The 144,179-nt window shown below is 43.8% G+C and overlaps 2 protein-coding genes and 1 long non-coding RNA gene across 19 annotated transcripts; all 3 read right to left on the reverse strand.

Moving 5' to 3' along the window:
- Nucleotides 1–55,426: 55,426 nt before the first annotated feature.
- On the reverse strand, nt 55,427–90,881 carry CYLD (CYLD lysine 63 deubiquitinase). 16 transcript variants are annotated; one of them, XR_014567500.1, is made up of 18 exons: nt 90,769–90,881; nt 83,744–84,425; nt 82,869–83,036; nt 81,387–81,492; nt 78,573–78,668; nt 76,696–76,812; nt 74,335–74,714; nt 71,732–71,897; nt 70,535–70,676; nt 68,850–68,972; nt 67,982–68,073; nt 66,314–66,380; nt 64,715–64,847; nt 64,513–64,621; nt 63,318–63,436; nt 62,921–63,137; nt 59,893–61,453; nt 55,427–59,591 (listed from the first exon to the last, which is right to left on the reverse strand). XR_014567500.1 is itself a non-coding variant. In XM_083752921.1 (17 exons), the coding sequence occupies exons 2-17, from the start codon at nt 84,215–84,217 to the stop codon at nt 61,269–61,271; spliced, it is 2,694 nt and encodes an 897-aa protein (XP_083609047.1). In that variant the 5' UTR covers nt 84,218–84,425; nt 90,769–90,881; the 3' UTR covers nt 55,427–61,268. The 16 variants fall into 16 exon arrangements, 9 of the variants coding, with proteins under 9 accessions (XP_083609047.1, XP_083609050.1, XP_083609046.1 ...); XR_014567501.1 differs by having other exon boundaries at nt 82,734–83,036; XR_014567502.1 differs by having other exon boundaries at nt 82,734–83,036; nt 90,681–90,838.
- An 8,733-nt stretch (nt 90,882–99,614) lies between these two features.
- Nucleotides 99,615–119,504, reverse strand: WFDC1 (WAP four-disulfide core domain 1). The gene is made up of 6 exons (XM_083752941.1): nt 118,962–119,504; nt 106,965–107,160; nt 105,663–105,746; nt 103,980–104,120; nt 103,270–103,311; nt 99,615–100,324 (listed from the first exon to the last, which is right to left on the reverse strand). Exons 1-6 carry the CDS (start codon nt 119,085–119,087, stop codon nt 100,266–100,268), a joined length of 648 nt encoding a protein of 215 aa, XP_083609067.1. The 5' UTR covers nt 119,088–119,504; the 3' UTR covers nt 99,615–100,265.
- Nucleotides 119,505–131,724: 12,220 nt separating this feature from the next.
- On the reverse strand, nt 131,725–136,080 carry LOC310850958. 2 transcript variants are annotated; one of them, XR_014567508.1, is made up of 3 exons: nt 135,361–136,080; nt 133,135–133,248; nt 131,725–131,888 (listed from the first exon to the last, which is right to left on the reverse strand). It is a non-coding gene; the product is annotated as an uncharacterized lncRNA (long non-coding RNA). The 2 variants fall into 2 exon arrangements; XR_014567509.1 differs by lacking the exon at nt 133,135–133,248 and adding an exon at nt 133,468–133,729 and having other exon boundaries at nt 134,693–136,080.
- Between the last annotated feature and the right edge of the window lie 8,099 nt (nt 136,081–144,179).

Below are 144,179 nucleotides of genomic sequence, written 5' to 3' on the forward strand. Positions count from 1 at the left end.
GACGTTATTGACCTAATTATTCTAAAAAGTTGTGCCAGGCGAGAGCTAGCGGATGCAATGGAAGCTGCAAAGTAAGATTTCTTAGCAGCTTTAATAGCCATCTCATAGGCTTTCCTAAGGGTCCTATAAGATGTTCTTGAGGCTCCGTCACGAGTCCGTCGCCATACTCGCTCTAGCCGTCTGAGATCCCGCTTCATTTTCCGGAGCTCTTCAGTAAACCAAGGGGCCCGGTTTCGACAGGGTCGCAGAGGGCGCTTAGGCGCATTCTCATCAATGGCTGCCAAGAGCCGGTTATTCCAATCCTCAACAAGGTCATCTAATGAGTCGCCAGGAGGAGCAGGGTTCCGCAAGGCTTGTCGGAATCTATCAGGATCCATCAGTTTTCACGGACGAGCCCAAATAGGTTCGCCACCCGAGCCGGGGAGGAGCGGGAAGTCAATCTTGGCTTTCAGAGCGTAGTGATCAGACCATGGCACTTCCACAGCGGGGAGCATGATCACATCTATGCCAGCCCCAAAGATTAGATCCATCGTGTGGCCTGCTTGATGAGTGGGGCCCAAAATAAACTGGGAGAGCCCTAGTGTTGCCATGGAAGTCACTAGGTTCAGAGCCTGTGAGGAGGGAGCGGCATCGGCATGGACGTTGAAGTCTCCCAAAACCAGTAGGTTTGGGAACTCCAAGGCCCAGCCCGCCACCACCTCCAGCATGTCTGACAGGGTGGCTGCAGGTGTCTGGGTGGTCGGTACACCAGCCAGACAGCCAAGCTCTCCTTGGTGCCCCACACGAGACCAACACATTCAATGCCGGAGATCGCCGGTGATGGCAGAGCTCTGAAAGAGCAATCCTCCCGGAATAACAACGCTACTCCTCCCCCCTGACTCACAGTCCGCGATTGATGGAGGACAGAAAAACCTGGGGGTGTTATTTCATGTAGGGAGACTACTTCGCCTTCCCATACCCAGGTCTCCGTCACGCAAGCCAGGTCAATCCCCTGCGAGACAAAAAAGTCAAGCATGGTGGCGGTTTTGTTGCCTGTGGACCTGGCATTGCACAGCACCAATGACGGAGGTGTGTAATCCTTGCTCTCCCTACCCTCATTCCTTGGGATGGGGCATAGATTGGAAGGGGTTCGAGGATCACTGCATCTCGAAACCCTTCACTGATAGAGATATCTAGCCCCACCGCCATTCCTCCCTAGCCCTTCAATTGTGGAAATCCCAGATCCCATACTAGCCTCCCCAATAGATGGGTAACATCCCCTCAATAACAAGTCATCCTTGGGCCAGGACTCCTGGGTCAAAATGGTATGGGAAAGAGGTGGAGGTCTGATAGGGTAAGTATCCCTAGAAGATAAAACCCAACCAACCGCACCCCAAGTGGGGGGGACAGTCCCATGGTGTTTGTGTGTTTGCCACCCTGGACTTCTTTGGAAGGAAAGTTATTATTATTAATAATAATAATAATAATAATAATAATAATAATAATAATAATAAACTGTGTCCCAAATCTGAGGTGCTAATGTAATGAGGTGCTCTATTTTCAAACATTTCTAATAATCAGAGTGCCTGGGGCTGAACTAGAACAGGGGTTAGCAACCTGTTGTTGGACTCCAACTCCCATCAGCCCTGACAACTGGCCAAGCTAGCAGGGACTGATGGGAGTTGGAGTCCAACAATAGCTGGAGACCACCACATTAGCTACTACTAGAGTAAAGAAACCAAAGTCCTATCTTGCCCAGTGCTGTGTTTTTTGCAGAAGCTAAACAGATACCTCTGGGAAACCCACAAGTATGAGGACAAAAGCCTGCTGTTGCTATCCGGCAAATGGCATTCAGATGTGTGGTATCTCTGATCCAACAGGTAGCATATAGTCATTGCGGACAGTAGCTATTGATCTGCATCATGACTAAAGCCCTGTCTGCACTATACATTTAAAACAGCACTTTAATCAGACATGGCTTTCCCAAAGGATCCTGGGAACTGTAGTCTGTCAAGAGTAGTTATTAGGAAACCCCTGTTCCCTTCACAGACCTACAATTCCCAGAGTAGTCTAACATTTAATCCGTCTTCCCAGTAATCTCAGATATAGTTTCCAGGTTGGGAAAGGCTAGCATTATAATAATAATAATAATAATAATAATAATAATAATAATAATAATAATGTTGTTGTAATGTAATCAGCTGAAAGTTTTCTGCTGCTTCCTTTCAACTTCTCTAAAGGTGGCCTGACGAAAAACATTTTGAGGATAAAATACTTGATTAGCCTCTCCCTGGTTTGTCTATTTGAGAAAGATAATTGAAAACACAATGGATTTTGAGGGGAGAGAGGGGAGATTGTGCATCCTTTGCAAACACATGCTATTTAAAATCTATAGCACATCATCTATATCAGCTGTGTGCTTTAATTACAAAAACACGATCCTTCAGCTATTGCAAGCACAGGGCAGAGCAACATGGCTAGTGATGAGATTCTACCAGACAACCAAATACCACGTTTTTGTTTGTGTGTGTTTAAAGAAAACACATATCATAGTAACATAGGAAGCTGAGTCAGACCTTTGGTCTGATTATGTCAGTATCTACACAGAATGGCAGAGAATCTCCAGGGTTTCAGACAGGGCTTCCTTCATAGTCCTTTGTGGAGGTGCTGAGGATTGAACTGGGGACCTTCTGCATGCAAACCAGATGCTCTACTGCTGAACTATAGCCCTCACCCAAACTGCACCCCCAAATCTTATTAAACAATACCCCCCCCTTAGATTTGCTAGCTTTCACTTACGCATCTGCTATTAAGAGGGGCTCTCCTAGGTGAAAACACTAGTGTATACCATGAGAAGGAGAGTATAAAAGGAGGATCCAGATTTACCATATTAATACTCGGCTGGGATGGGCAAATGAGTCCATTTTGGTTTCTCATTCTTCCCATTTTTTCTCCGCATTTGCACGACAGTTTGCCAATTTAATTTTATATTATAAAAAAACCCTCATCAAAGCCCATCAGCATTTTAGTGCAAATTTCTCCTAATATGTACATTTTTGCATGCATTTTTGCTTATTTTTTATTTTATATTTGCAAAACAAATTCTCCTAATACAATTTATCTTTGTATGCTGTTTTCCCTATTAGATGCACCTACAGGCACTCTTCTATGCACCCTAGTTCTATGCACACATCACTTGGCTGAAGAACTGCATTGCAAAGTTCAGAGAAGTGTGCATTTCAAGGATTGCTGTGCTTCAGTTTGTATCTTGTTCTGCAAAGTGCAAGTGAGATCGGTTTGCCTGTAAATGAAAACTGAATTGAATTTCTACACAGCCGTTTTACATCAGGACCAACACAGTTGATGGGGATGGTTTTTTGGTCTACCGAATCCTAATGCTGCTAATCTCAGCAGCTATAGCAGTGCCTGGGGTTCTTGTAAAACAATCAGCTGCCAACATATTAACCTTCTGTTATTTTGTTTGCCACAAAGCGGGGGCCACCCTGCGAAACACTTTGCAGGCATTTTATTTGCTATGTTGATTCCTATTAGATATCATTAGGTACACAATAATTATTATAATTACGTGCATTGCTTAGGCTACCCTGCTAAATAACAACCACGTTTATTCAGAAGTCATAATTGCTGCATCTAGACTTTAAAATGAAATCTAATTAGATGTCAGTTTATCCTTCTAACCCCCCTCCAACACGCACAACCCCTCCATAGTAATCAAACTGAATATAGATAATGAAATCCTGTCCAGCAACCGGTTTATATTTCAAACACATTGCTACATCTTATAGAAGTAGTATGTGCATTATTAGCAAAGAAACGTGGATGTAAGCTTTACTGCATGAACTAGAAATGTAAGAAGAGCCCTGCTGGAAGACACCAAAGGTCCATCTTGTTTTGGATCTGGCTTCTTATAGTGGCCAATGAGGCTCAAGCCCTCCCCTGCTATGGCATAAGGAAACAAGAAGGGTTATTGGCCGATGCAGTCCAGCATCCTGGGAAACCAGTAAGCAGGACCTGAGCACAAGAGCTCTCTCCCTCCTGTGGGTTCCAGCAACTGGTATTCAGAAGCACTACTGCTTCCAACCTTGGAGGTAGAACATAACCATCATAGCTAGTAGCTATCAACAGCCTTCTCCTCTATGAATTTGGCCAGGCCTCTTTCTTTCTTTTTTTTAACTTCTTTTTATTCATTTTCTATAACCAAACAACAGCAAAGAAAGAAAAAGAAAAATAGCCAACACATACCAAAAAGAAAAAAGAAAACATCAGCCCAAACAAAACACCTAAACCAACCAAAAAACCAAACATTAATTAACAATAATTAACGTTTGACTTCCCTCCATCTCAGTTTTGGGTTATGTGAATATTAAATCCATTCTGCAGTTTTTCATTTTTTAACGTAAACACATCGCAAGGGTTATATTAAACCTACTGTGATTTTTATATGTCTAGAATTTGTTTCCATATATGTTATGAATTTAGACCAATTGTCAATAAACCTTGTAACCTTTTTGCTGTCTAATGTTCTGCGTCATTTTTGCCAGATCCATATACTCAAATAATTTAATTTGCCAATCTTTAACGGTCGGGGTATTTGGGGTTTTCCAATTTTGTGCTAACAGAATCATTCCCAGAAGGAAGGCTTCAGGCTTTTTGACAAAGGTGTATTTAAGTATTTTCTTTAGTTCGTTGTAGATGGAATCCCAAATTTTTTTAACTTCTTCACATTTCCACCACATGTGGTAGAAGCTTCCCTCTTTAGATTTACACTTCCAACACCTTTTGTCGCCAGTCTTATACATTTTTTTGCAATTTCACAGGGGTGATGTAGCAACGATACATCATCTTTTCCATATTTTCTCTTTCAAAGCCCTCCAATTGGTGACCATCACTGCCTCTTGTGGGAGCAAGTTTCAAAGTTTAACTATGCACTATATGGCTTCCAACTCTCTTTTAGACCCATAACTGTTTAAGCATCCTGACAGACACATTTAATATTTAGTAGGACCAGATTAACTACGCCCCTAGATACACTCTTCCATAGGTTCACCTTGTATAGCTTGCAGCCATGCAACCTCATAGCTCCTGAGACTTGCAAGTGACCTGCTTCTATTTTCTGAGGTAGTCCACTGCTTTAAAACTCTCTGCAGTTTCTGCGCGTATTTAACATATAGAATAAGAGAACAAGAAGAACATACGCTTAAAGAAGACTGGAAAAAGTTTACTGAATATATGGGTGGAAATTGTGTTCATTTAAAAAGGTTGGTAGAATTAAGATAAATTCAGCAGTGTAAATAAGTTTTGGTGGATGTAACAATGGATTACTGAACAGTTTAGTTCCTGTAAAATATGCAGGGATGTATGGTATGCAAGGGATGCTGGTGGCGCTGTGGGTTAAACCACAGAGCCTAGAACTTGCCGATCAGAAGGTCGGCAGTTCGAATCCCCGCAACTGGGTGAGCTCCCGTTGCTCGGTCCCAGCTCCTGCCAACCTAGCAGTTTGAAAGCACCTCAAAGTGCAAGTAGATAAATAGGTACCGCTCCAGTGGGAAGGTAAACAGCATTTTCGTGCGCTGCTCTGGTTTGCCAGAAGCGGCTTAGTCATGCTGGCCACATGACCCGGAAGCTGTACGCCGGTTCCCTCGGCCAATAAAGCGAGATGAGCACCGCAACCCCAGAGTCAGTCACGACTGGACCTAATGGTCAGGGGTCCCCTTTACCTTTATGGTATGCAAAATGAACCACGGAAAGAGAAGAAGGGAAGCCATTGATTTAAGGTTGTCTAAACCACAGAGCCTCGGACTTGCCGATCAGAAGGTCGGCGGTTCGAATCCCTGCGATGGGGTGAGCTCCCGTTGCTCGGTCCCAGCTCCTGCCAACCTAGCAGTTCAAAAGCACGTCAAAGTGCAAGTAGATAAATAGGTACCGCTCTGGCGGGAAGGTAAACGGCGTTTCCGTGCGCTGCTCTGGTTCGCCAAAAGCAGCTTAGTCATGCTGGCCACATGACCCGGAAGCTGTACGCCGGCTCCCTTGGCCAATAAAGCGAGATGAGCGCCGCAACCCCGGAGTTGGTCACGACTGGACCTAATGGTCAGGGGTCCCTTTACCTTTACCTTTAAATGAATTTTTTGAACGGAGGAGAGAGAGGACAGATTTGAGACAAAAAACGGCACGATCTGCTGGAGTGCCAAGGCAAAAGGTCCTTGATCTATCAAGCATGTGGGAAGGTAATGAGGCATTCAGATTTGTGACATAGAGGCAAGTTGAGAAAAATCAGGCTGGATACTTCTTTCCTTTGATGGGGTTCCTACTTCATACTAGCAGTTTGAGTTTCTTATTAAAATGAGTCTCAGTGTGGTGTAGTGGTTAAGAGTGGTAGATTTGTAATCTGGGGAACTGGGTTCGCCTCTCCGCTCCACCACATGCAGCTGCAGGTGACCTTGGGCTAGACACACTTCTCTGAAGTCTCTCGGCTCCACTCACCTCACAGAGTGTTTGTTGTGGGGGAGGAGGGGAAAGGAGAATGTTAGCCGCTTTGAGACTCCTTCAGGTAGTGAGAACATGGGATATCAAATCCAAACTACTACTACTCTTCTTCTTCTTCTTCTTCTTCTTCTTCTTCTTCTTCTTCTTCTTCTTCTTCATCTCTTTGTTACTTGCAGGTAGAAGGCAATCATGTTGAAAAACAGAGAGTGGCTGGAGCCAAGCATTTTGCCCCAGTCCCAAAGTTGCACAACTACTCCTGTCTCACTGCTGGTGTTGTCCTGCTCAGGATCATGTCTGAAGAGGGGAAGCTCCCCAGGCAATCTAGAACTGTGAGCAATTGGGATGTAGCAATGTTCCAGAAGCATTGGGGGGGCAGAGATGGGAGGTATCATTCCCTAATTGTCGCTGGAAGGAGAGGGGTGCAGAAATCACTTACCTCGTTCTATAACACGCACCCGACCATAATGCGCACATAGTTTTTAGAGGAGGAAAATCCATAGGCATGCCACCCGTAGGCATTCCCTCCATAACACGCACAGACATTTCCCCTTACTTTCTAGGAGGAAAAAAGTGAGTGTTATGGTGCAAAAAATACAGTATTCGTCTGCCCTCCTGGATCCTGTACTGACAGGACTAATACTTTCCTGTATTGAAAGAAGCCCTCCCCCCCAATACCAATGGAACATTGAGATTTGTTAGGTGTTTAAAAGAGAAATTATCATTTGAAATAATTCGTGCACATTTTTATGCAATTAAATTAATGCTTTGGATGTAGCCCTATTTTAATTTCCAGTTTACAATTCAGATAAAATTTGCATGTGGGAAAGTGCCTTTCTTCAAAGTGTACAGAAGATGGAGGGGGTGCAGAGTTATTCTGTCAGCTGAAAGAACAGAAACGTTGGGCTCCTTTTATCCTTGAAATCTTCCCAATCCAGCAGGTCTATGCAAGAACCCCATAATTTACAAATAGTGCCTGAGTTTGCTTCACTCCCCCATCCTCTTTTTCTTCTTTTCCATTTGTAAGCCAGAGGGCGGGAACTCTCTCACTGATGATATGTGTAAGTTGCTCTTGGAACCATTGCAGGGGGCAAAGAGTGAGATAAAAATGCTATGAAATAAACTTGGAGCACGATAATAAGAACAGTCCTGCCGGATCAGTCCTACATTGCACCCCAAACCATGTCTAAGTTCCATTGAATTCAGTAGGGCTTACTCCAGGGATGTTTCTGCCCTTTAATGCATCAGCATCATTTGCTTCAGGGGCACTTACCCATGCAAAATGAATGTAACCATTCCATAATCATGCAAACAGTGCACATCATTGTTTCATATTACATACATATCCTTGTTATCTGCAATTGCATATCATGTTTCCCATTCAGAATAGCACATGCAGAACTGCAGTGCAGATCAGAGAGTCACAGTAGCTCATTGGATGTGTAATTGGTCTAATTGTGCAGCAGCTTGCGCAATTAAGCTGCTGCTGCTTTTCAAAGAATCTGACAGAAATATCACAACCCTGCTGCCTGTCATGGATGCTTATCCACAACAGCAAATGTGTGGGCTTTGCTCCAAGAATTGACAACTCCCAATATTTTGCAGCCTCTCTGACAGAGGAAGGATGCCCTGAGCTGACTGCAGACCTGTGATTGTGACTACACTCCAAATCAGATGAGAAGCATACTGCGAGTTTCAAGTGCTGCAAAAATGTTTGTTGAAATTTGGAGCTTGTGAACACTGGCTAAAAGAGCATCTATCTGCAGAAATATCTGGTTATTTCATGCATCACAATGGGGCATTGAGCATCTGGAAATCAAAGCAAGCTGCCTACTTCTGATTCAAAAGAACCCAACAGCCCCAAACCCCAGACATTCTTGACTCTTGCAGGTACACATACTTGATCCATCAAAACTGCCTTTCATACGGAAAGGTTTGCTCAGTTCTCCCACCAATGTGCATCAGGACTACAGTCCTAGCATGCAGAAGCTTGCTCTCTGTTAAGTGGACCATGCTGCCACATAGTGGAAGTCCAGCGCATCCTGTCTTGGTTGCACATTGCAATGTGTCCCACATACGTAAAGATGAAATAATGAGGCTTGTTCGTTCCTGTAATAATTAACGGTGCATTTGCACTCCACGTGGATCACTGTTGATGTTTACTGTTTCATCAAGTATGATGGATGCCTTGTGTTTGCAAATTCAGATTAGCATAATTTCTTAACCAAGGGACCCATGAAAAGGTTCAATTATGAAGCAATCTCATTAATACCAGGGCTTGTTAAACTAATAGAAAGAGACAAGCCCAACAGCTCTGATATGGATACGTGTGCCTCGAATATAATTAATGGAGAAGTATTCTAGGCCTGAAACAAGCTAGTATTCTATGAAATATGACATGCTGGAATAACCATGTTAATAGATGCCATGACGCCTGAAATCCAGTGTTTCTTAGACATTTTTATAACCTCTTATTTCCCATTAAAACACAGAGCCATGACAAAATTTACAACTCACCTAGAAAACTCTGGCCAAGCCTGGGCCAACTGCTATCATATCATATCGTCCCCTACCCCAACCAATTAGTGTTTTGTGAGCTAATTTCCATGAGGAGATTTTTTTCATCGAAACAGGAATGGGCCAATCTGTCAATTTCTGATTCTCTCGGTTTCTCATTTTTCCACTCTTCTGTTCCATTCTCCACTTCTCCACATCAGCCTGCATTTAAAAAAAAAAAAAGTTCTCATGAGTACTCATCTACATTTTAGTGCAAATTTCTCCTTAATAGGCATACTTTCTGTGCAATGTTGCCTAATATACACATTTTGGCAAAGCAAGTTCCCCTAATATAATTCACTTTTGTATGTCATTTAGTGTATGCATTTTCACCCCAGCTTCCCAGTACATCAGGGGGACACAACACTTGCCCCACCCCAGGCACCAGCAAACCATGCTACACCACTGCCTAATTCCAAATGTCCGAAACCAGAGTAACCACTCTATTTTAATCAGCTGTATCTTCAGCTGTCTTTGCATTGAACCTACTGGGCTCTGGGAGCTCCTGTAATAGGGTGGGGGACCTGAGGCCTTCCACATGTTGCTGGACTACAACTCCCATCATCCAGTGCTACTGGTTCTACTGGATGTGGTTGGTGCAAGGTGGAGCTAGAGAACATCTGGAGGGCTGTGGGTTCTCCATGCCTGATGTAAACAAAATTGCTTTTTTTTTTTTTTTTTTGGAAAGGGAGTCTTCTTGCTTCTCCCACATTCTTCCTTGATTTTCACATGGTCTAAAGCATTACCAGACCAACCCAACTTGTAGCCACTCCAGAGAGATGATTTGATGTCCTCTGTAGGCATTAATCATGCAGAAAGCATATATCAAGATGTTAATCAGATGTTAGCTGAGCGTGGGTGATTGCTCCACATTTTTCCACACCTGTTCACGCCCAGCCATCATCTTGCTACATCTTTGCCACACGATTGATCGACACATGTGCACAGCTTGAAATTATTTGGCAGACCTTGGTATTTAGAGGTGGTTCTCCTGGCTATGCAAAAGCAATCCCTTGTAGCCAGTAATATCCACAGCAATCCCCCTATTTAGATTCATTTCAAACTGCAGAGCTATGTATCTATGAGGTACTTTATACCAAGTCTGATTATTTGTCCTTCTAGTCTGGTGTCATCTACAGCTGCGGTGAGGAACCTCAGGCCCAAGGGCTAAATGCAGGGCACTCTTCTCTATCCTCCATCCAGATAATGAAGGGACAGTCTCAGACTTTAAGGGGTCATTCCGGCATGACAAAAAGGTTGAGGTATGAAGCAGCAGCCCTGAGAGGTGTGGCCTGGGGAGAATTCTGAGGGCCAGATGGCGAGGCCTGGGGTCATATTTGGCTAATGGGCCTAAGGTCCCCTCATGATTGAGACCATAGCGAGCTTCAGGGCCTTTAGTCCCTGGGGAAGATCTTTATGACTAGCACACTCTATGCTTGTACTGTTTTGCTGAGTAAGTGTAGCTGCCAACCAACAAGCAACCACTTAAATAGATAAACAGCCTGCCTCTGCAATCAATTTTCCATCAAAAATATAAAATCCATACAACAATAACATCAACAGCTGTAAAAACCCAAACAATTACAACGTTAAATCAGCCATAAACTTAACCTGGAGAAGTATGGGGAAATGAAACGGTGCCTGAACTTGAATAGTGTATACCAGGAGTTGGAAATCTTAGGCACAAATCTGGCCCTCCAGACCTTTCTTTCTGGCCCTTCAAATTCTCCAGAAGCCACGCCACACACCTTCCCAGCTCCATACCCTTCTTTAGTGTTTTCTCTTGTGTAGAACATGTCCTTCAACTACGATGATGCTGCTTGTTTGCCTGGGTGGAGGATGGAGAGGAGTGTCTGCCTGTGCATAGAAACCCCTGACTTTGGCATGGTTGGTATCTATCCAACTGTACAAAGGAAATATTCCCTTCCATTGCCCTTTCCCCTTGGGCCCCATCCACCCCAGGCATGTGGTACCTAGATTACCCAGAATTGAATTTACAGAGTTGCTTAAACAAGAGTTCTGTGCCTTCTGCTGTAGACAATATGGAGCTAGATGGACCTATGAAGCATCTCCAGAATAGCAGGGAAGTGTGGGTACCTTCGCAATCCTGCTAGGTTTTCCCAGCTGGACATAAGGTTTTCAGGAAAGGGCTGGGGTTCAGAGAGCACTTTGTACGTCGAAGACCACAGATTCAATCCCTGGGATCTCCATGAAGGGCTGGGATAGATCCTTGTCCGAAACCCACCCAGACAATACCAGGTTCAATCAACAAATAGACGGAGCAGGAGGCAGCAGAGGACAGTGTCTGGTGTGACTTTGTAGGATTACATGGAAATGCTGAGTGAAGCAGAAGATGGTGTCATTGGTGGAGATGGTCTGTAGAGAGATGGAAGATCAGACCCCAAACTGAGCCACTAAACAGCCTTGCCTTGATTATGTTGCACTTCAGAAATGAAGAAGAAAAAGCCCCACAATGTCCTATGGAATCTATAAGTATTATAAGCATGCAGGGAGAAATAAAGATTTTTTTGGCAGCTTCTGATCATTTCCAGTGAAATGGGTCACGTGCAGAAGACAATACATCCCTAACAATTCATTGTTGCGCCTTGTACCCACTTCCTCACACTAATTTTTGGACTGATTATCTCCATGCTATTGTGCTCTTATGCTCTTATCCAGTCATTGGGGTTTTTTTTTAAAAAAAAATATTTATTTATTATTCTTTTTATAATCTACAACACCAGGATTTTGAAAATCAGTTCGGGTCTTCCTGCATTATTTTTTAAAGGCCCAGTTACCAAAAATACTTTGGAAGGGATGAATGACTCATATTGTAGATCACTGAATTCTATAAAATATTCAGTGACTCACAGTGTCCTAGCAGAAACCACAGAAGAACCTCCCCCTTAAAAAAAAGAGGGGAGCCTATTGTTCATAGGATAAAGGTTTAAAAAAAATCTAAAAGAACTCAAAGCATTAAAAAACCATGTTGTCAAATTTCCAGTAACCCCCTCTGTGTGTGTCTCTTAAAAAAAAAAAAGCAATGTAATGAAACCTAATAAGAGAAAGCCTGTTTGCTAGATTAATTTCAATTTGTAAATGTTGATTAGTTCCATGCAAGGGTGTAATGATCCAGAGGGGAGGGGGGAAATATGACACTGGAAAAGGGTTTCAAAGAATATAGCAGCTGTGTGCAAAAGCCTTGCTGCTTAGAGTTACAAAGGAGGCACAGTTTGCTTTGGGAATGATTCAGCTCTTATTTATATGAAAAAGAAAAAAGAAGAAGAAGAGAAAAAAGGCCAATGTTTCTTTTCATCTTAAAGCAGAACATTTAAGGGTGCAATGTCCGCTCTCACTGCCTTGGTACAATATGTCCAACTGCTGAAAATGAATCAACTGCATTTGTTAGGACACAAGTAAAAACTTTCACAGCTGATCCCCTGCTTTGGGGAGGGGTCTTCAATGATGCAATGTTCTCACATAGTCCTAATCTCTCTGTCTCCCCACCCCCACCCCAGTCATATTTATTTTAATCAGTCCAGCACTGAGCCACAGGGTACAGGGAGCATGCCAAGTGAGGTTTCAAAACTTAAATTTGGTCTCCGGGGGCTGCTTCTCTCTAGACATTTTTGAAGCCACTTCAGTGCAGAAGATTTTTGCTGCTGCAACTTCCTTCTCATTTGCCTTTCATTTTCGCCGCTGCTGTAAGGTGTTTGTGGGGGGGGGTCTTAAATTGGGACTCTGGCATGAGAGACTGTGTGGATTTGCTCCCTGAACCAGTGCCAGAGTGATTTTGCAAGGTGAGAAAATGGGTGGTCTGAGCGCAGCTGTGCTGCAGCACCACCACTGCAGGTGGCCAGAAGATGGTACTGCAGCTCCTACACCAACTGACAGAAGGAGCCCATAGAGTTCCATTGGGCTCTATAAAGTAGCCTAGCTCTCCAGTCCAATCCACTCACACAATCTACTTTTCCAAATCTGCTTGTCTGTCTCCCAGTCACCCTGACATCTGTCTAGAATTCTGCTGTGAAGTTTTCATTGCTCAGACCTGGTGACACTTCTCAAACCCATTTGCAGACTTTCTATCTCTTTCTTCACCCAGGAGAAACTACTCCTTATTTCCAAAGCTTTCTACTCAATGCCCCCCTCTTTCTGTGATTGCTTCCAATTGACCTGTTTAATGAGCATTCATCTTATCCACTTGTTTGATTTCATAGAATTCAAAGAGAAATTCAGTTTTGTTTGCATTTTAATGAGAAACTGCCTAATTTGCACTTCTCCAACCAATACGCAAACCAAAATGCAAAGATCTGTTGAAACTCGTACTTCTCCCATTTTTTGCGATGCCAACCAAACAATCGGTACACAATTGCATAAATTAAGGGGAAGTGTTCTTAAAAATGCAAATATTTTTTAAAAATAACATGCAAAACATGCATTATGTTGGGGAAAATTTCTTCCAAAAATGTGTTTATTACATGCAAAAATGACCTTATTAGGTGAAATTCACACTAAAATACTGACATAAGAAGAGCCTGCTGGATCAGGCCAATGACCATCTAGTTCAGCATTCTATTCTCACGGCAGCCAATCAGAAGCCTCATTTGGGAAACCCACAAGAAGGATTTGACCACAAGAGCACCCTCCCCTCCTGTAGTTTCCAGCAACTGGCATTTAGAATTAGTGCTGCCTCCCATCGTGGGTAGTAGCAATCAATAGCTTGTTGTGTCATCTGCTCCTGACAAACTGTAGTAAATCTTAACTGTGGTTAAGATTAACTAGGGTGGACTCTCCTTCACTGTAGGCTTTTAAGTGGCCATCTGTCACAAATCCTTTAGTTGAGATTCCTGCATTGCAGAGGGTTGGACCAGATGACTCTGGGAGCCCCTTCCAACTCTACAATTCTATGATTCTATGTCAGTGGCGTAGCGTGGGTTGTCAGCACCCGGGGCAAGGCAAGTAATTTGCATCCCCTAACCCATGGATTTGCGCCCCCTAACCCTAACCCCCCAGATGTTGCGCCCTGTGCAGCCGGCCCCCCTGCACCCCCCACACTATGCTACTATTCTATGTACCAATCTGGATTCAAACCACTGTTTATGAAACATCTCACATCACAGCAAACCGTAGTTAATGATTTCCTGTGAAACATAATTTTCTGAGCCGCGCATGCTGGGCGGAAATAAGTCACAGTCCTTGGCTTGGCATTGTGTCTGAACTGGGATTGGGGCTTATGTCACTCCAAAAAAACAACAACCCACAATCAAATAAGGCTGCCTGCAGAACATGCTTACAGATCCTCAGTGAAACCAACCATGCTCCCTGGTTCAGATCTCATAGGCCTGTTGGGAAGATAAGAGTGTTGGTTTCTGCTTCCTTCACTGTGCAGCGAAGTGCTTGTCACGGGACAATGTTATGCATCCCACAGTCAGAGTACTGTTGGGTTTCCCACGGGAATGGGAGACTGGATGTGACGTACACTGGTTTCCTGTTTTTCACTGATCTCTCGGTGTTCTTTGTTTCCGAGGAGAAGGAGTTGTTTCTCTGCTCTCGCAGAGGCAAGATGCATGTTTGTAATCTCTCAGCATTGAAGTGTAAATAAAGTAAAGTTAAGCATGTGGCATGTACTGCTCATCCTTCCGCTGTGTACAGGAGTCTGCAAATACAACAAAAAGGGCAGGTGCTTGTGATAGTGCTCTCTCCATTGGAGCAAGAGCGGAATAAAAATGTCATAGGATTGCAAGTGCCAAGAAAGCTAATAGGACTGTAAATAAGTAGTGATATTAGAAGAGGCAAACAGGAATTTACCTGGAATACTTTAGCCTCTTGTTGCTTCTTGAAACATGAACGATAGCTTGACTACTTTAAAGAGTCCTGGTTTCCCCTACAGAATTATGGGAGCTGTCGTTTGTTATGGGAGCTGTCGTTTGTTAAGAGAGTTGTTAGGAAGGAGGTCCCTGAGAGAGCTACAGTTCCCATAGTTCCCTGGGGAGAGGGATTGGTTGTTAAACCATTTTGGAAACTATAACTCTGGGAGGGTAATAGAGGTTTCCTAAGAACTCTCAGCACCCTTAACAAACTATTTTTCAGTGTTCTTGTGGGTAAGCAATGACTAAATGGTGGCATCATAGTGTGAAGGATGTGAACGTGGTCTTAAATTATATAGGCATAGCTACCCCCCCCCACCCACACTCACTCATAAAAGGGGGCTCTTGCTTATATCCCGATTTCAAATACACATAGAGAAGTCAGCACCTGAATTCATGAACAGTGATGGATTTCCTTCCAAGGTGCAAGATCATTGAACACATCAGGGCTTTCATTGTTATTAAAGCTGCAACAACATTTGTATTAACAAGTCACCTTTGTGTCTCCAAAAGGTAAGAGGTTGATAGGCATTTACTGGGTGGGCGGGGGGGGGGGAGGGTTGGAAACCGAAGCAGCAAAGAGAGGCTGAGCTCCCACCAAGTATTGGAGAACACAATGGTGTCAGTGGGAGGTAGAATTGTTCCTGCTGTGACAACTGAAGAAGAAAAATGAAGGATTTTCCCCTCCCCACAGACCAGCCCTCCCCTACCCCACTGTTTACTCCCTCCTAAGTCCAGGCTAAGGGCCAAAAAGAAAAGGGGGGTGGTTGAATTTTGGCCATGGTGACAGTGTAAACAAATGGGGGGAGGGGTGTAGTGGGTGTAAATATGGCAGAAGGGGGTGTAAACTTCTCACTGGTTATTTACAAGGCATTTATTTTAGATAAGTGCGGTTTGAGTGGGTGACCTCATAAGTGCCTTCTACCCTACACTGTTGTTAATTGTCTGCTTCTTGAGAGAAGAGATTAGGTTCCACTAATGGTGTCGCAGCATGAAAGAGAGATGGAAGGCACTGACTTAAGAGCTGAGAGGGAGGGAGAAAAGGAGGGAGGGAGGAGACAGAAGAGGCTGAAAAAGACGAAGAAGAGGAAGGAAAAGGAAAAGAATGTATTTGTTGCTTTCTTTCCCCCAGATCTGACAAAGCGACAACAGCAAAGGGATGCAAGCGGCAGGCCAATCCTAAGGTCCACCCTAGAATCATACAATTGTACAGCTGGGACCCAAAAGGTCCTCTAGTCCAATCCCTACACAAAATCTCTCTCTCTCCACCCTCTCTCTGTGTATTCTGAAATAGCAGATAATCAGTACCATGACATGTAATGGAGTGGTGTTATCTATCTATCTATCTATCTATCTATCTATCTATTCATTGCCATTTATATCCCACCTTTTCCTCCAAGGAGCTCAAGGTGGCATGCATGGCTCTCCCTACCCCCCATATTTCCCTCACAACAACCCTCCAGGCTAGGGTGAGAGCTGGTGACTTGCCCAGGGTCACTTTGTGGCAAAGTGGAGGGGGGGTGTTGAATCCTAGTCTCCCTGGTCTCCCTAACCCAGGCATCCCCAAACTTGGCCCTCCATATGTTTTGGGATTATAGTGGTACCTCTGCTTACAGATGCTTCAGGTGACAGACGCTTCAGGTTACAGACTCCGCTAACCCAGAAATAGTACCCTGCATTAAGAAATTTACCTCAGGATGAGAACAGAAATTGCGTGGCAGCGGCGGCGCAGCAGCAGCGGGAGGCCCCATTAGCTAAAGTGGTACCTCTGGTTAAGAACAGTTTCAGGTTAAGAACGGACCTCCAGAATGAATTAAGTTCTTAACCCGAGGTACCACTGTACAACTCTCATCATCCCTAGCTAACAGGACAAGTGGTCAGGGATGATGTAGTCCCAAAACATCTGGAGGGCTGAGTTTGAGGATGCCTGCCCTAACTACTATGCCATGATGACTCTCAACCCCTCGCACATAAACGCTGCTGCTGCAGCAACAACATACCACCCCACCAAAGAGTCACCAACATGCCATTCCTCCCAGAACGACATCTACCATTGGCCCTGGCCAACTGCTTCCTGTGGAGGAGAATGAAAATAGTAGTTGAGAAAGGGCTGGTTTTCATCAAGCCCATGGCACAAATGGAAGAGGTTAACTAACCCACCAACCTCATCCTGATCCTGGTACAGAAATCCTGTTAATGAAACAGACAAGGAAGGTGCACGGTTGTATAAACTTTTCATGTGCACAGATACAGATCTAAAAATGATTACCATAAAGGGGGGAAATGCATCTCACCACACTGGGAACGGCAGCAACCAGGTGACATCTCTGTCTCCTTAGGTGCTGATAACTGCTAGGGGACTCCTCCAGGTCTCCATTCTTAGAGTCAGAGGCAGCAAGCTTCTGAACGCCAAGTGATGGAAACTGCAGGAGCAGGTGTGCTTCTTTGCATTGAGGTTCTGTTTCTCGACTTCCCAAAGGCATCTGGTTTGCTGCTGTGAGAACAGGGTCCTGGACCAGATGGGCCTTTGGCCTGGTCCAGCAGGGTTCTTTTTGTGTTCTTTAGCAGGAACAGACCCGCCACATATGACAATGAAGTGGCCTGTTTCAGGCGACACTAAGAGGGGTCATCAACATTTTCATTCTTCATTTGTATGCCATCTTCTCAATAGTTGAAACCATGCTCAAGGGAGCTTACAACATGAAAAGATTTACATAATTACTTCTTTCTTCTTTTTTGTGTCTTGCTCTGTGCACTTGTAATTTTGTACTTTTTAATTTTTTCAATAAAGAGTATAAAATAAAAAAGATTCACGTAATTTCAGAAAATATAGCAAAAGTGGTCACAAGCAATAAATAGAAACGTAGCAAAATGTATAAAACAACATTAAACGATCCCCCACAATAGTCATAATCAGATCAAAAATAAAGATGCACAAATTTGATATCAGTTAAGCCAAGACAATATCCAACCTCTGGAGTATGTAGGTATCCTGAGAAGCAGGTCTTGAAGGATTCACAGTGAAGATGAGCAGAGGAAGGCAGGAAGTTGAGTCTCAGTGGTGCAGTAGGAGTTCCTAGTGAGAGGAGGGTGCCATTTGGGCGCTAGGGAACAAAATGTTTTGAGCCAGAATGGGCCCTGAGTCAAGCAGAAGGGAGATACATTCCACTGAATCTTGTGCCTGTTTCACTGCAGACTTGTGCCAAGGTCCTCCATTCATTTCTGGAGGAAGCCCTTGTTTTGCCTTTCATCACAGCCACCCTCTGCTCCCCAGAGCTGTTTCGAACATGCTCCTGCCTCTGACCTCCCCTCTTGTCACCTCTGTTCCTTGGCCTGCTGCAAATTTGCCCTAACATTCTCTCTGGGAGCGCCTGGAGCCTGAAGAGGCTGAACGTGACCTTGGCTTTGATCTCGGTGCCCTCCCTTCTGGCCCCAATCAGTTTTGCTACAATTCTCATGATACCCACAGGGCTTCCAGACAGAAAGAAAGTGTTTCAGGAGGCAGGTAGGAACTGTGATTGGCACACTCCAAATGGACGGAGAGACCAGCTTGCTTCATGCTAATTGCAGTTTGATTTGGTAGAAATGCCCAGTGGTTATTCTTTCTTTTTCTTTTTTTTCTTTTTTCTGCATTATGTAATTGTGTAATTTTTTGCATTATGTAATTTGGATGTTTACCATATATGTTAATTTAGATTTATACTTTCCCTTTGAGTGGCTTCCAAAAGAATATGAAAATATGTCGTAAAATAAACTAATATGTTAGTATTAGCAAAGGATAGCAACTGAGGGCCACATCCCCAGCTGAACAACCTTCCGCAGGAGACTTGAAGTCTCCAAACAACTCTTGACAAACTAGAGTTCCCAGGATTCTTTGGGAGATACCATGACTTTTTAAAATGGTACAATGCTGCTTTAAATGTATAGGGCCTTAGTTAGGTTCACATAAAAAGTGAACCCAACAGAATTCCTTCTCTATCCCCATTGCAATCTACACATTGTACAGAGGAATTAAGAATACAGGCCTCATGGAGGGATTGTCTCATTGAACTGAATTGTATTTTTGCTTTAAAATGGGTACAGTGGTACCTCGGGTTAAGTACTTAATTCATTCCGGAGGTCCGTACTTAACCTGAAACTGTTCTTAACCTGAAGCACCACTTTAGCTAATGGGGCCTCCTGCTGCTGCCGCGCCGCCGGAGCACAATTTCTGTTCTCATCCTGAAGCAAAGTTCTTAACCTGAAGCACTATTTTTGGGTTAGCGGAGTCTGTAACCTGAAGCATATGTAACCCGAGGTAAACTGTATTTGTATTGTAGATTATTCACTCCCCTTCATTCCCCACCCGAATTCATAAAGAGATGCCTGTAATATTCTGGAAAAACTAATTAAAAGACGATAATAAACAAACAAACATGTATAACAATCCAGCAAACAATTCAACTACCTTGTCTTCAAAGGGCTGGGATTCTTTCACTCTTTGTATCCAACAAAGTGTGATGGGACACAGGTAAAACATTACCTGAGAGCCATAAAAATATCACATTAAAAGTCAGATAGCTTTTATGGCACATATTAGCTAAGCACATATTTTCCACTCTCCCTGACTCAACGAAAACATATGATGCCATCTTTTCATTTAGTGAGAATAAGACAGTTGTATGCCTTCGTAACCCACCATTTGCCCTCCTTTTGCACCAGGAAATCTCACCTCTCTGACACATTAAGCAAAGACAGAGAGCACAGTGGTGGTTAATGTCCTTTGGGACTGGTGGAGCAGAAGGCAAGGGGGCCAGAGGTAGGTGGCACGAGAGACAACAATAAGCAGAGTCAGCTAGCTCAAGTTTTGTCACCCTCCTCTTTCATGCTGAGTCACTGAAAACATGAAAAGTCCTAATTTCAGAACTGAGAGGGGAGTTTGCAGGGGAGGTCAGATCTAAACAATTCTCCAACTTGTCCTGGAAAATGATTAGGTTTGTCAAGATCTGTTCCTCAAGAACCCATGTTAAGAGACACCGCTTTGCAGAAATGTATAAATGAGGCGAAATTGCCTACAAAGACACTTAAAATGTTGGTGAATTTCAAAAGTTCACAAACTGATGTGGAAACATGCAGAACAGGGTTTAAGAATTGGGGGGGGGGGTGAGAAACTGAGATAAACCGAAATGGACAAATATGCCCATCCCTAGTGAGTGAGCCCTCTGCTGCATTTATGTCCTAGGCAGATACCTAAACATGCTGGTCCTTGATTCTAACCCTAAGCTAAGTAAACAATCCCACAAAAGACTCCTCTGACAATTTCCAGTGTAGCTCACTTGATGTGAAAATCCATGTGAAGAAAAAAACAACAACCAAATAACTAAATTACTGTACCAGATTAAGGGGTGGAACTGCAGGGGCCAGGGGAGAGAGACCAAGAAATAAAAGTGAATAGTGTGTTGAATGACACAGTGTTAACGTCATCTTTTCACCCCATTCCTCTTCCTCCATATTATTATTATTATTCTTTTTTAATAAGAGGCAGGCATTTTTACAGCCAGATCCATGCTGAGCTTTTGACAACATTTATATGACACGCATTGGCCAACGAGATTAATCACAGATCTGGAGCTTTAAAGATCCCCGTGAGGATAGGATTCGGTGCCTGCTTTCAATATGAAGATAGTTTTCCGAATGGCAACTTGGAGTGCAGCATGTTCTTGCAAATCTTCCACTTATAACATGCCTGCTTAATAAGAAAACACACTTGCCTTTGACAGTGAAAAATTGGACCCATCACTGTGTTAGCAGACACGGTTTGTATCATTTCCCCCACCTCCTTTACTGGTTCCACCTAGACCTCAGAGAGCCCCGACATCCCACAAAAGCAATGACGCTATTACAACCTGACAAGGGCATATGGAGCCGCATTCCAAACATGTGTCGCTCAACGCTCAACTCTCTCTCTCTCTCTCTCTCTCTCTCTCTCTCTCTCTCTCTCTCTCATAATTTCAGCTTTAACAACGAGTCCAGCTGTAGAAAGTAATTAAAAAAGAAAGGTGAAAGTGACATGATGGGACTCACTCAATGAGTGCAGCAACTACAAGCAAAAGGGGGGGGTCTATAGAGAAGTTGGGAACCTCCATTAGTGGTAAAGAGAAGTTGCAAGCAAACCCAACTTGCTGATCTCCACGACAGATACAGATTGCTCAAAGAATTATGCCCTCACCCCTGAGGGCCCTGGGAACAGTGACCGACATGGACAAGGGAACTTTAACAGCTTAGAGTTTTGTCTAAATATACGTAAGCAGTATCTTAATTGTCCAAAACAAAAAGAAATTGCCAGGGTCTTCTGTGGGAAGCCATGAGTGTTCAACTGGTATTGAACCCATAATAGTGTGGACATGTCCTTGAACAGTCTGTTTCTCGCACAAGATACCATGCACTGGCTGTGGAGAAATCCAGGTGTCTTCCCCTCAAGGGTGCATTCCTTGGTCTCATCCAAGAAACGTGAAACCCTGGAGAGTTGCTGCCAATCAGTATACTGAGCCAGATGGACCAATGGTCTGTCTCGATATGGCAGCTTGTTATGATGTATAGTTGCCCCAGATCATTGTGGGAAATCTAAATGTTGGCCACCCAGCAATGCTTTGAGCCACAGGTTGAGGGAGGGGAAATTAAATGACAGCCTATGGGAAGGGTTGATGGTGGCCCTCTAGCAGCTGCCCCCAAATTGTGGGTGCTAACACCTCCCATCTCCAAGGGTCTTTTCCTCTCCAACGCAAGCCTGCATTTTATTTTTTTCCAGATCCCATCGCATCACAGGCGAACAAGCATTGATCTCGCAGCGCATCAAAGAGCTGCCGTTAAAGCCAAGGCAATAGAACAGGATTCTATCGATCCTGCTTTGAGGTTCTTGATATTGATAGAAATAATGTTTTGACTCAGACGTGGTTGGCGTCACCAGAGAAAGAGAGGGAGAGAAGGGGTAGCTTATGCCCGCATCTTCTGGGTATCAATTACAGCGTTTTCATCAAATACTTTATTACAGAGACTGGCAAACAAGGAGAGAACATCTAGTGTCATATGCCATGTCTCAAACCCCTCTGTGGCAGAGATAACAATGGATCCATTCTGTAAGCTGACATATTTTTTGTTTTCTAATGTATTCCACCCTTTTGTGTCTGCGTATGCTTAAATAACAGGCACAGATGTACCGTTTTCCAAAGGTCTTTGACTTGCCATGAGGCTACTGTCCCTACCAGTGAAATAAATTGATTACTAGCGACAATGTTAACTATTATACAAAGAGCACAGCTCGGGGGGCCCTTTGTTTCATTTTAAAGCAGGGGGGGAGAGGAAAAGTGATTATTTGTTCCTTATGACAGTTTGCAAGATTTGCCTGGTAGCGGAAGAATAGATTTTTTTAAAAAAGGAAAATAGCGGGGGGGGGGGGAGATTGCTGATGAATATGGAAGGGGATGGCACCAGGCCTCCCAGACAGATCTTCAAACTGGCCCTCCATTATGATTTATTCAAGAGATAAACACAAGAGGTATTTAAATGGCATGGGGCATGATCACTAAAAGGAGGACATCTGTAATGAAAAAGTATGCTGTACTTGGTACTTAGAGGTAGACAGCCATTTTGGGATCTGCTTTAGGGTCAGTCTGCACAAATAGCAGCAGATCACATGAGAAACTTGTTCCACGACTGTACCATACCCGGGTGCAGTAATGGACCAGATGAGACCAGTAGGTTGTGTCTTAATCCAAAATTGAGGTACAGTTAACTAGGGGTTTGTCTGCCCAGCTGAGGGATGTCCAGCTTGTTTTGGATGGATCTGCATCCCCCCTTAGAACAGGGATGAAGAACTTGTTGTGACCCTCCAGAAGTTGTTGGACCACAACTCCCATCAGCCACAAGCAGCATGTCCATTGCCGAGGGGTAATGGGAGCTGCCATCCAACAATATCTGGAAGGCCACAGGTTCTCCATCATTGCCATAGAGCTGTACAGTTTGGCCCATGAGGCCATTTCTCCCAAACACACCCACCTACTTATCAGCTGACATCACTGGGGACATCAGTTGATGGGCAGGAGGGCAGGGTTTAACCCTGCATTGGCTGCACATTCTGTTTCCAGGAGGGAAGAGGATTGCACAACTAATGGAGCAGGATTTAATCCACATTCATCAGCTGATGGGCAGGGGCTAAAGCCCTCTGCAAAAGTTCCCTTTGAAGAAGCTCTGCACTTCCCCTTTGAGGTGAGCAAGCCAGCAAGAGGACTGAGCAGTCTCTACACACACCCTCCTCAGCCACACACCAGACTTCACACCCTCTTTGAGTGATTTTAGCTGACAGGACTGTGTCCTTGAATTTTGATAATGCCTCTTGCTTGTCTGGATGAAGGACACAAAGGGGAGTTGTGAGTATGCATAGAACCTAGCCTACATTATGGCAGACTTCACATTCATTGCTCTTCCAGGATAACCAGCCTCATATATTCAATATACTTAAGACTAATTAATGTGTGAAGGGGTTAATACCATAGAGTAAGCTGTCCTGTCAAGCTTAGCTAAGTCCACTTCCCCTCATCTTGGGAGGAACTAGGTAATAAAGTATTTGTTCCCTCCCTCAGTCCACCTGAGAAGTTCAGCATGCAAAGAGGTTTGAGCTGGTTGCTCCAGCTCAGACCACATGGCTCTTACAACCCTCTATTGAGTTCCTATGCTTTCAACCACTTTGGAACTTTCATCATTTTGGAACTAAACTAAGTTTTACTGCATGTGCAACAGTTCTGACTGTATAGAAACACACATGAATCTGACCTTTGGAGAGTTTGCAAGTAAACCATTTTTAACTTGCTAAATGTGTGGTCTTTTCCTTTGGAAAAGGGGACTATTTTGGAGAAATGAGGGTTTCCTAAGAACTCTCACTTTTAACAAGCTACAGCTCCCAGGATTCTTTGGGGGAAGACATGACAGTTTAAAGTGGCATCATAGGCCTTTAAACATATAGTGTGACTGAGCCCTTGTTTACAAAGGGACATCAGTGAGTTATGTAGGCAGTTTCTTTTAATCCTCCTTGCTGCATTTGTTTTAGCTCTGACCCTAGCAAGATAGGGCAGAAATTGTCAATATGGTGCCCTCAAGATGATATTAGATTACAACTTCCAGTGGCCAGGGATGATGGCAGCAGTAATCCATCAATATCTGGAGGGCAGCACGTTGGCTATCTCTAGAGCATGTTGATGGTCCAGGTCCTCAGAATATCAGTTGGCCATCACGACTCACTAACTCAAGTATTTAAACCTATGCAAAAGCTTAGGGAGCTGGTTGTTCTTCACTTTGCCTGGCAGCTGAATGCTGCTTTAACAACAGGTATGTGTTATATGCTAAATGAGGCATGGAACAATTGCCTTAGGTTCGTGTTAATATCCACAAGCACAGATGTGGAGCTCAATAAACATGACAAGCTATACAAAAGTGTGTGTGTGGGGGGGAGAGATTTCATAAGCAGGCAAGATTGAAATACAGTAACTGTATTTTTCCTCCTCCCCTCTGCTCTGCTCCCCACTTATAAGTAGCAAAATAAACTGACTGCAAAAGTGGGGCAAGCAAATCTAGAGCAAAGCAAGTGTTTCTGCAAAGGAAGGTTCTGAAAACATTCAAAGACTGCACAGCCTGAATTGTGAGTGAAACAAATCTCCTGCTAAAACCTTAGTGGGGTTGCCCTGTGACCTTGCTTGATTCTCTTTCCCTGTCCCACTGGAGAGCCAGTGTGGTGCAGTGGTTAAGAGCGGTAGTCTTGTAATCTGGGGAACCGGGTTCGAGTCTCCGCTCCTCCACATGCAGCTGCTGGGTGGCCTTGGGCTAGTCACACTTCTCCGAAGTCTCTCAGCCCCACTCACCTCACAGAGTGTTTGTTGTGGGGGAGGAAGGGAAAGGAGAATGTTAGCCACTTTGAGACTCCTGAAGGGGAGTGAAAGGCGGGATATCAAATCCAAACTCCTCCTCCTCTTCTTCTTCTTCTTCTTCTTCTTCTTCTTCTTCTTCTTCTTCTTCTTCTTCTTCTTCCATGGCTGCTAGCCATGATGGCTATGCTCTGCCTCCATGGTTGAAGGCAGCAACTCTTCTGAACACCAGTTACTGGAAGCCACAGGAGGGGAGAATGCTAGGGTCCTGTCTGTGGGTTTCCACAGGCACCTGGTTGGCCACTGTGAGAGCAGGATGTCGGACTAGATGGGCCACTGGCCTGATCCAGCAGGGTTCCTCTTGTGTTCCAAAGGATTTATTTGTGGGGTGGGTGTGACATGACATGGGGTAGGTGTGGTCTGCATTGGGCTTGCTATGTAGGCAGGGTTGTCTGGAAGCCCTGACTTCATCAATCTGCATTATCCCCACTCTGTGTTGTTGCTCCTGCATATGCCCTTGACACCTCCAATGGCTAGGATCATGCCTTATCAATCAATACTTGGAATCAAGTCAAGTGGGGGCAGGAAGGCAGGAAGGTCTGGGGCTGGTATGGGTGGGCAAATGTGTTCTCTCCATTTCTTCTCTTTCCACTCTTTACATTTCACCAGTTCTTCATATTTCCACATCAGGTTGTTTTTTTAAGTCTTCATGAAAATTCATCAACATTTTAATGCAGATCTCTCCCAACAAACACTTTTTTAAATGCAATGCTGTCCAATATGCTTGTATTTTGCAAAACCTGTTTCCCTAATATATTGCATATTTTATACTGTTTTCACTAAGACAGGCATTTTCATGCCACTTCTCCCTAGTTTCTGCACTTTTGTGCACATTATTTGTCCAGAGAACTAAATTGCAGAATTCAGAGAACTGCGAATTTCGAATGACAGCTGTATTTCAGTGTGTGCATTGTTCTGTACGGGTGTGATATAATTTGTCAAATACCTACCTTAGGGGTAGCTAACATGGTGCACTCCAGATGTCATTGGACTCCAACTTCCATCAGCAACAACCATCATGAACAATGATCAGGGATGATAGGATTTGTGGTCCAACAACATCTGGAGGGCATAACATTGCCTGTCCCTGAGTTGCCTGTAGCCTTTTTGGGGTGGGGGATTACATCTCCCAACAGCTTCTTTGACTGGAGAGAAGAGGAGGGAGGGAACAGTTCTCTGTGGCTTGCACATGCCATTGGTAGGTAGGGTTGAAGTGCTCAGTGGGTGAGTTGGAAGGGTTGAAGGGCTCAGTGGGTGAGTTGGAAGGGAGCAGAGTGAAGCAAAAGATCAGTGGAGGAGCATTTCCCCACAGCTTGGATGAAAATCTGAGCCAGGGAAGAAATGGGTGAAGAGGGGAGCATTAATACCTGCTTAATACTGTAGTTTGGACAAATATTAAAAGCTCTACAAAACTCAGTGTTTCTGAGCCCAATATCTTTACTCTATCTTACCTCCAATCAATTTCCAATAACACTGCTATCATTATTAGCCATCTCCTCCACCTTAATTGGAGGATGATCCGGACTTAATCAAACCCAACTACGAAAATTATAGCATTTTCATCAATCGGACACCTAGGATGAATAATCTCCATTAACTGTGGAGACATCACTACATAGTTTCAGATGAGGCTTTCCTGTTTCTTCCCAAAAGTCATTGCAGCTGCATAAACCAAGCCAGTGAATGTTGTGTCTAGGGGGGGATCTGAAACTATGTTTACCAGCAGGCCAACAATCAGCCATGACTCTCAGGAGCAAGGGTTGAGGGTTGGCATGGTTAGGAATGGGCCAAGGCCCATGGTCAGCAAGAGGCCCACTGCCAGGGCCACCTAGACCTACTGCAGTGAGGAGGTAGGCTCACTGAGTTGGGGGACGACGACCATGGAAGGTGCTTTGCTAAGGGGCCTTCCAAGCTCTGGAGGAAAGTTCCAGGTGCCAGAGGGAGAGGCCTTTGGCTTTGCGCCCTAATATTCCCTTCCTCTGGGCTCCATGGGCTTCTGCTTGAGGTTTTCTTTCTGCACATTCTGTCCATCAGCTTCACATGGTGACATACTTTGTGCTTTTACAGCTCAGGCTACAACTCAGGGCCAGTTTAACCAGGGCTACTGCAATGACAGGAAGAGCAAGCATGAAAATAAACCATCTTTAACAGCAAGGATTGATACAAAACCATAAAACTTCCCCATTCCCAACCACTGGGCCTAAAAGCTTCCAAGAGAAAGTAAATGAAAATTCATGATACTGTATTGTGCCCAAGAGCCAGCTTAACTACCGGCGCTACACAATTATTTATAGCTGGAAACTATCAAAGGGAATTGCTCGCCAGCCTCCTTGCTCCACGCGGTAATTGATGTGAAGTGAGGCATCGCATCCCCCGCTGACCCTGGTGTAGTGAAAGTCAGATGGATTACATCAAACCCAATTATGATTGATATGATCAAAATCCATGATGCACGACGTGCCATAACAGGTTTCCTAAGTGTACCTATTGATTGATTCAGCAAAGACAGGAAGAGAGGGCTGGGAGGAGCATGCGGATGCTCTCCAGCGTATCACAGTGGAGTGGCCTATGGAAAAGGGAGGAAGAACAACCCTCTGACAGCTTCTCAGAGTAAATATTATATATGCAAATATGTTTTGATGTGTGTTCCTTTCTCAGAGAGTTGCCTCCCCGATGCCTCTAGTTCAGAGGATGCTCACAAAAGGTCTCAGTAAAGAACCTGTCAAAAGTTTGTTCAAATCAGCCACATCCACCTATGTACCTACCAGCACTCTGACCTATGACACATGCGAACAGTCTCAGGAAATACCCCCTGAAAAAATAAACAATGTGCAGGAGGCTGCTTGCCCTTCCTGCTCAGTTCCAGTTTGCACTGGTTCCACCTCTCCTACATAAACATGCCCCCTTAAACACACCCATGTGCCACAGGATGCCGTGATTAGACACCCACCTTCACATCCCATACTGAGCAGTGGAGAGGTACAAACATCTCCATGAGTGTGGCAGTGGCTGATGTACATAGGTGCCTTCCCCACCCCCACCCCACTGATGGGACTGCTGATGGCAGGCATGCCTGTACCATGTTGTGCTCCTGTCTGCTTTTCTGCTCCAGACAGCAACAGATGATGGGAGTTGCAATCCAGGAGTATATGGCATTCCAACGGGGAAGGTAGCAGTTGATATTCTTTTTGTGACAAGGCAAGAACAGGAAGTCTGTGTACTAAATCCATTCCCAGGAGGTTGCTGTAGAAAGCCAGAGGTTTTATGGACACTAGTCATGGAACCACCAGAACATCAACATTATAAGAGCTGAATAAGTTTAAAAGTTACTGGATCACATTACTGCTTACCGAGCTGTTGGGTAGAATACTGCCTGCGCACTTTTCTTCCTTTCAACCCAAGTAAAAAGGCTAGATTAGTGTTTGCCAACCTGGTGCCCTCCAGTCTTGGACTACAACTCCCATCAGCCTCAGCCAGCGGCTGGAGTTATCCTGGCAAGTTCACAGATGTGGAAAAGTCATCCCAGGTTCTCTGGCCTCAGGATTCCCCAGTGTTGGATTTCAGTAAGTCGAGCTTCCCTGTGGCAAAGATGCACTCGACAAGCACAAGGGCCAGTGACCGACCCAAGTGTCGTAACACTGATGGAAAACGGTCTTTGAAATTCATAAATTCAAGGCAAACCTGTTTTACCGGGGCTGATAGTGCTGTATTAGTTGTGGGAAGTTAATGAGGTCCTGTGTTTGAGTACAACCAGATTAAAATGAAAAACGAACCACATTACATTCTGTTTCAACAATTATTATCAGTTGGCTGTAATATAAATATGCAAATTTACCCAGCTTGAACTTTCACATTCTCTGTAGAGACCATTCATCTCTTTAAAGTATTAATTTAAGTTGTAAAAGGATCCATACATCACCGCCGTGTCATTTTGAAAACAAATATTAATCAATTTTGGGAGGCTCGGGGTTGCCGCGGCGCAAGCGTGGCGTCCACTTACGTCGGAAGCAAGGCAGTGGCAAGGGGAAGGGAATTTACATATTCATCCTTGACTTAAGGAAATCGTATGATAAATACAAGCACGAACACAAGAAACTCAGCAGACTTAAGACCTTATCGTCATCTAGGCTACGATGAAAAGGACTGTGTTTGCATCCTCAATGCAACAGTATGCAGATTAGGAGTAAACGCCTTATTCCTATCTGTATAACCTTGAAAACCAGGGACAGCTGATGTGCAGGTATAGGTTCCTCTTACTCACTCAAAAAAGGAAAAATGGAAAACACTGCAGAAAAAAAAATTGTAGTGAAGGGTGGTTTTTTTTAAGAAGTTCCCTGAAAACACTAAAAGGATATGATCATAATTCCAGTGTATAGCTTTTTCATTATGAGGTTGCTTGGGGAGATGTTTCTACCTAGGTAACCAACAATATAGAGCCCCTTCTCTTCCCCCAAAAGTTATTTCCAAATGATAAGTGTTCTATCCAGCTGAGTGGCCTTCCAAGGTTTAGGCCAGGACTGGAGAACCTGCAGCTCTCTAGAGATACTGTTGGCTGTTGGGCCATGCCAGCTGAGGCTGATGGGAGTTGGAGTCCAACAACACCAGGAGGGGCACAGGTTCTTCACCCCTGCTTTGGACCTTTTCTTCCTCTTCCCCTTCTTACCTAAAGGACTGTTTTCTCTGCATGATCTTGCTGGCGTGTTGATCTCATCTGCAGGCATCTGTCTGCAAGCCTGGCATTGGCACTCAGCATCTTGGGGCAGCTGCCAGGGCACCTGTGTCCATCATCACTGACAGGCTATTTTCAGGCTATTTTCTCTGGGACAGTTGCATCTCAGAGCAGAGGTGGAGTTAGCTGCTCCAGCACCTGGAATGGCACACATGCTGTGCACCTGGGGTGGGGCAAGCATGGGGGCGCCGCCACCCGCAGCAAGTATCCCAGGATGGCAGCGCGGCAATATCACCCCTTCAAGGATGACACCCGGGGCAACCCCCTTTCTCTGCCAATGTCTCAGAGCCACCATTCTAATTTCGCACAAAAGTTCCTTCAGAGTATGGAGCACTGTGCATTTTAGATACAGATCATAAAAACACGGGCTGTATGTTATGAAACGTATTCTCTGAAGTTTAGGGCATGAAACTGAAGCACAGGAAGCTGACTTAGGCTGAGTCAAACCATTGGTCCACTTACCTCAGAACTGTCATGTTTTGGTCTGATTGTGGAAAGAGGCAGGGCTGGATACCCTGCTGATGAACCATGGACAGCTCCAAGTGAGCAACTTGCTACAACCAGGTTGGGATCAGACTGAGGCCTTTTCTCCTGCAGGCTCCACCACTTGAGAGAACCTTGGAGCCTTAAAGGGCCAACCCTCTGGCCTGAAGAAGATTGCTCCTCCTTCATTTCATAGCCTCCCTTGCTGGTGTACTCCCGCTGCTGCCAGACTGGTGATGTGCGGTGGGAGGCAGCTGGTTCTTTCAGCTCAGGGGGAGGTTCCTGTGAGGCTTCATGCTCTGGCCCTATAGGCCCTGGTGGTCTGGGATGTTCCTCTGGGAGTTCTTAGACAACCACCTCAGGCACAAGGGTCTCCCTATCTTCTGCAGTCAGCTCTGAGTCCTCACAGTCAGCTCTGGATCACAAGAAGCAGGTCTCCAGAGTTTCAGACAGAGCACCCCCTCCCCCCAGCCCCAGCTGGAGATGCTGGGGATTTACCCTGGAACCTTCTTCATGCAAAGCAGATGTTCTGCCCATGAGCTATGGCCCTTGCCTAGGAAATCACAGCAAGGTACCTTACACGGAGTCAGACCACTTGTCCATCTAGTTCAACATTGACTGGGAGCAGCTCTCTGGGGTTTCAAATGGGGCACATCCCCAGCCCCACCTGGAAACTGGCTGTGATTAGACAGGGGAGACGGGCATGGAAAGTGCTTTGCCAGCATGCGTGGATACTCTTTGCATCTCTTCTTCCCAGAAGCAGAGTTTCTTTCATTTTGTACCACAACTGAACCCGAAGTATGAAACTGCCCCCCTCTTTCCCCCACCCTCCCCTCTCATCAATTTTAAATTGTTTGCACGTAAAGCCAGGATAAGGCCCTAAATCTGCTTCAGTATTGGCACTAAAAAGTGAATGCAAAGCCAACTAACTAGACGTGGAAAATGAAAGTTTGACTGGTGATTATGTTCCTCGTAAGGTGAACTCTCTTCTTGTCTCTTCTTTGATTAGCACACAGCCATGCCAAGCATCGCCACCAAGTTTTTATTGCACTTTAAATCTTCATTTGGAGATGCAAAGGGGCTCTGAATGAAGATTTAGGACTCCATAAAACTGCCTGGCAGTCTCTGGCTATCTTTGCTGCAAAAAAGGGGGGGCTGAAAAAAGCATATTATTCTATGCTGCTTGAAAGCATCTACCAGCCTCAGTGTTAAATTTTGGGTCCAAAATCTATTGGTTCTAGCCATGTATGCAAGTGTGCTTGTTGTAACTCAATGGTAGAGGTTCAATCCTGAATAGCATCTCCAGATAGACTTTGGAGAGACCCACACACACTGTAGCTGCTATACTTTCATCAATGCTATTGGGGCAAGCAAGTTTGGGCAATATGGTCTCATTTACCTAGGGAAACCCAGCCAGATGGGTGGGGTAATAATAATAATAATAATAATAATAATAATAATAATAATAATAATAATATTTAGTCTGCACATGGACTAGTGAAAGGAGTCTGATTGTAACCATACTGAACATTTCCTTTTCAGGGTGTTTGCTGTTGCTTCTTTCAAGGCTTGGGGGTAAAGAAGTGTCCATACCACCACCACCCCCCCCCAAAAAAAATGTTATCAGAATCAGTGTCCTCCATACTGGGGAGAATGTCAGGGCCAAATAGATAGGGTCTTTGGCCTCTGAGTCTGAGTCCCTGCTGGCAATCTCCTTCCATGAATATGGGGATCCAGTCACAAAGTATGTCTTTATTGTGGGTTTCCCTTCAGACCGTAACCTTAATTTAATAGGGGTGTTTTTTTTAATGCATCATCTGTCTGCAAAAGTTCCCCCACCCCCTTCAAACAGTTCCCTGAAAAGAGGATTCTGTGCAGACCAATATAATTTTTATATATTTTTAAAGCTCTCTCCATTCAGGGCTGTCTCCTGATATACTCCTTTTGGCTACAGTGGCACATTATACAGCATCCTTTAAAAAATAAAGATTATAAATGGCAAAGGTGTCTCGGGGTAAAGCTGCTAACAACATGGCATGTGGACTCCATTGTATGCAGTCTCCAGCTGTTTTCACATGGGATGAATTGTGACTGGGGAGGAATGTCATAATCTGGTTTTTACGGTAAGTGATGCTGCAGTAGGCCTGGGGATGGTTTGCGAGAGCGGGAAATCACAGCGTTCCTTTGACACTGAGAAACCTGGGCTTGGCTGGGCCATGGGAAGCAGACTGAAGCATGGCAGGAACTAAGGAAAGAAGGGCCCTGGTGGATCAGGAGAAGACCCCATCTAGCTCAGCACTTTGTTCTCACTGTAGCCAAACAAATGCCCATTGGAAGCCCACAAGCAGGACCCAAGTACAACAGCACTCTCCCCACTTGTGATCCCTAGCAAGTGGCTTTCAAATGCCTCTTACAATGTAGGCAGTATGCTGCCACTATGGCTGGTAGCCATTGATAGCCTTCTCCTCCATGGGTTTGCTCAATCCTCTTTTAAAGCCATTGAAACTGATGGCTATCACTACCTCCTGCTGAAAGAGGTTCCATAGTTTAAGCTATGTGTTGTGGAACAAGCCAGAAATGTAGGTGTCACTTCCAGCTTTCCTCTCTTTCTTTCTTTCTTTGATTTCTTTTAAATGCAGATCTAACAGAAAGAAAGAACAGCAGCTGGCGTGAAGAATAAGAGTAACCCATCAACCCTAACATTAAACATCTATATTGATATATAAGCAGTCCATATGTCCAAATGGACATCCAAACAAGACTGGCAATTGCAAGACACAGGTTCATACATAGACAGCGCAGTGCTCAGAGACAACGTTGTTGACCCTAACTGGCCATGGTTCTCCTGGATCCAGCCTTGACCTTTGGCTCCTGCATTAACAAGGAACCACTTCCCCACCCCACAAACCCCAGCCAGGATCTGAGATTCTGGGAAGCCCAACAGGTGGAAAACAGCTAGGAATGAGCAAATCTATCCCTTTTGGTTCCCCCCATTTCCATTCTTTCAAATTTGAGTTCAGTTCTCCACATTTCCACATCGTGCGAATTTCTTCCAAGACACTTATTTTTGTACGCAATTTTGCTAACACATATATTTTTTTGCAACGCAATCACTCCTAACAGAATGCAATTTTTTTTGCATGTTGTTTTCACACATAGGTGCATTTCTGTGCACACTTTACCATAGGATACACATATTTGTCCACGTTATCTGTCTGGAGAACAGCATTACAAATTTCAGAAGTGTGTGAATTTCAAGGGATGCCTGCGTTTCAGTTTACCTAATTCACATTTTCTGAAACAATAAGCAAAAATCGATTTTCTCTCCCACCCCTAACTGAGCAACCCAGGAAGAGATATTGCAGGTAATGAAGCAACAGGTGGGGAAGGCGTTAAGCAGTGGTGACTGATCCATCAGGATGGATGGGGCACAGCCCCACCCACCTCAGCCTGCAGCAACCTGCCTGCCTTCTTACCTCCATCCAGTCCAGGAGGAGGCAGCACTGCCTCTCTGTTGCCCTTGAGGATCTCAGCAGGGACAGGGGGTGGGCACTAGAATCTGTTAACTTTGCCTCCCACAACTGCTAGTCTCCCTGCCTTTCACCCTATCCATTCCACTGGGCCCCAGCCACCATGGGCATTAAGCAACCCTCTGCTGCCCACAGATTCTCCCTTGCAAAAGCGCTGCCCCCTTGCCTCTGCCTTCGTGTTAGGCAGGAAAGCTTGAGATGCACGAAGCGAAGAGGTCTGCATACCCCTCCCCTCCGTGCACTTCCATGTCAGCAGCTTTCCGCATAGCATAACAAATATTAAAAGGCGAACGAAGTCTATTAGGCAATTACCGAGGGGGCTCGTGAAACAGGACTCGCCCCTATAAAGCCAATGAAGTTATGACAGCTGCGGCCCGAGAGGAATCAAGGCAGAATAAAAGAGCGTCTCTGTGGCAGACAAATGATGATAAAGTGAGCCTTTTAGTCAACAGTCAATGGAAATTGACAAGGCCAAACCCCACAACTAATGAACAGCCAAACCTTTGCTACTACCGGCAAAGCGCTACTGAAAGTTTCATCTGAATAAAAGGGACGGAGATTGAATTTAACTGATCTTTGTCATTTTGCTTTGCTTAGAACACACACACATATTTTTTCCAAGAACTGCATGCATTTTTTTCTGTGCCCGTCTGGATTGCAAAATTGGGGTGTAGAGAAGATGCTGTTTTGTCTGCCACATCACAGGTGCACCAAAATGGACTTGAAAATAGCATGGACTTCAGATGGCTCCCATGTCACGTGTCTCAAATAATACCAAAAGAGCCATTTTGTCGTCAGATGCTCTAGTCGGACCAGCTCTCTGTTTCTTAGAGACGAATCTCAGCTATAGAGCTGTGTTTGCCTGATGGACACAACGCACCACATCCAATGGGTGTGGAGGGTGTAACAATCGCACACAACAATGGGACAGCTGCACATTAATAAATATGTAATGTTCGATTAAAAAATATGGATAGTATTTCTTCCTCCTCCCCCACTTCAATCCCCCCCAAAAAAAACCAGCAACCCAATTGTAGACTACCCCCAAGGCAGAAGATGCGATCTGGCATGCATATTTCTTGCTGGCTTTGGAAATCTAAAACTCAAACGCTTCCCTGTCCCAGCTGTTTCCCATTGTTCCTGTTTATCAGCTCAAAGGGCGAAGAGAGGAACAAAGAGGGGGGAAAAATTCGCTTGCATTTCAAATGTGCCAGTCAGTCACTGCATTGTTAAAAGAAGAAAGCTTAATTGTCTCTGCTGCCAAACTTTCTGGTGAATGTCCAGTTTTTAAGAAAAGCTATTCAGCTGTGCAATTTGTTTAATACATGCAGGGAGGAGGGAAACTGCACATAAAAATCACATGCTTTCCAGAAGGGAGGGGAGAGGAGAGGAGGAAAAAACCCATATCCATACATTGAGATCTGCGATAGCTCCATTGTGGCATTTGAATTCATAAACAGATCTGCTAAAATGATGGTGTTTGATGCAGCACTGTCCATGTGCATGGTGCTTTTAGAGCAACAACCAAAAATGTATACATCCCTGCCCCAAGGAGTCTGCAATTGGCAGTTGTAGAGAGCTGCTTGGAGCACTATCCAACATTCCTGCACAGCCAATAAGAACATGAGAAGAGCCTGCCGGATGAAGCCAATGACTCCTCTAGTCCAGCATCCTCTTCTCATAGTGGCCAACCAGATGCCTGTGGGAAACCCACAAGCAGGACATGAATGCAGGAGCACTCCCTCTTCCTGGATGGCTTCCAGCCAGTGGTATTCAGAAGCATGACTGCCTTGGGCTATGGAGGCAGAGCATAGCCATCATGGCTAATAGCCAATGATAGCATTATTCTCCCTGAATGTCCAGTTCCCTTTTAAAACTATCCATGTTGGCAGCCATCCCTGGCTCCTGTGGGAGTGGGCTCTGGTGGTTAGATGTCAGTCCTACTTCACCCACCATTCTTTCTCTTTCCAAAAGTGTCTTTTGGAACACTAAAAATTATCAACTGATTTTATCTTCACAATGGCCTTGTGAGGCAGCGCTAGGCCAAAGGACAGCATCTTACACAGAAACACCCAGTAAGCAACACAGAGGAAGGGAGTTTTGCTTTCTTTTAAAACAGAACAACACATATTTATTCTGATCTTAAAGCTGCCTTTCCCTTTACCTTAGTTTCTCTCCCCTTATTGTCGTCTTCGACTCTAAACGGATTCATTTACTCAGCACGGCCCCTTTTTATTGCGGGGCAAGTCTTTGTCTCTTGAGCCATAAAGAATAATTGGCAGGCCTTGGCAGAGCCAATGGTATTATTGAACCTGTAATGTCTTGTGTCTTTGTTTACAAGTTGGAGAGTCAATACCATATGATTGACACAAGGCCCAGCTGCATTAATGTCACATGCAGAAGAAAAGAAAAAAAGAAATGTGGGCTGAGATTGCACCTCTTTTAAAAGATTTGCAATCTTTGACTTTGGATTGGCTAAGGAAGCCAGCAAGGAACATTATCCCCAATGATGAGAAGAACAAATGTCCTCTCTGCTGCAGAAAGGTACATACATACAAACTCACCCTCTCATCATCTTTCAGGATTAGTTTGAAACTTAAAGGGGATAGGCCAAATTCATGGAACATAAGGCTATGATGAAAGCTATCCTCTGCCTCCATGGTTGGAGGCAGTAATGCTTCTGAATACCAGTTGCTGGAAAGCTCAGAAAGGGAGAGGGCTCTTGTGCCTGGGTCCTGCTTATGGGTTTCCTATAGGCATCTGATCAGCCATTGTGAGAACAGGATGCTGGACTAGATGGGCAATTGGCCTGATTTAGTAGAATCTTCTTATGTTCTTATAGACTCGCTGATGTTTTGCTGCATTAATTACAGCACCTTCCTGCCATCAGGAAGTCTGTAATCTAAAAGTCTAAAACAAGCTTCTTCTTTTTTAGGTGCATAAGAGAAAATGGCAAAACAGCGGCATTTATGATCAGTAATCCCAATTAAAACAAGCCTTTTCTTCTTCTTTTTTAAAGTCACAATCCATCATCCCAGCATGGAGAAATGAAACCCACCCTCCGGACATGAGAGTGTCATAAACAATTGATTTGACATCAGGATAATTGATATCAAGCAAGCTGTTTTTAAAGACATTCAGATGCACAAAGATGCGGGAGGCATCAAAATAGAGGCAAATCTCATTGACGTTACCAATGCACCAGCTCAGTAATTCAAATCCTCTTGCCCCCCCCCCGCCCTATTTTTATTACTCTTATTATTTTTATTCTTTCCATCTTGGCTTCCAAAATTAATTCTCTCCATAATTTCTAACAGAATGGCTCTGATATTTCCAAAGACAATATTACCTCTAATGAAATAAAGCAAAACACCTGTGCACAGACAGAATGAATTCCATCCTCAGCCATGGAGTCATTTTACCTCTAGTTCCTTGGTCAATGAAGGCTCTGAGAAAGAGCATCTTCTCTGCCTCTTCCTGCGGCCCACCTGTTCTTTTCATGTTTTCCCGATGACACATCTCCAGCCCCAGCGACATTTTCTTTTTAAGTCTAACCACCTCGTCAGAAAGAATAGATCAGGATCCCAGGAAACAAATTCACTTGGAAACAGCCTTTGAAGTTCTTTCAAGCACATAAATGGAATAGAGAGCCTGCTTTAGACCAGGAGCAGCAAAGTAGAAGTTGCTGGACTACAACTCCTATCATCCCCAGCCATTGGACATGCTGGCAGGGGCTGAGGGGGGTTGGATCCCAGCATCTGAAAGGCCACAGGCTTCCCCACCCTGGCTTTAGATAAGGAGAGGGAAACTGGAATGTAAAACACACACAGAGAGAGAAAAGCTGTAGTGGCATTAGCTGCAGAATTACCTAAAAATGTTAGTTCTCTTTTCTATTAAAATGGTAAGCTCCTAGTCCTTATGATTGCAGAGATGTACTTGGAAGTATGTGGTTAACGCCTGCTAATGGCGATATGAACTGATCAAAGGGCAGGGATTCAGTGATGAATATAGCTTCTTACCAATCTTCTTGACTAGCACAATTAATCAAAAACAGTGCAGCTTAACCAAAACGGGAGTATAAGTTGTGCAAAATGAGAGAGAGAGAAAAGTTAGAGGCAGATATCCTTTGTTTGCATGATGTATACAAGGTAAAAGGATGTGGGCTACCCAGACACAACTTTGTGGTTTTGCAGCACAGGGCAGCATAAAGAAATGTGCATTGTTTTTGAACCATGTGGCTCTTTAGATTTACAGAGATGAGGGAAATTAAAAAACAACAACAACAGGAAGTTATCATCTCTTGTGAAAAAGGCCCTTAACTGCTAGCAATCTGGTATCTCTTGGCAAAGCCCACTGGCTAATTCAATCATGCTGTCAATATAATTAATAAGGGTGGGGGGAGGGGGAGGCGGGATCTACAGGAGGCCGAGAGAAACAAAGAGAGCTAGACGGACCTATGATAGTAATAAAAGATGACTGCGGAAAAGAATTGCATTATTCAGTCTCTGCTATTGATGTCATAAGCACAGCCATATGCTGTGCAAGCTGCGGTGCACACCCCAGGTGATCTCAGGTAGAACAAGATGCACTCTGCACTGTCTATCAGTCGAGCAGATGTTTGGGAGAAGGAGACAGGGCTGTGTGTTGCTTTGGTTTTTAAAACTGCCCTAGATCAAGGTGGCCCTAATGGACTTTACATAAACTAACCTACGTGATCAGAGTAGAGCAGCTATAGATTCTGGACACCCATAAATCATGTGAATAAGTTGCCAGTTGTGCATAAATGACACATCTCAAGTTGACAAGCACTACCAGAGTATGTCATTGCGGGTGACAAGAGCAGACCTGGTCCCTCACTCAAGTTCACCTGCAAGATCAGCTTACTCTACTCAACCACTTCAATCTGTGAAACAGAGACGGGTGCCACATATAATATCCATCCCACATTCGTAAGACATCAGTCTTTTAGTATGGCAGCATCTACACTTTGGAACTCCCTGCCTATTGAAATCAGACAAGTGCACCTTTAGACAAGCCTACCCAGACATATAGAAGGTTGGTGTGTATTTCATCTGTTTTTGGTTTATTGCTGGGTTACCCCCCCCCCCCATTTTTTAAAAAATGTTTTCCCCCTCAATGCTTTATTGAACCTATAAAGACAAACACAAAATCAAATAACATAAATAACGTAAAAGTTTGTCACTGTCTAATACATTTTAAGCTAGGTCTTCTAAGCATCGAATCAACTTCCCGTCTTCTCCATACATGGTTTAAACAAGTATTTACATAGTGCACAATTGTATCAGTCGTCAGAGGTAAAATATTATTAATAGTTTATCACTTAATCCATGTAATACAGTAGCTATTCAAAAGCTGTCACGGATTTCATACTGTTACAACACTCTTTAAGGTATCTCTTAAATACATCCCATTTTGTAGTAAAGGTTTGATTCAACCTGTGCCTCATTCTTTCTGTTAATTTGTCTAATTCGGCATATTCCATTAGTTTTTGCACCCATTTCGACCAGTGGTGCAAAAAATGTTTTAAATAGTTGTTTTTTACTGGGGTTTTTTGTTTTATTTAATTGAATTGTTTCATTCTCTTTGCAAACCATTTCAAGATTTTTTGTTTACAATCAAGCTGTGCGTAACTTTTATGAAATAAATAAACAACTCCACAATATCTAAAAGGGCTGTCGTGTTGAAGACGAAGCAAGCTTCTATTCTCCTGCTATGGAAGGTAGGACCTGAAGCAATGGATTCAAGTTACTAGACAAGAAGATTCCTACTAAACATCTGTTCGAACATGAAACGGACTCCCTCAAAAAGTGGTGGATTCTCCTTCACTGGAGGTTTCTAACCAGAGATTGGATGGCCACCTGTCATGGATGTTTTAGTTGACATTCCTGCATTGCAGGGGGTTGGAATAGATGACCCTCAGGGTCCCTTTCAACTCCACTGTGATTCTATGATCCATTGCATTGACACTTGTGGCTTCCTGTTTGTGGACAGATCTTCTGGTAAGTTAATGCAACAACCGTTGCAGATCCAACTCTGGCTGGCTCCAACTCTTGGAGTCATCCTTGACTATTGGCCCTGCTGGCTGGGGACTGATGGGAGTTTTGTGTCCAATAACATCTGGAGGGCCACAGGATGCCTCAGCCCTGATCTACAACCTGGTAGATAAATGTTTGCTGCCCCACAGAAAATAATTCCGGTACCTTGGATTTAGCCGTAGCTGTAGCTGATTGGGGAAGGGGGGAAAAAAGGAGTAGCACATCGTCCCAAACACAAGAGGGGGGCAGCAGAGGTTCATTACCTTTACAACTCAGTTTCTAAATCCATGCAAAAATAAATAAGTTGTTCCACTTCTATATTGCATTTGTAAACATTTAAAAAATTACCCTTACCGCCATGAACAAAAATAATGCATAATAAAATGGACGTCTGGAGGGGGTGGGGCATACACTTAGCCTGAAATCCTAATCCCACCTACCTGGTAATAAACCCAATTTAATTCCATGGGACTTACTTCTGAGTAGACTTAGTTAGGATTGTAATTTTAGTAGGACTTAACTGGCCTGTTTGTGCAGATGGGGGAGCAGGGGCACAAATGGTCTGGGAACTGTCTGTTGAATTTGGTTCTCTGAACAAAAGTTTGCTTTCCCCTTACCCGGAGGAAAATTGCTACTCTCCACTGCTTTTCAAAACGTAATAACTTTACCTGCACGTCAGTGACTCAGACCCTGGCTGGTCCCTGAATTATTACCGTGAGATGAAACATTTCTTTAACAAAACCGAGGCCTTTAATATCTCCCCATCTCTGTTATTAGATGGACAAATGAATTTCGCTTTGAACATAACATGCGGCATTGTCTGAAAATTGCCGGTATGAACTGAAGTTGGCAGGTATTTTCTTGCTCCCCTCGTCAGTGATTGTCATTTATTATATGTTGCACCTTTCTCTGTCAAACGTTGCGGGCGTGTGATATTGATTTGTGTCTGCTTGCCAAGCAAAGGTCACTTTGATCAACATACTACAAAACCAGAAAAAGTAGGGTTCTGACATTTCATTACCTGGGAGAGGGAGAAAAAAACAAGAGGCCTAAAATAAATAAGAATATGTTTGAGAATCGAACACTTTAATATCGTGGTGTGGAGTTACTATAATTAACACAAGGACCACTCTAGTAAGGTTAAAGTGGGGGTGGATTGACATGCAAGACTGTTGTGTATGAGACCAGTACTGTAATAATGTATCTGTGATCTTGAAGAGGAGAGGCATTTGTGTGTTTTTTTAAAAAAATACATCAGTTTCTGGAACGTGAGGTGTTTGACTTATGATAGATACAACTTGAGCAACACTTTTGATGAGTTTGGTGGATTCTTTGCAGGTTGGGTTGTGGGGATTAAAGGGGCTGCAGGGGTTCAGAAAGACACAGACATTTTAAAGAAGTTGGAGCCATTGCAGGAAGTTTCAATGTAAAAGAGGCTAGCACCAGGGTATTTTCAAGATCACCTTGTACTGGGCTCAGTTCAAGGTTCTGGTATTGGTGTACAAAGCTCAACACAGTTTGGGACCAGGATACCTAACAGAGCTCCACATCCCCTAGATAAAGCAACTAATTGCAGGAGAGGGCAACCTGCAATTCCCATATTTTCAGGAGGTCCATTCCACACAATTTGAGAATGGCCACACGGCCTGCCTTTCACCCCTTAAAGTAGTCTGCTGCCCTCAAGTATGGTGGAGGACCTTGGCCCATTAACAGTGTTGATGTTACGTTCAACTGCCTGTCTACTCAGCTTCTATGCATGGATAAAAGGGAGGTGCACCTCTTCCTTCGCCATAGGTGCCAACTCCTAAGGGCTGAGGTTCTTTTGTGGGCCCCCCCATGCTGGCCCCCTCAATGTTCAGAGGGCATTTGGCTCTACCTCCTGGTTCCTCATGACATTGCGTGCACAACATCAGGATGCAGCGTTGGGCCCCCTCAATCATCCCGAGAAGTTGGCACCTCTGTCCTTCACCTCCAGTGGCACAATGTCTTTGGCTGGCCCTTAGAGAAGCTTTGCTGCCTTCACCACTTAAGAAGAGCCATGGCTCAATGGTAGAGCATCTGCTTTGCATGCAGAAGGTCCTAGGTTCAATCCCTGGCATCTCCAGATAGGGCCAGGTATCTGAAATCCTCGAGAGCCACTACCATTCAGTACAGACAGTACTGAGCCAGATGGAGCAATGGTCTAGCTCGGCATAAGGCAGCTTCCTATGCTCTGATACCTGCTGGGTTCTCAGAGCATGGAAGGCCACAGTTGATGATGTGGTACTCAGGCTTGCCTTATTCTGCTGCTTACTGGCTTGGGAAATATGTTTCAGGAAAATAGATTGCGAAGTTCGGGACTTTGCTCTATAAAAACAAAACAAAACCCCTGTGTGTTTTAAATTTCTCTTGAGTAAAGTTTGAGCAAGGGCTGGGTCATAACACATCATCCGTTTGCTACAAGGACTGTCAACCTTCCCAACTGGCAAATGGTTAACGGTAAGCAACAGATTTATAACCTGACATAATTAATTGCCGAGATAGTGACATTTCCCATATTATAGACAATTGTGAATTATGAGCCCAGCTGTTAGCCTTCTCATTCGCTGAAATCGGTTGATATATATGTTTATTCGAGGTCAGCTCGGCCTCATCCATTAGAAATATTGTTTTTTCTAAACATTACATTGATTTAATTTAACTCTAATCAATTTAAAATGGTTCTGACAATTAACAAAAGCTTCAAATATGACCTTAAAGTAATAGGATTCATTAGCTATGTTTAGGATTAAACTTATCCTAATAGGGCCATTTTTCTTCCAGAGACTGACCGGTGGTCAGTCAAAATGAAATCAATTATTATAAATTATACAGTTTAAGTTGATTATGTAGTGCCTGCTAATTTGTATAAATAAGGACGTCAAACAATAGGAGCCATTTATTAATAACTCTGTCTGTCTGTCCTGGGGGCCCCTATCATACATGCTGGTACAGCTGCAGGGTCATCTGTTAACTATGAAGTGTTATATTCGCTGCTGCCAGACATGCATGCTAATTAAACCCATAATTAATTGTAACAGTTATAGTTAAAGTCAAAATGCTGACAGCATTTCTAGCCCTATTATTCATGGTAATCAACTGAATCAAAGAGAATCTAATCAACAATTCATATGCTAGCCAGGGGATCAGAATACGGGAACAGCCCCAAAGGCAGCTGGTACCCACAGGTCTTGGGACACAATAAGAAACATAAACCTCTCAAATTGCAACACGCCAACATGAACTCGTCTCCATTGTCTTGCAGCGCAAACGCAAGTATAAGTCATATTTAAGGATTCAACGGCTTGGCCCACATGCAGCAAGAGCGTCGCATCTTGACATGCCAATAGATGCAGATAAATAAGTAAAGTAACAAATGGCTGGTTGGCTGCGAGGCCTGCAACTGAGAACTCTAGGGCTTAAAGAAGGAAAAGCATGTCGCTAGTAGCAAGCACATCACTAGTAGCGGTGTTTAGGAAACTACCGTACTTTAAGGGCACTTTCAGACTGTTACTTTTTTGCAGGTGGAATCCAATGCCCAACTGGGAAATTCAGGGCAACAAAACCCACTTCCAAAAATAATCTGAGTTTTTGAAGTCACAAAAGTGATGACGAAATGCACTGGGCAATGTGGGATGGCAACTCATGGTTGCAACGTTGTATAATCTTTTCATAAGCAAATCAAGGTAAGTGCTAAATAGTCAAAGTGACTTAAGTTTCAAAACTGGTATCTTTACGTGCATTTGTTTGTTCCTGGACTGTTGCAAGACAACCTCCCAGAAGATAGTAATCCCAAAGTTGGGAGACTGGAGCGGGCTAGAAGGCTACCTGGTTCAGTGTTTCAGCACCTTTTACAGGGTTTCCAAAGATGTTAAGCCCCAAAGCTCATACCAACATCTTACTAGCAAAATGTGCATCTTCAAAGTGAGGAGGGGAGGATGGAACAGTCCATTTCCAGTCCATTCACTTTGCAGGGGTCCACTCATACACCTGAGTGCTGATTTGCTTAATGCCTTTGTGAGCTACTTTGAGCCTAGTTTGGAAAGGCAGAATATGAATGAAGAGGAAAATCAGTTGAGCATGTGCTCTTCCTTTAGAAGATATTCTCCTAGAAGCAACTCTCCTAGAGGCAACTATAGGTGGCCAGTTACAGGTTTGAGGGAAGTTTTCTATTGTAGTCAATTGAACACATGTGTTTGGTTACAGTGAGTGGCCAGTTTCTTCTGTTTGCAAATGTGTCCATTGGCCCTCAAAAGGTTGGCGACTCTTGCATAGGAGGTGTAGGCTCACACAAATGGGCTCTGTTCCCAGTCTCTATGCATCAGGCACAATCTCACTACCGGGGACCATGAACTCACACAGCTCCCAATGTGGAATACAGGCCATCTCAAGTCATGCCTTCGGCTCCAAGCATTCAGTAGAGGAGTAGGGCATTTGGAGCAGGGCCCAGCCAATGCAATCTCCTCCTCCACTTCCTCCAGACCTTGACCAAACACATGGAACTGGAGATGCAAACCTTGGACTTCACCCATTGGCTGTTGAAAGCACCGCACATTTTCAAACACCTCACTCACAGGAAGGTGATCGCCTCGATCAGCACACCTGCAGCTTTTCGAACCAGGTGACCCATCCTTTTCATTCATTCATGTGTTTGACACCATCCGTTAGAAACAAGAGAAGCCACACAGTCGTTAGTTCTCGAAACAGTCACGCCTCGCATTGCAGTTCTTAAGAAATAATAACCAACTTTTAGCGGCGGTTCCCCCTTTGTTCCTCCCCCGCCCCACCAGCCTGGTTATTGAGCTGAAGTTAATGGCTGGCTCAAAAGTATGTCAACACAACAGCTGGAGAGCAACACTTCCTTGTAGCTTTATGTGACAGCATATGCCAGCCACTCAGAACATGTGATAATTCAAACTGGGGCTGATACTACAATAGCAGATGGGCTGCAGCATTGTTATTCTCACTCCAGCTCCCAGCCCTTGAGGGATCACTAAATAAAATCAAAGCAGATGGACCATTACAAGCTCATTCGTGTCCGACTACAAGCACCTCTACCTCCCAGTCGTGATATACGGCAGCTTGGCATAAAATGACACGGCTGGGTAACATGACCTAATGAAAATAGCATCCGACTTGGCAAGTGAGGAATGAGGGTAAAGAAATATGCACAGATCTATTTATCATAGTTCTCTTTACTTTGAACCGAGGGTGGCTTCCGCCTCCCCTTCCCCCGCGTAATGGTTTCATTCCGCTGCACCTGATGCGCTCTGCCTTGAAATTCCATCACAGTCCAGATTTAGATGTGCTGCAGAACAATGTGGTAGAGCGCTGGGGCTGGAGAGGAGGCTGTACCACTTTAAGACGGCAGGTGGTGGTATTGGCAACATTTTTGAATGCTTAAAAACAACAACAACAACAACTCAGTGGAGGTAGAAAAGTAGCACATTAGAGATTTGCACATCCTTCCTGAAATGCTCCCCACCCCAACCTGATGTGGAACATTAAAAAAAAAAGTATTTCCCTACTTGCAGTCTGAAATGGTACAGCCTGCTGTACAAACTGAGGACTCTACCATCTCACTCTGCTGCTGAGACAATCCCAGCCAGAGAGTGCAGATGTTCCATCAGAGTTCTAAACTGGGCTAAAACTGTACTCAGCATCTCACTTATTTTTCCCCCTTAGCATCCTTATGCACACCTTGAAAGCAGATACAGCACAATGACCAAGGCTGTAATTCTAAGCACATTTATGATGGAACGCACTGAAGCCAGCGGAACCTCTGGGCAAACATGAGTGAGAGCCAGGATTTCTCTAGTGCAAATATCTGTTAGGGAAGCCACAATGTTCAGCTTCACTTTTCCTCTCCCCATCCCTTAGAACAGGATTAGACCTAACGGGCTTAAGTGTAGATGTTGGCTGAAACGTAGGAAAAACTAGTTTTGTACAAATTTGTGGACACCATTCCTGCCCTTCAGGCACACCGCTGCTGATTTTGCACCTCTCTCATTCTTCAGAAGGCTCTTGTTTTCATATATGTATTATGTTTTATAGCTGTGCTTGAGATGGGTAGGCAATGCATTATGAGGCTCTGTATTTCAGAAGGGTTTGAGTTGTGGAGGTTATTGCTGGGTTGACAATGTGCATGGTTTGATATGTGGCTCAGCATGTATTGCTCATTATGGATGATGTACCATTATGTATTATCTATTACTATGTGTGGCTTATTTTTTTGAATCATATCCATAGAATTATTTTGCTATTCTTTGCATTGCATTACATAACTATGTCACATTGTTTATTATGGTCTACGTTGTAAACTGCCCCGTGGTCTCCTGACAAAGGGCAGGATGTAAAGTTAAAAATATGCAACTACATTTCTTTTCTTTTTCCATTTTCTGCACCTGCATTCTCAAGCAATTCCTTCCAACATTGCTTGCAAGAACTTGAATTCATATTGCCCCACATTTTCATGCATGTAATGATCTGTTTTTGGGTTCTCATTTTCTTTTGGTTTTTATATTTAGTTTAAAAGTTTTGTAAGTCAATTTAGGTGACTTTTTTTAGAAGGGGGAAGCAGGGAAGCAACTAATACATGTGAATAAATAAATAATCCCATTGCTGTCGTCTTTCCTAGTCTTGCTACCATTCACTAGTCCAGCCACTCACCACAACTGCTGTACAAGAACGGAGTTATGCAAATCTACTAACGTGAGTTGGGTGAAAGACTCTGAGGGAATAACTCACTCCAAGGGGTCTGCCTTTTGAAGGCAATCAATTACCAATTCCTGCATCTTGATTATTCAGGGAGAAAAGAAAGCGCGGAAGAACCGATATGGATGCGATAATGTGGCCTGGAGAAGAGTATTATGGGTAGCACCCATATGACATGTGAGTTCATTTACATGTACAACAGCTGCTTGGCTTCGCCGTCCTTGAGAGATCATCACCTGGCTTGCAAGAAGGGGGTAAGGAGGAAGGGTTTATCCACCTTTGGGCATATTGCTCTGCATTGATTAATAGCTGCTGCCGCCCATATCATTATACATTTAAATGCAGCATTATACGCCACTTATTCACTAATTTATTGTAATTGAGAGCTGGGAATAGAAGTACCTTTGCAAATTGCTTCCATAGGCTTGAGATCAAAACAGCACAGAGAATCCAGTCAATGATAGGCATGGTGAGTCCAAATAGCCGACATAAGTGTCTTTTCTACAGATAAAGCCAGTGCTTCAAATGGAGATGGGGGAGGGCTATAGCTCAGTGGCAGAGCATCTGCTTTGCATGCAGAAGATCCCAGGTTCAATACCTAGTGTCTCCAAGAAAAGCTTCCTGAAACTGTGCAGAGTCCCTGTTAGTTACTTTACACAAGGGATGGGGAATCTCAGGCTCAGGGGCCAAATGAATCTCTTCAGGTCTCTCTATTAGGCCTGTGAGATTCACATCAGGACCACCCCTTCCCCTTCTTACTGGCCTCACTTCACATCCTCCATGAGTGCATTTGTGAGGCACTCACAACTTTGATAATGCCCCTTTCACACCTGGATGGAGGATGGAGAGAGATAGGAGCAGACCAAGACATTTTGGCACCTGAGGCAAACCACAAAATGGCGTCTCCCCATCAGGGAAGGAGGGGTGAATGAAGAACTACATCAGGAACAACGGGGAGAATAATAATCTACACCAGGATCTGCTGCCCCTGCGGATCCTGCTGCCTGAGGCAGTCGCCCCACATTGCCTCCTGGGTGGGCTGTCCCTTGAGAGGGGTATGCGAATGTATGTAGACACTCCATCACTGCAGAGAGATGAGCTTTACATTCATTGCTCCACCCACTGTTGCCTCTGGTCCCACCCACCACCGGCACATGGCCCCCAGAAAGGAATGTGGCAAGAAAGGCTCATTATCCCTGCTGCAAATAAATGAACTGGATCAGCCTTCCCCAACCTGGAGCCCTCCAGATATTTTGGACTACAACTCCCACCAGCCCCAGCCATCATGTCCAATGGCATAGGTTCCAACACTTTGAAGCCAAAACCTGAGACACCATGTCCCCCCTTTTCATTTTTTCATTATTTTATAATTTTTTATTAGTTTTGCATAAAGGTTATACACCATAAACATAACATTTTCATACATTAAAAAAGGGGTTCTTTCAAACCTTGAGACCTCCTTCCTTTCCTCCACAGGTTCCAATTCTAAATTTTATGTTCCCGCTTTTCTATCGCAAGAGCATAGTGGACATTTTGGTTGCCGTGATCTCATGCCATTTCGCACCACAGCGCCCCCCCCCCCCCAGTATTTTTTCAAGCACAGCACCTGGGATTGAACCTGAGAGTTTATGCATGCAGAGCAGATGTTCTCCCCCAAAAGCAAGAGCAATATATAACAGCAGAAAATGGCGCAGAGCACCAACCCCAAGGTAGCTTTTTGCGATACATTTGGGTAAGTTAAGGCTCCCATCTGCCAGCTCATTTACAAGAAGACCTTGCACATGTAAATCTACGTTTATGTAGTTTCTGCCTTCTTAAATTTACTCACCTTTAATTTCCATACAGATGGAACTTTGGTCAAAAATTTATTTGAGAAGTCACCTTACACCAAGCCAAGCTGTTGGTCAATCTAGCAAGGTATGATCCACTCTGACTGACAGCAGTCTTGACGTATCTGCTACATGAGAGACTGCCTCACCCCTTACACACCCAATGCATCCTGCAGACGTCTGTCTCCTTGCAGTCCCCCAAATACCAGAAGGCCACTTCACAGCAACTCAGAGCAGGGCTTTCAGTGCACCCTGCCACAGCATCTCTGCTGAGCTAGGACTGGTACCCACTACTTCTGCTTACAGCAAATAATTGGAAGACATTCTTGTTTTGACAATTTCCTGGCTCAATAATTTTTATTTTATTTTTAAGTATCTGGCCTGGGTGCTTATTTGTATTGTTTTCCAAACCACCTTTAGTTGTTTCTGCATTGCTTCTAAACCATTTTTAAATGGTTTTCATTGTATGACTGCAAATCCCCTTGAGCATTATGAAAAAGGTAATTCATAGATTCATAAGAAGGTAGAATAATAGAATGATCTTCCTTGATCCTTTTGAAAGCTGGAGATGTCAGGGGCTGGACACTACCAAGGAGACCCAGTTCATTAAGCACAGCCTCTCTCCTGAGGTGCCGTGATCACCCAAGGTCCCAGTTTCAGCTCTGGACCACACTAGAGGCAGCTTGAAGATGGGTGCTGGTCCTTCTGCTTAGTACAGGCATAGGCAAACTCCAGCCCTCCAGATGTTTGGGACTACAATTCCTATCATCCCTAGGTAACAGGACCAGTGGTCAGGGATGATGGGAATTGTGGTCCCAAACAACTGGAGGGCCAGAGTTTGCCTATGCCTGACTTAGAAGGCATGTGCTCCGCCCCTGAGTTTTGTTATTCATTATATATAAACAATACAGCCAGGGCCCATGCATTGCAAAAGCTGTGGCTACCCCATTCAGCTGCTAGTCTTCTTATGCAGACACAGTGGGGTGGTCTGGGTAAGGTTCAGGTCCAGGTGCCCCCAAGGTGGTGGCTGGTCTTTTCAGATGTGTGATGTGGACATTTACAAAGACATGAAGTTAATCTATCTTGCCTAGACCAGACCCTCTAGGTATCCTGATTTTCCAGTGATGCCTGTGATTTAGAGAAGCCATCCTGGTTTCTGATTTGATCCCGGAATGTCCCACTTTTCCTTAGGATGTCCCTATTTTCATTGGAGAAATACTGGAGGGTAAGGAGTTATCTGACCCCCAAGCTGTTTGAAGGCAATCCTGTATAGGGAAGTTTTTATATTTAATGTTTTATTATGTTTTTATATGTGTTATATATGTTGGAAGCTGCCCAGAGTGGCTGAGGCAACCCAGTAAGATGTGTGGGGCATATAGTAAAATTATCATTATGGAATGGCACATCCCTATTTTCAGCAGAAAAATGTTGGAGGGTATGGTAGACGCAACTGCAGTTAGCAAGAGTGTGCCATGATTTCTAGCAGAGGGCTGTCCCTGCTCCACCAGGCAATAAACCTAGGACTTTCTGCATGCAGCACACTTGAGTGAGTTCCTTCCTCCTGCTTCCTAACAGATTAAACTAGGGATAGCCAATTAGGAACCCTCCAGATGTTGCTGGACTACAGCTCCCATGAGGCTATGGCAGCATTGGTCAGGGATGGTGGGAGCTGTAGGCTTAGAAGATCTAGACATCTTGGCTATCCCTGCCTTAAGGGCATACAATCCTGATTACATCAGGCCACAAAAGAATGGAAAACCTAAGTTATACAAACCATGCAAAAATAGAAAACCTATTTTCCTGACAGAGTAGCCCTGCTTTTTAAAAGGTGCATCACAGACAGAAGTTCAACAGGCACCCCTCTCAGTAGCAACATGCAATAATGGAAGAGCTACACAAAAAAGGCATGACTGTCAAATAATTGCAGGAAAATCAATATTATCACAGCAGGTACAAATGAGGTTCGATGTGTGGCCATCGAGAGTCACCACTGCTGCAACTTCATTATAGGCCCATCGTTGTTTTCACGACCAAGACCGCATATCTTCAGCCTTCTGTTTCAATAAAATGATTTCCCTATCAATTTGGGCTAATACTCTTTCAACTCTAGTGTAATTGGCTATGAATTGAATTGACACACGCTCTGCTCATTAATATACACTAGGTTTTAATTACTTCTATACTCAGAGGTTCATAAATGATCATCTCACGCAACCCCCATAGCTTGCCTGACAGCAGGTCTGAGGAACCTTTAGCCCTCTAGACGTTACTGAACTACAACTCCCATCAACCCCAGTAAGGATGGCCAACTGCAACTTTTGGAAGGTCAAAGGCTCCCCACACTTGCATTTACAGAGACTGTGTCTGAGGACCAATACATGCACTGTAAGCTTCCAGTTTGCTTCACAGATGTGCAGCAGTCAACACAAAAGATAGGGCAGGCACGATTGTCATTAAAAAAGAAGGAAGGTGTCATCAAAAAAAAAAAAAGATTGAGTGAACATAGGACATAGCCTTATTCAGAGTCAGACCACCGGTCCATCTAGCTCAGTATTGTCTACACTGACTGGCAGTAGCTCTCCATGATTTCTGGCTGGGTTATCTCCCAGCCCTACCTGGAGATGCCAGGAATTGAACCTGGGTCCTTCTGAGTGCAGAGCTGATGCTCTACTACTGAGCTATGGCTCTTCCCTGAGAGATGACCAAAACAGATCCAAGTTCGGAAACAAAGGGGAAGGAAGAAGATGCAGCAGCTGCAACTTGATACAGCTCTTCCTCTTCTTCTTGAAGAATGGGGTGGGCACAGCTCTTCACACAGGAAACGACTTGAGTCGCAGGACTAGGCAAGCAGTCAGGCACTCCTTTGAGTGGGCTGGGCCTGTGAAGTTTGTTGGTGTCCTCAGTACCAGTTCAGTTTCTTACTCCCAGTCACCACCCCTAAAGGGGAAGGCTCCTCACAGATAGAAGCCAGCGCTGCCTCTACTGTAGGAGATGCCTGACCAGGGGCGGGGGTCCAATAACAAAGGGGCAGAACACCTTGTGGTCCCTCCCCTTGATCACTGGCTTTCCCCTCCAGCTCTGACATTTCCTGAAACCCTGATTTCACCTCCCCAACCTTCTAGGACTTTCTCCATGTCTAGGTAAAGGTAAAGGGACCCCTGACCATGAGGTCCAGTCGTGGCCGACTCTGGGGTTGCGGCGCTCATCTCACTTTATTGGCCGAGGGAGCCGGCGTACAGCTTCCGGGTCATGTGGCCAGCATGACTAAGCCGCTTCTGGTGGCGCGTCCCTTTTCTCCATGTCTATCCAGTCCCAAATTCCACAATCTCCTCCCATGCCTCTTCAGGATCTGACCATTCTCTCCAGGACATCTCTGCAGGACTCATGGCAGCCTCTACCCGGAGAGCAACCACAAACGAGAGCATCCGGTGGAGCAAATGTCCGATCCAGCATGAAGCAACTTCATGTCCTTACCCTCATCTTGAGCAAGCTCCTTCCCTCCCCTTTGCTACTTCTTCAAAGCCCTTCTTCTGGCTAATTAGCCAACTTTCTCGAGTCTTAAGGAGGAGAATCACTGCCAGCTGGCTAGCATCCCAGCGCTCCTGTCTGCCAGACACTCGGAGAGCAAGCAAATGTTTCTGTCAATGTCCATTGAGCAGGGGACAGAGAGCGCCCAGTGAGCCTGGGCCTGCCAATGACTGCAGAGCCTCGGAATGGTTCCATAACTGGGTCCACAGAAACCAAGATGCTAAGCTGCAAGACGGGACGCGGGTGGCGCTGTGGGTTAAAGCCTCAGCGCCTAGGGCTTGCCGATCGAAAGGTCGGTGGTTCGAATCCCCGCTGCGGGGTGCACTCCCGTTGCTCGGTCCCAGCGCCTGCCAACCTAGCAGTTCGAAAGCACCTCCGGGTGCAAGTAGATAAATAGGGACCGCTTACTGGCGGGAAGGTAAACGGCGTTTCCGTGTGCGGCTCTGGCTCGCCAGATGCAGCTTTGTCACGCTGGCCACGTGACCCGGAAGTGTCTTCGGACAGCGCTGGCCCCTGGCCTCTTGAGTGAGATGGGCGCACAACCCCAGAGTCTGTCAAGACTGGCCCGTACGGGCAGGGGTACCTTTACCTTTACCTTTAAGCTGCAAGACGGGCTCAGTATTTTCTTCGCTGCCAAAGGCAGATTAAAATCCACCACAATGAAGAGAGAGACTCAAATATATGCAAGTGGCTTCTGTATTACACTAACAGCATAATCAGCTGCATGAACTTGAGACTCTTTGGATTACTGATAAACAGCCAGTTTCTGCATAGTTGGTGGTTCACAGCATTTGTGGTATTTGGGATTTTGTATTGGTTTGGGAGGAAATGCTGCTTATTTAAAGCAAACCTATACAGAATCCCAAACAATGAATGCTGCAAAGCACCAGCTACGGATCGCCGGTACAAGTCTGCTGCAGCAATGAGTCTCTTTCAAGTTCATGCAACTGATGGTTGGGTTCCAATTCCTTAGGGAAAGCTCTATCAGGTGCCAGCTTCCAAAAATAATTGTCTCTAGTCTGGCCAAGGGGGCTGTTTAAATAGTGCTGCCTGAAAAGTCAGTCATCACTCCACAAGACTCCCCCCCCCAAAAAAAAAAAAGCTTGTGGAGTAAAAACCAATTTTAAGGTAGGTTAGGTTGCATTTTATATAGAAACACAGCTGGTAACAAAAACCAGTTTTTCATAAAGGCAATGGGAAGTTTGAAGGCCATCCACACAGGATTTTTGCTTGTTGTTTGGAAGGTTTCTCCTGCCCCACAAATCAAAATTCGCTTTCTATTGCTGGGTGTGGGAAGTTGCACAGTGGTCCTTCGGCCTGCTGCTCCTATGCTTGAACATGGTGGTAAAATTTCACCCACTGCCACACTAAGTCACCTTAGGGAGACTCTGAGGGTCCCTGGCACACGGCAGAAGAGAATGGGTGAATGTTCCTATAAATCTACTCTTTTTAACATTTTGCTTTGTCGCTGCAGCTCTTGTTAAGGAAAAGCGGTGTCCTTATTCTCCTGTTTAAAGAACTGTTTGAAACCTGCAGCTGGCCTGAAGCCCAACTCTTCAATATAGCTCACATCAAAAGGATTCCCACCCCCACCCCAAATTGGCCTATTTTAAATAATCACAGAGTTCAAAAGCTAGCTGATGCTTTTCTAGGATCTCTTAGAAACAAAACAAAACAACCCAGGAAATTTCTGAAGTTCAGCCAAGTAATGGCATTTGTGAGGGGTAGGGGAGAGTTGTAAACAGCCAATATTTGGGACTCCCAGTCCTGTGTTTTGAAATACAAGAGATCCAGTAGGAATTATGGGGTGTTGGTGGTCCTATCTTTTTTCAGCTGCTGTTGACCAAAATGCAGTAAGAGGTCCATGGAATAGTGAAAAGAACATTAGGTCTGAATGAAGCCATTTCAGGCTCAAACAAGGTCCTACAAAACTCATGGGATAGTTTTGCACAAGCCAGGAAGGAGAATGCCTTACCAAAAAAAACTAATACCTCTTCAGTTCATCCCATTTTCACGGCATTAAAAATCAGCATGAAAAATTCACACCCACTTTTGTGCACATCTCTCCTAATAATGCATGCTCATTTAAGCATGTGTGCACCTTTCTAGGGCATAGTTATATATGTTATTCAGGGGGTGAAACCCCACATTTTTGCACACACTCCCCTCCCCCACAAAACATACGCATCCCCCCCCCCCCATTTTATGGTCTGAGAACTACATTTCAAAATCCAGAGCTTAGATAGTTTTCTGTTGTGCCAATTAATCTATCTGTTGGGGGGCAATAGACAAAATCCCTGAGTGGAGATGGAACCGTCAAGTTCAAAGGAAGCCCATCTGCAGATGCAAGCTTTGCTTCCCACAAGCTCCCGCACAAAACTGCAAAACTCTACAATGATCTGTAAACCACATTTAATTTATGGGAAGCATGGTGATCCAGATTAATCCCAAGTACATCCCCCTCCCTCCATGGGGAGTTGGATCCAGCTGACAGGCCAAATCCTCCTGTTCTCTGACTGTTGGATTCAGCCACCTGTCAATCACCGGAGAGCATCAGAACGTCAGGTGAGGCATCCACTAGCCCGTGTGGCAACCTTTCCCTGCCAGACTTGCTGCAAGCATTGTTCAGCACTTATAGCAAGTTTCATGCTTTAGGCAGGAACTGGGTTGTGCTATGGAGGTCAACTAGAGTTATGCATCCAGTTTATGCCCCTGAACCCTGGTTCAAGAAGTGGGCTGCACATGGATCTACTTAAGGCCTGTGGTTTGATATCGCGGGACTCTACTTCTATCGCTCTGTCTCTCTGCACAACTGTTATGAAGATAATATGAGCTAGCCCCCCACCCCCACCCCACTAAACCACCCTATGCTCCCGGGTAGGAAAGCGTGGGATTAAAATGTGATTAACTCATACACATTAAAACCTTATTTAAACATGCTTAAAATATATATAAGCAATTATAACTACTGTTCAGCTTGAGTATGTAAAATAACTGGGATAATGTGAACAAATTAATTGGCACTTAAGAAAAATTAATGCAAATTAGTTGCATTTCATGGAGCATCTCAGCAGAGAGGGGAAGCAGGCAGCAGTTGTGTCTTTTCGCCACAAGATGGCACCTGATGCATGTATTTCAGCCAGAAGCTAGCTGGTGGCAAAATTGAAAAACAGAAGTTTTGCCATTCCAAATTCAAGATATATAATGAAACAATGGTTCCACAGCTAAACATATTTTAAATAAAATTACAAAATACTAGAGACAAGGTGTGGGTTGAGGGAAGGATTGGGCCGCCCCATTAGTGCAAGGTAGTCCTTGAACATGCTATACCCAATGCACAGAGGCTAGAGTACATTTCAAATGTGGGAAGAGTCACATGTGCAAACTTTTGGGTCTCAAGAGTGATGAAGTTATGCATCAGACAGGGAACCTGTGGTCCTCCAGTATTACTAGATGCCAACTTTCGTAAGCCCAAGTGAGCAATGCCAAAAGTCAAAGAAGAATGGGGAACTTCAGGAAGGCCCTAGGACTCCCCATCTGTGCTATACATTATCACATTTTCCCCCCTTCTGCCCTTCTGCCATGTATAAACCACCCAATGAAGATCATGTAAACAACACAGAATAAACCCCTTTCAAGGATCAGGTGCCATTCAAAGCTCCCCCAAGTAATTTAGACAGCCATAAAAATGATAAGTTTTAATAAATATTAATACAGAAATAGGATATGGTACAGTCTCTTCTCTGGGAAATTAAGGCTTAATTACAGCAACCCGATATAAAACACTTCTCTAAGCTCTTGGTGGAGACAATCTACCGAGGAGACGACTGCACTCGAGCACAGGATGTTTATTTAACAAAAGCACCAGGAATTGTGCAGGCCAATGCAAAACACACTTTGTTACAATTGCGGAATAAATAAAACCCAAAACCTCAAGAGAGGCATTCTGAAGAAAAATAAAAAGTTCCACCTTCACGTTCACACAAACGCAGCTCTTCTGTAACCATCTCGGCCCTGGGAGCACAACACCAGAGTTTGGGCACCATGCTAACGTTGCAACGTCTGCGGGAAAACCTGAAACACGACCTAGAAACAAAATGATTCCGCATCTGTAGACATTTCGTTCTGTATATGCGAGTGTTTAAATGTTCACCTTTGTACAGCTGACATGAGAGGATTAAAAGGACAGTTTCAGAATGCCAGAACTACAATGCGCAATACAAAAGAGGAAGGAAACCAGGGTGCGTGTGAGGATTTTGTTTGGGTGTTTTTGAGGGGATGAGATATGTAAAGATGGTGCTAGTTTTTCTTCTTCTTCTTCTTCTTCTCTATTTCACATCACAGTCAGAAGGGGGAGTTCACAGATGCATAACTGCTAGGGAGGAACTGCGACAGCAAGTGATGATGATTTGAAAATGGGAAAACCACCACCACAGATCAAAAACCACCACAAAAAACAGGGCTTATTATATACACCACCTCAAAACACACACACACAGAGAGCACTTTTCAATGGAGGCAGCCCAAGTATTGGGATGCATGCTGTCTCACTGTACACAATGCCAGCTCTCAATGCTTTGTTGAGTTTAAAATAAGAAAGGCATAAGGAACAAGGCCCCTAAAGTACAGATACGTTCGATTTTGCTACTCCCCACCAACTACCCAGCCAGTGGAGCAGGAGCAGAAGCTCCACAAGTTACATGATCATAAACAGTGACTTAGCCACCTCAACCGCGTCTCTCATCCTCTTGCACATTTCCACAAGGGTCTTATTTAAAATATTTAAGGCTTCTCATAGAGTCAAGTAACAGAAGCCACAAAAGCAAAGTGGGAAAGATTGCTGCAACAGCATTCAGAACACAAGTATCAAAACACCAGGATTACGAGCAACAGAACCAGAAAATGCTACAAATGAAGAAGAGGGTGTTTTTCAAAGGTTCAAAAGAAGGGGTCTTTGGGGATAAATGGATAAGTCCCCAATTGCTTCCTGCAAGTGGCCCATTCGTCTTTTGCAAAAGCCAAACTATGGCAATCCACAGGTAATATCTGGCAAGGTAATCTCCTCTACATTGCAAAGCAGACTTGGGAAGGTGTTTTGCAACGGAACAAGGGAGAAAGGAAGCAGTTCTCAGCTCCATCCAATGTCCCAGAGCAGTATACCCAAAAGCAAACACAGGTCCTTAAAGCACTGAGGAAGGCCAGGTTACCCTTGATCTAAAGCAATCCCTCCTAAGGGAGTTTTGTTTGCTTTGCATCAAGGGGCTAATTGGGCAAATCATTATGTGTGGCTGCAGTATATGAAGTAGTCTGAATTTTATAAACAGGATCAAACCTAAAAGATTTCCAGAAAGTTGGACAATTGAAGTTCACAAGTTCCTCCACTGCAAAAAAGCAACAGCCCACCCCCACATATAGTTTATTCTCCTTCCCAAAGGTTTATGAAAGGTGTTTGACCAGTACAGTTGTAACATGCATTTAAATCTGTAGCTTGTTGCATCCACAAGTCTCAGGAGCAAACCCTGTGTACTTTTGCAGTGTAAAGTTCTCCCTCCCTCAAAAATATGAATCATCAGAGAGATGCCTAAAGTATGTATCCAACACATTTCTGCTCTAAAATGCTCTATCCACTTGTCAGTTAACATTTTACCATTGTCTCACCATGATTCAATTTTAAGTCTGGCTTCAGATTTAAGACCGGAAAACTACGGCAATTGATGGAGACCAGGAAGCAGTGTTGTGCCAGGCCCTATTCACACATGCCTCTAGCATAGGCTACCTGCTCAACAGCCTGCAGCAAGTAAGAACGACCTCCAAGAGAACATTTTGCCAAAGGTGGTTTTCTTTGCTGCAATGTTTTAAATTATTTAGATTTACTGTCAGCTGCCCTGAGCATTGTGAATACAGTGGAAAGTGTATAAAATGGAATTTTTATAAGTCAATCAATTTCTCTCACTATTGGAAACAGTAGTTTTTCAAACTGTTTTGGCATCTTCAGGGAAGCTGGGAAGCACACACACAAACCTTAGGGCCACAGTTAATAGTTTACAGATAACAGCAGCATAGATGCAAAAGGGGGAACGGTGCAATCTCGTTCTAGTGTTGAGAACAACCACTAGAAAATGTTTAAGTGTAAATGATAGCGGTGTTGGCCTATAAGAAATATCCCAAAATCTGTATTAGGGTTACCAAAATAGCACTAAAGAATACAGCAGCTTTCAAAAAGCTTGGGTACTATATAGAGTCGGGATCAGGCAGAGGACGAAGTGGCAGAAACGGGGGCAGGGGGGGAGAGGAATTGGGGAACTTGGGCCAGAAGAGGGAAGATATCCCCTTCCCACTCTGATTTCAGTTGCTTTGGAAGGGGGAGCAGGGATGCTGGCTGATGCATGAAGTCTCAGTAGAGGCAGAGGAAGGCTTTGATTATGTGGAGGGGGGGCGAGGCTGAACAAGTGGTGGTAAGGACTGAACAACACCTGAACAGGAAGGTGCAGCTTTTCCTGGTCAGAACCAGGTGCCCCCTCTGCAGATGGGATGAGAGATGACCGCCCCAATGGAGCAGGAACTTGCAAACTCTGCATTTCCACAAGGCAAGGGAACAAATCACTCCTTATCTTCAAAAGCTTAGGGCAACTTTGGTCACTTCTGAATCCTACTCCTGGATCATGCCCTGTGGCTGCTGCTGAGTCTGTACCGTTACTTGCCTGAAGGTCTTTTTTACTTCCAAATTAAGAGCCACTGTCTGTAAATTGAGTGCAAGTTAAAATGGAACTTTTTTAAAAAAAAGTCTTATTCAAGATGAAGCCTTGCCTCATCCTCCTTTATGCCTTCACCCAGAGGGTTGCAGCCAATGAGGAAACAGCAGCCACTTCCAAAGTAGCAGGAAAGAAGTTGTGAGACAGTTGCAGACTAGGGAAAAAATAAATGGCAGGAGTAGTCATGGGGTTGAGAAAGCAGGTGGCAGGTATTGGGGGCTGGGTAGGAGTCCCAGCCATTTCACTACATAGCTCCAGGGGCTTTTGCCACCTCTGCTTATTACAGCAAAACAAAGTGGGAACTTAAAAGTGAACCAACACAAGGTGGAGGTGGGGAGAAGATGGACGATTTCATTTTATGCAACTTCATGAATACAGAGTTCACATCCCAAACCAAGTGGAATTTAGTCCTATGTAGATGATGCAGATATTGCATCCCACGTGTGAGTGTTTAGCAGGCCTGGATGCTTATGAGGCAACCAGGTGTGGGTGCAAGCCTGCACTGCAGCAAAAATTCATCCAAAGCCGCCCTAAGTGTCTCTTACTCTCTCCCGTTTCTAATCAGCAACCTGACCTAAGACTACTCACGGTGTCTACCCATTCACCCACCCCAAGCTAAAAAAGAAAAAAAGAGACTACAATTTCTCCTTGCCACATTCAAATTTTGTTCGTACTGGATGTGCACTTAGCTGCTCTTTTTAAAAACGAAATACTTAAGGCAACTACAACAGGAGATATTTTTCCCACTGCAGAGAACTATTAGACTCAACAGTTCATAAAAATATTAAATACACTACAAGATACTTGAGAGCAACAAGTAACTGTTCATATGTACTGAGCAGCAAGTCAAATGGTTTGACTACACAGAGACCTTATTTGATCCTTTTAATATGATAAATGTGTAAGTCATCTCCTAAAAAAGGAAAGAAAATAAATTCAGTCTAAAGCATCAGCTTCCATTTTATAGACTACAGACTTCTGAGCCAATGATGTTCCCTGAGGCAAAAAGCTGAAGATACTGTCAAGGATGCTGCCTTGTGCCTTGAACCTATTAATATTATGCATGGGTGTCTGGAGAGGATATTTTATCCCACAACTTGAAGGTATGTATTGCACTCTCAAATCAAGTACTGTCAAATCCACCTCACAAGCAAGGTGCACCTGATAGTCCCATACAGGCAAGCAGAATAAGGACAAAAGACTATTTTTTGGGTAGCCAACATGGTGGACTTCAACTGTTATCAGGATTCCCATCAGCCCCAACCAGCCTGGCCAATGGTGACAGGTGATGTTGCAGTCCAACAACATCTGAAGGACACCATGTTGGCTGCCCCAGCCTATTATTCTGTACTACCTTGATTGGCAATCGCACCAACCGTAGGGAAAACCACAGCAACAGAACTTCCTCGCCAGTAATGCCTTAGCAGAGTGGGCAGTGGAGACATTGTTTCCCCTCAAAGAAAGACTGCGGTGTACATATACTACACGGCTTAATTTCTTATATGACCTAGATTTGATTTTCACACACACACACTAGAAAAAGACACTTTTAAAAGGTTAGCTCTTTAACATCCCTGCTGTTTTTGAACCTTTCTAAATCAACTTTGCCACCTTCTTTTTACCAATCACAGCTGCAAGTCATAGGATGGTCTTTGACTCTCAGAAGTAAAATTACACTGGAGTCAGAAGTTCCAGGGCAGGGGGATTAAAAAATCCATAAAAGCAGACATGCAGGAAGTTTGCTAATACCAGAGTATAAGAAGCAGTTTTTAAAAGCAAACTTCCACTGAAAGTCAACACAGTGCCAATGTAATACTATGAAAGCATGGAATACCTTTCAGAAGAATTTTATGTGGGTGCACCCAATATGGAAGCATGACATCAGAATGAATCACCCACACAACCTGCTCAGAGATGATCCTGCAAACAGCATCCAGTTCCCAGAATGGACTGAGTGAGTTGTGTGGATGAAGGAAAACTCCGAAATGCTTCCAGCTATGGGAATTAGTCTAAACACCAACTTGTAGCTACAAAACATTTACACCAGCTTAATCTTCACCGTTTTCCAGCAGGCAACCATTAGCTACAAAGGGAACACTGAGCATTCTTGGTCCAGGGGAATACAATGGAGGAAACAGACAGCTAATGCGTTTTGCACACTCACTCAACACAATAAAATGTTTTGTTCTTGTTGTGATTTAACTTATACCAGGTCAAAATAAGCAAAACAAAAGCCTCAGTGCCAAGATTCAGGCCAGCATCCAGTGTATTACAGAGGGGAAGTGCCTTAATTGTACAACCTATACAATGCTGGAGAAAACACACATATTAATACAGTCCTCTCCCTTAGGCTTTGTGGTTCCCTGGATGAGGTCTATGCAGAAAATTCCACAAGGCAATTTTGAAACACATAAAACTTCACTCCATGTACACAACTCCTCTGAAAATGCAACCTAAACATTTTAATAGCTTCATTTAGACTTCTTTTATTTTTTTAGAAAAACCCTACACGCACACGCACACACACGCACTTCCTAGAGTGCAAAATGCTTATTAAGTACTTTAGCAACAGAACATTGCATTGTAAGGTTTTTTCCACCCCTTCTTTAAAATATGCACTTCTTTTGCCATAGACATTTGCTTTCCACCCCCTTTGAAGCATCCATTGCCGGCAACAGATGCACGAGCAAGTGCGCCGACAGTCCTGCTGAATCTTCTTGGGCCACAGTCAAGTTGCTGGGAAGCTGCTTCCCTTCTTCTGGACAACAACTTTTCACTTGTACAAGCTCATGGTTGGGCTCTGATACATGCACATATAAGCGTCACAAAGTAGCCTTCGTGCACAGCCTTGAATTCTTCTCGAGTCCAGCGAATGCAATTCCTCAAGGGACATTTTCAGGTACTCGCCAACTTCTGGGCATGGAGTCACTTGAGGGATATTAAAGCCATTCTGTCCGCCTTTTGAGAGAAGAAGGAGAAGGAGAGGGCAGGTGGTTAATTCAAGGGGGTGGGGGGACACAATTCATTACCAACTATGCAGTCCTGAGACTGTAGCCTCCCATTGGTGTGCAGTGGTAAGGAGCATGAGTTCTCCTTGATGCCAGTTAAATCTCCACCATGTCATTTTTTTTAAAAAAAAGTTGTAAATCAGTTTGACATTCAATTATAAATCTATTTAAATGCCAATTCTCAACTTCAGGTCCCCATTCCGCATGACCAGGGAATGAAGGAATGAAGACAACGGATAGGACTGAATTGGGGTGGGCAACCTGTAGCCCTCCAAACGCTGACAGACTTACAACTCCCATTAATCCTGCCTACTGCTGACCAGGGATGACAGGCATTGAGAGTCCAACAATAGCTGGAGGGCCACAGCCTCCCTATCTTAGGGCTAAAGAGAGAGAAGCAAGCTCAGCATTTAAGCATGTGGAGGCACTGAGAGCAGGGAGCAGTGGCAACCCCAGATCAACAGATTAGCAAGAGAAGATTGAGGTTGTTTTTTTAAAAATTCCCCTGTAAACAAATGCTTCTTCACTGAAAGGGAAGGTTGCCGAGTGAAGAGATGCACTGCATCCACTCAGGAGGCATTCACAGTATACAAACTGCCCTTCTGTGTATACTCCACCTATTATAACTGTCATTATTCCAGTTACAGGTTTTTTTTAAAAAAGAGTTTATACCTGAAGGTAAGCTCTTATAAAGGGCACATATTCTGTGCATGTCTTATGCTGGACTCAAAGATCTGACATCCAGTATCCATTCATTTATCACATTTTTACCCTACATTTCTTCCCAAAGGCTCAGGGTGGTATATGTACTTTTGCCCTCTCTTGTCTCTTCACAAGAGCCCTCTGAGGTGGGATTGGTAGGCGAGTGCCAGGTTCAAGGTCACCCACTGAGCTCCATGGCAGAGTGGGATTTGAAGGTGAGTCTCCCTAGCTCTAGTCTTGACACTACTCTTTTTCAAGCTTATTTTTACTATATTTTGGGTTTCTATTAACACTGCTCATTCATATTATGAAAGACAGAAGGTTCACTACATTAAGTTTAAAGTGGTACCTCGGGTTAAGTACTTAATTCGTACCGGAGGTCCATACTTAACCTGAAGCTGTTCTTAACCTGAAGGACCACTTTAGCTAATGGGGCCTCCTGCTGCTGCCGCGCCGCTGGAGCATGATTTCTGTTCTCATCCTGAAGCAAAGTTCTTAACCTGAAGCACTATTTCTGGGTTAGCGGAGTCTGTAACCTGAAGCGTATGTAACCTGAAGCATATGTAACCCGAGGTACCACTGTAATTCAATTTACACTAGTGGCCAAAATTGTGAAAACCTTTTGGAGAAAATGTATTTCCGAAGTTCCAGTTAAGGTTACTCAAAGCTACATGAACACCAGAGAAAGGAAATGAGGTCAAATGAACAGACGTACCATCCCGATCAGCCATGCTGTCAAAGAAGAGCCAAGCAGAGTCCCCCTTGCCGTATTTAACGAAAGCCACATAGTGGCTTGTCTCTATACAAAGAACGGCAAATAACTCCATCTTCTGACAAGGGATGCAGCCGTGTCTCCAATCCCAGTCTGGTAGATCTTTAGGGAGAGACACTGGATTGAATTTATGACTCTGCCTTTTGGGATGAAGGTGAACCTGTAATTGACAAGGAGGGTTAGAATAAGTTTTTTGCAAGGTCATCTTCTGCCTTACTGTTATCCGAAGGAAACTAAATCTCACAGTTCTCTGAGAAGGCACCCACTGGCCCTGGAGAGATTCCTGGCACTGAGCTCTGAGCAGACACCAGTCCCAAGACATTCTGAAAGAGTAACTTACCTGAGTGTTGCAGGTTTTGCAAAACTGCTTGATCTTCCCAGCAGAAATGTCGGTATCCTCGTAGCATTCTCGGCATTCATACATTGCAAGTCCTCCACAGATACGGCACTGCCTAGGAGCTGTATTTAGCAAGATGAAACTATCAAAATTGTGTATGAACAGTGGAAGCAGCCATCCCTTCAAAGCTGTGTTAGTTAGCATGAACATGTTAAGACAAACATAGGCATGCCTTCATATAAACAGGAGGGAGGGGTGCTTTTTACAGCAAATCATGATTTTGTGTACAAAAAAAGGGGAGTGAAAGACAACACAATTTGATGTATTGTTGAAACAAGGTGACACTCGTGCAAGAATTTCTCCAACACTGAAGCAAAAAGAAAAGCAACAGCCTGTTTACAGCACATATATTTCACTCATGCATGTTTATAAAAGAAATGCATCAGTGAAATAAATCTCTACTCTGCAGACACAAGCCATAAATAATTCCTTCAGTTTTAAATTCATGCCAAAAAACCCAACTAGTTGGTTGAGGGAAGGTGAACAAAATGGATGGAATGCTTCCATTCATAATTTTGATGAGAAAAAGAAAATACTTTTCCAAAGGGCTGCACACAGAAATTAAGCTCAGTTCTTCTTCTATTTAACAATTAATAAGCTGATGGAGAAGAAGAAGAACCTGAAGGCCCTCAAAGTACCTCTGAAACTTAGCAGAATGGATAGGATGGGAGACCACCAGGGAACTCCATACACATCTAGAGTAAAGTACTTGTGACTCGCTAGATGTTGCTAGACTTCCATTTCCTACAGACCCACTCAGGTGTTAAGATCAGCGGAGAGACCCTATTGGTCATTTGACCACTCCCAAGAGCTTGAAGGAGGGTTAGGTGACAGCCCAGGAAAAGGTATTATCGGTGGCTGCCCCTAAGTCATGGTACTTCCACCCCACAAATGTGCATCTGGCATCTTCATTATACAGCTTTTGGTGAATGCTGAATAAACACCACTTTATGCTGGCTTTCGACACTTGTTTTATTTCATAAACTTTATATACTGCTTGATTGTAGATTGATTCACATGGCTTATAGCACCACCAGTCTGTGCAGTAGCCAAACACCACCAAATACCAGAAGCAATAAAACTATTTCTAAATCCTCTATGATCAGCCATACTGTCATGAACAATATTTTATGCTCACTGTCTTCCAGTAGGTCTGTGATATTTAATTCCAGTGATGGAAAGATTTTGTTGAACATTTTGAAGTCCTTTCCAAATCGAGGCATCTGAATAATCAGACATGAGGGTGCCTAGCAAGAGCCAAGAAAAAAATGCAGCTGTTTTAGTGAAATTATATATCCAATGGGTAAAAATTTTATGAAAGCAAATAATATCCTCCAAACCTCTGCAAATTTCAAGTTGCTGTTGATAAAAGACCATTCCAGTAGCTGCTGAATTGTAGGAACTCCAACCTTCTCATTCTTGTCCATAAAAATCTGATAGAAGTAGCAGTCTTGAACCTTTTGACCAGCTGATCTAAGAAAAGAGAGTATTTTCAAAACAGATTTTGATAAAAAATGATAAGGCTAAATGATGAACAAAAGGACATTTAACTATTCTTTCATCCATTTGGACAAATGTCTTCTGTTACAAAAACTAAAAAATAACTTTGGGAAAGGAGTGGGAAAGATTAAGCATTTTGTAAGGCAATTAAAAAAAAATAGAGCTGGATCCAGATTATGTTAGTTGATCTCAAGTCCCATTGTTTTCAATTGGATTTAAGTCATGATTTGTCACATTGTGGGATCCAAGTCCAACTAATTTAGTCTTAATCCAACCTTCTTTTCCTACATGGGTGTTCAAGACAGTGTTTAAATCCTCTCAACAGATTACCACCGGTTTGTCAGCTATGATGTTCCAACTAAGAGATATAGAAATACCTGTTGGATTACCTGGGTTTCAGTGTTTTTTGGCAGCCCTTTCACTATTATGTATTAATTAAGACCATTCATAACAAAGCGAATACAGTAATGTTGACTCCCATTAATTCTGAAATGAATGTTCAGCTATACAGATTGTAACCGCTGTTTAACAAGGGTCATTTGTACCCAAGCAGATGTACTGCTGAATCATATTTAATACTTAACAAGGGAGAGCCAGGGAAGGGAAAGTTTGCACGACTGTGAAGAAGGAATGGATATGAGAGCTTGTGGGAGCATCCCAAACACTCGATATGTCAAGGATGAAACTAAAACTGCTTTATATTTACTAACTTGCCTGGTAGTCATAGCCAATCAGGAATTCAATGCAGGGGAAATTCAAGCTACTAGTTTATCAGGTGAGCAACTTTGTGTGCTTATTAGGCAGAGCTAAATTTTTGGCCCAGTGTGAACATGTATAAAAAATTGGATTGTATACAGTACAACACACAGACACCCCTCCCAAAATCATAGCAATTTTTGGAACAGAGGTGTGTGTGGGGGGAATTCTCAATGTCATAAACAGTCGTACAAAATCTAAAGAGATACACAACTAAAGGCCCATACACTGAAGACCACTAGTTACTAGATGCCCCCCCTTTTTTACTAGTCTGCTTTTAGTGATAGGAGGGGCTGGTGGTGAGTTTTGTTATTTTTTAAAATAGCAAACTAAATATGTAGGCTGTGATTTTACGTGGGGTGTAGACAAGGCAGTCATGGAAATGCAGGGGGCTGCCAGAAGGAGGGGCAGAGTGCTTAGTCCTGCCCCCCACCCGGCATCCTGTAACCCACTTGCCTGTGTAAAGCTCCTTGTTGCCTATGATCACCAGGCAAAGGATTAAGCTCAACTCAGTTTTCACAGCATTTCCATCATAAATCGATGTCTTGAATGCAGTCAGACTTATAGAATTTTATACCTCTAAAAAGCAGGTTTGAACTCAACAAAACATTCTCTGAAAGCTCATGTTCCTGGAAGTCCGAAACTTCATTTTGAAACATGACTTAAGCAGAGGAATATTTTACCTTATTTTTAACAGTGGCTCTACTCTCAAAATATGATGAAACAAAATATTCAAGAATTCTTCAGGATCTGGGGGAAAAGAGAGTTGTATATCAAACAAAGACTAATATGTAAGACCCAAATAATTTTAAAATAAATGTTCACATAAAAAAATCATTTTAACCAAACTGGCAAAGAGCAGGCAGCATATTTTATAAACGGTTGAATACAAAAAGATTTATAAAAACAGTTAAATAGTCAAGATTATCAAGACTCAATTTCTCTATTATCATTCTAAAAAAAACACAAACTTAGCTGAAACTCTCCAATATTCTAATGACATTATTATGCACACAAAAAAGAACAAAGTACATTAACCTAGCTATATTAAACATTAGCCACCTCATACCCAACATCACTCAGGAATTCTAAACATAAAAAACCCCAGCTGTTATGAAATCACTAGTTGAAATAAGTGTAATATCAAAATATTCAAAATGGCACCCAATGGTATCCAAATGATTTCAGGAACTTTGGTTGCAATATCTTAAGACGTGTCCAAATACATAGCTAACAAACAACTTTCCAAAACACGTAGTGGATTGTCTCTAAAATATGCCCTTAAAAAGCCATATAGCCAGAAATATAGTACAGTGGTGCCCCGCAAGACGAACGCCTCACAAGACGGAAAACCCGCTAGACGAAAGGGTTTTCCGTTTTAGAGGTGCTTCGCAAAACGAACTTCCCTATGGGCTTGCATCGCAAGACAAAAATGTCTTGCGAGTTCCTGTGGGTTTTTTCCCTCCCCCCCTTTTTCTAAGCAGCTAAGCCGCTTATCAGCTGATCCGCTAAGCTGGTAAGCCGCTAAAAGCCGCTAATAGCGCTAATCCGCTAAGCTGTCAATGGGCTTGCTTCACAAGACGAAAAAACCGCTATACGAAGATCCTCACGGAACGGATTAATTTCGTCTTGCGAGGCACCACTGTATAAGCATGGTATAAGAGCACAAGCGAGTTAAACTATAACTTTGAGGGCGGAAACAGATTGGGTTGTATCCAATCAGGTCATTCCATAAGCACAAGGATTGCACAATGGAACCTCCCCCTCCTCTTCCCACATGCCCCCTGCACCAATCCCAAATCAGCTCTGGGGAACCTCCAGAACAGATTGGAGGTAGGGTCAGACAGCAGGGAGGAGAGGAACGAGAAGTTCTGTTGAGCAAATGGAAATCCTTGCACTTTGTTGGATCCACTGCTTCCTGATCTTGGAGACTGTTCTAAAGCATAATAAATAAAAAGAAGCATATTTACACAAACTTATCCGCTTGCTTTTTATAATAGCTCCTGGAAAAATACATCAATTTAGTCAGGAACATCATGTTTCAAACTTTTCTGATCCAACTCTGAAATGGGTGGTATTTCAGATTTTTTGCTGATAAATAGTAACATTCTGGCAGTCACTAATAAATCTGGCACCAGCTCAGAACCATCTCTCTCAATATCACTCACAATTCAGAACTTTCAGTTTGTAACCGAAACACCCATCCCTATTCACTCCCTTTCCCTCACCAATGCTACAGAGTTTGGTAAAGCTCAAATAAAATTGCATTTTATTTTTGGTAATCCACTTTGGGATATACAATGAAAAGCAGTATATAAACTTCTTAAATCAAAAGAAATAAATCAAGTTACCTTTCTCTTCAGAGGTAAACCCTGAAGCTGCTTCCACTTTTTCCAGGATTTTCCTCAGCTTCATTATTTTTGTTGCACACACATATCCATATCTAGAATAAAAAGATGAAGAGTCTGAGGAGAGAGAGAAATGGTGAACCTCAAAGGAATATGGAGCTTTAAGGCACATGGGGATACACAGAACTGGCAGAATGGGTAACTATAAAACTTCCTTGTTTCACACATTAGTAGAGCAGAATGAGAACATGCAACAAAGAAAATGCTAAGGTAACCTAATAACGGGCTCTGTTTCTGAGCTCCACATTTTGAAGTAGTATATCGGTTTTCTGAATTGAGGGCAATGCAGCTATACTCAGAGCCAACTTGTTTCGAAGCCTCCATACATATTCTGAATATATGCAACATTCTTCCAACTGCTCTTCTAGGAATGAAAACAAAGGGCCCTTTCATTTTCTCATTGTACTCATCCCAGCAGAAATGATACTGAGTTTCACATCAGGAATGCCACACCTTGCTGACAAAACCCAGGGAGCTGGAACTATATAAAAAAAGCAGTATGGGTTAAACAAGAAAAGAGTTGAAAGGGCTAGATAGAAACTGGGGAGGTTGATTTAGCAAAGTCGTTTCCAAACTTTCTGCTTTCAAGGAATTCTGCCAAAGAAATACCTGCATGTTATATAGGATTCTGGATCACGTTCTAGGGTGCAGGCTACATATCTAAGCCTTCACCATCTGCCTGTATTTGCCAATAATATACTCGGCTCTCCACCTATCTATACGTTGTACGGGGAAGACTAGAAATGGTAAGCAAGGAATACATTTTGAAAACTATTGAAAATTTTGAAACAATTCATTTGCCCGTACTTACATTCTGAGAGGATTGACTATCTCTGTCCGCAGAAGCTCTTGAGTTTCACTGTAATATTCTACATCATTTTTCTCTTTTGGTCTAAGCAAGACTGTGTCCAAAACAGAGCTGAATGCAAACAGGCTGAAAGAGGGGAGAAGCCAATTTCAATCTGGAAACACAGCAACAATAGAGGATACCCTAAAGCTGAGATGCTTGTGAAGGGCATCTCACTCTTGCATTGCCACTATGGACTGCTGCTACTAACAGAAGAATCTAGAACTATTCCTTACTGCCAACAAGAGGATCTGAGTTTTGGCAGGGAATTGTTCCAGTCTTGCCAAAAGCTGAGACTACTATGCGTACTACCTTACACTTTGCAAAGTATACAGAATGTGAACTCTACCATCAAATATTAAAAGGAGCAGCAAGTAGAATAAGGAGTAGATTAGAAGTAGGAGAGATGAAGTTAGGCAATTTTGATTGAAAGACATCAGAAGCATACCATCCCTCCCAGTTTCTCGAGGGGAAAATGCAAGCTTGCTGCCAGGGTGAGATTTAGCCAAAGCTGTCAAACAGCAGCCAGAAGTGCAATCCCACTCTCAAGAGATTATGATAGTCAATACAACTGTCATACAATGAAATGAGGGCCTGCAGAGAGGGTTTTTCCTTTATTTTTATGTTTATTTATTGACAGTTTTATGGCAGAGAACTCACAGTCATCTACTTCCTGGAGAGAACAGCTGGTTAAGGGGCTGGCTGCTACATCACAATTTTATGAGATCTAGGAAACAGATGTGGCTCTGCTACCACCACCCTACATGAAAGTGGAGGGGAAGAACTCTAAAACCTATGGAAAGTTTTAGGCCAGTAGCACAGAGATGAGGAATCTACAGCCCCCCCCCCCCCCGGATGCTGATGAACTCCCATCATCCATGACCACTGGCCATAAGGACCAGGGCTGATGGGAGTTGTAGTCCAACAACCTCTGGAGGGCCACAGGTTCTCCATCCTTGCTGTAGAAGACAGTGAGGCGACGACAGGGAAGGATCAGGTGCTCTCCAAATGGTAATGTAGATTGTGTGCTTTTTTGCCTGGCTGCTATTGCTGCTCTCAAGTTTGCTTGTTTTTTGTACACATATATTTTTGCATTATTGGGACAGGTGTGTTTGATGTGTTAAGGAAGCACAACAAAGCAGAGTTGATTTTGCAATTTCAGACTCCGCTGTAATGGCCATCTATCACAAAGAGCTAGGTATTCTATAAGTGCAATATAAATAAAGAGGCTGGTCGTGTTACATCCCATACTGTGGACAAGGCCACAGCAGAACCCCAGTAGTGTCACCTCATTTGATCCATTCACAACTTTCCCCATGGACCTTCACCTGCCACTACGTCCTCCTCCTCATCCAGCCATGCAAGAGGCAGTGAGGTGCTTCCCAGCCTCCTCAAAAAGAAATCTGACACAGCAGATTGAGATTAAAGCATCAGGAAATGGCTTCACTGAGAAAATCACCCACACTGAATTCCTCACTTTTACAGGTCAAGCTACTTTCAGTGAGCTCCATTCACTGCACAGCAAGGCACAATAGATGGCTAATGTCACTCTACTGAACTTTCATCTGAAATATTTGCGCTGTTTTGTTGTGCACTCATGTCCTTTCCCCTCATCTAGGCGTTTAAAGGACAGCTCCTTAAATACTTACCAGAACAAGGTGGAATCCAGGTAGCAGGAGTTATAGTGACCCTGAATTCCTTTCTTCTTTCCAATCATAGTTTCTAGACCTTCTTTTTCCATTTTGGGGGGAGTGTTTTCTTCAACCACTTCACTTAGGTAACCCCCAAAAGCTTAAAGACAAAAGGTTGAGAGTAAGCAAGGGACTCAAACTCCTTTGTGGATCCAAGAGCTGCAGCAGCAAGGGAGAATGAAGTGGCAGTGTTTGTCCTTGGAGGAACTGAGAAGCAGATGGTGAGGCTTCAGGGGTTCTTTGACTGGTATGGCTTGCATAGAAGTAGCTACCTGCTCCTACTCCTCCACCTCACTCCCTTGGCTTTGACAGTTTAATTTCTCCCACGTACACAACCAAGCAATATCTGATCATCCTGCCTCCCTTTGCACCTGGACGTTCTTGCAATTTCCTCCAGCACCTCCCCCCGCCAGACTTTTTTTGCTCTCAGATATGGCAGGGGGCTGTGCAACACAGAAATAACTTCTTCCAACACAGAACAAAGGTAACCTGCTAGAAATAATGAACCAACACTGAAGATGCTAGGGTGAGGTTAAAGAGGACAGTTCATACATGTCAAAAAGCTCAAGTGTCCCAAGTCTGTAGTACTTTACATCTTCAGTATCCATAAAAAACAAGGATCTAAAACCACAGAGGCCATCTTCGTGCTGATACTTCCAAATACTAGCTATAACTGACAATAATTTCAAATATACTTCAGATGCCTTAAGTATAGGAAGCAACAGCATGAAAACTAGCATTTCTTTTACAGTCATTTCTTACCTAATAAAGTCTACTGGTTGTCAATTTGCTAATGAGCCCATTGTTCAACACAGACATATAAAGCCCTAATTGACTTGGGTCCGAAATACCTGACAGAGTGTTTTTCCCCACATCAACCTGCCCGGATGCTGGAGCTACTGTAACAGTCCTGGGCTCCTTCAGGATGAAGGGCAGGATGGGAATTTAGTAAACAATAAAACAATAATCTGCTTGTTCCAGTGTTTTTCTTTTGTTACCCATTTCAAATAGGTTTTGTTTTGTTTTAAAAAGCCTTTTGAAGGTGCTAACTATAAATAAATTGATATGGAAATGTATTAAATTTACTCCTAATCGAGACTTAATTTTACATGACTAGATAGAAATAGGAAACAGAGGGAAAGAAAAGAGCAATACCTAAGGAGTTGCAGCGTTCAATCTGGTTGGACACAGGCTGCAATGAAGCAAATCTGGAATCTGGCCTGCAGCTCTTCAACTTAACGAAGAGAGCCTTCTTGGGTGCACAGGTAAAGTATCGAGTTCCTTTAAATGTTCCATCAGTACAGCCTGCACATTCGTCTTCCTGGAAAAGGCAAACAGGCAGACTTACCTGCCTTAATGGAAAAACTAACACATGCAGCACCTTGGAAGCTATTCCTTAATATCATATTTGAAGCACCTAATAGTTTTTTGGCTATAAAGCCATGAACTGGGTGCAATCCTGTAAGCATCCTCCAGTCTCCCCAAGAGCCTCTGCCCACACAGGCCAAAACAAATGGCAGTCAAGCAACAGCAGTGTTTGACAAGGTTGCACTGTGTGTGCCGAGTCTGCCATATCACTCTAAAGGGATGACCTGATTAAGCCACAGCAACATCATGCTAAAAGCCACATTAAGCAATGCCATCTTCTCTGAAAATTCTATTTACAATTGTAAAACTATTTTGGTGGGGAAAACCTAAGTCAACGGAAAAAGAGACCACCTATCTAAACACTCAAAACTCATGGACAGCTCAACATAGAACTGAAAATGCAAATTTAATAAGGCATTTGGAAAGAGCAAATCCAAGTGCTTTGTGTACCTTTTGAACAGATAGCTCAAAACTTTCATTTTTAGTCTGCTAGCCCATTGTAGGTGATGGGGGGAAATGAAAATATGAGTGCATTCTATTTTTCACCACCCCAATTTTTCCCCAAGTGTGATGATGGATTGTTCTGCTTCCCTCCCACAAAATACATCAGCCCACAGCAAGTTCCATGGGGAATTACTGTATGCAAAGGTACCAACATTTGTTTAGCCATGCGGGAGTTGAGCATGCATGCTATTAATTCTTAAGTGCAATGATTTTAAGGATGCTGTGCAGTGTAATCTCTCTCTCTAATGTCAACATCAATTCATTATGCCCAAAAGTTTTTTTGCCACTTGCTAAGAAAATAGCTTACTAGTAAATACAGCAATACATATACAAGCAACAGGTTTCAACACCAGTTTACATTTCCTGTTGTAATTTGCTTCTTTACAGGGAGAAAGCAGATACTGAGTACATGTAAACTACGATAATTAAACAAGTCTTACATTGCGAGTGTATCCAGCATCTAAAATACTATCATCCTGCTGGTATTTAGTGGCTTTCAAACGGTTTCAGGAAGGAGAAGGTCCAATAATGGCAGAGAGACTTCTCTGGAAAACAGCTTGCTTATATTCCCCAGCAATATGAAGCTGCAGAGGGGGCTTGGCAAGTGTACCTTATAAAATGCCCAGCTGATGCAGGATGGCAGCAAGGCCCAACAGATCTTACCAGTGCCCTGCACACACACTTCTTGAATGCATTTTCACAGAAGCTTCTGCAGCATGCAAGGGGTTCAATGTTGATGTGGAAAGGGATCCCTCAAGTTTTTAAAATGCAATTCTTTAACCTAGAATTCCTGGCATAAAGCACTTCCTTTGAGACTGTCTTGCCACATGAACAGAATAGGTCAGACAACTCCAGGTTCAAGGCCATTAAGCAAGGCAAGAATCTCAGCTTTTCAAATAGTCATGGAATCACTGGGTGTATGTACACACATACACACACACACTGGATCCATACTATTTCAGCTGCTCATTCACCTCTTTATCATTGCAACTGACCTGGATACAGTATCTCCATGCTACTCTTTCCAGTCAAAGCCAAAGGGGCAGCACGGAAAGGAGAGGTGCAATTCTGCCACTTTTCTGCTTGCCTGGAAACACAATTGTTACTTGCCTCTGTCAAGGAAGGCAAGAGGTAAACTGAACATCTACAGTGGTACCTCGCAAGACGAATGCCTCGTAAGACGAAAAACCCGCAAGACGAAAGAGTTTTTCGTTTTTTGAGTTGCTTCGCAAGACGAATTTCCCTATGGGCTTGCTTCGCAAGACGAAAACGTCTTGCGAGTTTGTTTCCTTTTTCTTAAAACCGTTAATACCCAGGGAATCCGTGCTTCGCAAGACGAAAAAACTCGCAGAACGAAAAAACTCGCAGAACGAATTAATTTTGTCTTGCGAGGTACCACTGTATTTGAAGAGGTAAGTGGGGCAAGGTAAATCTGTGCTGTGAACCACGCTACAACTTTTCACACTGCTAAGAATCAGATTCTACTGACGCCACAAGTTTGAACTACAAAGTTCAGCAGAACAAGAGCCCTCTGCAGGTGTCGTCCCGCTCCCCATGCAATTACCAACCTTTTTAAGGGGAGTGCTTCCGTTTCCCACCCCGCTCTGCCAACAGTCCCCAAGCCTTTGCAGGAGGGAGATGTTTCTATTCATGAGGGCTCCACATGCAGTTTAGAACTATGATCTGGAGGACTGTGGAAGTGGTGACTGCGATACAGAGTCAGCAGGGACAAGAAGCACGCCCTGCTCTCCCAATCGCTATGTGATGGTAACTGCGCAGAGGGGAGAACACCTGAATAGGGCTCAGGTGTCTCTTAAAAGAAAAGAAGAAGTAGCCGGACATAAAATGGGCAGGAGTGGCAAACTTTTGAAACGAACGTTATTTACCAGTTCAAGCCCCGCTAGCACTTCGTTGACTCCCGGAGGCTGCCCAATCCAACGGATTACTCCGTAGAAAGGTGGGTTCTCTTTTACTTCCGCCAAGGAACCTGCTTCTAGCCCATGCATGTTGATGGGCGCTACCATCGGCGGTGTGCTCTCCTGGGTGGCCCCTGCGTTCCCCTCTCCAATAACCGACTGTACAGATAAAGAGAGCGGACTGTGTCCAATAGCATTGCTGCCGCTGGACATCTTAGTCAGACTGAAAGGCAGGGAATGGAATCTGTTTTCGGCAGATAAAGTGTTCGTTGGGGGAGGCTGCAGCGGCGGCGAAGAGTGCCCAAACCCAGTAGAGGAGTCGTTAAGGGACTTTGCAGAATCTTCAGCAACTGTTGAATTGTTTTTAGAAAAACAGTAAATAAGCATATGAATTAGAATAATATTTACTAAGTGTCTGAACTAATGCTGTGTGCTTTCTACACAAAAGGAATAAAATATGCATGGCATCTCTCTCTTGCACTAGATTCTATTATGAAAGAATGACCTACTTATATTTAAAACAGCATACTCTGGCAATTGCTCAGAAAAAAGCCAAGCGAGATGAGGTAACAAGGGACAGGCATTTTCCCCATCATTTTTCCAAGGGAGGGATGGGAGAGAGAACGAAGAGACTCAGGCTACAATCCTATACACACATTTATGGGAGTAAGCCCCATTGGACATAATGAGACCTACTTCCAAGTGAATATCTATGCTCTTACTCTGACAGAAATCTTCAGAGGAAGCAGAAAGATCAGAAGAACATCAGATTTTTCTTTAATTTTCCAGTCAACAAAACTGATGAACATTTAGCTGCAATGTAAGGATGTTACTTTAATTACAACTAAAGGAGTGGTTTTTCTACTAAATTCTATGAAACTGGTGTTCTTGCTACCAGTCTTCTGTGTTGATCCCAACCTGAATGTGAATGTTTGTGTTTGTCGGGGTTCTTGCATGCTTTCAGTTCATGCAGGCATCAGAAGTACCGTACAGGTTTGGCCTTTGCTCTGTACAAACTGTACGTACACCCTATAAAGCTCTCCAGTTTCCTCTCCGGTGCACAGGGTTCCTATGGCAGATGGGTTCTTCAGGAGACAAGCTGGCACGGAAAAGGTTCCCTGAACGTAGAAAGTGTGGAGACCACTGTTCTGTATTTTTCAAAATGTAACTTCCAGGGTGCATTCTGCATTTGTGTTGGCAGTTTATTATTATTAAAGAAGACTATTGGGCAACTCATTAACTACAATCCCATATGGGGAGAGATGGAAAACAATGTATTTGTACTACAGATTTACACTGGTTACACACTACTAGCTTAATTGTTGTGGCTTAAAACCTTAGGAATTGTAATTCAGCACAGTTAACAAAAATTCACTTAGAAAGTACTGTTCTCTTTCCTCCATCCCCAAATTACAATTCCCAAAGTTCCCTGGGGAGAAGAAAACCTAGCATGTGTGCAGTGTAAATGTTCTCAGAAAAATAAAATGAAGGAACTGGGGAAAACATATACAACAGAAAGATTTAAACTGAATTTCATGATGCATGTTAGACTTAGCTGGGTCCTGTGTCTGAAAAAACTGAATGCTGCCACTCTGTAATGGAAAAGTCTGTAATTCAAAAACGTAAGTTTGCACCCCAACCTAATTCTAGCAAAGGCAGGACCTGTCAACTCAGAGATTCCAAATAATAAAGTCACCAACACTACCTGAAGATATGTAAATAAATCATGAGTCAATGCTCAGCATATGAGATCACAAGCTGCAATAGTGGTAAGTTACTATTTATAAGCATCTAGCATCCTGTGCCTACAAGTCCAGCTGGTCTAATAAGAAGGCTAGGCTCAAATGTGCACAGAATGTAGCCTAAGGAATTATCTATTATGGCTGAAAAGCTCAAGTTACTATGTGAGATGTGCCAAGTAAAATGCCTTGAGTTATTCAATAAACTTAGGCCAGGATCCAAAGGAGGAGGAAAACTAACATTGTGAGCCCACTCATTTTTCTCAGAGCCCCCAACCATAGCAAACTGCTTCAGAAAAAGAGGGCAATTTTCAAAAGCAGTTTGTATAGGGGTCAGCTGTGCAAATGAGACAGTAAAGTAAATTCCCCAGGGCTAGCACCAAGCCCCTCATGTGAGCTTAAGTAGCTCTTTGGATTCTGGCCACTACACAGGATAATAATACACATCTCAACTGAAGTAAGCCCTTTAAAAAGTCTTTTGTTAGGGAGTACACACAAAATGTGGCCAGAATAATCTGAAGGCAGTATATTTAATCATCATATAATTTGCTATTATGCCTGTGATCAAACTTAATGTCTAGTCTCTCATTACCTTCATCAATACACCATGTGTTTTTTGATTTCATCTGTGGTTGGGAATCTACTGAAGAGCCATTTAAAGTGTAGAAAATTTCTGATCTGTTTCTATTTCCAGGGTCTGAGAGTGCACCTAAGACACAAACCATGTCATAAAGGAGACAAAGGGGAGGAAAAAAACATAAAAAATGCTGCATTATGGAAAAAAAACAAGCCTTACAATCCTTTAAACCAAGTCTTCCTGCTAAGCTTATTAAGAGTAGGGTCTGTAAAAATGTCATTACCAGAATCTAACTTGTACAACTTTAAGAAAGAAACCTGCCAATCATCTGGTCCAATCTCTGCAACAAAGGTATAACCCCCTCGGCACCCATATTGTTAATGTTCTCAGCTTGCATTTTCAAGCTACACAGAGAGAACCTTTCAAGTTGCAAACAATTAACTGTACCTCTTTAACTTCCTCCATCTCCTATTCAGTGGAACTCTGTTCCCTTTATTACTTGCAGGAACAATTCAAAAATATGAAGCTTTCACTTCAGAATGTTTACTTCCAAAGGAACATACATGGAGGATTTAATTGGCCACTTTAGGTTAGAATTACTTGGCCTTTCTGCTCTTAGAGAAGTAGCTGTCTTTAAGATGCTACAAGGTTTTGTGGGTTTTTTGCTGCAATGGGATGAACACATTTCTTAATGGATCAGCTTCTGATGATTTATCCATATGCCTCCTAAGTGAGAATAAGGTTCACACATTTGATGAAATAGACTCTAGCCCACATAAGTTTCTGCCATAATACATTTGTTAGCCTTTAACATGCTGCAAATTGCAGTAATAACCACTTCTAATGCTTTCCAGAGCAATGGAACGAAGTCCTTTATCCGTTTATAATCTTTATTTGTTAAATTAATATTTCACCTTTCCATCAAAAGATGCTGAAGGTGACTAACAAGAAAAAATACAAAGCTTAAAAACATCCCTTAAAACCAACACACACAACAGCCAGTTGCCGAAACTGCAACTTATATATAACAGTCAACTTATGAGGCTAAATGTTATGTCTGAATAAAAGTGTATTTGCTTCCCAGCAGAAGGTCATCAGAGAAGGACTAGTCAGGCCTCCCTTGGCAAAGAATTCCAGAGTCTAGAAGCAATCACCAAAGTAGCACTCTTTTGAGTTACCAACGGACGTGCTTAAGATGTTGGTAAGACAGAAAGAGGGACCTCTACCAAAGATCTAAAAAAAAAAAAACCAGGCATGCTTGAATAGGAAAATACGGTCTTTCAGGTATCTGGTCCCCAAGTCAAGTAGGGCTTTATATGTAGCAACGAGCACTATGTATTGTGACCAGAAAACAGTCAAGTAACCAGCAAAATTGTTGTAGCATGGGAATTACATGCTCCCTATACCCAGCCCTGTTCAACAGGCTGAGCTGCAGCATTCTGAATCAGCTGATTTCTGAACACTCTTTAAAGGCAGTCACAGGTAGCGGGTTACAGTAATACAAACAATATGTAACTAAGGCATATGTCACTTTGGTCAGAGCCGACTGAAACCAAGCAAAAAGTTCTACTTCCATAGCCAAATGTAGGCTATTCATGCACTCAGTCTGGGGGAAGAGTTTTACAAAACAAGTGCAAGACAGGAAAATCCTCAGAAATGTTTCACAAGATGTACAATCTAACCTCCTTTGTATGCTAGCTACGCAAGCAAATGTAGTATCTTGTCACACATTCCACTTATTGGGGAGCCACTGTTCTACAAAACATGTGGGATCAGTTCTGTGGAAACCCACCTCTGAACCCACAACTCCAAGGGACTGCATGTCAAAATCTCATGTACAAGGACAGTAGAAATACCTGGCATTTTGCTAAATAGTAGTTGAGTAAAAGTACCTGTAGACTTTGGCTTACTATGATTGAATCCTTTGTCACAGCCACTTCTAGATGTAAAGGCAAGTTTGGGAGGTCTCCTGTCTTGAGACACAGCCTCTAAAATAGAGTAGAAGGTTAAGATATCTTACACCACCACACAGTACATAGTATAGATAGCATTAGCTTTAAAGCATCAGTTTAGTACAAAATAGACCTTTAGGATATAAAGCAAGTCACAGTAATACTTGTGAAATCCAGAATTTCTTTCAGGTAGTGACTTAGAGAAAACTAATCAGTTGCAGGAACATTCATATAAGTAGGAACCATAATATGGAAGGCAGCCTCCCTTGGGACACACACAAAATTGTTAAATAAGGATGACTATAGCTATTAATATATACTTTTTTAAACACAATGGGACATCTAGCCTAGCCTTTTTTTCCCCTTCCAAAATCTCAGGGCATAGCTCCGTTTTACTGACACTGAAGCAAAAAAGCTGGATTTGCTCTCACAGAGGTTTTAGAATATGTTTCCTTCCACACTGCACCAATCAATTATGGTGAACCTTGTAAAATGCTGTATTGAGAAATAACACAGCCAAAGAAAAATTTGAAAGTGATCACTGGCTTCATGTTACGGTAAGTTTATTTGCTTCGTATGTGGTTCGGAAGAAGCAAATACCTATCAAACTTAAAAAAGATAAAAAGCCCCCATCAGTGAAACTTTAAAAAAAAAACCTTTTTGCTGGAGATGTGATTGAACAGCAGCATCAACAATAAGAAAAAGATTGAGGAGAAGGAAGCTAGGTATGCATTAAAAAGCAGTAATTGAAATAGAAAATATTGTGCTTTTTGCTAAATTGGACTCCTCACCAAAATAGTATGGTTATAATACATACAAAAGATTGCCATTTACTCTGCATAACATCTGAGGATTTTTAACCATGCCATGTATCCACTAAAGAGTTCAAATGAAATGTGTCTTCATGTTCCATAATCGAAATATAGCTGTTCAATTGCATTTTAACCAAGTTGCCCCTGGGGAATAACTCTATTAAAATACTTTAGTTACTTTCACAAGAGCTCATCTCTAGCCAGACAGTGAAGAAAGCATCTTTTTGAAAGAATGATCTTTCAAGAAAAAATGTCCTTGAAGGTTTCTTTAAGAAAGAAGTAGCAGGAGCAAAGCACCGCCTCAAGTTTGTACAATATGACAATTATGCTTAAAATGGCAATCTGTCTATAGCATCTTCCTTACAGTTAAGAGTCCTATTTCATTTTTTAAAAAACCACTTTGAAGAGTGTGTTGTTTCCAGGTTAATATTTGCTCTCATGTTCTCTAAAGTTCATGTACTGTACATCACAGATCCTGCTGCATCCTATCACTTGAGTAATACACTGCAGTGACCCATCCACCTCAGTTAACTCAAAGCGGTATTAGCTCAAATATAACAGCATTAGTTGCACCTGCAACTTCCTGCTACAGGAAAGAAACTCTCCTCGGACAGCAGCCTGGCCTCCCTTTTAAATTCCAATTCCCCTTTCCCTGGTGAACCTCTAGATTTCTGACACCATCATCTCACAAGACTGCTGTACAAAATTCTAGCCACCCCGGCAGCCTAGCCATGACTTTTTCTGTTTAGTGCAAGGGTCAAAACAAGGCCTGTCCAACAAACTAGCATTATGCTTATTCCTCCCTGTGGTTCAGCTTAGTAGATCCTGGCTGGACAAACCACCAAATCTCTCCCTGTTCAGGGAGGGCATTTGTTAACCCTGCCACACAGTCAAAAAGCCAAGCAGCGAAAGCTTCCATATTGTAGCCCCATATGCAGCATAGAACTGACCATGCAGCAAGAGCTTCTGAACAGAAAATGCAGCACTCTAATAACAGGGAAGAAAGAACAGATTGCCTGTGGCTCCAAGGACTGCTCACAAGTGCCAATTCTTTTGTCAGAGCATATGTGGGCATCGCTGGAACATATTCCTTTGAAGAAAGTGTAAGAAAACAATCCAGTGCACCGTGCCCTTCTGATTAAGCAAATATTACTGCATGAAAAATGCAGAACCACCTGGAAAGGCATTTATGTGCTATTTTCCACTATCTATGTATGGTCCTTAAAATACTGACTGGCAGACACGTAATTATGTAGACTCAGTTATTAGCGGCCCTTTCCCTACCACATGCAATACAGTGGATGCTCGGGTTGAGAACATGATCCGTGCAGGATGCACGTTCGCAACCCACATCTGCGCGCAGGCTGCGTTTCGGCACTTCTGCACATTGTGCGATTTAGCGCTTCTGCGCATGCGCAACCGCTAAAACCCGGAAGTAACCCATTCTGGTTTTTCCGGGTTTCAGCAATCCGTAACCTGAAAAAACGCAACCTGAAGCGGCTGTAACCCAAGGTATGACTGTACTACAATACAGCAGTAAAATTCATCAACTGAGAAAACCCAGTGCCACATTGCAGTGACCATAAGCCTTCAACCTTCAAATTCTAACACCAGGAAAAGGCCATGGAACCACCAATACCAAAATACAGCACTATGTTACTATGGCACATTATAGTGAGAGGGAAAGAAAGGAGATGCATATACAGAAGCATGTAGGAGTCACAGGAGCATATCCAGAAATAAAGCAAGACAAGGCAGCAAAGCGATAATATAACCAATCAATAGTTTAGTGGAGTCCCCACCCCACCCCCATATATGTTTAAGACAAGCAAAATGATTGAATCCTGAGCAACATTAAAACTATGATTAGACGCAAGGATGTGTGCTAAGAACTGGGGTTTGCTCACTTTTCTTTTTTATAGACAAAATATACAAATTGTACCTGGGATAACATCATTGATATGCAAGAGAAGTGTGCTTTCAACACTTGCAAAACTGCAGAGCTGTTGTCCATTGTATCTTCCGTCCCAATTTCCAATTGGATTATCCTAAAAATCGTTTTAAAACACCATTACACGTTGCCCAAGTGAAGATACTCAAGAAACCATCTACATGGTTCAATTAAAGTTCTTGGCTACATGCAGCCCAGACAGGAAGCACGAGCTTTCACAAGAAATGCAAACACTTGCTTTGCAACAACATTTCAAGTGTCACACTTGTAGTGTTGTCATTTCGTCTTCCACATTTAGAGAAACAGATTGCATTCTGCAATGTTGTTTGGTTACAAATGTGCCACAGACACTAATACACTGATGATGGCAACATTGAAACAAAAGCAAAAAACACTCCTCCCAAGTGGTGGGAGAAAAGCCAAGCAAAGTTTGTCAGCAGCAGAGAAGTTCCACGACTGAAGCCAGAAGTTTCACAACGGAAGCCATTCACAACAGGTACATAAATGGCTTTCATGCCTGAAGGATATATTTCATCTCTCTGGCATTAAGAGGCAGCTTCCAGCACTGGGAAGACTTGCCTACTTCCTTAAAGAGCAAGGGTGAACAAGTACATTAAGGTGCAATTTTTTTCATGTTGAATGCCTACTAATATTCTAAGAGTGTAATAGTTCAGTTTCATTCTCTTAATTTCAAGCCTCAGTAAGTCTTCTGGTTTCAAAACACAAGTAGGAGAAAGACGAGGATCAGCATATGTTACTGTAGTGCTTGAGAATTGCACTCAACATACAGAATTACATTACGCCAGAGCCTCGCATTTTCCTTCCAGGCAAAAATTGACGTGGCTGTATTTTCAGAGGAAAACTATAAAAGATCAGTAGTGCCAACCCTGGAACATTATTTAGCAAAGCAGGCTGGTCATTAGAAGCAAGAAAATGGGTATTTTGCCTGGCTAGTGTCAGGTGAGATTTAGTAAGGCCCTGTAAATAAGCCCACATAAGTTACTAGTGCATACAATAAATTTACTAGCCTGCCTAATGCGGATACACATGGGCAATCATTTATGGCTCAGCAAGGGAGAAATAAAACTTTAGTAAAGCTGCACCATCTGATCCCCTGGAGGAGATTCTTTCTTGCCATGCACGATCAGGCAAGTGGCTGTTCCCAAGCCTAACTCAATACATTTTTACCCAATGCTAAAAAAAGCTGCTGGGTGGCAATTATACATAGCAATCGAGAGCCATAAGTAGCTTGCCAATATTCCATCTCTCCCCACCACTATTGCATGTACTTCTATTTAACACACATGCAAAAAGTTAAGAATCAGGTTAATTTCTTACCATGTCCACTCCAACAACGTATCCTAAACTCTCGTTTCCTGGTAAGACATCACAGAATATAACTGTCCCATACTCTATATTCTTTCCTATCTTCACAGAAACCCTGGAGTTGAGCTCCAAAGGAGGAAGTTCTACCTGCATTGAGTCAACTGGAGCTGCATAGTCATTCTCCAGCTCATTGTCATCATCTTCCATCAGCTCTAGTTTGTCTAGTGCAACAAACACTCCACAGTCCTCGTCACATCTGAACAGCTGTTTGCCTTGGTACTGTCCATCAGTAAAACCCTGACCACGGCCTTCTTCCTAGGTTTGCAGGAGAAAAAAACATAGCTCATTAAGAACTGTCATAGGTAAAGGTAAAGGTACCCCTGCCCGTACGGGCCAGTCTTGACAGACTCTGGGGTTGTGCGCCCATCTCACTTAAGAGGCCAGGGGCCAGCGCTGTCCGGAGACACTTCCGGGTCACGTGGCCAGCGTGACATCGCTGCTCTGGGGAGCCAGAGCTGCACACGGAAACGCCGTTTACCTTCCCGCTGGTAAGCGGTCCCTATTTATCTACTTGCACCCGGAGGTGCTTTCGAACTGCTAGGTTGGCAGGCGCTGGGACCGAGCAGCGGGAGCGCACCCCGCCGCAGGGATTCGAACCGCCGACCTTTCGATCGGCAAGTCCTAGGCGCTGAGGCTTTAACCCTTTTAAGAACTGTCATAGGAGTAATTAAAATGTTGGTTTTCGGGGAGACCGAGGTTGAAACCTATGCCTGGTCATGAGGTTCATCCAGATCTTAGGATGGTTGCTCAACACTCTGAGCCCAACCTACCTCACAAGTTAGTTGAGAGGATAAAATGGTGTGGGGATCAATATATTTTGGCCTCTGCTCCTCAGAGGAGAAATAGGATACAAATATACTAAGTAAAAAGCCTCATACTACGCATCTTTTCAGAATGTTTCTACAGCAACACACAGCATCTGTTTGACCCAATGCATAGAGCCTTAGAAGAAGAAAACTTACCAGAAGCTCCACTCCAAAAAATATCCCAGAGAGTGATCTTTCTTGTATTAATGGTCCTCTGAAGCGAACAACTCCAGGATATTTCTCATCTCCTAATCGCAGCTGTACTTTCACCGGTGAGCCAACATCAATGTGGAGACCCTTGCTCAGTCTACCTTTACTTTTAAATATACTGTATCTCTCCTCACAGTTGGTAATTGCCAACAGCAGTTCTGCTCGTTTCTCATCTATATCAACAACTTCTTTTTCATCCACGAAGAGGACCACATGGGGCTGCTCCAAAATCTTGATTCCTATCTGCAATTTTTTGCTTTTTGACGAAGGGTTGCTTCTGGTGTGTCCTCCTGAAGAACGGTCTTGAATGAACTGGCCAATGCTTCCCTTGGGTACTTTCAACAGTTTTTGAGTCTGTTTGTCTACAATGCTGCATTCCTGGAGAAGCAAATAAAATATACGCTCTTCCCAATAGGACATGCTGTCTTTTTTTTTAACTCCACAAACCTAGATTCAATATGGTTCAAGCTTTGTATGAATACAAAGAAGAAACGTTCAAGAAAGCCAAGTTGCCAACATAACTGCCAAGGAATTAGATGCTCCTACTAAAAGGCCCCTGTTCAATTTCCCATAGTGAGTTAATGATTCTTCACCCATGTCCTAATGAGCTAAATCCAGAACAGATGACCTGGACACAAAAATAAAAGATAGTATCAGTGGCAGCTGAAGGATGTCATAGTAAGAACAAAGCAAAAGAAAACAAACCACTTTCAAAAGAAACAACACAGGTTTTTATAGATCTATGACAGCAACCAGCTGGCAAGAGAGAGATACTTGGGTAGCCACAAAGGTCATGCTGAAGATTTCATCTGCATAATAAAACTGACCTAATGCTATATTTGCAGCTTCACCTTCATTGTGACTGGAGATATCAGGTCAATATAATCCTTATTTAAAACTTGAACAAGTGCCCACCTGTTTCTGCTTTGCTACTGCAGACTAGAAGAGTTCCCCCATTTTAAAAAAGAATGAACCCAATATACAGGATTCATTTGTTTATTGTTTTGTAAAGAGACAGACAACAAGAAATATATCACTGCACAGAGGACTACAATGCAAGTTCACAGAAGTACTGCTCAATTTTTTTGCACACAAAAGTAATTCACAATACAGTTTCATGAAAGCAGCAAGTGGATTAACCATTTCCAGAAATAGCTTGGTGGCAGTGAACTCAATAGTCATCCTCAGATTGAGTCAAAAGTTGTTCTTAGTATGACATGTTTCCCAAAGAAGCACAGAACAAAATAAATCAGAGACGAAATACTTAACTATTAGAGATTGAAAAGGGCACCAAAGTTCTTTATAGGTGCCTTCCAGGTGAACTGGCTGTAAAAAGATCCTCTAAGATGAGAATCAAGGGAGGTTTGGATCCCCACCCCCAACTTACAGGACCATTAAACAAACACCACCATGTATAAATAATATACACATGCTTATTTAACTGCTCAGTTTGTCTATGCAACTCTTCCCATGCTGTGCGGGGCTGTTTGCAAAAGTGCTTTCAATTACCTCATGCTTTGCTTTGAAGTCCTAACAGTCAGGGTTTCAAAGGGCAGCATCACCTGCTGTCACTATGGTGTTTGATGAATGACAAGTGGGTGGCTCCATCCACCTGTCAAATTTGGCCCTTCAACTTGCTCCTTCCCCCCAAAATGTCCCTGGGTGGTTGTTTTTTATGTACACACCTAAAGCAAGCTATGTACATAAAAAACAACCACCCAGGGACATTTTGGGGGGAAGGAGCAAGTTGAAGGGCCAAATTTGACGGGACGCAGGTGGCGCTGTGGGTTAAAGCCTCAGCGCCTAGGACTTGCCGATCAAAAGGTCGGCGGTTCGAATCCCTGTGGCGGGGTGCGCTCCCGCTGCTCGGTCCCAGCGCCTGCCAACCTAGCAGTTTGAAAGCACCTCCGGGTGCAAGTAGATAAATAGGGACCGCTTACCAGCGGGAAGGTAAACGGCGTTTCCGTGTGCGGCTCTGGCTCGCCAGATGCAGCTTTGTCACGCTGGCCACGTGACCCGGAAGTGTCTCCGGACAGCGCTGGCCCCTGGCCTCTTAAGTGAGATGGGCGCACAACCCCAGAGTCTGGCAAGACTGGCCCGTACGGGCAGGGGTACCTTTACCTTTACCTAAAGCAAGCTATATGAGGGAAAGTTGGTTATTTGTTACATATGCACCCTCAAACACCTATTTGCCATGGTGGTTAAATGTTACTGCACTGAAGGCTGCAGGATGAGAACAAATGATGAGAAAAGGTCATCACTGTGCTTCTGATTGGCCCAGAAGAATCTGGTGGGGCTGCTGTTGGAAGGAGGATGCTTAATTATGGTCTGATACAGCAAGACATGATACGCCGAAGAATAGATGCTTTTGAATTATAGTGCTGGAGGAGACTCTTGAGAGTCCCATGGACTGCAAGAAGATCAAACCTGTCCATTCTTAAGGAAATCAGCCCTGAGTGCTCACTGGAAGGACAGATCCTGAAGCTGAGGCTCCAGTACTTTGGCCACATCTTGAAAAGAGAAGACTCCCTGGAAAAGACCCTGATGTTGGGAAAGATGGAGGGCACAAGGAGAAGGGGGCGACAGAGGACAAGATGGTTGGATAGTGTTTTCGAGGTTACCAGCATGAGTTTTACCAAACTGCGGGAGGCAGTGGAGGACAGAGGTGCCGGGCGAGCTCTGGTCCATGGGGTCACGAAGAGTCGGACACGACTAAACGACTAAACAACAACAACAGCAAGACAGTTCTTAATCTTTTGACACAAGAAACAGAGAAAATCTAGAGCAGAAATACTACTCAACTGTGTGTTTCTTTCTGAACAGGGAAACTGCCCTACACCACTGTTCCATCTAACTCAATATTGTCCGTACAAAAAATGGGGAACCTGTGCCGCCCCCCATGTTGCTGAACGACAACTCTCATCATCCCTAGCAAGCATGGTCATGCTTACTGGTGCTGATGGGAGTTGTAGATCAGTAACATCTCAAGAGCCAAAGTTCCCCCATCAGTGCTGTAAACTGACTGACTGACCACAGCTATCCATTGTTTAAGACAGAAATATTCCCCAGCTGTACACCAGGTGACAAACCTCGGGTCTTCTGAATGCAAAGTGTGTGCTCTGCCTCTGAACTATGACTTGCTCTCTCTCTTCGTTTGGGGAGCATTTAGGACATATGGGCAGCTCATATTGATGATGAAGTGGTTTAATGAGTACAGTAGACTCTTTCTTTATCGCCCTTGTCTTGTATGTTAGGTTTTTTTAAAAAAATAAATAAATAAATCCACAAGTGACAGGGGGTGGGGGTGGGGTATAAATGAGGCTTTTTGGCAGCTGCAGCTTCACGATAAATTTTTCTCCCATATATAAGTTTAGCAGGCCAGACCTAATGTTTGTTGTATGAAACTGATGAAAGTTTATTTCAGCAGGCATTTGGGAGTGCACAGCAAAGTTACATTTTAATAACCTGGGGTTGTTTCGTTTGCTGGCAATTTGATGCTTATACAGGCTTTACAATGTTATGATTTTTATTCCCTTTTTTTTTTTGTATCATGTTTAATTGTACTGTGGTTTCGTTGTTCTCTTATGCCACATCATACATTAACCAGAGGGCAACCTGACAACAAGAGCATGAAAGCAATAGCCCTCCCTCATTTTATTTATTAGTATCACAATCGTAAATCTACCCTCCTCCTCCCTAAATATGCCTAATTCTATTTTTATTTGTTTATTTTTTAAAAATAATCACTTAGGCAAGCCATCACCACACCTTGTGGGATATAATTCCTCAGACTCTTATTTCCTTAAAAATTTACTGTGTGGCATACACTTTTGCTATTTATTTTTTTAGCTACATTTATAACCTTTCTTTCTCCCCACCCCAAAGAACTCAAGGCAGCAAACATGGCCACCTGTCCATTTTATCCTGTGAGGTAGGTTGGCATGAAAGATGCTCAGTCTCAAGGCCAGCTCTTCAGCTGAGGGCAAAATCAGAGCCCAGGTCTCCCCAGCCCGAGCTGCAACACTAAGGCACCACTGTGGTATAGCAGCATAACTCACTTTTGTATCCAATGAAATATCATTATCAGTGAATGTATAACATGCATGCACATATACATAGGCGCACACCTTCGGAGAGGATGGAAACACTCAGCCCCATAGGCTATAATATTCAAAATTTGTACTGTTTGTGGTACTTCTATGCAAAGCATAGGAGAAGCACAGTGATAGTGCAACATGCCATGATCTGGCCATAACAAAGCATCCAAAGTAGGAATATGTTGCAGCCAGATATTTCTGTGGGAAATGGTTACTGTGATTGTACATGTTTGATTTCTGTGTAGAAATGGTACACACTCTCTGTACCCAATGAATTTCTTGACCTTCAGGGCACATTGTTAAACACTCCTTTGCAGCATCTGTCTGAATCTCTCAACATGATGGACAGCAACTCCCAACATTCCTCACCCTTAGTCAGATTGGTGGGGCTGATGGGAGTTGTAGCCCAACAACATCTGAAGGGCACCATATTGGCTATACCTGCTCTAGAGTGCTGGACTAGAACCTGAAGTCAAGGGTTCAAATCCTCGCTCAGCCATGACTTAACCTACCTCACAGGGTTGTTGTGATGATAGAATGGAGAGTTCCTTGTAGCAAAGGTGGGATGCAAACTAAATAAATAAATCAGGCAAACAGTTCACACATCTTACAAAGAGGGATCTGGACCAGTCCACAAAAGCTGCCACAACAAGTATGTCAGACTTTTGAAGTGAAAAAAGACTCAATTTTGTGGGCTTTCTGCAACACACACAAACATGGTTACCCCCTTGGAACAAGTTAACTATGCATGCTGTATGGAAAAAGCTGTTTGGCAGTTGATATCAGAATTAAATGTAAAAGAATCACCAAAGTAAGATAACTAAATACTGTAGAAGACAGGTGAAAAATACCCACTCCCCCAAAAAAGCACATGAAAATATGAACACATTTGCCAAACTACATAAGAAAAAATAATAAACTACTTCCCCCAAATAAAAATCAAGTAAGAACACAAACAAATATTTGTTGCCAATACTAATACTACTACTACAATGATAATGAAGCAGCAACATCAGTGTGCATGGCACTTTACAAAGTGCAAGAGGGCAGGTCCCTGCCCTGAAGACGCCTCCAATTAAAACTGAGTTTAGCATTTTAATGCTATAATTGTACATTGCCTGAAGCCTGTGTGAACCACTCAGAGGCCTTTGCTGACATGGCGGCCAGCTAATATGCTAAATACAGTACAATTTTTAAAAATTCAACACTACGGAAGGGAAGTGGGAGCTGAGGTATCCAACTAAATTCTTATGCCACTGGTGGTCATTTTCTTCCATGGGTTTAGGCTGAGTAGAACAAGGATTGTCTATAACCAATATTAATTACTTAATAATAATGAGTAGTATTTGTATCCAACTATGTTCTTATTCAGAGCAGATCCACTGAAAGTAATAAACTTGTCAGCAATGTCCATTTTACTTCAATGGATCTGCTCTGAATAAGACTCGGATTGTCTATAACCAACGATGGTGAGGATGATAGGTAGTATTTGTATCCAACTAAGTTCTAGCTCAGAGTAGACTCACTGACATTAATGAACCTATGCCATGTCCACTTACTTCAACAGGACAAGTCTGAACAGGACAAAGATCGTCTACAAGCAATAATAATTTGATTGTAATATATAATATCCACACCCAACTATTCAATTCCAGGTCAGAATGGACCCACTGAAATTAACAAACCTAAGGCAGTGATAGGGACGCGGGTGGTGCTGTGGGTTAAACCACAGAGCCTAGGATATGCTGATCAGAAAGTCGGCGGTTCAAATCCCCGCGACAGGGTGAGCTCCCGTTATTCGGTCCCTGTTTCTGCCAACCTAGAAGTTCGAAAGCACCTCAAAGTGCAAGTAGATAAATAGGTACCGCTCCGGCGGGAAGGTAAATAGCGTTTCTGTGCGCTGCTCTGGTTCACCAGAAGCGGCTTAGTCATGCTGGCCACATGACACGGAAGCTGTACGCCGGCTCCCTCGGCCAATAAAGCAAGATGAGCGCCACAACCCCAGAGTCGGCCACGACTGGACCTAATGGTCAGGGGTCCCTTTACCCTTTTAAGGCAGTCATGGCCACTTACTTCAATGGGCCTCCTTCTGAGTAAAACTAGGCTAGTCTACATCCAATAATGATTTTATACTGGTAACAATAAAATAATAATAATGGCCAGTACTGTAGAGTATATGTACCCAACCACTCTCTATTCCAGAGAAGACTCCCTGAAATCAATGAACCTGCTATGCCAACCATGGCCATTTATGGTCTAGTGCTAGGCCGAGTAGGATTAAGATCGTCTAACTAAGCCAATAATAATTTTATGGTCATCATCAACAGCATCACGGGTAAACATTTGCACTTGGCTAAAATTCAAGCTCAGAGGCTGGTCCAGAGCGGGAGTTCGCAAGCCCCTCTGCCAGCCGCGTCCAATGCGCCTACGCTGAGTTGGACCAACATTGGCCCGTAACTAAGAATACAGTAATAAGGTTAATATAGAAAGCGAAAGGAAATATGAAGGGGGAGGCAGCGCAGGTATTCCCTCCCTCCCTTCCGGGACCCGCAATGGGCGCTCCATTACGCTCCTTTTCCGCGAATGCTACTCGCCGCCGGAGCCCCACCCCAGAAGAGGCTGCAATCGTCTCCCCGCCGCCGCCGCCACCCCAACCACTGCTCCGCCTCCGGCCCAGCGGCGCTGCCGGCATTACCATCCTCCTGCTGCTCCCTCGCGGCTCAGGCCGCAGCCGCCGCCGCTGCCCCTCCCGTCTCCCCGCCGCCGCCTCAGGGGTTCCTCCTCACCCGCCGCCTCCGCCTCCTCCACCTCCTCGCCTTCCCCATCATCGTCCCCTCAGAGACGCAGGCAGCGGCTTCAAGGCGCGCACCCTACCCTGCTCTTGCCACCGCTGATGCTGCCATTCCAGCTCTCCCTTCCGCCTCCTGGCCGCTCGCCGCCGCTTCTTCCTGCCTATTGGCTGCCTGGCCCAAGCCAACCCCCGCCCCCTGCTCTCCTCCGACGGAGGGAATTTCCAAGGCCAAGCTTGGTTGCAGGCGCAGCAAAATTAATAAATAAAACCAAAGAGTCCCCTCGGATTGGCTGAGCAGGCGGGTTCCTGCCTGCTCAGTGGTTGTTTGGGAAGAAGGCGGGTGCATCTCTCTCACCTATAAGCGGAGAGATTGCGCTGGTTAAATTGGCTGAATCATCCGTGCTCCCGCCTACGTCCCTTTGCCATTTGTCGTTGTTAGAGCGGCGGGGGTGGGGAGTGGGGAGCTAAGGGTGGGTTTTAATTGGATAAAATGTGGCCTAGCCCCCGCTAGCGATTGGCTGCAGTATGGAGGCATAGAAAGCCTTTCAGTACGTAAAGGGCATGGCTGGTGGGTTCCGTCTGTTCCGTTTCTCCAGCTGGACTTACTGCGGGTTTCTTGATGGACAGGCAGGAAAACAGATTGCTATTTATTTGTTCCAGTTCCAAACTTTAAAAGAAAAGAAAAAAGCAGAGAGATTGATTTAAAAAATGAAGTTTGCAGATATTCTTTTTAATTTAAAAACTGCATTTAAAACTCTTTACATCTGAACATCAGTACAGTGGTACCTCGGGTTAAGTATTTAATTCGTTCCGGAGGTCCGTACTTAACCTGAAACTGTTCTTAACCTAAATCACCGCTTTAACTAATGGGGCCTCCTGCTGCTGCCGCGCCGCGGGAGCATGATTTCTGTTCTCATCCTGAAGCAAAGTTCTTAACCTGAAGCACTATTTCTGGGTTAGCGGAGTCTGTAACCTGAAGCGTATGTAACCTGAAGCATATGTAACCCAAGGTACCACTGTACTTTAAAAGAACGAGCCAAGTAGCCTAATACTGAGAGTTTTTTTAAAAAAAACACACAACCTAATAAATTGATTTGTCATGCCTCTGCATGCCCAGGTTTCCTTCCCACAGCCCATCTCTCAACCCTAGACAATGTGACACACTGCAAAGGGCTGTAGCTGAAAGGTAGAGCATCTGCTTTGCATGCAGAAGATCCCAGGTACCATACTTGTGATTGCTAGGTGAGTCTGAGAGAGAACAGTGCCTTAAAACCCAGGAGATCGACTGCCAGTCATTGGTGACAGTACTGAACTGGAGAGAGCAATGGAGTTTAAGAAGTAAGGCACATTTATTAACTTCAGCTAGAAAAGGGATAGCCAGAACTTGGAAAACCTTGCAATTAATGAATATTGTTCACTGTTCCAGCAAACAGCCACCGTGGCGTAGCGTGGGTTGTTAGCACCCGGGGCAAGGCAAGTAATTTGCGCCCCCTGGTTGCTGACCTTGAGCCAGACATCCTGGAAAGTGAAGTCAAATGGGCCTTAGAAAGCACTGCAAATAACAAGGCCAGTGGAAGTGATGGTATTCCAGCTGAACTATTTAAAATTTTAAAAGATGGTGCTACACTCAATATGCCAGAAAGTTTGGAAAACTCAGCAGTGCCCAGAAGATTGGAGAAGATCAGTCTACATCCCAATCCCAAAGAAGGGCAGTGCCAAAGAATGCTCCAACTACCGCACAATTGCACTCATTTCACACGCTAGCAAGGTTATGCTTAAAATTCTACAAGGAAGGCTCAAGCAGTATGTGGACCGAGAACTCCCAGAAGTGCAAGCTGGATTTAGAAGAGGCAGAGGAACCAGAGACCAAATTGCAAACATGCGCTGGATTATGGAGAAAGCTAGAGAGTTCCAGAAAGACATCTACTTCTGCTTCATTGACTATGCAAAAGCCTTTGACTGTGTCGACCACGGCAAACTATGGCAAGTTCTTAAAGAAATGGGAGTGCCAGATCACCTCATCTGTCTCCTGAGAAATCTCTATGTGGGACAAGAAGCTACAGTTAGAACTGGATATGGAACAACTGATTGGTTCAAAATTGGGAAAGGAGTACGACAAGGCTGTATTTTGTCTCCCTGCTTATTTAACTTATATGCAGAATTCATCATGCGAAAGGCTGGGCTGGATGAATCCCTAGCCGGAATTAAGATTGCCGGAAGAAATATCAACAACCTCAGATATGCAGATGACACAACCTTGATGGCAGAAAGTGAGGAGGAATTAAAGAACCTTTTAATGCGGGTGAAAGAGGAGAGCGCAAAATATGGTCTGAAGCTCAACATCAAAAAAACGAAGATCATGGCCACTGGTCCCATCACCTTCTGGCAAATAGAAGGGGAAGAAATGGAGGTAGTGAGAGATTTTACTTTCTTGGGCTCAATGATCACTGCAGATGGTGACAGCAGCCACGAAATTAAAAGACGCCTGCTTCTTGGGAGAAGGGCAATGACAGGCCTAGACAGCATCTTGAGAAGTAGAGACATCACCTTGCCAACAAAGGTTCGTATAGTTAAAGCTATGGTTTTCCCAGTAGTGATGTATGGAAGTGAGAGCTGGACCATAAAGAAGGCTGATCGCCGAAGAATTGATGCTTTTGAATTACGGTGCTGGAGGAGACTCTTGAGAGTCCCATGGACTGCAAGAAGATCAAACCTCTCCATACTGAAGGAAATCAACCCTGAGTGCTCACTGGAAGGACAGATTGTGAAGCTGAGGCTCCAGTACTTTGGCCACCTCATGAGAAGAGAAGACTCCCTGGAGAAGACCCTGATGTTGGGAAAGATGGAGGGCACAAGGAGAAGGGGACGGCAGAGGACGAGATGGTTGGATAGTGTTTTCGAGGTTACCAGCATGAGTTTGACCAAACTGCGGGAGGCAGTGGAGGACAGAGGTGCCTGGCGTTCTCTGGTCCATGGGGTCACGAAGAGTCGGACACGACTAAACGACTAAACAACAACAACAACAACAACCCTAACCCCCAGATGTTGCACCCGGTGCGGCCGGTCCCCCCCTGCACCCCCCCATGCTACGCCACTGAACAGCCATAATGGAAAAGTTGTCACAAAAACTGGAGGTGGCAAAGGGAGAGAAAAAACAATATCATTTTTACACTGTATGATTTCATTAAATATACAGATGAAACAACACATGGATGAGAAATTCCTACAACTGACATTGCAATATGGTGTAAATAAGCAGGCAATACTCTTTAGTTCAGGATGCAGGTGGCGCTGTGGGTTAAACGCCTAGGACTTGCTGATCAGAAGGTCGGCAGTTCGAATCCCCGTAATGGGGTGAGCTCCCGTTGCTCGGTCCCAGCTCCTGCCAACCTAGCAGTTCGAAAGCACCTCAAAGTGCAAGTAGATAAATAGGTGGGAAGGTAAATGGCATTTCCGTGCGCTGCTCTGGTTCGCCAGAAGTGGCTTAGTCATGCTGGCCACATGACCCGGAAGCAGTACGCCAGCTCCCTCGGCCAATAAAGTGAGATGAGCGCCGCAACCCCAGAGTTGGTCATGACTGGACCTAATGGTCAGGGGTCCCTTTACCTTTACTCTTTAGTTCACTCTTATTATCTTGTGCTTTCAGAGTTGATTTATTGAGGAATCCACTGAAGTGGTTTACTGTAATCATCTCATTATTATGTATTGCAAAATAATATGTTCAGTATTTTATTCCCACCCCAGTGATCCATTTTCTGTCAATGTCATGTTTTATGATTTGTGTACAATTCTGTAACAGAAAAATAAAAACAGAAGAGCAATGGTGTAACCCACTGTAAGGCAGCTTCCTATGTTCAAATGAACAGCTGTCTCCCAAGAAATGTTTTGCATGAAAAAAAATCAGTTCTTGGCATCCGCAGGTAGGACTAGGAAAAGACACCTATGTGAACCCCAGAAAGCTGCTCCTGCAAGTCCCAGTACTGAGGGCATTTCCAGACTGCTGCTGTTCTGCAGATGGCATTCAATCACATACCAGCAAGTTCACATTGTGCAACTGGAGTTGATTTTGAGCTTTCCTTGCACAACCAACCTGCTTCCCCTATTTATTTATTTTTTGAATGACTTTTGCAATAAGGAAAGTGATGGAAAGATTTACTGGAAAGTGTGGGGTGACATTTGCTTAACACAAATGTGATCTAAACAAATCAGGATGAATGCTTGAAAAATAGCTGGTGCTGCCTAACCTCCCTGAGAACTTTGTGCAAGCAAATCAGGGCAATTTTTCAGTAAACAGATTGTCTAGAGGAGACTTCAATGAACCAATGGTCTGGCTCCCTATGTTTCCTAGGTCTCTATGTCCTGCTGACCATCACAATAGGAGGGGTGTCACCTAGAGAGGCCCGGAGGGCTGCCTTTGGCCCCAAGGCCAGAAGTTCCCCTTCACAGTGGCGTAGCGTGGGGGGTGCAGGGGGGGCCGGCCGCACCGGGCGCAACATCTGGGGGGGGGCGCACTAATCTAGTGGAAGAGACTTGAGTGCTAAAATCCACAGGTTAGGGGGCGCAAATTACTTGCCTTGCCCCGGGTGCTGACAACCCACGCTACGCCACTGCCCCTTCACCCTACTTTAGGTTGATTAAATTGCAGTTTAAAATATCCCTGAGAAGCACAATCTTCTGCATGTTTACTCAGAACAGCATCCCCGCTCAGTTCTGTGAATTTTACTCCTAGGAAAGCATGTTGGCCAAAGTATTTCTATCTTTGACATAATGAACAGCTGGCAAGACTAGGTGGGTCAATGCAACTTAGATTTGAGATAATGAGTTTTATACTATATTTCAAAGAGCAAAAATCTGGACAAAAAGTTATTGATCTTTTCATTGTTCATCTTCCATCATGGTCTTTCAACACTTCCATCATGCATGGGCTGCCATACGTCCGGATTTTCCTGGACATTCACTGAATTTCCACCAGGATGCTGTTTACGAGGGCTGAATACCAGCTATGTCTGGGAAATTCCAGATGTATGGCAACCCTAGATATTGTTACCTTTTTAGTTCAGCTACAGCCATGTTGATTTTCAAGGTGAGAGCACAGTAGATTTGAAACCCCTACCTATTAACTGATAAGTATGGCCCGAGTGGGACACTTTAAATCCAGGCTTGGACACTTAATCACTAGCAGTTAAATATACCACTTTTTGACCATTGAAGTGTGCTTCACTGGCTCTCAGGCAGAAATCCTTGCTGAGTCAAGTGTGTAGCTCTCCGTGGTCGTCCATTGCAGTTATGTGAGCAGAGCAGGGAAGTGATTAATAGCAACTGCATTGCTACAATTAAAAAAACCAACCCACATAATAAAAATAAATATTTATTAGTTGTCTCAAAGCAACTTACACAATAAAAATAGAAAGAGCAAGGGTGTTGAGATCAAACATAAAGACAGCAATAAACTCATCCAAAAATATGACTCATGGGTGAGGACTCTGAAAAATGAGTGGAAATGTGACCCACTTGGGCAGGAGCTGAAAAACAAACAAAATCATGGGTCACATTTTTGCTCATTATTTGAAGTCCTGGTTGATGGGCCACATTTTGGGGAAACCTGTCCTGCAAGCACCAACTGGCAGCAGCATGTAGAAAGAGGCTGCAGTTTGCACTAGTATGCCACCAGATGGCAGCTGTGGGCAAAAAGAGGCTGTAACACCAGGCGGCAGCAGCATGTAAATAGAGAAAGCAATTTTGCAATACAGTGGTACCTCGGGTTACATATGCTTCAGGTTACAGACTCCACTAATCCAGAAATAGTACCTCGGGTTAAGAACTTTGCTTCAGGATGAGAACAGAAATTGTGCTCCGGCGGCGTGGCAGCAGCAGGAGGCCCCATTAGCTAAAGTGGTGCTTCAGGTTAAGAACAGTTTCAGATTAAGAACGGACCTCCGGAACGAATTAAGTACATAACCAGAGGTACCACTGTACTGTACAGTAATGGGTCAGCAGTAGTAGGTAAAAAGAGGCTGCATTTACAACATTTTGTCACTAGATGGTAGCAGAATGTAAGTTCAGGAGAAAGCAGGTATTTTACCCACTTAACAGAAAGAGGGAGAGGGAAAATGTCAGAGAGGAAAAGGCTGTGGTTACTGTCACACAGGAATTTGGTGTCCTCCAAGTTAAGCTGTCATGTATCTTCCAGGCATCCTCTTCAAAGAAAAAAGGGAACTTCAGATGTCTACCTGAGAAACGTGAGGGACCTGAGCAACTGAGTCTGGATCCTGAAAAAATTCATAGCTGCCTTTCCCACCACCATCAGGTATCCAGAATGGACTTTGTAAGAAGCTGACTATCTTCATTGCTTCCTTGAGAGTAAACCAGACCAACTAGGGTGTAGTAAATGGGCTAGCATTAGTAGATTTTTAGAGCCGCAGTTCTTTGGCCTATTTTGCATTCTGTTTTGAACTTTTCCCTGCTTTTCCTCGTTTTTTTTTTTTTTTTAATAACATTTCCTGATTGAAGCGCTGAAGTGTGTGTGATTGCCAACCTTGGGGTTAGACGCTTGGCATTCATGCTGCTGGAAGTTTAGGATCAGAGTTGTAAGAGACCAGCATGCTCTTCTGGGATCTGGGTGAGACCCAAGGAGTGTGGGCTGCCTTTACACTCTTACTACATAGGATAAAGCAGCTCTCCTTTCTCCAGCAATTTGTGTGTCCATTGGACAGAGGAATGGGCAGAGGTAGAGCATGTCCAGCAAGGCTAAAGGTAAAGGTAAAGGGACCCCTGACCATTAGGTTCAGTCATGGCTGACTCTGGGGTTGGGGTGCTCATCTCACTTTATTGGCCAAGGGAGCCGGCATACAGCTTCCGGGTCATGTGGCCAGCATGACTGAGCTGCTTCTGGCGAACCAGAGCAGTGCACGGAAACGCCGTTTACCTTCCCGCCAGAGCAGTACCTATTTAGCGACTTGCACTTTGACGTGCTTTCAAACTGCTAGGTTGGCTAGTAGCCATTAATTGGAGGTTGCTTTGGGATTTCTTTATTTTTATGAATTGGATGTGTTTCTGGTAATTGTGTGTTTCATTGTGTACAACTCTTGGAGACCTTTTTGCATAACAACCATCTAACAGATTTAATAAATGTTCCTTATAATTTTTAGTTGATTGCAAACATATTTGATCAATTCATTGGCTAAACCAGGTTGCATTCCTAGTTAAGAACCTGAACAAGACACCACAAGACTTCACCAGGTTTTCTGAGCTGCAGGGGGAAGGTCACTGCCCCTCATTTTCCTTTATGTCCTCACAAAAGGCATTTTCCCTCTGGGCACAGAAGAGAAGATTCTCTAAGGAGGAAAGTCATTCCATAAAATGATGAGGCATGCAGCAGAATGGGTCATAAAATATCCTCTTGAAAGGTTTCTGTAGGAAACTTTATCCAGCATTGATCCAGCCAAGCTTCTGTCTTCCCTTAGAAGAAAAACAGAAAGCTGCCTTTATACTGAATCAGAACGTTGGTCCATCTAGTTCAGTGTTGTCTACACTGACTGGCAGCTCTACTGCTGAGCTGCAGCCCTTTTCTTAGGCTTATCTTTAAATGTACCCAGCATCAAACAGCCCTCCAAATAGAGATGTCTTCCCATGGAGGAGTGTCCTCTGCAAAGTAGGGCACACGGCCACCCTAGCCATCAGTGAGCAGTGGGTCCTTGGGCAGCCCCCTCCTGTCTGCCTTCTTACTTACACCCAATCTGGGAGGCACCACTACCTGTCAGCTTCCTCCTCCTCCTAGTATTGCCCTCATAGAACTCAGCAGGGAGGATAGAAACAAAACTGGAATTAAGTGGTTCTGCCTCTCATTTGTTCTGGTGCCACCTACTGTTCAGCTCCCTGCCTGCCACCCTACCAGCCTCAATGGGCACCAGCCACCACTGGAAGGGTCCTTGGTTGGAGAAAAGGTAAAGGATCCCTGGACAGTTAAGTTCAGTCAAATTTGACAATGGGGTGTGGCGCTCATCTCTGCTTTCAGGCCGATGGAGCCAACATTTGTCCACAGACAGCTTTCTGGGTCATGTGGCCAGCATGACTAAACCACTTCTGGTGCAACGGAACACAGTGACAGAAGCCAGAGCTCACAGAAATGCTGTTTACCTTCCCACCACAGCGGTTCCTATTTATCTACATTCACTGGTATGCTTTCAGACTGCTAGGTTGGCAGGAGCTGGGACAAAGCAAAGTGGATGCCTGACATCCACCTCATTTATAAATGAATCATCTGCATACAAATGGATTGTATTTGCAAGGAGGTCATCGACACAAAATGTGGCAGTGGGGCATAATGCTGTTCAGGATTTCATCCTTCCATTCCATTCCATTTCTCACCACCATTTCTCATTGCCCTGCCCCAACAGTCCATCAGCATGGAGGCTACTGAGCATGCTCAGTCCTCATTGGGCTATTGTTCCTGCCCCCAACCTTTCCTAAAGGTTATATGTATGTTTACATAAATCTGGAATTTCTGCAAGCTTGCTGATAACTTCTTTCTTCTGTGCAAATGCTGCTGATTTTATTTGCATTTATTTTAACATTTATTGCCCTACCTTTCCCCCCAAGGAGCTCAAGACCTCCCTCTCCCCATCCTTTCCTCACAACCCTGTTCAGCTGAGAGACAACGACTGGACCACCCTGTGAGCAGAATTTGAACCCTGATCTCTTAGTCTTAGTCCTAGTCCATAACACCATACCACCTGTTCCTATATTGCCATCACAGTCTGGACACTGGAAATAGAAGGAATGGTGATAATACACTTGGCATGTGCAGATTAGCTGTATTTCCAAAGCAGTTGGTATCTGGGCAAGGGCAGGGGGACGGAAATCTGTTCTCCTATATCATACAGGGCCGCTCCATTTGAACTGCACCAAAAGAAATAAATAGACAGGGCAGTTTCACTGGACAAAATGCATTTATTTTGTGTGTGCAAATGAGAAGACGCTACTGCCAATCAGAAATTCTATTATCAAAATATGAATGATAGCGAAAAGTCAAGCTCAGAAAACACAGAGAAGAATACAGTGGCTTTTAAGAATGCAGTGCAAAGTGACAGGTGAAAGTGTGATCAAGGTAACTAGGAGTTAAGATCTGTGTTTATTCAGCATTTCTCTACAAGACATGGTTTCCTATCTGAGTCTTATCACTGGTCGGGGCCAGCGGTAGCCAAAGTGATGGACCCTCCAGATGTACTTGGACTACAGCTGCCATCATCCTTGACTATTGGCCATGCTGGCCAGGGCTGATGGGAGTTGGAGTCTAACAATGTTAGGGCACCACCAGGAATTCAGGACAGGGGTATCTAATGCAGTGCCCTCAATAAGATGTTGGGAAATGACTCCCATGGTCCTTGGCCGCTGAGCAGGCTACCTGGGCTTTGATGGGAGCTTTAATGCAACGACATCTCGAAGGTGCCATGTTGTTTTGTTCTGGATCTTAGATTGTGGGGAAGACCTGAGAGCTGCAGCAGAAAGCAGAGGCATCGTTGCGCATTTTCACGCCGTGTCCCCATTTATTGGGAGAATCCCCCTGAAGGCTTTGCCGGAGTTAACCAAGGTGTTTCTGCTGTTGTTTGACGTAGCCCACCACGTTATTGGAACTGCCTCCTGTAAAACAACAATGGGCAGAATAGATGTTAAACATGAACATTTAAGAATGTGAATCCATTCAAGAATATCATGGTGTATTTTAGAATTACCTCCCCATGATTGCAGTCATGGGATTTTTGTCTATCACATGACGGTATATGTTTTGACTCCACAGAGTGGGAAGTGACGAAGACAGGATGTTTGTGTTACTGTGTTCCATTAAGTGGGACTATTGTCCTTTGTCCTTTTTCTCTTTGCTGTCTGATGCTAGAGAGAGAGGGAGCCATGTTGCAGTGCTCCATGTGTGTTTATATGTAAATAAAGTAGATTAGCCAACATACTGAGTTGCTGAGGTCAGTCACATGCATGATGCGCAAACTCTGCGGATCCCTAAGTGTGCCAGTGTCGGTTGGCATCGGTCGCTGTGATGTTCCGGCAGAAGAAAGCTTATGAAGCTCCCGAACGATTGACCAGGAGGGAGGGAACATGCCAGACAAGGCATGTGTCTCTGCCAAGGTCCTACTCGAGTGTAGGCTGAACTCCTGATGGTGTAATGGGGTTATAGAATTACAAGGTGAAGACCTGCTTCATGGGCAGGACAGTGGGATAGGAAGAGAATAGCAGTTGTTTACATATGTAGAGCCCTGTTGGATCAGGCCAATGGCCTATGTAGTCCAGCATCCTGTTCACAGTGGCTATCCAAATGCCTTTGGGCAACCTTTGAGCACTCTTTGCCTGTGGTTTCCAGCAACTGGTATTCAGAAGCATTGCTGCCTCCCTCTGTGGAGGCAGAGCGTAGCTACCATGACTAATAGCCAATGATAGCCCATGACTAATAGCCAATGATACCACCAAGTTGGTGGCCACCGCTGCCTCCCCTGGAATGAGTTCCATAGTTTAACCATGCAATGCATGAAGAAGAGCCTGCTGGATCAGGCCAAAGGCCAACCTAGTCCAACAACCTTTTCCCATAGGGCCCAGTCTTTGGGAATCCCAAAAGCAGCAGCCCTCTCCCCGCTTGCAGTTTCCAGCAACTGGCTTGGAATCCTAGGAAGGAATTCATGGTGGTTCAAGTGGACCATTGGATGATTGTTAATATGTCTGAGTTATCTCATTCTGCTCTTGGCTATATGTGTGTGTGTGTTTAAACTGACTTTTATTGTGCATTAATTATACTATTGTTCTATTGTGCATTAATTATTCTATTGTAACCCACTTTGGGGGCACTTTTCAGGGCCAAAAAAGCAATATATATATATATATATATATATATATATATATATATATATATATATATTTGCTTTCGTAGATTTTCACGGGTACAGGAATGCAGGTTTTGGTGTCCTCGGGTGTCTTCCCGTGTAAAAGTTGGGGTGTCTAGGCGACGTTTCGACGAGGTCTCACTCGTCATCTTCAGGCTGGTGCTTTCGGCTTCTTGTTACTGGAACAGAGCGGGATCTCAATGTTTGAGTTCCTATAAATACTGTAGAGGGGGTGTGGTGTCTAGCCTCCAATGTTCTGGGCAGAGAGGAAGTTCCCAGGCTAGTGTGCCTTTTCTTCTTTTGTTCCTTAATTACTTGAGAGATACCTTGAGTGATTTCTTGAGTGATATCCTGAGTACCACTTAGGTGGGTCATTAGGTGTGGATTAGTTGCTAAAGTCTTTGTGTCTTGACCTCTTGAACTTTGTGAAGAGTTTTCCTGAGAAGATGGCTGTATTGCACTTAGTTGTGCTTTGGCTTGGCTTCGTGTATAGGGGCGAGCTGTGGTTTTGTGGCTTGTGTCAGCCAGATCTGTGTAGGGATTGCAGGGGGGTGCAGCATCCGGAGGTGCCACCATGGATTGGCTACTGGATGGTGTCAGTAATTCATCTGTGGAGAGGGTCTGGGTTTGGGTCTGGTGTGGTTGATTGGTGAAATACCCTGCAAAGTCTGCCCAGCCACGTACATTGGACAAACAAACAGACGAATAAATGCACGTATCGCAGAACACAAGAATGCCGTCAAAAAAGAAGAAAAAACTTCCTCTCTTTTCCAACACATGAAAGAAACAGGACACGAAATTAATTTTGCAGATTCCAAATTGCTCTTTAACACGGAACATCACCACAAGAGAATAATCATGGAAGCCATCGAGATAGAGAAACACCCTCACAACATGAACAAGCGTGACGACACATCCCGCTTGCCAGACATCTGGAAATTAGCCTTCCCCACAAAAACTGACACCAGATCCAGAGGCACACAGAACGCCAACACCAATCAACCACACCAGACCCAAACCCAGACCCTCTCCACAGATGAATTACTGACACCATCCAGTAGCCAATCCATGGTGGCACCTCCGGATGCTGCACCCCCCTGCAATCCCTACACAGATCTGGCTGACACAAGCCACAAAACCACAGCTCGCCCCTATACACGAAGCCAAGCCAAAGCACAACTAAGTGCAATACAGCCATCTTCTCAGGAAAACTCTTCACAAAGTTCAAGAGGTCAAGACACAAAGACTTTAGCAACTAATCCACACCTAATGACCCACCTAAGTGGTACTCAGGATATCACTCAAGAAATCACTCAAGGTATCTCTCAAGTAATTAAGGAACAAAAGAAGAAAAGGCACACTAGCCTGGGAACTTCCTCTCTGCCCAGAACATTGGAGGCTAGACACCACACCCCCTCTACAGTATTTATAGGAACTCAAACATTGAGATCCCGCTCTGTTCCAGTAACAAGAAGCCGAAAGCACCAGCCTGAAGATGACGAGTGAGACCTCGTCGAAACGTCGCCTAGACACCCCAACTTTTACACGGGAAGACACCCGAGGACACCAAAACCTGCATATATATATATATATATATATATATAAACAAGCAAGCAAGCAAACAAGCAAGCAAACAAACAAACAGCAATATGCATTTAAGCTGAATTTGTCATGATCCAAATCGCAATGGTGGAGTCTTACCAAAATATTCCTTGTAATATTTAGGCCTTAGATTCCACCCATCTGGGGAGAAAAACAAATGAAAATGAGCTCCAGATAGTAAAATTGGAATGACTATCTTGCATTGACCACAACAACATTCTGGCTGGATGTTCTCCTGACTTTGCTGAAACCATTATGTTGCACAGCCCTTTAGAAATGAGACAGTAACAAATGTGAACTCCGGACATTATAGGGAGCTTACCCAGTTTCCTCTATACCAGTGTGTAGCCAATGCAGTGGACTCCAGAAGTTGTGGACCACAACTCCCAATATCCCTGAATATTGGTCATGCTGGCTGGGAATGATGGAAGCTGCAGTCCCAAAAAATCTGAAGGGCACCATGTTGGCTTTTCCTTCTCAATGATCTGCAGAACACTTACAGTCACACCTAGTGTCTGGAAGCCAGAAGTACAGAAGAATCAGAAAAGATCGGCATTGACTCGCACATTATGTGTATGGATCAGAGGTGGGAAACCTCAGGCCATGTGGCACCCCACCCCCCATTTGTGCTCTTCTCAAGCACTTTTGCTGGAATGTGTCTTCAATCCTGCTTGCCAAAATGGAGAGGTGCATGCATAGAAACCTCTGATTTGTGTGTGGCAGAAATGTACCCTGCTGTACACAAGAGTCACGTTTGTGGTTGTTCCACCTCTTGACCCTCAGAAGGTCAAGGGCATGTGTAGACCTACCAGAGTTCCCACGAAGCTTGATACACTGGCCCCTGTTGGGAATGCCCTCAGCGGCGTTGCCAGGATTAATGATGTGGCATTCATATCCTGTTGGGCAGTGCAGAGGTTCGTCTCCATCTTCTGTAGTGCTGCATGCTTCGGCTGTGGAAAGAGTGGTAGGAGAACATGAGAAGGTCCCCACCAGTCCAGGCCAAAGGTGCATCTGGCTTAGCGTGTTGAGGCTGCTGAGTTGACCAAGCCATGCTCAAGGGTTCTCCTTGCTGGCTTGGTTTGCTGGTTGCCTTCTCAGCCCAAAGGTGACAAGAACATGACATGGATGCAGTTATGTGCCCACAAAACCTCTCTGCTCAGTTAGTGGCCCACTATGTCTTTCAATGTTTCTCCCTTGAGCCTTGGACTCAGATCTCTGCCAGGGACAGTTGCAAATCAATTGGCTTTGTGGGGAGGGGAGAGCATTTTTCCTCATCATTAGATAACCCTGATTGCTCATCTCTATTAGGCTATATGAATTAAAGTAGCTTTTCCAAAGGAAGTCCAAAGCCTTGGCCCAAGAGTACAAGGTTGCCAGCTTTCATCCTGCTCCAGCCTTTTCTGCTTTTTAACAGCTGCTTGGTGTGTGGGCATTAGCAGGTGATCACGTTTATCTCTGTGCTGTGAAAAGTTTTGTGAGTTGATTTCTGCATACTGAAGTGTGCTTAAAAGCACAAGAGCATGCCAATTCAGTTTTTCATGATCAGCTGGCAACATCAGAGAGGGACAGAGACAGAGAGAGAGAATCTTGCTAGAAAAGAGACCAGGTTAAGTTAGCTTTTGCTGCCTTTCTCTGGGGAGCCATAGCAGAGAACCCTCACACAGTGTCAGAGTGTCTCCACTTAAAAGGACCAGAGAACAGACAAAGTCTTTGCCTGAGACTCTGGAAAGCCGCTGCCAGTCAGAGTAGACATTACTGGTCTGGATGGGAGGCAACTTCCTATTGTTACACACTCTCCACTCTCCAAGTGGAGATTTCAGGGGTTCCAGCACATAGGGCAGTTTGGGTTTCCTTGGAATGAAGGTCACCAGAGATGGTGGTATATTTTTATTTGTTTACACATATGCACAAGCTGGGCATAAGATGGAAGAGCTCGTAGTATTTTTGCTTCTCCATTAGGTTTCTTGCGGGGGGGCGTGTCTGTGCCCCAAAGCCATAGCTTGGGGTTCAGCACAGAGAGCAAGCCAGACCTCTGTATCTTCCTAGCTCCGGTCAAGACCAGCTCAGGTCTGTTGCCTTACACTTGTTTATTGCATCACCTCCAGACAGGTGAGGGGAGAAGCCCTATCTCCTGGAAGTATCTCTAGCTCAGGCATCCCCAAACTCAGCCCTCCAGCTGTTTTGGGACTACAACTCCCATCATCCCTAGCTAACAGGAGCAGTGGTCAGGGATGATGGGAACTGTAGTTCCAAAACAGCTGGAGGACCAAGTTTGGGGATGCCTGCTCTAGCTAGTAATATTTGTACTGTTTAGACATGCAAAGAAATACTTTGCTGGCTAGCTAGAGTCCTTAACTTAACAAAGAGACTGGTCTGACCATTTTACCAGAATCCTCACCCATCCTACAATGCTATAACCAAATTGGGAAACATATTTGTAGAGCAGTATCAATATTCTGACACCTTCCAAATGATGCACACATTTTTCTGACCTTGTAAAACTTCTTCCGGTCCGTCGAGAAGCCAGCCATTTCCACCCAGCCAGCGTGGCTTGGGCTGAACCAACCAATCCAAAACTGTTCCAAGAAACCAGACATTGTTATGGAGAATGAGAACACTGAAAAGTGAATAGAAGAACTCAAGGATTGCTGTGCTATGATGGATCATTGGTTGATGCCACTCAGTAATCTGTCAATTGACAGTGGGCAGACGGATACTCCAGGGAAGTTCATGAGCAGGGGGATGGTGGTGGTATTTTCCTCCTTGGCTGCATTCAGACATGCAGAACATTTCACTAGTTTTCCTGATTATAATGCTAGTGCTTCTGTTCTGGTTTCTAACGTTGCTTTCACATGGCGGTACCTACAGCATTAGGGAACTGTGGCTTTTTGATCAATATACCTGCAGGTCATGATAAATGTCATTCACATGGTGACGAACAACGTTGACACACACCGTTGGACAATGTGGCTTCTCCCACACCTTTTCAGCACATGTATGCTTCTGTTCCCCCATTATCCCCCCCCCCATGAAAAAAACAGGAAAGGCCTTTACGCCCATGGTTTTCTGGGTTAATGGGCGTCCAAGTGGATATTTTCTGGAAGTAATTAACACAGAACTGAGCGATAAGCTTCCACTATGTTCTACTAGATTTCCAGAAGTGACTTTTATGTCATTTGAAATCTCATAGATCATAGAATCACAAAGTTGGAAGGGACCCTGACAATCATCTAGTCCAACCCTCTGCAATGCAGGAATATGCAACTGCTTCTTACAGAGATCAAACCTGCAACCTTGGCATCATTAGCACCACACTGAGCTATCCAGGGTCAAATATAAAGTGAGAATTAACAGGTAGGTAGCCATGTTAGTCTGCCATAGTCAAAACAAAATAAAAAACAAATTCTTCCAGTAGCACCTTAGAGACCAACTAAGTTTGTTATTGGTATGAGCTTTAGTGTGAAGAAGTGTGCATGCACATGAAAGCTCATACCAATAACAAACTTAGTTGGTCTCCAAGGTGCTACTGGAAGGAATTTTTATTATTATTTGGGAATTAACAGTTAGGGAAACACTGGAAAAACGGAATAAACTGCTGTGGGAGTTCAGCCTTAACACTCAACATCTGATACCATGCAGCTGAACCTGGAAGCATCACTTACCATATTTCAATCTGCCAAAGGCAGACCTCCATGTATTCCTCTGATCGAATATTTTACGCTAGAGATCAATAACACCCTTTCTCTCTCTCACCCCTCATCTAGTCCAGCATGATGTATTATGGGCTGGCATACCTGGAGGTGGGGGCACGGACTCCAGGCAAGCATAGATGCACCCATTGTAGCAGCAGCGCTTGTGTCTCTCGCACTCGGAGTCCGAGCGACAGCTGGGCACCTCGCACGCTCGGTCAGGCAGCGTCTGTGGCGGAGGGGGGCAGCGGTCGTTCTTCTGGTAAGGCGTTCCATGGGAATGAAGGGGGTACTCGTAGTCCTAAAAGAGGTAGAACATATCCAGTCTTTATTGAGCATTTATTCTGATTTGTTTATTTGGGGGAAATAAGGCACTGCCCCACCAACCTAATTCTGCCCCCAGCCACTCCTCACCTGTCTGATTTCATACTTACAAGCAGTCCAAGGGGTTGGCACTGCCTTCTTCCTCCTCCCTAGTCTCAAAACTAGAATCAGTTGGCTGTGCTGCTCATTGGCTTTGGCTAGCATTGGCTCTGGCGCCACCTACTGTTGATCTTCCTCCTTTCCAACTTGCCAGTCCCGATGGGCACTATTATGGGGACATCATCTATTGCGCACTCATCCTGATTTGCTTGTGGGGGTGGTAATACAGCTTCCTGTTTATCATTTTTTCATTCCACATTTTCCAATGCATTTCCCCATCACTTTCCCACCTTCAAGAGCCCATTGTTGATTTTTGTTTAAGTGGATTTCTTGTGTTTGGATGACAGAACACATTCATTCACAAACTCAATTTTCCTAGTATATTCTTGAATCCCTCATGCAAAATATGGGCGGTCTGGAGGTGGCCTTAGAACAAAAGGTATCAATATTTTATATTGCACATTAATCATGGAATTCTAATATATGCTTTTGGTTCCAAAATAATTTCAGTTCTAGAAAGTCCAGGGAAGCCACACTGAGTCTCATAATTCATATTCAAACACCATGCTTTATTTTTTTATTTTTTACTTTAAAAGGGGGACACTTTTGGAGGAGGAGGTAGGGTGGCTCCTTAGGTATTGCCAAGAAAGAAAGATAAAAGAGGACACAGATTTGCACTGCATGTCATAGTTAATGTATACATATAAATTTAAAAATAATGACTATAATTTAAACAGAAATATAATACATCTCTCCAAAGTAGGGACAACTCTGTCCAGGTGAGCTGTATGGCTTCTGTTCTCTCTTCTTAGCGAGTTTTATCTTTCAACCAGACTTGGATCAAACAACCTTTAAAATAGAGGACTCCTTCAAACAGGACTTTTAAAACAGAGGGGAGGATTCCTAATTTTGAAGATAATCATCCAAGGTAGAAACTTCCCAGTTCAGGATTTTACATGTTTCTCCCCTGCAACTACTTCCAAACCTACCAACTGAATGTAACTGAGATGTTGTTAACCATTTTAATTAGAAGAGTGTGTGTGTGTGTGTGTGTGTGTGTACACTATGCAGCCTTAACTTCAGCCATTAAGATTTTGAGGGTTGTCTGCATTACTCAGATGGTCCAGCAGATGGCGCTAACTGGCAGCGATAACAGCTATGAAGAGCCGTTAATTTAGGGACCATCCATTAACACGTATCGTGCTTTCAAAAACTTTTCTTAATCCTTCCGTTACATTTTGCTACATTTTAAACCGACACTTCCTTCTTCCTTTGTCACACCTTGGTAAAGGTAAAGGTAAAGGGACCCCTGACCATTAGGTCCAGTCGTCACCGACTCTGGGGTTGCGGTGCTCATCTTGCTCTATAGGCCGAGGGAGCTGGCATTTGTCCGCAGACAGCTTCCGGGTCATCTGGTCAGCATGACTAAGCCACTTCTGGAGAACCAGAGCAGCGCACGGAAACGCCATTTACCTTCCCACCGGAGCGGTACCTATTTATCTACTTGCACTTTGAGGTGCTTTCGAACTGCTAGGTTGGCAGGAGCAGGGACCAAGGAATGGGAGCTCACCCCGTGTTGGGGATTCTTACTGCCAACCTTCTGATTGGCAAGTCCTAGGCTCTGTGGCTTAACCCACAGCACCACCCGCGTCCCATCACACCTTGGTACACCCTTTTAAATCTCCATTATGGGTGGTGTGGGATGCATTTTGTTTCTAGTGAGAGATTGTTTGCACCTCTATTCAAAAGCTAAAGCTGCACATCAGCTGGTTGAAGATTTTGTTATACCTCAATGTGTTTTCCAAGGTGAATTTATTTTTATACCATGATTATCTACTCCAAAGGAGGTGAAATCCAGCCCCAGGGCCAATCTTGGCTCACCAGGGAGTCCATATTGCTCCATAAAGGCCATTCAGCTGATGTCACGGGAGGAGGTTGAATCCTGGTAAGATCTGCTTTGTCTGTGCATTCTGTGCGGGGAACAGCCTGGCAAAGCAGACCTGTGCAGCCAGCAGGTTTGAAGCCCCCACCTGTCAGCTGATGAGCAGAGAGTTCATTTCTACAGGGCGCTGCTTCCCTCCTGTATCACAGCCTTTCTCAACTTCTCCAGAAGTTCTTGGACTACAACTCCCATCATCCTGGGCTAGCCAGGTTAGGGATGATGGGAGTTGTAGTCCAACAACATCTGGGGACCCAAGGTTGAGAAAGCCTGCACTAATGGAAAGGGCACATGCAGCCTTGGGGCAAACCTACACCATAGTTTTTAATGTTAAGGAGGTGTTAAGGAACGGTTTTGATAACCATATGGACACATGACATCCAACTTTTAACTTTCATTATGCAGTATTAAAATGTGACACCTGAAGGCGCCGCAGAGCAACAAGCAACCAGCGAAACAGCATTTTTATTAAGAAAAAGCAAAGGTAAGAAACACTTCATTTTACAAGTATGCCCTGTGACGTTTTAGAACAATATATCTAACATAGTCCTAACAATGCTAAACAAATCAGTGTAGATCCAGCTATCAACCCCATGCTGCTCCTTAAACCTAAAAAAATATGGCAGTTCAAAAAACAGCATGGGGCTTTTTGCAAAAGGGCCTTCAAAGAGCCCCATACTGTGCTCTGAGGTGTAAAAAGTCAGGGCTTCCAAGTATTGCATCACTTGACATCACTATGATGCCTGGTGACTGAGAGGTGGGCAGCCCCACCCACCTGTCAGATTGGGCCTCTGAGGGTGGAGAGATGAAGATCTGGCCTGCCAGCCAGAAAAGGTTTCTCACCCCTCATAGAATTGCAGAGTTGGAAGGGACACCCAGAGTCATCCAGCCCAAGCCCCTGTAATGCAGGAATCACAGCTAAGGAATCCCCGACAGATGACAATCAAACCTGTTTAAAAACCTCCAATGAAGGAGAGCGCACTACCTTCTGAGGTAGTCCATTCCCCTGATCTGGGACTGTAAACTGATTGTAATAATCTGGATTTTATGCTATGATGTGTCATTCTTTGTGGGGTATCAAGACAGAAATCAGCACAGCTGCCTAAATTTGTTGAGTCTGTTTAGGTTGTGGTTATGGAAGCCACCCTTTCATTTGAAAATTTGCCAAGACATTTCTAGATCTTTTGCCTCTGTAACAATCATGGCTCATAGCCATTCATAGACTAATCTTCCAGGAATGTGTCGACTCTAGTGCTATTTAAGTCATCAAAGTTAACAGTCATTCCCACATCTCGTGGAAATGAAGTGCATTTGTTTAAAAAGAAGAACATTTAATAGTCCTAATAAACTTTTTGCAAGTGGGCACAAACTCTTTGCAAACACCCCCATGGAATGTTTTGGAAAGTGGCAGAAGGATATTTCTAAGTTTGTTTGGCAGGGCAAAAAGCCCCGAATAAAGTTTAAAATATTAACTGATGCGAAAGAAAGAGGGGGATTTGCCCTGCCAGACTTGAGGCTATATTATGAATCTGCAGCCTTCTGCTGGTTGAAAGATTGGATTTTATTGGAGAACACTGATGTCCTGGATCTGGAAGGGTTTGACAATGCGTTTGGGTGGCATGCATATTTGTGGTATGACAAGGCCAAAGTGCACAAATTGTTTAAAAACCATATTGTCAGAAGAGCAATTTGGAGGGTCTGGATAAAATACAAAGACTTATTGGAGAGTAAAACTCCGAGGTGGCTCTCACTGGTGGAGGCCAAGGCACGTAAGAGACCCAACATGGAGGCCCATTGGCCTAAATATTGGGAAATAATTGAAAAAACTGGAGACAATTGGAGGTTGCTAAGTTTGGAGAAATTGAAAACTAAGGTACGAGATTGGTTGCACTATGCGCAAATTCAAGAGGTATTTAAAATAGATAAAAAAGTTGGATTCCAGGTGGAAAAATCGAAACTAGAGACTGAATTGTTAGAGCCAAAAAGTAAACTACTTTCGAGAATGTATAACTTGCTGCTTAAGTGGAATACACAGGATGAGACAGTCAAATCCGCTATGATAAAATGGGCTCAGGATGTGGGGCATAACATTATGTTTGCAGAATGGGAAAGGTTATGGAACACCGGTTTGAAATTCACGGCATGTACTGCCTTGAAGGAAAATATTATGAAAATGGTATACCGGTGGTACATGACCCCAGTCAAGTTAGCCAAGATATATCATCTGTCTGACAACAAATGTTGGAAATGTGGAGAGGCGGAAGGGACATTCTTCCATCTCTGGTGGACCTGCCCGAAAGTGAAGGCCTTCTGGGAAATGATCCATAATGAACTAAAAAAGGTATTGAGATTTACCTTACCTAAAAAACCAGAGGCCTTCCTTCTGGGCATGGTGGACCAGAGAGTGCTTAAGAAGGACAGAACCTTTTTTATGTATGCTACCACAGCAGCAAGGATCCTGATTGCAAAATACTGGAAGATACAAGATTTACCCACGCTGGAGGAATGGCAATCGCAGTTGATGGACTATATGGAACTGGCTGAAATGACTGGCAGAATCCGAGACGCGGGAGAAGAAACAACTGAGGAGGATTGGGAAAAGTTTAAGGACTATTTGAAAAAACATTATAAGTTGTATGAATGTTAAAAAAAATGCACCTTTCAGGAAATTCTAGCTTCAGCAAATGTAAGTTATTGGAATGAAAATTAAGACATAAGAATTCAGAGGTAAAATAATGAAATAACTTTATTGTGTTTAATATAAAACATATAAGAATTGAGCGACAGTAAAATTGAAAATAGGGAACATGATAAAATGGAAGTTACAATAAGTTTTGAAATAAGTTAACAAATTGCTGATGCTTTATAAGACAGAGAACGCAGGGTTCGGAGGATGTGGGGAAGTCCTATAGAATAGAAGGAAAAAGAATATGGAAACTTGTTACCTATACCCTATCTTCTTATAACCACTCTTTATTCTTTTTTCTGTATTTCTAAAAAGCAATAAAAATATTTAAAAAAAAAAAAAATCTCCCTTTGGATAGAAGTATTGGTGTGGTGTGGATTCTGAAAGCAGACAGTAGAGTCAGATGCTGAGCCGAGAAGAAGTCCACAAATGAAGTTAATTGTCTCTTCTTTGTGATGACAGGCCTTGATCCCCTCCTGCCCCCACAATGTCTCATATGCCTAGCAGTCACTATCTCCCCCCAACCAGTTCTAGTCAAATACAAAAAGCATACCTGAGATATTTGAGATACCTGACATACCTGACTGTGATCAGAAGGAGCCAGGGGTCACTCCCTACTGAGCCTTAAAAAATCTGGGCTGCCCTTGTTTAAAAATGGCATGGCTTGTTTGTTTGTTTGTTTGATTGTTTGTTTGGATGTGTCGAGGAAGAGCGCAGAGTGCAGACTGCTAGGAAAAAAGCATACTCACAAACACACCTTGGCTACCTTAAGAGCAACAAAACCCCAGAACTCCACCAATTAGCGTTTCAATGCAACAGGAATGTAGGAAGCTGCCATACAGAGCCAGAACACCTGCCCATTTAGCTCAGTATTTTCCACACTGACAGTTGTCCAGGGTTTCAACAGGGGTCTCTCTCAGCCCTACCTTGAAATGCTGGGGATTAAACCTAAGACCTTCTGCATGCAAGAAAGATGACTTTCCACTCGCCTGTGGCCCTTTGCAATGTTGTCTTCCCTTTAATACTTTCCTGATGCGATTTCTTATCCTATTAATGGGCAAATAATGGTTGGGGGGAGGGGAGGCAACACTTTTATGTGGGAAGGTGTGGGTGGGTGTGCTTGTGTGTGTCCGTGCAAATGATCTAGACTGGGTCTCTTGTGTCTAGCCTCTCCATCTCCAACCTTAACGGCAACCAGCTCCTTGCCCCCCACATCCCCGAGGCAGGTATTTCATTTTTGCCTCCTGGTACACCCGCCTTTGCTCACAGATCGTTTTAATCTAAGAACATCTGGGGTCTTTTCCAGTTCAGTAGCACCTGGATGACAGGTAAGCTGGAAAGAACATATCCTGGAGGGTTTGGGCACCGTGCCTAATTGTCATGTATTACCATACTGTTAACATTGTTCCTGTTCCACTGTGTCATCCCTCTGGGCTGAGATTGTGCAGCTACACACACACACACACACACAAAATCCACAGACACACCAAGCTCTATTTTTATCATAGTACATGATATAAATGATGTTGACAAACCATATCTGATTGCCATTATGTTTATGAGACAAAGCCCCATTGTTCCAGTATGCAAACAACACCTCTAGAAGATGCATGTCTGTTCACTTCTAGCTTATTGTAGGTCCCTGCAGTCTCCGGAATATTCTGTTGCAATTTTAATCCTTTCTCCGTTTCTCCCAGGATTGCTCCTTTGTATTGAATACCTTCAATCTGTCTGTTCTTCTGGTACCAGCTAGGTTTCTTCCATTCCTTATCATCAATAAATCTGGAGGTAAGCACCCTCATTTCCACCTCTGACTTTATCATAGGAGGGCTAATACCATGTTCTGCCACTAGGTGTCACTCTGTATGATTTCTCCCAGCATAAGAAGGTTATTGCTGCATTCTGCCACTAGGGGGTCGCTGTTTGACAAATTGCTTTGCTTCATTATGGTTAACACATGGATCAGGAATGCTTTGCTCCAGGTAGCACCAGAAACTCCCATGTGTTCACCGATGCAGACAGAGTTCATGTTTTAGAAAAGAGGCCTCTAGGTGAACCCATGGTTGAGTTTTGAGTTGAAAGTGGGCCTTCTGACGCTTTATTCTCCAAATGAAATGGGGTGTGTGTGTGTTTGTAATGTGAGGTTTTGGGGGAGGATATGATGGAATGGAAAGGTATATGCATTTATAAAAGCATTTCAACAGAATGATCATAATAGTGTGATGTCGAGTTCCAATGAAATTCATTTGAAGAGGTGGCCAGCCACATTCTAGCTGTGAACTCAAAGTTTCAGGCAGGGCGGGGGAACGAAAAAAAGGACCCATCAACACATCTGTAGAACAGATGATGGTTCGTGCAATGCTTTCTGATCCATGTTATCTGCATGTATCTAAATTCATAGCAACTCTCTACATCATTCTTGTTGGATTATTAATTTAAAAAAGCTACCCGACCGTATTCTTAGGAATAACGTATTGAACCCATTGGGAGCTGTTGACTTGCATTTCAGCATGAACCCACTTAATTCACAGCTCCCAAAACAATATGCAAACTGAAAGACAGCCATCCTTTATTTGCACATTTCTGAATTTGCAGTGCAATTCTTCAGCCGAGTCGTGTGCAAAAATGCACATCGTAGAGAAAAGCGTGCATAAAAATCCATATAATAATGAAAACAACTTACAGAAATGGATATTAGAGAAAAGCACTTGCCAAAATGCATGCATATTAGACAAAATTTCATACAGAAGCATGTCTGTTAGGAGGATTGCCCATTAAAATGCTGGTGAATTTTTGAGAGGACCTTTTAAAAATAAATAAATCACAAACTGATAGGGAAACTCAGATAACTGAAATTCAGATGTTTATGATTTATTTTTTGCAGGGTGGGGGGGGTGAAGGGGCCTGAGAAATAGAAATTGAGAGATTCTCCCACCTATTTCTGAATAAGTGTGTTTCAGACCTGAGTGTGTCTGTTCTTGACCTAATGGACCACATAGAAGCAAAATAGTGCAGAACCTGTCTACTAATAACAACTCCCTTCCCTTCCAATCTAATTTATGAGTGGACTTTAAAACTAATCAATTCCCTGACCTAAGTCCCCCTGAAATCACCCCTTTTAATGCCTTCCTTTTTCAAGGAGAGTCCTCTCTGCTGCCTTTTGATCACTTTCCGTTCTTAGTAATCCTAGAGAGTTCCTGCTAACAATAATAGGAAATGAGCTTTCAAGGAAACGGCGATTAAAACGCCTCGTCTTTTCAACCTCAAACAATACTTGAGGCCCTTTTGACTTCCACCTGACCTACAGTAGATTTCCTCTCTGAAGACGCTCAACCCCACCCAATACCACTTGGCTCCTCTCCAGTGCTTTTTTAAATGGGGGACGCAGGGGTATGCATACCCCTAAACATTTTGTGAATCTTTGTACTTTTGTCCATTTACTGTATTTATTTTCCCCAATTTGAACTATGTATAAAATGGTGATTTTCTTGAGTCAAAATGAGAGTACCCCTAAACGTTTTTTTAGGAAAAAAAAGCACTGCTCCTGTCAGTATATATCACTGCACACACCCCAATTTGTTAGCGCCAAGAAACCCTAAGGCAGTGTTAGGCAAACTTGGCCCTCCAGCTGTTTTGGGACTACAACGCCCATCATCCCTGACCACTGGTCCTGTTAGCTAGGGATGATGGGAGTTGTAGTCCCTAAACAGCTGGAGGGCCAAGAGGTTTGGCCATCACTGCCCCAAAGGCTCAGTTTCCTTAGACTGAAGGCCAATGAAGTCTCTGGTGTCTTTAATACACACACACACACACACACACACACACACAGAGAGAGAGAGAGAGAGAGAGAGAGAGAGAGAGAGAGAGAGAGAACCTGAGCACAAGATGGAAAGGCAGCAGTAACACTCCATCATATCATGCTTCCACATTAAGTTTGGGATCCCCAAAGCTAGTTTCCAGCCAGCTGAGAGCGTGGAGGATGGAGGGCTACCCATCTCCTAAGAAAGCATCACTACCCAGTTGTCTCTATGGCAACACACCTGTTCTTTACCAGCCATTTAGACATACACATAAAAACACAAGAGCCTACTGAATCAGGCCAGTGGCCCATCTAATATAGTGTTCAGTTCTCATAGTGGCTAACTGGGTGCCTGAGAGAAACCCAGAACTAGGACCCAATCATCCCTATTCCCCTCAGCTCCCAGAGTGGTTTAGCAACCACTCCCTCATCCCAGGAACCTCTTAAAATTGCAACTTTGTGGGGGGAAATTTGGTTCTCCAAATAGCTCTCAGCACCCTGAACAAACAATGGTTCCCAGGATTCTTTGTGGGAAGCCATGACAGGTGAAAGTGGCATGATTTGGGGGGGGGGGGATGGTGCAGATGGGGCCTAACCTAGCTCTCTCCACCCAGCCACTTTCTTTCAACTCTGTGGTCATTATCCTGCCTCTCTCAGCAATATCAAAGCCTGGCTAGTCAGGGCCAGAATTCTGAGCTAGATGGATGAGTGCTCAATAGAACATGACTTCCAATGTCCCTAAGTCCATCTTCTCAAGCCTCTCTGTTGCAGGCATAGAAACCTCCAGTGCTCTTGCTGCTTTGATGGAAGCAATGACAGAAAGGGCTCAGCCATGGATCCGGATGGATGTGGCTATGAGTCCTCCCACTTCTGGGAATGGGATGTGGGTGTCTGCATGTCATGCTTGGAGCTGGTGTATTGTTATGTGAGTCTGATAATTGACTTTAGGTTACAAGTCTAGCCGCACTTTCCTGGAGCAAACCCCATGGAATTCGATGGGATTTACTTCTAAGTAGACTCAGTTAGGCTTGCACTGTCATTGCATTTTTGTTTTGTTTTGTTTCTGTTTTTGCATTAATGTGCTGCTCTGGAGACCTTTGGGTCAAAAATGGGCATATAAATCAACCATCATGCCCCACCCTGCAGTTTTCATGCTATGGGGCCTGCTTATCCCCTACACTGAAACCAAGCCCCAGTGATGAGCCCACCCTCTGGAGAAGACCTGTCTACATTTCTCCTTGGGGCATATTCAAAGACAGTGGTCCTTCAACATGCAGGAGGGTGGGCGGCAGGGGAGAGGAATCCTGAACCTTGCTAGCTCAGCATATCACATGATTGGCAGCTTGCCCAAAGTGCAAATACCATGAAGGCATCTTTGGAAGAGGAGAGGCAAGTAACAGCAAGCTTCCTAAATACACCCACACCCACACCCAATCCAGAGAGATCTCCAGAATGCAAGAGAAAAGAGAAGACGGCAAGTTAGAGTGTCAGATCAGAAGCTGGGAGACCAGGGTTCAAATCCCCACTGGGCCATAAAACTAGTTGGCCTTGGGCCAATCACAGTCCGGCACTCTAATCTACCTTCCAGGCTTGTTTGTGGATGAAATGGCAAACAGGAAGAACCATGGATTCCACCTTGAGCTCCTTAGAGGAAAAGTGGGTTAGAAACAAAGGAAATAAAAGAGTCACTGCAGGAGCCCTCTCTCCAATTTTAAAATAAGATATATATATATATATATATATATATATATATATATATATATATACACATACACACACACACACACACGCACGCACACACACACACACACACACACACCAGAGGGCAAGACCAAAAGTAAGAAGAGCCCTTCTGGGGTCCATCTAAAGGCCCATCTATTCCAGCATCTAACTGGCAGTCAGAACAGCCTAGCATACATACTCATTCAGTTAATGTAATGATCAAGACATCCGTATTAGTGTCACATCAAAAGCACAGATTCATAGAGGAGAAATACTAGGGATGGAGTCAACCCAAAGAATTCAATAATTTGAAAACAATTGATCACACACGGAGGCACAAAAGAATCAATGCTTCATATAAGCATTCCCAATTAAACAAACAAGAAATCATCATAGAAGGCAAACCCCTAATAAATTTAAAGAAATGTGTACCATATTCCATTTCAAGACAACATCTGACATCACACTTTATTTTCAGTTATATGGCTGCATTGAATCTGCTCTGCTCATATAATTTCCTGGCTTTTTAGTAAAATTATAAACATATGTCCCTCTTAATTATCGCTGTTTTAAAACTTTATTGAAAGTAAAATCAGCTGCTCTATGTATCTAGATCCCATTGAATTCGATGGGGCTTAGTCCCAGGTAAAAAAGGTAAGGTTGCCATCCTAGACTTTCAAAATGATTTGTGGCTATTTTTATGTAAGAACACAAGAGCCCTGCTGGATCAGGCCAGTGGCCCCTTTAGTCCAGCATCCTGTTCTCACAGTGGCCAACCAGATGCCTGTGGGAAACTCACAAGCATCTGTTGTTCCCAGCAACCAGCATTCATAAAGTATTACTGCCACTGAAAGTAGAGGCAGAGCGTAATTTTGTGGAATCTATATTTTCTACCCTGTGCTGAGATCCTCTTTATGAAAGGCAGGTTATAAATAATAATTCTAAGGGACCAATTATGTCTTATGTGTCCCTTAGAATTGAATGGGGACCTTTAGGGTGTGGGTTTAGCCCCTGTCTGCATATTCCCAATCAAACCTCTGGTTCTTGGTTATTTAGTCCTGTGTTATAGATTATTTCCCCCCTTTATTCACTTATTTGCAGAGAGGAGAGCTGCAGAAACTGAAGCAGGGGTGGTTTACAAGATTTTTAAAAGGGGAAAAAGTGATTTCCTGGCAAATAATACTCATAGAGTAGACCCAAATCCATTGATCTACTGGGTAACCTCTAAAGATACCCCATTTCTTTTGCTTGTGCACCTCTGATTTTTCCTTTAAGGAAGACCCAATGCATTATCCATTCCCAAATGCAGCACACTTCTTCAGGACACGGGAAGCTGCATTGCACTAAGTCAGCCCACTAAATCCATCTAGCTCAGTACTGTTTACACAGACTGGCAGTGGCTCTCAAGGGTTTCAGGCAGAAAAGCCAAGGATTAAACATGGGCCCTTCTGCATATTCTACCACTAGACTATGCCCCCCCCCCACACCTCTGGTTTCCCTGCCCTCCAAATCTTCCAAGCCAAATCTACTTACATCATATTTCTCTGCCAGCTTCAGGTATGAGGCTCTTCTCCAGCGCTTTTTTCCACAGCAGCAATGCGGGGATAGGAGAAGCGTCAAACACAAAGTGACCACCAAGAAATGCTGTCTGCACCCCATTCTGACACACGCACAGACCCGTCTCTTCTCCTTACACCGTGAACAATTAACAACTCCCCGACTCCAAATTCAGCAAGGACGAGGCTGGCTTCAGATTTCTTTAGAGCAGAAAGGGGAGGTTGGTTTTGTCAGGCAAAAGTCCAGCTCAGCCAGCCCCTTGCATGCAAGCACACACAGCTATTAGTCCTAAAAGACGGTTATAGGAGCTCTGGGTGCGACTGAGAACGTTGTCGGAGAAGTTTCGTGCTCCAAGTTTGATCAGGTTGTCCGATCTCGCAGCTGCTCCAACGGCTGTGCCCCCCACCTCCCTGGAAAGATGGAAAGATTATTTTTAGACCTTTGTTTCAACATCTGGCACTCCTAGAGAGAGAGAGGCCCATTCAAAGCCAGAGAGAACGAGAGGATCAGATGACAGCTGCTGTAAGGAGGGAATGGGGGGGGGGGTAGCCGAATTTGTTTTTTTGTTTTTTAAAGGTCTCCAAGGAATAGGCAGGGCAAGCACAAGCAAAATCTCTCAAGTCTTCCCATGGCAAGGCTCCTCGCAATGACTAGTGTAGTCAATTTCTCTTTCGAACAGTTTCTCATTTTTCCAATCTTGTGTTTGGTTCTCTGCATCTGTTTTCTAATGGATCTTTTTTAAAGTCCTCAATAAAATTCATAAGCATTTTTCTCCTAATATGCACATATTAGTACACAATTTCTTTGAATATACTTGTTTTGCAAAGCAACTTCCTCTAGGATCATGCATTTTTGGATGTTGTTTTTCATGGACGCATATGCATTTTTACCCTAGTACATGCATTTTTGAACACATCACTTGGCTGGAGTGGGAGGAGAACCGCATTGCAAAAACTCAGAGAAGTCCAAATTTCAAAGGGTGCCTGCATTTTGGTCCATGCATTGTTTCAGAAAATGCAGATTAGCTAGGTTCACCTTCAAATGTGATCTGACTCCAAGTTCTCCTCTGTCTCGACCCCGTCACATGTGGTCTGCAATGGCACAGCCCAGACACAGAGTTACCCCACCACCACCACTCTTGGCGAAAAGTCAGTGATGCTCCTCAGTAAATGTGTAGTAGGACCAGACTGAAAAGTTTAGAGCCCTTGCCTGTCTCTACTTATGCAGCCGTGCAGTGAACGAATTAAGCCATATGTGTCTTATTAAGGAGGTATTCCCATAAACCCAGAAAGTGCCTAGTGGGTTCAATTAGTACAAAGATGTTGAATAGGGCAATGCATTATTCTGCTGAAAAGAGGAAGCTGTCTCAAAAGTAGAAGGAAGGATTTAAAGCCCCCCCCCCAAAAAAAAACCAAGAACACCAGACTAGAGCCAGCCAATGAGCTTGTTTTCCCTTTGGGCTGCCAGGAAAGGAGCAAAGACAGATGTCAAGCAGTAAAAATTCTCCTTGTGGAATGGCTGCTTGGGGCTTATTCAATTATTCAAAGCCTTATGCAGTTCAGGTCCGAATACCTCAAGGACCACTTCTCCCCACATGAACTAGCCCAGACCCTGCAGTCTTCATCAGAGTCCCTTCTCTGTGTGCTTCAGCCAAGGGAGATGCAGAGGGTCGACATATGAGAACAGGCTTTTTCAGTGTTGGCCTCGCGTTTGTGGAATGCCCTCCCCAGTGAAACGCACCCGGTGCCATCATTGTCAGTTTTTAGGAATCAGGCTAAGACACCCAGGCCTTTGGTAGTTAGCCTCTACTGTGATGCTCATTTTTTAGTGGGGTAAGCCAGCACTCATCCTTCTTACTGTATTGCTGGATGCACAAAGTCAGAAAGTAGGAAAAACAAGAAAAGGAGAGACCGAGAGAGAGAGAGAGAGAGAGAGAGAGAGAGAGAGAGAGAGAAGGGGAAAACTACAGAAAGATAGATAAGAGTAACAAGGATTTCTGGCTCTTTGTCCTGCTGCTACATATACAGTGGTACCTCTGGTTACGTACTGAATTCGTTCCGGAGGTCCGTTCTTAACCTGAAACTGTTCTTAACCTGAGGTACCACTTTGGCTAATGGGGCCTTCTGCTGCCACCGCATCCTCATCTCATCCTGAGGTAAAGTTCTTAACCCGAGGTACTATTTCTGGGTTAGCAGAGTCTGTAACCTGAAGTGTTTGTAACCTGAAGCGTTAGTAACCCAAGGTACCACTGTAATATGTACCTAACATGCATAATGCATATAATATGTAGCTTCCATATAATATGTGGAAGCTCATTGTGCAAGAGATTGTGCAATCTATTGCGCAGCAAAGTTACCAGCAACTTGTTTATGCATTCTCTTGAGCAACCCTATTCTATTGGTATTCACCAATGGAATAAGGATACCACTAAGCTATACAGCCCAGTGTTCTGAAACGTCTGTGCTGAAGCATTAAAAACCGCATACCTCAAATAGCCTATGTGGAACATGGCATTGGTGGTACAGTACAGTATACCACTGACCTAACGGTAGCAAGTCACACAAGAAGCCTGGTCCTGTCAGGAATGGGAACGTCACTGCAGCTGATCACCCAGAAAGGAAGACAAAAGCATTCTGTCAATGACGCCTGTCGAGGGTTTTGCTCCGAGGGCATCCAAGGGTCCAGAGGTCACGTCCAACCATGGAATTGCTCAATGGGAGCAAAGCCTGCCTTGGAGTTAGCTGCCTCATCCATCTTCTCATCTTCCTGCCTGCCCTGCATTTCCTTAGAGCATTATGAAAATATCCTCATCGCCATGTTCCACTCCTGCCAAGGCTGGCCAATGCATCTCTGAAGGCATCCCATTGTTGTTTCGCTAATATTTCTATCATAGCAAAAAAGCATAAGGAGTCTTCAGGAAGAAATTTTCAAACATTCCACGTAATTACCACCATAATTTATTTATTTTTTGCTTATTTGTTTCCACAAATTTATGCCCCACCTTTCCTCACAAGAGGGAGTCCAGGGTGACTAACAAATGTATTTCAACAGTGCTTGCTTGTTTGTTACTACTACTACTTGTAGTAGTAACAAACAACTACAGCACTCGGATGAACACACCCCACTTATGAGCATATCTGAAGCTCATGAATGTATTAAGTGTGGTAGATGGTGCTTCTGGGTTGTTGTTGTTTTGTTATTTTACATTTTTTATTTATTTATTGTACTCTTGCATTTGTATCTGCTGTAATTTTCTTGTGATAATATTGTGTTAATCTGTCTACTGCCTTGGGAGCCTTTGGACAAAATAGCATAGAAATAAACCAATGAATGAATGGCAGTACCAATAAAATATAACCAATAAAAATAACCAAGATAAACACAGTAAAACTGAATAATCTTAGTATTGTTACATATTTGGTTAGTTCTGTTGGCATTCTTCCTAAGTGTCCCTACAAACAGGCATTTTCTCATGGGTGTGCTCTGCACCAAGTTCTCGACACAGTAAAAAGGTAAAGGGACCCCTGACCATTAGGTCCAGTCGTGACCGACTCTGGGGTTGCGGCGCTCATCTCGCTTTATTGGCTGAGGGAGCCGGCGTTTGTCCGCAGACAGCTTCTGGGTCATGTGGCCAGCATGACTAAGCCGCTTCTGGCGAACCAGAGCAGCACACGGAAACACCGTTTTTACCTTCCCCCTGGAGCGGTACCTATTTATCTACTTGCACTTTGCCGCGCTTTCGAACTGCTGGGTTGGCAGGAGCAGGGACCGAACAACGGGAGCTCACCCCGGCACAGGGATTCGAACCGCCAACCTTCTGGTCGGCAAGTCCTAGGCTCTGTGGTTTAACCCACAGCGCCACCCTCTTGACACAGCAGGCACATTCAAAGCCTGCCACTTTAAACAATCATGTCTTTCCTCAAAGAATTTTGGGAAGGGTAGTTTGTTAAGGGTGCTGAGAGCCATTAGGAGACCCATATTCCACTCAAAGAACTACAGTTCCCAAGGCTCCTTGGGAAGAGGGACTGATTGTTAAGCCACTCTGGGAATTGTGCAACTTGAAATTGCCAACATGTGACTGAGGGTTGTTGTAGATGACTTGTCTATTGAGCATCTTCCCTGCACCATGTGCAGAGAGATTGTATAATGTTGTCTATTTAATGATTAGCCACTCTTTATGCATCTGCAGGGGACGCGGGTGGTGCTGTGGGTTAAACCACAGAGCCTAGGACTTGCCGATCAGAAGGTCAGCGGTTTGAATCCCTGCGACGGGGTGAGCTCCCGTTGCTCGGTTCCTGCTCCTGACAACCTAGCAGTTTGAAAGCACAAAGTGCAGGTAGATCAATAGGGACTGTTCCGGTGGGAAGGTAAACGGTGTTTCCGTGCGCTGCTCTGGTTAGCCAGAAGTGGCTTAGTCATGCTGGCCACATGACCTGGAAGCTGTCTGTGGACAAACGCCGGCTCCCTCGGCCTATAGAGCGAGATGAGCGCGCAACCCCAGAGTCGGCCACGACTGGACCTAATGGTCAGGGGTCCCTTTACCTTTACCTTTATGCATCTACAGGGAGGTTCTACAATCTTTTGAGAGTTTGTTCCACAACAGCTCCAAATCAGCACGTGATTGAATCCCGCCCAAACATAGTGTCGGCCTGGAAGCACCCCATATCCTCATTTATAAAAACCCACAATAGGAACGCAATCTCCAGCCTCTCCATTTAGCCATTCATTCCTCTAGTCTCACGCCATGTGAATTTCATCCACTACAGACCACTCAGCCAAGCTTTATCAATGCACATGTTTTTAAACATTTGTCACCAACACATGCCTGATTCCTTTCCTTTTAAAGATGCTTACAGGCAAACATTTCAACTTATCTAAATTTAGAATTATCTTTGGAATTTTTCTGTTTATTCCATGCATGGGTAATATAATCACCCAGAATTTATTTGAGAATAAGGGAGGCAGATTGAGACAGTAAGAGCATATCTACACCACAGAGTCCAACTGAGAGTTTTGCATGGGTTAAGACAGATCTTGTAAGACTGATAGCCAGTTTCCCAGACTATCCCTGTACCTATGCTGATTTCCTTCTTATCTCTTTGATGTTTAGACTGATACATCTTAGGCTGCATCCTGTTTCAGCTTCCTACTCCCTCTCACATACTTTTCTGTGGATCTATCTTTTGAAAACAAAGAGGCAAGCATGGCATTTTTGTTTGTCCAATTAGATAATTAATTAGGATAGAACTCTTTCCTTTCAATAATGTACTTCCTTTAATAAATAGAAGCTTTCTTATTTTATACAAAGTCAGTCTGAGTCTGAATGCCTTTCAACTAGATGCTTGCTCTAAGCAAGGCACCATTTAACTAAAGTTAATTTCTTCTTCTGCATATAAACTCTATAAACTAATGTCGGTTTCATGGTCATTTAACAGGCACAGCTCCCTGCCCCCCAGGCCCAGGCAGCCTTTCTCAACCTTGGGTCCCCAGATATTGCTGGACTACAACTCCCATCATCCCTGATCACTGGTCCTGCAAGCCATCCTGCTAGATGATGGGAGTTGTAGTCCACAAAAAATCTGGCCCTGTGCATACATGTTAATTTGCATGCATGAACATTAAAGCTCAGTGCAGTGCACAGCCTAACATTTGACACACTGCAGCTGCTGAGGTATGTTTTGAACTGTCAGGAAGAGAAGATCTGGGCCTCTGGGATTTTCTAAGCAGTAAGTAAACTGAATTTACTCTCTATCTTAAGAATGGCTTCTGCTGAAAGAATAAGTTCCCTGTGTGTATTTAGTTGATTTATCGTGTTGGTTATAGTCAGGCTACTGCTGGAGACCAGGTCTGGAAAGTCATAAAACTGGCAGATGGGAATTTCCAAGAGCTCCAGATGAAACACTGTCTGTGCTGGGCGGAGCCTTCTGCTCAGTCTGGAGACAAGCAGGTTCCTCAAAACAATACAAGGGCACTGCTGGCTCAGATCAAGAGTTCCATCAAGTTCAATATCTCCTGTCAAATGTGGCCTGCCTCATGCCTTCTGGTTGAGCAAGAAGAGACATGATAGAAGCTTATAAAATTATGTATGGCATGGAGAAAGTGGATAGGGAAAAGTTTTTCTCCCCTCTCAGAACATTAGAGCTTGTGGGCATCCAAGGAAGCTGAATGTTGGAAGATTCAGGGCAGATAAAAGACAGTACATATTCAAACAGCACATTGTTAAACTATGGAAGGTTTTTATCTGCAAGGCTTTATACAGTTTCCTAGCGGGGCTCCCAACACGGGCCTGAGACAACTTTCTTATAGCCTAACAGGGGAATTGAATGTGGATGGGTTGCCAGGACTCTTGAATACAATACACATTTTACTTCTGGCATCCATCCTTTGAGCAGAGCCGTAGCTATGGGATGGGGCAGGACTATCCAGGGTTTTTTTTTGCCCTGGGTGAAGCCTCCAGAGGGCCACCACTGAGGCTTCCAGACTGTGTGTGTGTGTGTGTGTGTGTGTACAGAAATGTACATGGGTGAATGCCAAACTGGGTCTCTGACCTGGGTGAAATAAAGCCTAGTTTTGCCCCTGGTTTGAGGTAAGGTTATCAACATTTCAGCCACCCTCTGCAGCTGAGCCTTTAACATTGGCTTAATGTCCAGCTGTTAGTCAAGGATACAAGTGACGTTTGTGCTGCAAAAAACGTCATTTGCAGATATTGACAGATCAAACCACTGTCAAAAGCACAGGAGCAGGCCAGACCATTTCTCCGCAGATCATTTGGCAACCTTGCTTTTTTTGCAAGGCGTATTGTTTTAGCTGTCATGGCTTATGGCCAGTAGACGTATATTTTGCAAATTCTTCAAATACCTCCTTCCCCTCCTTTTTCTTTGCTGTATGTATGCATGGTGGGGTGTGTGTGTGTGTGTGTCAAAACTGACATTGCTGCTATGGCTGTGGAGTTGCTTCCAAACATGAAAACATAATTCTCACTCTAGGGCAGCTGAGCTGTCTGCCAGAGTGACAGGGGAAGGCCTTGCCTTCTGCCAGAACTTCTTTGAGAGATTAGACAACTAAACCTTGTATCACCACCACCCCAAAATCAAACCCAAGATTGTGTGCATGCTTTGTTTCTTTCTTTTCCATCTACTGCCAAGTATAAAGACTGCGAAGTGACCACAGCTTGAGAGGGCAGGATTCCTGAAAGCCCCCTGAGAAAAGACTCCATATGGAAATTATGCAAGCCAAGGAACACAAATTCTTTCAGATATGGCTTTAAAGGAAAATCTCTCTCTCTCTCTCTTGGGTGATAATGTCCTGTTTTACAGAGAACAGTTCACTATAGGAGCTCTCTATTTGAAGGACTGTCCTATCAAAGCCTGCTTTAATGACAAAAGTTGGTCATCATATCCATTAATTTCAACAAGTTTACTCTAAACATGACTGAAGTTAGATACAGCCCAAAGCACCGAGAGCAGGAGCCTTGAAATCACTCATCAATAAAGACCAGGCAGGCTTTCTCCCAGGTAGACACCTGTTTGCTAACACAAGAAACATCATTGACATTTTGGAACTTTTGCAAACAGACATAAATACAAAAGCAGTGTTAATTTTTATAGATGCGGAGAAGGCCTTCGACAATATCTCTTGGAAATTTATGAAGGGGAATTTAAAAGAAATGGGAGTGGGACGGGGTTTTGAAAATGGGATTGATGCAATATATTCAGAACAAAAGGCTAAATTGATAGTTAACAATGTGGTTACAGAAGAGTTTAAAATTGAAAAAGGAACACGACAAGGCTGCCCTATTTCCCCTCTGCTATTTATTTCGGTTCTGGAGGTGCTCTTGAATATGATCAGAGGGGACCGGTTGGTGGAAGGAATCCAGGTCGGAGCGAAACAATACAAACTTAAAGCTTTTGCAGATGACCTAGTTTTGACCCTGCAGGAGCCAGAATCTAGTACGAAAAGAGTATTACAACTGATTCAAGACTTTGGTCGGGTGGCGGGATTTAAATTAAACAAACAGAAAACTAAGGTGTTGGGGAAAAATTTGACAGATTCAGAGTCAGAACGGTTTCAGAGAGAGACAGAACTAACTGTGGTTTAAAAAGTAAAGTACCTAGGGGTAAACATAACAGCAAAAAATCTGAGTCTTTTTAAGGATAACTATGAAAAATGCTGGTCCGAAATTAAGAGAGACTTAGACAGTTGGACAAAATTGAAACTTTCTTTGTTAGGCCGAATTGCTGCTATTAAGATGAATGTATTGCCAAAAATGTTGTTTTTGTTTCAAACACTACAGATTGTGGACAAGACGGAGTGCTTCCGGAAGTGGCAGAGAGACATCTCTAAGTTTGTCTGGCAGGGCAAAAAGCCCAGAATTAAGTTTAAGATATTAACTGATGCGAAAGAAAGAGGGGGCTTTGCCCTGCCAGACCTAAAGCTGTACTATGAGGCCGCAGCTTTCTGCTGGCTAAAAGACTGGCTACTTCTCGAGGACACTGACATTCTGGATCTGGAAGGTTTTAACAATGCTTTTGCTTAGCATGCATACTTATGGTATGACAAGGTTAAGATCAATAAGGCCTTTAAGAACCATATTGTCAGAAAAGCAGTGTTTAATGTCTGGACAAAATATAAAGACTTATTGGAAAATAAAACTCCAAGGTGGCTTTCACCGCTGGAAGCTAAGGCCCGAAAAAGACCCAATATGGAGGCCAAATGGCCAAAATATTGGGAAATATTAGAAAAAGATGGAGAAATTGGAAATTGCAGAGTTTGGAGAAAATGAAGGATAAAGTGCGAGACTGGTTACACTACGCTCAGATTAAAGAAGTTTTTAAAAATGACAAAAGTTAGGGTTCCAGGTGGAGAAATCGAAATTGGAAACAGAACTGTTAGAATCTAAGACTTTTAAGAATGTATAACTTGCTGTTAAAATGGAATACACAAGATGAAATGGTTAAATCGGCTATGATAAAGTGGGCACAGGACATTGGGCATAATATCATGTTTGAGGACTGGGAAAGGTTGTGGACCAACGGGCTGAACTTCACTGCATGTAATGCTTTGAAGGAAAATGTAATGAAAATGATATATAGATGGTACATGACCCCAGTTAAACTTGCCAAAATATACCATTTGTCTGATAACAAATGTTGGAAATGTAAAGAAAATGATGGAACATTCTTTCACCTCTGGTGGACCTGCCCTGGAGTGAAGGCCTTCTGGGAAATGATATATAATGAGCTGAAAAAGGTATTTAAGTATACCTTTACTAAGAAACCAGAGGCCTTCCTTTTGGGTATTGTCGGCCAGAAGGTGTTAAAGAAGGACCGAACATTTTTTATGTATGCAACAACGGCAGCAAGGATACTCATCGCTAAACACTGGAAAACTCAAGATCTACCCACACTGGAAGAGTGGCAGATGCAACTGATAGACTATATGGAACTAGCCGAGATGACCGGCAGAATCCGAGACCTGGGAGAAGAGAAGGTTGAAGAAGATTGGAAGAAATTTAAGATTTATTTAAAAAAGCACTGTAATTTGGTTGAATGTTAAGATGGAGGCTAGATCATAAATAATTGAGCACCACTAAATTAGATGGAATTAGGATGATAAGTGAGATTGAGGAAAAATCATAAACCTTTGGGAGAATTATTAGATTATATTCTAAATGAATGGGACACAAGAATGTAAACAAGATGATAAATTGCAGGCAAGAATTGACAACGATGCAAGTGGGAGCGGGAGACGTGAGGGAGTCCAAAGAAGTTAAGAAATTATGTTATGATATATGTTACATTGTTCATTATTTTTGCATTTATGTTTAAAAATCTTAAACGTCGCCTAGACACCCCAACTTTTACACGGGAAGACACCCGAGGACACCAAAACCTGCATCTTAATAAATATATATATATTTTTAAAAAGAAATCACTCATCAATAGAGTGCTTTATACCAGCTGCACCTGGTGCTAAAGCTATGGCTATTCCTGGACCAGGAGAGCTTGACCACATGGGAGTCACCGACTTCAAGGCTGGACTGCTGCAATGCACTCTGTGTGGGGCTTCTCTTGCACCTGACCTGGAAGCTGCAGTTAGTGCAGAATGCTGCTGACAGGAGTGAGACGCTGTCTACATGTAAGAACTCTGCTCAGAGATCTGCACTGGTCACCCATTTGCTACCAGGTCAATTCCAAAGTGTTACTGTTGGTATATAAGCAGTTTGGGTCCAGTTTACTTGCAGGATCAGCTTATTCCATATATGCCCACTCAACTGCTTTGATCTGAGGAACTAGCACTTTTGCAGTTACCACATAATAGGCATTCCGTGCTTGTAAGAAATCCATCTTTTAGTGTGGTAGCACCTTTGCCTTTTGATTCCAACCAGGTGCCTTTGCTGCACTCTTTTCAGCACCTGCTAAAAACATTTTTGTTTAGGCACACCTCTCCAGATATGTAGAAGTTATGTGTGTTTTATCTCTTAAGTACAGGTTTTTAACTGGGGGTTTTTCAGTCAATAATTGTAATGTTTTATTTTATACTTTTGTAAAACTTGCTTAGCGTCTTGAATGTAATAAAGTGGTGTATAAATTTTGATAAACAAATAAAGAAACAGCTAGCAGCTGAGAAGCAGACTGAACTGGCAAATAGCTCAGCTGGTCATCACCTTCCCCACAGTGGAGATATATACTGTACTTCTATTTCAGTTAGAGCAAATATTTCTAAATTTGCATCTACCCATGCACAACAGCATAATGTGTCCTCTTTGGCAGTGTGATGTAGTGAGTTAGAGAAAGCCCAAGTGGCGTAGGAGTTAGAGTGTTGAACTAAAACTTGAGAGTCTGGGCTTCTAGTCCCCACTCAGTCATGAAGCTCTCTTGATAACCTTGGACCAGTCACCCTCTCTTAGCCTAACCTACCTCACAGGGTTGTTGTGAGGAAAAAGGTGGGGGAGAATCACATCATCTTCTTTGGCAATCACTCATAGCCGAGTAAGAATGTCTTCCATGAACACGCTTTTAACCGTGAGTCCGTAAGTGACTGTGGAGGCCAATTCTGAATCCACACGTCCTTCCACAGTGGGGACATAGGTTTCCGGGTGGGAGTTGATCACGGTGAGGGTTTGCCAAGCGTGCCTTCTTCTTAGGACATTTCTTCCTTTCATCCTGAATTTGAGCTTGTTTTGGTAAAGGCTGTTCTCCAACTGGAGTGCTCATGGGCCAGTGTTTCCCAGTTGTCGGTGTTTCTACTACATTTATTTTAGATTTGCCATGAGAGAGTCCTTAAACTTCTTTTGTTGACAACCACCATTACACTTTCCATTTTTAAGTTCGGAATAGAGTAGCTGCTTGGGAAGACAATAATCAGGCATCCACACAACATGACTAGTCCAATGAAGTTGATATCAAAGAATCATTGCTTAACCTAGCTCACAGGGTTGTTGTGAGGAAAAACATGGGGGAGAATCACATACACTACCTTGCACTTCTTGGAGAAAAGGTAGAATATAAATGTAATAACTATATCTATATCTATATCTATAACTATATCTATATCTATATCTATATCTATATCTAATGTGCAAGAAACCACTCGTGTGAGGAGGGAAGGCTGAGGGTCAGGGGGAGATGTCCCATGGACCCCTGCATACAACCCACAGTCTGGAGGGTCTCTATCCCAGAAAGCAATTCTGGTGTCCCCCACCCCTCCCCTCCCTTGGTGACTGTTGGGTTGGGGTTAGAGATAGTTTGGCACCTGTTGATTTCTGAAGTCTGCTGCACTGCCTCTTGCCTGAGCCCAGAGCATTGCTTATCTTTTCCTCTTTGGCTGCTTGACATTTAATCAGAATGTCAGATGCAGAAGCCTGAAAGCCATGGCTTGGGACAGATTTTTTGGTTCATTAAAGTCCTGTTCTACTAATGGCCTGTGCGTGCTTTCAGAGGCCAGTGAGCTAGACTCCAGCTGTTCAGGCCTGGAGCTTGTTAGAGTAATTTTCTAAAGATTAGCAAGCATTGATTCCCCAGGAAAGCTTCCCCCTCCTTTTTTTTTAAAAAAAAAGACAGGAAGGGGGTGGGGGAGATTGCCCAGTGGCCTTAATCGCTCCTGACTGCACCCACAGTATCATAGGCGCCGACTCCATGGGGCCTGAGGGGGCCCGAGCCCCCTCAAAAATTTGTTTGGGGGGGCTCTGCCCCCCCAAATTTAAGAAAATTATTAGTTATATTATGCTTTGTAAATTCACAAAATTATGTTGGTATTTTTTATTTTCCTTGTTTGACGATAGTTACCTTTTAAAATACATTCAGTAATGAGTTAAAACAAAGCCACTCCCGATCTAGAGAGGGGGTGGGGTTGCGGGCTCTCGACCCATCAACAATCTCAAGGGGCTGGCGTCAGCCCCGCGAGAAGCAGGGATTCCCCCTAGCTCATTAATATTCACCGCCCACGGCGGCAGCCAATCAGCTGCCGCAAAGGGCGGGCCCTCACAGGTTCACTTAAGGTCGGGGCAGCCCGGGGCTAGCCCCTTTCGTTCCCCCAGCAGCAGCGGTTTGGAGGTCTTGGGCCCCCCCAATATTTTTTATAAATCGGTATGGCCCCCCCAATATTTTTTATAAGTCGGCGCCCCTGCACAGTATGCATAATTTAGGAAGCAAACCTTTCATGGTTGTGGTTGGAAAACAGAGGAGGGAACTAATGTGCAGAACTGCTTGCCTTTAGAATAATTAAAAAGCCAAGGACATTCCAGCAATGCTGTTAATGACAGCAAATATTATGTTTTTATTTTACGTATGTAATTGGGTGGGGTAGATTTTCCACTCCAACCCCCTACCTCCCAGCAGCAGTATTGGTCAGCCCATTTCCATGTCAGTTTCTCATGTGCTCAATCATAGGACTGTTATGTTCCTATTTTAAAAAAATAAATAAATGAAAAATGCACGTTTAAATTGTATCCATTTTGTTTTCATTTTTCATTCATTATTTGCCTCAAACACTTGGCATTTTCAGATACCGGAAATGCTTTTCAATACATAAAAAACACAACACCCTGAAACTATATTGCAGAGTTTGGAGCTGTGTGCAATCCACTGAGAGGTGCATTTCAATTAATGTTTAAACCCAGGACTGACAAATAAGACTGGTTCACTTTAGCATGCAGACTGAACAAACACCTCTTTCGCCCCTGTGCAGCAGAGCTCCAGTATTCCTGGCAGTCAGAAGTACAACAGGTGCAGCAGACCTCCATCACTTGATCTCCATGCTTAGACCTACTTTTATTTTTTATTTTGTATACCTTCATCCAAAGATCTTAGAATGGTTCACAGCATAAAAATATGAGATAAAAAACACAAAATATGTAATAAAAATAACAGAACAAACCAAACCAATAACTGCCACCCAACCCCCGCTTCCACATTTAAAACTGTGGACAAAAGGATATTATTTCCTTTCTGGAAAGTAGGAAATGGGTTTATGTTAATGCTTCTATAGGCTAATGCAGCATTTAATGTTTAACAGTCACTAGCAAATACAAAGCAGCTGAGTCCAAAACTGAGGGAATATTAGCAGTAGAAAGTTGAAGATGAGAGCAAGTTAGACTGCAATCTCGTACACACTTAGCTCACACTCCCATTTATTGTAATATGGCTTCTGGAGTAGATTTGCACAGATGTTTGGAGTGTAGATTTACACTGTGTTTGGAGAAGCTGGAAAGGAGAGGAATGGAAAATGGGGCCAGGAAAGACTTCTCTAAAATAAAAGTGGGACTCAAGGAGGAATTTAAAGGAAGAGAGGGAAGGGCAGTCAGGGAAATGCTTTGGCACATCAAGGTGACGAATTAGAGAGGAGGCCGCAGCTAGAAAGCTGCAACCAAATGTCATCTGTTTTTAGTGCAAGGGATGGAGTGGAAGGTTGTGTGTGGAGGCCTCTCTTTCCATTGCCCTCCCTGTAACCTCAGCGTTTGTGTGGAAATGCATCAATCAACAAGCAAACATCTCAGACAGGACCTTACAGCAGCTCAGGGGCCAGGAGGTCAGTAAATGTCTGAACCGTATCATTGCAAAATTTCCTATCATAATTGAGGTTTTCAACTCAGCTTGATATATGTTGGTTGTTGCTTTTTTTAAAAAAAAGAAGAAGAGTGACAACAAACCTGCTTGCTAGATTTTCAATATCTATGCCAATAAGAACATATGGAGATTTTGCGTGATCCGGCCAAAGACTCATCTAGCCCAGAGTGCTGTTCTTGCAGTGGCCAACCAGATACCTATGAGAAGTTTGCAAGCAGGACCTGAGGGTGGCGGTTCTCTCCTAACCTGTGGTTCCCAGCAACTGGCATTCAGAGGCATTAAGAATCATCCCTGCCTCTGACTATGGAGGCAAAGCCTAGCCATGATGGCTAGTAACCATCAACAGTCCTCTCCTCCATGCAAGCCCCTCTCAAGAAACTGAGTTGCACCCAAACACTGTAAATATACAGTGGTACCTCGGGTTTTGAACACCTCTGTTGCTGAACATTTTGGAACTTGAACACCAAAAACCCAGAAGTAAATGCTTCCATTTTTGAATGTGTCTCAGAAGTCAAAAGGCTTCCGCTGAGGTACCACTGTATTTTTCTCAATTTTCTCTGTAAATTTGCTGACCGCCCTTTACACCTTGGCTTTCAAATGTTTCAGAAGTTGAATGGTGTTCTGGAATGGATTATGTTTGAAAATCAAGATTCCACTGTACCTTTTAAGGGACAGAGCCTGTGCATTAGGAAAAGAGAGGGAAGGATACAGAGGACATGGATTGGCTGGCCACAAAAAAGCGTTCCTAAACTTCCTTCTCTTCCTCTTTCTGCTTTGGAAATGTCGATTGAGGGACAAACCAATGAGAATGTTGTTTTCCTAAAACAAAACCAAAGTGGAGGTTTGTTGTTTCTAATATTTAGTAGTATGGATTGCATTTATTTATCCACAAAGAACTTAGCACAGGCTACATTGACTCTTACGTTTGGCTGCCTTGGAGCAGCCTTCTGCAGATGTGGCTGGTTTATAACTCCCATCAGCCCTGACCATTGGCCATGTTGGATGGGACTGATGGGAGCTGGAGTCTAAAACATCTGGAAGGTACCAGCATAGCTGTCAACTTTTCCCTTTTCTTGTGAGGAATCCTATTCAGAATAAGAGAATTTCCCTTAAAAAAGGGGAAACGTTGACAGTTATGGGTACCAGGTGGGGCTCTTGGTGGATGTTTCACCATGAAACAATCTTAATCAGGAATTTTTTCATCCTGACCCACAGAGTCTGGTAGTTTGAGGGTTTTCTTATGCTATTTTCTTTAATTAAAGATTATATAAGCAGAGGCCGTGGTATAAAGAAGCCTGAAACACTGAAATCTGGATCCACTTTGAAGCAGCTAATCTGCCTATTGTTATTTCTCATGTGGTCAAAATACATTTAGTAAACACAGTGTTGTTTATTCACAGGAGGCTACGTCACTGGGCTAGGTTCAAGCTGGTGGTACTGGCATGCAAAGGACTACACAGTTTGGAACAAGGATACCTAAAAGATATTCTCATCCCTTCTACACTCAAACTTCTGCAGGCATCCTGCAGATATTGTCTCTTTACGAGGTCCATTCCACATCATGTAGGCATCAACCCTTTGATCAGACATTACAACTACTACTACATCACTTTACTCATAAAATAAGTCAAAGGAACCTACAAACTATTGTCTTTCCAGCACTCGTTCAGTGACTTTCCTCTTTCAACAAGCTTTTGAAGTGGAGATTTTAAAAACATATATCACGATTGTGTGAATTTTAAATTGTTTTATACTGTATATGCAATTGCTTTTTATATGTGTAATAGGCTTCTTAAAAAAACCAAAACCACAACAATCATGTGTAATTGATTTGATTGTTTAAAATATGCAGTCCTTTGGTATATGGATTTGAGATAGGGATGTGATTTTTCAAAATCTCTGTTATAATTTTCTAAAACTCGCTCGCACTCGTTCCTCATCCCGACTTCTCATGAGCTGGCTCAGCGGCCCACAGTCCCGTAGGCTCATTACTCTGATGCTCGGCTGCCTTGTCAATTTCTTTCTCTGTTGCGTGCCTGTTGCGAGGTCTTCCAATTAGGCACAGTGGAGTCTGCTGGGAACGAGGCATCCATCAAGGAAGGCTAAGCGGCAGAGCTGAAGGAACAGACTAAACAAGATGTAAACTGGAAGGCTCCGCTCCGCCCTGTGCACTGCCACTCCACATGACTGAGCAGGGTTAGATTGGCCAGGTGGTCAGAAAACACAGGCCAGGCTTCAAGTGAGGAGCTGCCAGATCCTTGGCAGGCTCTGGTTGAAATGCTAACAGCAACCAGGTCTAAAAAACTCGCCGGTGAACAAATACAGACTTTAATACACGGTTGTAGCCTCACAGAGCAATGGGCCAGATGCGGCCCTCAAGTCCTATCCATTTGGCCCTTGGAACTCTCAGACAGCCATCCCTCCTCATTCCTCAGCTGTAGGATGCTAGCATCCAAAATGCATAAGTAAAGGGTCAATTGCAAGAACTATAGAACTCTGCGATGTCATATATCTGAGGCAGTTGTGGCAGTTGATACAGTGATGGCAGTTAGGAGAACAGTCTTAACAGTTAGAGCAGCAGGTACGCTGTGTTGTGCCGCTGTCTGCCTCAGAGAAAGTTTAACCTATGTAAGACATATTTAAGAAAAACATCCACCTGCTTTGTGTTTTTAATCTGCATCTGCAAGTACAAGTTATTGGTTCTTTAAACTTTCAAAGAGCGTGTCTTGCATAGTTTTTTATAGGAGGGGAAAAGAGAACTAATTAAAGGGTCAAATGATCCAGGGCTATCTTCCGCATTCCCTAGCAAATGGAAACTAGAGTCTAATTCCCACATCATCAGACCTGCTCAACACCCTCCTGGAATGTAAGAACATAAGAAGAGCCTGCTGGATCAGGCCAATGGTCCACCAAACCAGCATCTTCTCACAGTGGCCAACCAAGTGCCTGTGAGAAACCCTCTAGCAGGATCCAAGCACTCTCCCCTCCTGTTGTTTCCAGCAACAGGTATTTAGCAGCATTTACTGGATGCACAGGACACGGATGGCACTGTGGGTTAAACCACAGGTCAGCAGTTCGAATCCCCATGACAGTGTGAGCTCCTGTTGCTTGGTCCCTGCTCCTGCCAACCTAGCAGTTTGAAAGCATGTCAAAAGTGCAAGTAGATAAATAGGTACCACTCCGGTTCTGGTTCACCAGAAGCAGCTTAGTCATGCTGGCCACATGACCCAGAAGCTGTACACTGGCTCCCTCAGCCAATAAAGTGAGATGAGTGCCGCAACCCCAGAGTCTGCCACAACTGGACCTAAAGGTGAGAGGTCCCTTTACCTTTATTGGAGGCACAGCATATTCATCCTGGTTAAATAGCCATTGATAGTGTGGTGGTGGACTCCTTAAAGGTGGCCCTTCAGCAGATGGATCAAGTGAGGGTGATCTGCAGAGCTAAAGACCACCTTCCAGATCTTGCCACTGTCACTCAAAGGGAACTGGAGCAGGTATCCCACCACGCTCTCCAGGCATTGCTTTGCCAACACAGAAAAGCCAAAGAGTGCCACTTTCCACTGCTCCATGGAGGGCCGCTTGGGGTTTTGGATAAAGGCCTCCAGCAGCAGCTCGACCTGCACAGCTTTTCCATTGAATTTGTCCAAAAATTGATGGAGCAGGGCATGGATTTTCAGTGGCATGAAAATGCCTTGACGGCAAGGTCCCTGGTCAGGTAACACACTGCCTCCAGGAGCTGCTCTGGACCATGGGAAGAGCATGCAGGAAGAACATGCAGGAATAACTCTGGGGAAGGTCCTCCAGCTGGGTTAAGGATCCACCAATCCCTAAGGATTGCCTCCTGGCCCCAGGTTGTTTCCTTCAGCATGGCTTCCTTGCGCCGCATGACAGGCAGGAGGTTGCAGAGTGTCTCTGCTGTCTCACAATCACAGCTGGCATCTGGCTCTAGCACACAGAGACCCAGGACTGCCACCATCTTGTCCAGGATGGATTCTAGAAGCTCTACAGAAGGGTGTTTATTTGCTTCCAACAGGAGGCTTGAAAACTTCTGAAGAGCCTTGCTGCGGACTTCTTTCTTCCAGCTCTGCAGGACAGAAGCTAGCTGGACCTGGAGTTCTTCCTGGCTGAAGCCCTCCGGCAAAATGCCATCGGGCTCAGCAGCACCCAATGGTGCTGGGACACTCAGAAGTATGTCCTCGTCTTCTCCTAGGCTGCAGACTGAGATGGTGTCAAACTCAAAGTCAATGCTCACGGTCATCAATTTTCAGACAGCAAACGGTCAGATTTACTTTTCTGCACATACTTACTTCTTCAGACAGCAGATAATCTAGGGCCATTGTATTTTGATAGATGGCCTCTTTCATTTGGGAGCCGTGTGATTGGTAATTATCTCTACCACGGCTTGGATGCGGATAAGGCGATTCAAGACTTATACTGGGGTACGGTACCCTTGCATACCATCCTGACGCCAAGTAGCTGGGCCAAATTCTTTAATGATACGAGTGGGGGGCCATTCCTGGGTTTTCCATGTTTGGGTACCTCCTATCAAGGACGCTTCAGCCGATCTCTTGTGCCTCAGATCATTGTACAGCAGGACAGCCAGCTGACCTCCTACTTCACTGGGGAGGAAAAAGAACTTAAGCATGAGTATCCCTACATAACAAACCAAAGGGCCACAATAAATGTGAGAATGTGTACCCCTGGAAATCCTTGAGTGCGCTTCTAATAGAGAAGTTATGGTAACCTGTTGCTTTATGAAACTGATGATTTTGCAAGTTGCCGCCCCCACCCCAACTGGGGCAGAAATACAGCTAATGTGTGGATCACAAAGATAGGACTCAAAGCTAGAATGTAAGTTGCTACTTGGTGCAAATGGCTACAAGTAACACAGGTTCCCAATTTGCACAGTACCACAATGTAACAAAACACGGTGAGAATCAAACCTGAATCAGCATAAATTGCCAGAGTTATTGCGTATGTGTAAAACATGAAATGAGGTAATGATGTATATGATTGGTGAAAATTGAAATGCTTTGCTTGAAATGTTCTAAATACCACCACCTGGACCACTGGGTGGGGTTGCAGTTTTGCAGAACTATCCGACTGTAACCTATTGCTTTGCAATAAACGTTGGACTCCCAACTCCTCGTGTTTCTGAGTTTTTTATTGACATAAACTCAGGAGATAAGTTCTAATCGTCTTTTAAAACCATCCAGGTTGGTGGCTATTAGTACCTTCTGTGGGAGCGAGTTCCATAGTTTCACTATGCATTGCATGATGTGTCCCTGAGCTCTGGCAACTCTGGAAGATAGGAAACCAGTCTACAGTACCAAGTTAAATTTGAATCTTCTCAAAGGGTCTTGAGTAGGTTTTCTCCAGAAAAGGCAGACCATAAATATTCTTTTATCAACCACTTACCAGACACAAATTTAAGAAGAAATTCCCTTCCCTTCACCCTTGTTCTCTTTCTTCACTCCTTCCCAAATTCAGACCGAAATTCTCTTCAGAGAGGTTTAGGGTCCGTCCTAAGCTAAACTACTATTAGATTCACAGCCTCTTTTCTGTAGTGATGCAGAATATGATTCAGAAGAGGGCATCTGAGCATGTGCGGTGAACCCTCCTCTTACCACTAACTAAAACAAAAGTCTTTAGGTTTAATCCATGGCTTCTAAATGCATTTGAGCCATGAGATGTCTTCTGTTAGAAATTAAGCACAGTGTTTCCTCTGAAAACTCATTTTTTGATGATAAATAAAATTAGATTGTAGCTCCCTCTTGTGGAAGCAGACCATTTCGCTGTTGTTTAAGTTTAGCAATGCCAAAGAATGCATACAGTACTTGTATAGTTAGCATATTTATCTAGCATACTGAAAGTATTCTTCAAAGCACTGCAGCATACCAGCACAGAAACTCTGTGAGGCAGCAAATCAGCCCATGGTTGTGATAATCCAGTTTTGATGGAAGTTACTGTTGCTCTTAGTGTATCTGACTTGGTAGAAGGCATCTGGAACCAATGGCCTTCTGTCACAGCAATTCAGCCTTCTTGGCTGCAGCTGGACTTCAGCCCTCACTTATAAACACTTCAGGAATTTGGGATAGCCCTGACCTTCAAACAAGCATCTCAGCAGCTGGTCCCAGGAACTAGGCCAAACAGCTGCATATGTTATACTCTGTGCTTTAAAAAAAACAAAACAAAAACAAAAACCAACAGCCCCCAAATTCTGTTTCCAATGTTATTTTCCCTTTGCTAATTTTCATATTTTCAATTTCTTTTCTCACCTATTAAAGGAGAATGGTAAAAAAGAAAGAAAGGGAGAACTTTACAGCAGTGAACTGGTGTTGTGCAGTGTGTTATCTGTAAAATGAATTCAGGCTCTACCAGGAGCTACTTTATTATGAAGAGTGTTTATACAATTCCCTGGCAGGCCTCTTAACATGAACCTGCAGCAGTTTTGTCCTCCCATCTCCCAGAGGGAGAAGAGAATCTGGGTTGCACTGAAGGGGACAGCTCATAGTTAATTCACAGTGCCTGGGTGCTCAGGATGAAATATTTCTACCTCATGGTGGAAATGATACATAGAGTACTAATTGACTCATTTTCCCCAGGAGATTTTTTTTTTGTTCCGATGAAACCATTAATATTTTACGAATCAGTCCTAATAAAGGTGAGGAACAGTGTGCGGAAGGACTTCTTTGCTGGCAGGAATGACAACGATGTGGTTTTGTATTTCCAGTTCCCACCAGAGTGATTACGTACATTTTGCTGAGCATCAGCAAATTCTATCCAGAGCAGTGCTCATTCTCTGCAGGAGACAGCCTTTTGTCTGTGTATGTATCCGTATAAGAGACCAATTCTGTGCTACAAATATGTTTGCAAACGTGACATAAAAGTTGGCAACATTAAACCCGATGTGTGAGAATCCCTTGCAGATGACCACAGTATCTGGAGACAATCAGTCAGGTCATGTAGCCACAGCAATGAGCAGAGGAAGAATGACTGCTCAGATGCACCATGTGCCAGCACAACTGGATGCATTCATCTGCCCCAGTTGCAACAAAACAGGTCTTTCCTGTATTGGCCTCTACAGCCACACCAAGCGCTGTAACTCTCCAGTGACTTGATTTCACCCTCAAAGGTGCACTCCTTCATAGTCTCCCAAGATAGATGGATGCCCACCAACAGAAGATTGTGTAGTATGTGAGAAAGGGACCGGTTGAATGGAGGAACAGCAAAACTGTGGATGAGATCACACATGACCTAGAGACTGTTGGAAAGAAGAAAGTTAGACCACAGACTTATACATCCAAGTGGCAGGTGGAGGGCTTGACTCTATAGGTGGGTGAGTGCTAATAATAATAATAATACTAATAATACTAATAATACATATTAAGAAGACTGTGCATGCAGTTTACAAGCTTCAACCTAATAGGAGCTGGCTTCAGATAATAGCACAGACCCTTGGTGGGGTCTTCCTTCCTCTGCTCCCCTCTCCCAATTAACCTCTGTCTCCGGGGCCTGCACATGGGCCATAAGCTAGGGAGAGTTTTACAAACTTTTCATGTTGGTGACACACTTTTTAACATGCATCAGGAATTCAGTTTTACTAGCAAAGCAGAGGTTAAACTAGTCTCTTTCCAGCTCCAGGAGGAGTGCGGGGAGCGTTTGTGTGACACACCTACACACTGTAGCTGATACACTAACGTGTTGCGACAAACAGTTTGGAAAGTTCTGAGCTAGGGCAACCCTATGACATCTCCAGGGACTGCCCCTAGGTCCTAGGTTTGGAAATCTCAGGGTCTGGGATGTTCCTCACATGGCAACCCTATTCTTGTATAAAGATTCACAACACACAGCCAGACTCTAGCCTACAGGTTCTGCTTGGTCTATTGATCCAAGATAGTTGGTTGTCTGTCTGACTCACTACAGTGCATCTAAATTCAACCCCTCAAATGGTTGCCAGGGTCATGAACAATTTGAGGAGGCGATGGCGGTGTGCAGAGCATGCCTGCGAAACTGATTTGCAGACGAGTGAAACGGAAACCAGACTTAGGCTTCTCATTTCCGATTGAGTTGGAAGTTAAATCACTTCCCATATGGCACTTTACATAAGATTACAAATTAACAACAGGGCTCACACACGGCAATGAGAAATGTAATCAAAGGGAAATGAGTGGAGGCATAAACATAGCAGGGCTAGTTATCAACAGCAAATGCACGTCAAACTCACTTGGGGTCCCCAGCTGAAAACCATAAGAACGTAAGAAATGCCCTGTCGGATCAGACCAAAGGCCCATTCAGCCCAGCAGGCTGTCCTCACAGTGGAGAACCAGGTGCCCCACAGGAAGGCCAGAAGCAGGACCCAAGTAAAATCATTGCCCTCCAAGAGAGATCAGTACCTTAGAAAAATTATTTGGTTTCTCAGCACTAAATATGGAGGGACCACAAATAAACATCAGCATATGGAAAAATATTGGATTGTATTCAATCCTGGTCTTACTCAAAGGGCACACATTTTACATGACTTAGATCCATTTATTTCAATGGGTCTACTCTGAGGAGGACTTAGAATACAACCATTGGCCTTCCTCAACCCTAATCTGGAATGATGAAATAGATTTAATCTCAACTGCAGCCTCTACTGCTACCCAACCTAGCGTCTTCCAGTTGTTGTCAGACTACAACTCTCATCATCCCTGACCATCGGCCATGTTGACTAGGCTGATTGAAGTTGTAGTCTTAAATATATTGAGGGCACTAGGTTTGGGAAGGATACCCTGTTGCCTTTTCATTGTGGCCTTTCTGAACTGTAGACGTCTGGGATAGTACTGGAGAAAATGTGCCTCTTCTGTTGTTGACAGATTAGAATTGCATTTTAGGAAGATCAATTGTGGGTAGTGTGTCCTCGTCTGCTGAGTGTCAGCATTGCTTAGACTAGCAAATGAATGCTATCAGGACAAGAGGCAGCCTTCATTTAAGCTCTAGTCCAATCCCATTCAGCACATTTAAACCTGGTGATTTCCTGTGGGAATCCCACAAGAGGGCACTAGTTCCTATAATCAGCATCTGAGTTCAATCTCAAGGATTGCAAACTATTGATCTCCAAGAGAAGAGTCGTTCTTGTTTCAATTGGTTCAGTTTCTACAGCTAACTTGAACGGTTCTTCAGCCTGATCCATGCGTGGAGGGCAGTGACACCACACATTACCCCCCCCCCAAACCTTCAAATATGGATATGCACAGTGAATTGCGAGATTTATCTGTTGAAATCAGGCTACCTGCAATGGATTTCATGCACTGAAAACCCAGCGTGCAGCAGCTGTGTAAAAGGTCAGTTCCATGCTAGAATTCATAATAAAACTGTCAGCGGCATAATGCTGTTATACAAGTTTATGGTGCAACCACACTTGGAATATTGTGTACAGTCCTGGTCATCTCAAATTAAAAAGGCATCTGAAATATACTCGGAATCAAGTGTGAATTTCATGCTCTTTATTCAGCTCATAGTAGTAATGAATGAAACTTTCCCCAAAACGTCTAGCTATATATACATTATTTACACAATGGGCCCAGCGTGATTGGCTAATTCCATCTGCTAATGTAGGCCAATCAGGTTGTGGATTCACCTCCTCCAGAAGCCTGATTGGCTGCTCCTGCAGGCCAATCAGGTCCCTGATTCACTTCCACCTGGAGCTGGATTGGGTGGCTCCTGCGGACCAACCAGACTGCTGCATTCTGGATCCTATTGTTCTAGGATTCAGCTCAGTACATAACAGCATCTCTCATAATACTAGAATCCAGAGCTGAATCTTGGAAAAATTAGGACATACAAAAGGGAGATACTTCTTCACACTGTGCATGGTTGAACTATATGGAATTTACTCCCATAAGAGGTAGTTACAGCCACCAACTTGGATGGCTTTGAAAGAGAATAAGGGTATTGTTGGCAACTAGCCGTGATGGCCAGGCTAGGATCCACTTCCACTGTTGGAGAAAGTATGCCTCTGAATACAAGTTGCTGGGATTCACAAGTGGGGAGAGTGCTGTTGTGCTCAGGTCCTGCTTGCAGGCTCCCCAAGGGCATCTGGTTGGACACACTGAAAAATAGGACTAGACGGGCCTTTGGCCTAATCCAGCAGTTAGGCTCTTCTTATGTAGGCCATGGGTGGCCAATATGGTTCTCTCCACAGGTTCTTACTACATCTCCTAGAATCTTTTATTATGGATCATGCTATGTGGGGCTGCCCGCCCCGCCCCCCAAGCCTTGCGATCCAAAGTGGAACATTTTAAAGGGACAGGCTTCCTACCTCATTGAGAATTCTTTGAGTCTTTGAGTCTTAATTGGCCACAGCCTTTTCCCATATACAATTGCAAAAGCTTTGAAAGCATTCCCTCTGTCTCCAATGTGCAGGCTTTGAGTGCTGTTGCTGATGTAGCTGAGATGTTGCCATCGGTATGCAACAGGGAGGTGTTTAGAAATCAAGCCCCTGCTCCCCTCCCCACCCCCCAACCTTTCAGTAGAAGGAAAGGGGACCTTGTTGAGAGTATAGGACTAGAAAACCAAGGGAGGGACAATGGCATAGGTGCCAACTCCCAGGGGACCTGGGTACCCGAGCACCCACACAATTCCCCATGAAAGGACTGGGCACCCATAAATTTTGGTGCCAGGGCTATGCACACTGCATGGCACCCACGGCCCTGGGCACCCATGGTCACGGGTCCAAGTTGGTACTCCTGGGCAGTGGAGTGTTCTGGCAATGGGCACGTTCCTTTCTGCAACGTTTTGTTGCAGGTTCTATTTGTTTAAAGCTAATTTCTCTCCCCCCTCCCCCTCTCTTGTTCTTGCTGCTGACCACCCTTTCTCTCTTAACGAATGTATTTCCAGCTTGCTACTCACCATCCTCTGCCTGGCTAGGCTTGTCAACTTTTCTCTTAGCTTCTGTAGCAATTAGCAGCCGACAGCATTCATCCTTGTAAAAAGCTTCACCAGCTAATTCCTGCAAGACAGGTCATTTTAAAACCAGCTATGCCATTTTTTCTTGGTCTGTTGCCATCTACAGGTTACCCCAGGTCACTTCTGTGACTCCAACAAGTTTTCCTCAAAATGTTCCAATAGCGGCCATCGAACCAAA

This window comes from Podarcis gaigeae (genome assembly GCF_964106915.1).
Source record: "Podarcis gaigeae genome assembly, chromosome: 8".
Taxonomy (NCBI): Eukaryota; Metazoa; Chordata; class Lepidosauria; order Squamata; family Lacertidae; genus Podarcis; species Podarcis gaigeae.

Excerpts from the sequence above, each read along its gene's own strand:
- CYLD (XM_083752924.1), bottom strand. The coding sequence starts at position 84,217 with ATGTCCTATTGGGAAGAGCGTATATTTTATTTGCTTCTCCAGGAATGC. Across the intron at positions 70,677-71,731 it reads TGAACGCTGCAACTCCTTAG|CTTTTGGGGGTTACCTAAGT; the intron begins GTATTGCTCTTT and ends TTTGTCTTTAAG. Across the intron at positions 64,622-64,714 it reads GCAACTTGAAATTTGCAGAG|GCACCCTCATGTCTGATTAT; the intron begins GTTTGGAGGATA and ends GGCTCTTGCTAG.
- WFDC1 (XM_083752941.1), bottom strand. The coding sequence starts at position 119,087 with ATGGGGTGCAGACAGCATTTCTTGGTGGTCACTTTGTGTTTGACGCTT. Across the intron at positions 105,747-106,964 it reads GTCCGTGCCCCCACCTCCAG|TTTTGGATTGGTTGGTTCAG; the intron begins GTATGCCAGCCC and ends TTCTTGGAACAG. Across the intron at positions 100,325-103,269 it reads ATATTACAAGGAATATTTTG|GAGGCAGTTCCAATAACGTG; the intron begins GTAAGACTCCAC and ends GTTGTTTTACAG.